We start from the raw sequence: 144,179 nt of genomic DNA, 5'->3' as shown, positions 1-144,179 counted from the left end.
CCCCCTGTAGTATACAGCCTGCCCAGCCCCCTGTAGTATACAGCCTGCCCAGCCCCCTGTAGTATACAGCCTGCCCAGCCCCCTGTAGTATACAGCCGGCCCAGCCCCCTGTAGTATACAGCCGGCCCAGCCCCCTGTAGTATACAGCCGGCCCAGCCCCCTGTAGTATACAGCCGGCCCAGCCCCCTGTAGTATACAGCCGGCCCAGCCCCCTGTAGTATACAGCCGGCCCAGCCCCCTGTAGTATACAGCCGGCCCAGCCCCCTGTAGTATACAGCCGGCCCAGCCCCCTGTTGTATACAGCCTGCCCAGCCCCTTAGTGTATACAGCCTGCCAGCCCCCCTGCCCGCAGTACAATTCATTTAGGAAACAAAACAAACACTTTACACACCTTCCGATGTCCACCCAGCAGGTCCTCTTCTATACTGCGATGCTCCGGCATCGGCTCCGTGTCCCCGCGCGGTCCGTCGCAGGGATAGTGACGTCAGCCGCTCGCTGACATCTGTGTGTGTACCGAGCGGCTGACGTCACGTTTCCTGCAACGGACAGCGCGGGGACATGAAGCCGATGTCGGAGCATCGCAATCTAGACGAGGACCTGCCGGGGGAACATCGGGAGTGAGTACAGTGTTTGTTGTTTTTCATGACTCGAGTATAAGCTGATGTGAAGTTTTTCAGCACATTTTTTGTGCTGAAAAACTCGGCTTATACTCGAGTATATACGGTAGTTATTTATTTGGGTTACCATTGTGTAAGGGAGCATACAATGATAGTTCTGTGTGATGCTCAGCGCAATTTTCTGCAGTTCCCTTTGCTGTATATTTTGGTGAATATACACATGTGGGGTCTGTATGATCTCCTCACATCTTACTGGTTTAGGAAAGTATATTTTCTTTATATAAGTATCTGGATTTGTAAATATTTTAGAGGAAATTTTAAATGTTAGTTGTCAAGTGCATTGCCTGGTTGTCTGCTTTCAAAATTCTATAGGTTTTATGGCACATTTACTTTTTATTCTGTTTTATTGATATATTTTGCAGGTTATGACTGTCTTAGAATTTCTAGCTGAAAAGCAGATATCTGGTTATTGCAGTTTTAGTGATATTATGTGGATTTATTTATGTGAACATATAAATAGGGCACATTTATGAACTCTACACATGTCCATCTATTACATTTAGGAGATGTGAAGGTAAATATTTTCTGTTTGGAACATCAAAGTCAAATTTTAAGTATTTTTTTATAAAATGTTTCAGTTTGAATCAAAATTGCATGAAGGCGTCTATGTCTATAAACTGTTTGATGCAATTTTGAAAATGGGGCAAGTGTCTGCTTTCAGAAAATATCGGTCCCTGTCCCCAATGGGCCTCACAGTCTAATCAACGTACCAGTAATTTTCTGGACTGTGGGAGGAAACCGGAGGACTCGGAGGAAACCCATGCAGACACAGAGAGAACATACAAACTCTTTGCAGATGTTGACCAGCACTGCAAGGCTGTAGTGATAACCACTGAGCCACCATGCTGCCCATCAATCTCCCTATGATCTATGTCGTATAAAATTCTCCAAAATAACAGGTTTTTTTTACCATACTAAAGGGAGCCTGTTGCTGACTGTGACTGGTCATAAAATAGTTTTATTTTGGGGCACCACTTTTAGTTTTGCCCAGGGCCCCACTTTGTGTAGAACAGGCCCTGCATGTCAGCCGATATATAGGATCAAAAATAGTTCTCTTTTGTGCTAATTTATGTACACTCTGCAGCCCAACTTGACATACAAAATGAGAACTGTAGATATTTTTGATAATTTTTTAAATAAGAAAAACTGAAGTATTACACGGAGACAAGATCTTTTCCAGCTCCCTCGGGTTGTATGGCAAACGTTGGTGGACTGCCATTTTCGGAGATGCTTAATTGGGTATAGGTCAGGGCCCTGATTGTGCCAGTCCAGAATGGTCACAGAGTTGAAGCCACTGTTTTGTTATTTTAGCTGTGTGCTTAGGGACATTGTCTTATTGGAAGGTGAACCTTTAGCCAGAGACCTCTGGAAGAGGTTTTCGTCCAGGATATCTCTGTACTTGGCCGCATTTAGCTTTCCTTCAATTTCAACCAGTTGTCCTGTCCCTGCAGCTACTGAAAAACATCCCATTAGCTTGATGCTGCCACCACCATATTTCACTGTTGGGATTGTATTTGGCAATATGGTGTTCTCTACACATACTGCATAGAATTAACACCAAAAAAGTTCAATCTTTGTCTCATCAGATCTTAGAATCTTATTTCTCATAGTCTGAGAGTGCTTTATGTGTTTTTTTTTAGACTGTGTTCATATGTCTTGCACAGAGGAGAGGCTTGCGTCTGCACACTCTGCCATAAAGCCATGACTGGTGGAGGGCTGCAGTAATAATTGGCATTGTGGAACTTTCCCCCATCTCTCTACTGCATCACTTGAGTTCAGCCACAGTGGTCCTCTTTACCTCTCTCACAAAGACTCTTCTTCTATTGCTGAGTTTTGCTGGACGACCAGGTTGAGTAAGAGCTGTGGTCATCTCAAACTTCTTCCACTAAAGGGTTATGGAGGCCACTGTGCTCTCAGGAACCTTGAGTGCTGCAGAAATTCTTTTGTAACCTTGGTCAGATCTGTGTCTTGCCACAATTCTGTCTCTGAGCTCTTTGGGAAGGTTCTTACACCTCATAATTCTCACATACTCTGACATGCACTGTGAAGTCTTATACAGACAGGTGTGTGCCTTTCCTATGCAAGTCCAATCAATTTAATTAAACACAGCTGGACTCCAATGAAGGAGTAGAACCATCTCACGAAGGATCAGAAGGAAATGGAGTGTCAAAGCAAAAGGTTCTAAATACTTATGATCATATGATATTTCAGTTTTTGTCTTTTAGTTCAACCCCTTACCAATGTGTGACATAATAGTACGTAAAATGTCAGATCTTGTGGTAGGGAGAAGGAGAGGGCATATTTCAGCAAACCATGTTACTCATGTAAATGCAAAACATGTGGGCACCGTCATATTAGATTTGATCGCTGCCCCCTGCAAAGTCATTGGGCGGGTGAGCGGTGATCGGTTGCTATGAAAGCCGCGGTCATACAAAGACCCGCGGCTGTCTGATTTTAACCCATGTAACTGTAGTATGGCAGTATATGGTAGGATCAATCAGACAACCTATAGTTAACCCCTTCCAGACACAGGCATTTTGTAGCTTAATGCTCAGTCCCATTTTTTGTATTCTGACTTGCGTCTCTTTATATTGTTATAACTTTTGAACAATGTTACGTATCAAAGTGATTATGAGATTATTTTTTCCTCACATGTTGTACTTCACTTTACAGGTAAATTTTGGCTGATTAGTTTTGCATTTATTTATTAAAAAAAAAAGATAAAAAGTGATGAATTTTTTAAAATATTTGCCATTTTCAAAATTCTAAATCATTGCATTTTCAGTCAGATAGATTTACCACCTAAATTAGTTGCTGAATAACATTGTCGGTTATACATTCATTTAGCCCTAAAATTTACACATTTTCAAAAGATAAAAAGAGGAAACCCATCTTTAAATTTTCAATTTCTCCCGAGTACAGACACCTTCCACCCCCACATATGGCCTACTTGTTTTATGGGCACATACAGGGCCGGATTATATGGGGGGCGCCGGGGCCCCAGCCACTTTGCCTTAAAGGGGCCCTCACCAAATGTGGGCGATTTGAGCGGTCGCTTGACCTCCCAATTCGCCAACTGTGTATTTGGATCTGGGCCGTAACTAGTGGACATAGGGCATGCCCGCTTAAGATTGTGGCAGAGTAAGGGAAATACAAGTTCCCTGCTCTGCCATTAGACGATCGGTGGTTAACCAAGATGGGAGTGTCCTTCTGGCGCCAGTGCAGTGTGTGACATGTCAGTGCAAATCAGGGGAACAGAGGAAGGTGAATTACAATTTTATTATTTTACCTTGGACTGTATATAGTTATTATGGGGGGGGGGTATATAGGTAGTTATTATAGGAGTTGTTGTGTATATAGTTATAATATGGGGACTGTATATAGTTAGTATAGGAGGTGTTGTGTATACAGTTATAATAGGGGGGAGGCTGCATATAGTTAGTTATTATAGGGCAGTGATGGCGAACCTTTTAGAGCCTGAGTGCCCAAACTTCAACCAAAATCCACTTATTTATTGCAAAGTGCCAGCACAGTAATTTAAGCAGTAATTTATTTCTCCTTGTTCTTTGACAACTTTCAATCGTTCAGCCTCCTAAAGACACCAGCACAGTTGAATAGAGGAGGGCAAATTAACCTATCGTTGTAGGAAGATTCTGTAGGAAGATTCTTTGAGTCCTGTCTGGTGAACTTCATGCTGGGGTGATGGCCTGGGTGCCCACAGAGAGGGCTCCGAGTGCCGCCTCTGGCACCAGTGCCATAGGTTCGCCACCACTGTTATAGGGGATGCATACAGGGACGATTCTAGCTTTTTTGGTGCCTGAGGCGAAAACTGAAATGCTGCCCCCCACCTCAAAATAAAATTGTAGCCTTGATTTCCTTCTATATTCAGCCCACTGAATTTACATACGCAACTTAACACTAACGCTGTATTTACAAACGCAGCGCTAGTGTACAGGGGCGGGCCTTAGCCCGATCGCGTATACGTTTCTATGGAAACACATGTGATTTGTAACCCGGTGTTAAAACACACCAGGTTCTGATTGCTTACCGCTGCAAAAATTTTGATTTCAGCGCTTCTACCCCAGAAACTGGCATAGAAGCAGTAATAATTGTCCACCATAAATTAAATAGTATTTACACTAAAAGCACAAAAATACACAAAACATTCTATCTGTACATATATATACATACAACTCACTACATTCCAAATTAATACACATTTCTAATCTATATATACATCAGCCATAAATTTGAAATACACCATACAAATACACTCCTATAATGAATCATGACTTGCCATTCTTCTTCAGGGGATCTTGCTGGTACATCAGCAGGTGGTAGATTGAGTCAAAGCAGAAAGTTAGTGTTCTACTCCCTGTGGTAATATCAAGAACAAGAGCTCTCGCCACCTTCTCACGGGCTGAAAATAGAAGATCCCCTAGGTTTCTTGCATCACCCTCCATCTTCCTCCACTGGATTCAAGTGCAATCCACGTCTCACTTTTGTGTCCGTGATGCACTGTTAGTCCTGTATCAGGAAGTCACGAAATGACTATTTATAAAAAGAAGAGCATTTTACTATAGTAGATTCAGCATCATAATTATCACATGCTGTTGTGCAAAAATAACTTTGATTCTTTTATGAAATACAAGATTCCTTCCATAAGTATGCAATCCCATGTGTTGGAACCTTTAAATTCATTGATAGATCAACCTAATACCTGTTCGTTCCTTTCCATGTCAATATTTGTTAATTACATACATGTTTACAATGTATTGCTAGTCCTTAATAGCAACCAATCTTAGACCTTCATTGTGGCAGCCAATCAGTGGCCGAGGGTCACACACACCCATTCCTTATGGTCAGAATAGTCTATAGGTTTTCCCTCTGCATCCACGTCATTCAAGGATTAAATGTCTATGTCGATGTGGGGGCATATCCATTAAGCAGTACCTTAAGTCAGGTGAAAGATGAGATGGAAAGGTAGGATCATCGGGTTCTCTGTGTATCCCTTTCTGTGCGGCGTTCTCGTAAATCCCGTTGTTCCACGGTGTGCAGCGGGCGGCTGTGTAGACTTCTTATTATTCTGGGGAATAGTGATCATAATATCATTGATTTTGTATTACGCTTTACTAAGCATGTTAGTGAAGGGGCAACCAACAGTCTAAACTTCAGGAGGGCAAATTTTCATCAACTAAGGGAAGACCTTAAATGCATAGACTGGGATAATGCCCTCAAAGACAAAAGCCCCCCCCAAAATGGGACTTTTTCTCATATATTCTGAAAAAGTCCTGTGAGAAACACATACCTTATGGGAAAAAGCATAAAAGGAACAAGAAAAAGCCTATGTGGCTAACTAGTCTTGTAAGGAAAGCAATAAGCGAGAAAGATAAAGCGTTTAAGGTGCTAAAACGTGAAGGTAGCGATGAGGCATTACAGGATTATAGAGAGAAAAATAAATCCTGTAAAAAGCAGATAAAGGCCGCAAAAATAGAGACTGAAAGAAATATTGCCAGGGAGAGCAAAAATAATCCCAAATTATTTTTCAAGTATATAAATGATAAGAAACTAAAAACAGAGAGTGTGGGTCCCCTTAGAAATAACATGGGGGTCATGGTGGAAGGAGATGAGGAAAGGGCCAATCTACTGAATGTCGCCTTCTCAACTGTCTTTACCCAGGAAAATCCCCTGGTGGAAGACACAATGAGGAATAATGTAAATTCTTTTTATAATGTCAACAGTTTAACCCAGGAAGAGGTACGGCGCCGCCTCGCAACCACTAAGATAGATAAATCACCTGGGCCAGATGGCATACACCCCCGGGTTCTGCATGAATTATGTACGGTGATAGACAGACCATTATTTTTAATATTTGAAGATTCACTGAGGACTGGTTATGTTCCACAGGAATGGCGCATAGCAAATGTGGTACCAATATACAAAAAAGGATCAAATAGCGATCCTGGAAACTACAGACCCGTAAGTCTAACTGCTATGGTGGGGAAAATATTTGAGGGGTTTATTAGAGATGCTATCCTGGAGTATCTCACTGTGCACAACCTTATAACCCAGCGTCAGCATGGGTTTATGAGAGATCGGTCCTGTCAGACTAATCTGATTGGTTTCTACGAGGAGGTAAGTTCAAGACTGGATCTGGGGGACGCTGTGGATGTTGTATATCTGGACTTTTCAAAGGCATTTGACACCGTGCCACATAAAAGGTTGGTATATAAAATGAGACTGCTGGGAATAGGAGAAAATCTGTGTATCTGGGTAAGTAATTGGCTTAGTGATAGAAAACAGAGGGTGGTCATTAATGGCACATTCTCAGATTGGGTTGATGTTACCAGTGGAGTGCCACAGGGGTCAGTATTGGGGCCACTTCTTTTTAATATTTTTATTAATGACCTACCCTCCAGCCCATTTGCTATACGCCCTTGTTACCCAGCCTTGGAGCGAGGGTGGGGACGCGGCAGCGGTTACTTACCACATATGCCTGACCCAGCGTTGTGCCTGTCTCTAGCACAACCAGCAAAGGTGAGTACCCAATCTCACCCAAGAGCACCTCTTCCTCAAGAGCACCCCCGAACTAACCAAGGATAATCTCGCACTAGGTAGCGCTGTTTCTCTCTGTTCCCATCCCTTTTTCTCTGCATATCCACAGTGATTACATCGTGACGGAATCTACGACATTTTCTAGATCTCCGCTTTGGGACCTGACCATCCAGTATAGGTCCTACAACAGAGAAGCTGCTTCCTAAGCGAATCTATATACATTTGTCTATATATATATATATATATTCATCGGAATACTCACGCAAAGAAATCAACACCTACTATGGACTACTTTAAGAACCGTACAGACTCAAGATCTGTTTTGATATACCAACTGACCCGCCAGGATGATGATCCAACACGGAGAAATCCACCCATCACTCCTGGTGAATTCACCGAAGAAGAAACCAACACGATGTTCGGACTTTTTCATCACCTAGAGACATATTTAAAAGATGAACTCCAACACTCAGTAGATGTCATGTTTTTGAATATGTATCTCAAAGAAAATTTAGCCCCCAGAGGTCTCAGACCATCCTTCCTACCCACTTTCCCAAATGACCCGACATTTACACAAAAATGGGAAAACATTCTTGATACACTATCCACCAACCTCCTTAATCTGATCATTGAAAAACGAAACTCTCTAGGTCAGATAGCCACTGAAAAAGTCAAAGCTACCATGGACCTACTTCAAAAATTCCAAACACACCATCACTTCAACAAAACAAATTCCAACTTAGGCAACAAACTACAAAAACTAGAAAATGAGGCCATATACAAAAAAGTGAACAAACTTCAACGAGACAGATCAGACAAACTAAACTCCAAATATAGAACCTGGCATCACAAGAGGGACCCACCAGGGAACCAACACCATAACCCAGATCCCACAAGTCTCAAACACTTAGGAACCCACCAGACCACCACCACCAGGAGCAACCATCAGAAATATACCTTAAACAAAAATACTACAGGGTTCAATTATTCCCGCACCATGGGAGAACCACAGAAACACTCCCACCCCAAATTTCGACAGCTCCAACCATCTCAATATGATCACTTGGTCCAACACCTGTCCACTGACAAGGACCACCCTACCCCTCAGACAACCATGCCACATAACACCCCGAACCATATTCCAGCCAGTCCTATCATCAGCCACACCCTCCCCACCTCTCTAACAGCAGAAAGAAAAGAAAGGGATGCCCTTTTTTCAGCCACCATCAGCCAGATTAGGGCCGATATTAGAAGTCTATCAAATCCCAACTCCCCTGCTGACACCTCCAACAAAATTAGGAATAACTTTGAGACTCTGAACTCCCTGATCAAAAGGCCGTCCCCCACTAACACACCGAGAATTGATCTATCTGGTTCTGAAAATATCTCCTTCACTAATACCTTACTTGATCTATCTATACACCCCCACTCCCAACCCACCTCCACACAGGAACCTCATAACAAAGATACCCAAAACACAGGCACAAACAACCCCTTTTTCCAACAAGGGGCAAACACACAAACAATGAAGACCAAGAATACAGAATCTTTTTTTCTGCCTGTGAACCAAAAGAAAAGAAAAAAACCTAACGAGGAAAAAGAGGAGGCCGTAAAAGAAGACAACAGAACCGGCGCCATACCAAAATTGAGGCCACCCAACAAGATTCAACGATAAAAATCTTCAACCTGACTAATTATCCTCTCAGCCAGAATGAAGAATCTCTTCTATCAAAAGGTCTGTCTTACAGTCCTAACAGTCTTCCAAAAGAGTTTGATCTCTTTTTGGATATCAATCAATTTATTAGGAAACTCACCCTAAAACGCCATTTCTCCCTGCAAACAAAACGCAACAAAAGCCACACACCCCAAGAGGCAATGGGCCATATACAACCAAGCGTTGACACGAACAACATGGCACCTACGAATGACATGTGCGTCCGTACCACAAAAATTAAAAACAAATCCAAATTCTATCCCTTACAAGATCAAGGACACCACCTTAAAGTCTTTCAAGACCTAGTGATGGAAGACTTTAAGAAACTCACTACAGTAATTGCTCCACCGAGTTCTAGAACTAATAGGGGGAACCTGCGACCAACAGAGCGCAAAGCACTGAAAGATCTTAAAGGAAACCAGGACCTAGTTTTCAGACCAGCTGACAAAGGTGGAGGGTTAGTCATTATGACTTACACCTACTATAATGAAGAGGCTCTAAACATCCTATCGGATACTACATATTACATAAAAATAGCCGCCAACCCAATGCCTGCACTTCAAAAGAAACTCAAACTACTTCTGGATGCGGCCTTCAAGCAAAAGACCATTACCAAAGAAGAACACAGATTTCTTTTTATACCTTTTCCCACTACACCCTACTTTTATTTTCTACCGAAAATCCACAAAAATGACAAAACACCCCCCGGAAGACCCATCATATCGGGCATTGGCTCCCCTACCAGCAACATTTCACATTTTCTAGACCTATATTTACAAGACTACGTTATACAATTGCAAAGCTATCTGAAAGATTCAGACCACCTCATCAGAGACCTAAATGCCACAGAATTGCCTGAGAAGTTCTCCTTTCTAACAATGGATGTGAGTGCCCTCTATTCCAACATCGATAATGAGAAAGGAATCGAGTGCACAGCTTATTTTCTGAACAAAGATTTGGAACTCCCTACAGAGTTTAAGAACCTTTTGATATCACTCTTGAGGATAACTTTGGAAAACAATTTCTTCTCATATGGATCTTTACTATACCTACAGCAACGTGGTACGGCCATGGGCACCCGAGTGGCCCCGTCCTACGCAAATCTCTTTATGGGTTTGTTTGAGGATTTGTTTATTATATCACAACACCCATTCCGGCAGCATATATTTTCTTATCGCAGGTACATCGATGACCTATTCTTCATCTGGACTGGTTCAAACAACGATGCCATTTCATTTCTGCAATCACTCAACCAAAATCCGTGGGGTATCTCCTTCACCATGGAGTACAGCGACTCTCACATCCACTTTCTTGATCTGAACTTAGAAAATAAACATGGACGAATCATCACCTCCACATACTTCAAAGACGTTGATACTAACAGTTACCTAAACTACGAGAGCTCCCACTTCCAGAAATGGAAAGACAATATACCATTCAGCCAGTATCGGCGAATCCGGAAAAACTGTACCGACACCTCCACTTTCAAGTCCCAAGCAACGATCCTAAAAAAACGTTTCCAAGAAAAAGGGTATCCTGCACATATTCTTAAAAATGCATACAAGAGGAGCTCCAAACTCACCCAGGAAGAATGTCTCACTACCGGAGCTAAAAATAAAGACCTGATCGATCTGCCGTTGGCGTTCATCACGCGATACAACGACAAGCACAAACAAATCAAGGACATTCTCTACAAACATTGGCACATCCTAGAAGGTGATAATGTACTAAAGGAGATCATCCCCAAACACCCCAAGGTTACCTTCAGGAAAGCGGCCACTCTCAAGAATATTCTAGCCCCGAGCCAGATTAAACAACATGGGATCAAGAGAACAGTATCCACTGGACCAGTAGTCAACAGATGTGCCCAACCTCTATGCCTGTGTTGCCACAACATTAAACACAATGCTAATACCTTCTGGTCTAACACCACCTCTGATTGCTTTCAGGTTAAACACCATATGACGTGTCAGACCAAATACGTCATATATCTCCTGGAATGCCCCTGTGGACTCCAATATGTGGGGAGAACGACACAGGCCCTGAACAGAAGGATCAATGGCCACAGGGCAAACATAAAGAAGGGTTTCCAACTGCATGGGCTGTCTAAGCATTATCTCATGAGACACGCCAAGAATGAGAACTTGCTAACAATCATGCCTATCAACCATATTATGGAGGACGTCCACAACAGATATGAGACACTCTGCAAGAGAGAGGTCTTTTGGATTTTCAAACTTAATACCCTAAGCCCCACCGGTCTAAATGAAGTTACTGAGACTATCATTCATTGAATTCATTCCATTCTACCTCTCCCACTGCCCCAGACAATAATCCTTCATCTAATCAGACCTCTCCCCCTTCCCCTCCTCTTCAAAAAATTTTAGTTTATTTTAGTTTATTTTATGTTATTCCCTTTTTTCACTATATATATAATTTTTTTTCTTTTCTTTTTCTTTTCTTTTTTTCTTTATTTAGAGACAATCCCTTCTTTTTTTTCTTCTTTATTTAGAGACAATCCCTTTTCTTTTTTTTTTTTTTTTTTTTTCTTTATTTAGAGACAATCCCTTTTCTTTTTTTTTTTTTTTTTTTTTTTTTTTTTCTCTTTATTTTATTCAGACACTCACACCTATAAATTTCCGCCAAAACAGGGGAACCTAGATCACTTCTCCAGCACAACAAGCCTAGGTGAGACAAGCCTCCAGACTTCTATTTAGACATCCATCACAACCAGCTACATAGACTATTGGCCCACAGCTTAACACAACTCCAGGGCCCCTCATCTTTAAGCCATCCGATGCATACTCTTTGTCACAGGTCACTATATTTATGATTATGTTGTACTATGTAACATTCCATGATTTTAACCAATTGGTTGTTTTTAGCCTATAGGTTTATTCATTTATATGTATGTGTATGTATGTGTATATATATATATGTATATATATATTTTTATTTTTATCATGTATTATCTGTCTCTTCCACTTCCAATGTGATCACCAATTACCTTAGAGAAGGCCATAGGAATATTTATTTCCCTCAAATGTATCATTTCCTAACTTATATGAACTTTTTAAAGCCTATGTTTTATTCTTTTTGGTATACCGAGCCTCTGCTTGCTATTCTCCTTTTTAACTTACCATAAATATTAAAATTAATTTATTTTTGTGTATTGTATTAGACCTGAGGAAGCACTCGTTGGAGTGCGAAACGCGTTGTCCTAAATATCTCTGAATAAAAGGAAACCTCTTACCCCTGATGACCAGCGCCTTTCTGACGTCCCATTTTTACACATAGGGTGGCACAATTAGTGACCTACCCTCCAGCCCATTTGCTATACGCCCTTGTTACCCAGCCTTGGAGCGAGGGTGGGGACGCGGCAGCGGTTACTTACCACATATGCCTGACCCAGCGTTGTGCCTGTCTCTAGCACAACCAGCAAAGGTGAGTACCCAATCTCACCCAAGAGCACCTCTTCCTCAAGAGCACCCCCGAACTAACCAAGGATAATCTCGCACTAGGTAGCGCTGTTTCTCTCTGTTCCCATCCCTTTTTCTCTGCATATCCACAGTGATTAATGACCTTGTAGTGGGTTTACACAGTCAAGTTTCAATATTTGCAGATGATACTAAGCTGTGTAAAGTAATAAATACTGAAGTCGATAGTTTAGCATTACAGAGGGATTTGTGGAAGCTTGAGGGATGGGCAGAGAAATGGTTGATGAGGTTTAATGTAGATAAATGTAAAGTTATGCACTTGGGCCATGGAAACAAAAAGTATAATTATGTTCTAAACGGTCAATTACTTAGTAAAACTGAGGCTGAAAAGGACTTGGGGGTATTGGTGGATGGTAAACTTAATTTTAGTGACCAGAGCCAGGCGGCTGCTGCTAAAGCAAATAAAATAATGGGATGTATCAAGAGAGGAATAGATTCTCATGATAAAGACATAGTTCTGCCCTTATACAAATCCCTGGTCAGACCACACATGGAATATTGTGGACAGTTTTGGGCACCAGTATATAAAAAGGATATAGTAGAGCTGGAACGGGTGCAGAGGAGAGCAACCAGGATTATTAGGGGAATGGGGGGACTAGAATACAATGACAGATTACAAAATTTGGGATTATTCAGTTTAGAAAAAAGACGACTGAGGGGAGACCTCATTACAATGTACAAATACCTGAACGGACAGTACAAGGATCTCTCCAAAGATCTTTTTATACCTCGGCCTGTGACCAGGACAAGGGGGCATCCTCTACGCCTAGAGGAGAGGCGATTCTACCATCACCATAGACAAAGGTTCTTTACTGTAAGAGCAGTGAGACTGTGGAACTCTCTGCCGCATGAGGTTGTTATGGCGGACTCTATGTACATGTTCAAGAGAGGCCTGGATGCCTTTCTGGAGAGAAAAAATATCACGGGTTATGGGGATAAAACATTTATTTAATTCTTGAAGGTTGGACTTGATGGACTTGCGTCTCCTTCCAGCCTTATATACTATGATACTATGATACTATTCCTCCGACTGGGAACTCAGTCACAGCACTTTTTGTTCTGCCTTGATCCGCAATAGTACGTGTGGAGAGAGATACGAGAACAATAGTGCAACACAGCTTCTATTTAAAAAAGGTATTTTTAATATTGTACTCACAAAAACTTCGTTAAAAACAGGCCTTAAGAATAATCTTTTATGCACGTTCGGCGTTGTCTACCTGACTCCAATAGCGGCTTCTTCCTTTCCATCTCATCTTTCACCTGACTTAAGGTACTGCTTATTGGATATGTCCCCACATCGACATAGACATTTAATCCCTGAATGACATGGATGCAGAGGGAAAACCTATAGACTATTTTGACCATAAGGAATATTGGACCCCCATTCCTTCCCTCCCCTCTTTTTGCGCCGTCATTTAATAGGCAACTGTTTTGACCTCTTTTTTCCAATTATTAAGTTTTTACACACACCCATTACCTGCCCCGTCTCTTTCCCCAATCACAAGGCATGTATCAGGAATCACTACCCTGGCCTCGGACAGCACGGACCAGCGAATCCCCCAATCATCACAGAGCAACAACGTGCAGACAGCGCGGCCACTCTCCACAAGGTATTTGCTGTTAAACAATGAACCTTTTTGTATATTTCAGACATAGGTTACTTCCAAGTGCCCCTCCTCTTCATACTTTTGAGGTAATTTATATTCTAAACAATCGTGCACTAGGATGGTGAAATTATAAATGGGTCTATAATCTCCAGAGCTAATACTCTACTGTAGAAAAAGAATATAGTGCTTTGTAGATCTTTTAACATTTTAATTATTATTCCATCATCTATGGGGATTATACAAGGAAACTCTTCAGCTCAAAATCTATATTAAGGCCATGTGATTGAAGAGTGTTCAGATGGTATATCCAAAAAGCTTCCCTAACATTGAATTTTTCATTGAGGTCCTCGCCTTTCCAATTTGCCTGAACCACTTCGAGGCCAAAAAAGGTTAGATCTTTAGGGTTCTGATTGTTTTTCCCGAAAATGGGCAGATAGGCTGTGTGTTTTTAAGCTTTTTTTTTTATATTTCTTATATGCTTCCCGATCCTGATTTTTAATTTTCTACCCGTCCTCCCAACATATTTGAGTCCACATGGACAGATGATCAAATAAATAATTGCACAGGAGTCGCAACTAATAAATCTAGAGATCTAGATATGAATAGACTATTGGGCGATGCAAGTACATACCAGCGGCTGGCCTTTAACCCTACCGATAGATATAAAAAGGAATTGGACTCCCTTTTACAGGAGGCCAAAAATATTAATATCATCAACCAAAAATAATACAATTATTTATCTATAAAATTAGATACCGGTGATATACTATCTTCAAAAAGTGCACAAAAGCCGAGATAAACCCCCGGGACGACCGATCATCTCGGGTATAAATTCCCTCACCAGCTGTTTTTCTGAGTATATTAATTTTTAATTACAGAGATATGTTATTAAAATAAAATCCTTTTTAAAGGATTCTCAATAAGTAACAGATCTTTTAAAAACCATCAAAATAGAGGTAAAAACACCTGTTTTATGTAGTTGTGACGTCATGTCCCTGTATACCTCTATCCCACAAGAGTTGGGGGTGGAGATAATTAAGAAGAGTTTAGAAAAAGATGAGGAGCTAATATCTGAACATAAAGAATTCATCATTAGAGCGATTGAATTTTGCTTCAAGAGAAATTACTTTTGGTATGAAGGAACCTTCTTCAATCAGATAACTGGGACAGCAATGGGTGAAATCCTTTTTATGGCTGGGTACACCTTTAGAGTTTGAGGGATTCATAAAATTCCGTAATGAGAATCAATATAATCTAGGCTTTACCTATGAAATCGATACTAAAAAAATCAATTTCCTTGACCTAGAAATTTACATAGAAAACAATTAGATCCTGACAAGAAATTACTTTAAGGCGACTGATGTTAATTGTTTTATAGAATTTAGTAGTTGCCATCACCGCCCTTGGATAGACAACATACCGAAAGGTCAGCTAAAAAACTGTAGTAAACAGGAGGATTTTGTAGTACAAGCAGAAATTATTAAGGATAGGTTTCATAAAAGAAACTACACTAAAGAAATTCTAGATGGGGCATATAAGGAATAATCTGGTAATGGGCAAGTAGATCTAGGCAAAAAGAAAGATAAAATGGGGAGGGACTTAACAAATCCGGTCTTTATTACCAACTATTGTAAGGAAGCTCTGGAAGTTAAAAAGATCATAGAAAAGCACTGGCATCTTATAACCAGCGACCCAGTGTTAAGTGAAGTTGTCACAGATAAACCTATAACGATTTTTAAAAGGGCGCACAACATTAAGGATATAGTCACTTCAAGCTTTGTGAAAGAGGGAACCACCAAGTATTTAGGGATGCAAGGATTCTATAGTTGCAAAAAATGTCAAGGCTGTAAATATAGGAACTGGATGGACAAAGGAATAGTCACAGAATTCAAATGGGGTAAGGACTCCCTGCCATACAAGATAAAAACATTTTATTAGTTGCGACTCCTGTGCAATTTGATCATCTGTCCATGTGGAATCAAATAAGTTGAGAGGACAGGTAGAGAATAGAAAAGTTATAGATTTTTGAAGGTGGGGTAAGAAAACGCAAAAATAAAAAAGAGCCTGGTCATTAAAGGGTTAATAAATTAGCAAAAATATCTACATTTCTTTTTTTATGTTGAGATGGGGTGCAAAGTACATTAATGAGCAAAAAAAAAAACGTTTTTGATCTTACCAATCGGCTGCAAGGAGTGGATCCTGCATAATGAAATAGACCAAAAGTGCAGATCACCCAAGTTTAGGGACAAAGAAAATGTTTGATACACGAATTTAAAAATGTGCATGTCATATAAGAACTTTAAAAAACGCCAAAGCACCTCACGCAACCTAAGGTTTCGCCTCTTCAGGCTTCTTTTGGGGCATGGTGCTTGAGGTAACACTATGGGGCAGATTTACTTACCCGGTGCATTCGCGATCCAGCGGCGTGTTCTCTGCGCTGGATTCGGGTCCGGCCGGGATTCATTAAGGTAGTTCCTCCGCCGTCCACCAGGTGGCGCTGCTGCACTGAAAAGCATCGGAATGCACTGGAGTTCACCGAGCCGGGCTGAGTGAAGGTAAGTGCAAGCTCTGCGACAGATTTTTTGTTTTAAATGCGGCGGTTTTTCCGAATCCGTCGGGTTTTTGTTCGGCCACGCCCCCGGATTTCTGTCGCGTGCATGCCAACGCCGATGCGCCACAATCCGATCCCGTGCGCCAAAATCCCGGGGGCAATTCAGGGGAAATCGGCGCAAATCGGGAATATTCGGGTAACACGTCGGGAAAACGCGAATCGGGCCCTTAGTAAATGACCCCCTATGCGTTTAAATACACAGATCATCACAAGTTTTAACCCTTAACACTACCAAATAAATACATTGACGCTTAAATCCTCGATTTTACATAGGTGACATAGTGTCAACATGACGTAACACTTTAACAACTAAAAACCAAACAAAAGCAGCAGTTAAACCCTTTATGGGCCAAACAGAGAAAGGGTAACACTCTAAATTTACATATTCCAAAAAGGTAAAAATAAAACAGTCTGACCGGAGCTCCTTGTGTGTCCTTTTATATATCCTTTGATAAATCGATGATTTCACTCCTTTCCCAACTATGTTCCAAATTCTTCAGTACACTTCCACACAAACGGTATTTGGATGGGAATAGATCGCTATTCAGACGGTTTTAAGCTGCGTTTTCTTGCATCCTGTAGCCAAATAGTGTACAGCTACTATAGAAGAGATTAAGCAGCAGATAGGGTAGTATGTTCAAATATATGGAGTTTATTTTATTAAAACATACTCACAAAATAGAATAAAAACATGCGCATATAAAATCCACCATGTGGACGCCAGACTCGCTAGTTCGCCCTGGCGTCCACATGGTGGATTTTATATGCGCATGTTTTTATTCTATTTTGTGAGTATGTTTTAATAAAATAAACTCCATATATTTGAACATACTACCCTATCTGCTGCTTAATCTCTTCTATAGTAGCTGTACACTATTTGGCTACAGGATGCAAGAAAACGCAGCTTAAAACCGTCTGAATAGCGATCTATTCCCATCCAAATACCGTTTGTGTGGAAGTGTACTGAAGAATTTGGAACATAGTTGGGAAAGGAGTGAAATCATCGATTTATCAAAGGATATATAAAAGGACACACAAGGAGCTCCGGTCAGACTGTTTTATTTTTACTAATTGCTAGATGTGGGATCCATCTGTGACTGTTTGGCAGCTCCTATAGGGGATAGTGTGCATCACAAAAACACATATTCCAAAAAGGAATGGAATCTATTTACTCTTTCTGGTCTACAGGCTCAAAACCTTATAAGTATACAGGTGATGTTATATTCCCCCTTTTTCAAACCTTATAAAAACATTCCTACTGTTTAAAAGAAGAAGGAAAAATTCAAGTGAAGGCAAACCTTAGTAAAAATAAGGAGCGTATATATTTTTCCTCCTAAAACTAGTGCTTGCATTCATATTTCAAGGAACAAGCGATTTCCATAAACGAAGACCAATCACATTAGGTATACATACTCTAAAGAGAACACACCCCACCACATTATGTGTCTCAGTAGTTCTCTATCTGGTCCGCTCTAAATTAAAGCGTAACTGTAAAACTATAGTGATTTTTTATGTGATTGTATGTGATTCCCCCTTTAAAAACAAGCAGATCGATGCCTACTTTGTGCTGCTTGTAGCTTTCTTTCCAAAGTTAAGCATTTTCTGTTCTGAAAGTGTTTGACTAATATCTGTCAGTCTATGCCCTCTAGCTGAGCCCAGTTAACTTGCCCACAGATCCCATGATGCCTTGTGTTCTCTCTCAAAGTAATTAAGCATGAAATCCATTTAGTTTCCCACAAGTTAATCCAATGAACATTGCACAGTGCACATACAGGATGTATATGGTGACAGCCTGGTAGCTTCCATCACATGGAGGAGCAGGGAACATAATAAGTGGTAGAAGTCATTAGTACTTGAAGCCTATGCCTGAGCAGTAAGAGTTAATAGCTTATCTACACAGAGCTTATACTGCTGAGTACAAGGTGGGGGAAGAGAGCAGCATGAGGTGCAGAGAGAGACAGAGAAAGTTCTCTAGAAGCACAGACTGGGATGGAGGGACTGATAGGGAACAGGGAGATCTTGTACCTCACATGACCTCCTCCTCGATTAGCAGGAAGCAACAGCTCCTCCCCTCCCATAAAACCGACTCAAACAAAGTGTAAACAAAGTATGGGTTCATAGAGTTTATCAGCACATGGAGAGGAAAAAAAACCTTTGCAGTCACTCTTTAAGCGGGCTAAGGGCAGTTATGCAGTTCTCTTTCTAGTCTTCCCTAGTTCTCTTTCAGGTCCTCCTATCTTCTCCACCAATCAAAATCAGTATGTTATTTCTTTCTAGACTACACCTAATTTCAAGCTACAATATTAGTTGGGGTATGTTTAAATATTGATATCTGAGTTTAGGGTTGAAAACTCTATACACATCACAAAATGTGTTTGAAATTTTTTTTCCAGCTTCCCAGTACACAGCATGGTATAATAAATAAAGCTGGATGAGAGAGAAAAAACAAAAAAGACAACCAAAGAGGACGGCGCCTCGTGTGATAACGTTTGGGAGGTTTGTTTTCAGGTAAGTAATAGGAGGTGCTCACCTGGTAGCCACTTGGCCAGTTGCAGATATAAATGTGGGGGTCTTAGTTGCCCTTAGTGATGAGTCCTTCGTAGGGTTACCTCAGCAGCTTCCCATGCGCTCACAAAAACCGGTATCCAATGGAACCGTAAACAAAGGAGTATCAGCGGAAGAGAAAATGTGGCGCTACAGATGGGTGCGCTTGTAACCCAGAGAATTTTACCAACACACGGTTTGGTATAAAAGCTAATTAGTATTTATTGCGAAAGATTAAAATTTGATTTCAAACATTGGTTACGCGTTTCGGGGTGACCCTTCATCAGACCAATACTATAAAACATGATAACAAAAAATATATAAATGAATAAATAAATAAAATAAAAGTCTGTATACATATCGTAAAATTGTGAATAAATGGCAGGCGAAGAAATGCATAGATATCATTAGAAAGGATGATACTATTTAATTGGAATGGGACACAATGGATACCCAGACATTATGTAACCGTACACTTATCTTAAGTAAAGCCAGGAGAATAGGCAATTACATAAATGGTTATTGTGTTCAAATATAGGAAAATAAAAGAATGGATGAAGCTTAATTGATCCAGAAATAAATCAAACATGAAATGACAATAGTAAATTATATAAATAAATAATAAAATGGAGATTATCTATGTAAACATGGGGCGTCTAGTAATAAGTGGTAGAACCTATCTATATACAATAAGGGGGGGTAGGCAATACTTACATCATACTTACATCATACAGCAAGAAGAATGTTGAGCGGATGCTGTAGAAGAATATGTGCGCGCTGCAGCGCCGCCTGCATATAAACAGTACGGACGCCGGCGCGCGCGAAGTGGGTAAAGTGAGCGCGCATGCGCATTCGGTGCTCAGAGCCACATGGAGGTGGCGCGTGCGCAGAAGGAACCCGGCTAGATAGCGGGACCTATCTGTAAGTGGCGCATGCGCAGAGGGCGCCGCGCCACAAAGGCCGTGTAGGGCCAATACTAAGGGGGATGAAAACACCTGTAGAAATGAGAATAGGTATAGAGAATACCGGGGGGGGGGGGGGGTGGTACTCGTGAAATAATGGAATCTAAAACACATCAATTTATAATACATAATGAATAAATAGATAATTAAGTATATAATTAAATAAATAAAGTATTTAAGTATATAATCGATAAATAAATAAATGAGTAGCAATGAAGGCAATAGGGTCATAATAAGAAGGTAATAAGGATATATGGAGCATGGGGATGATAAAGGTAATAATATAATAGAGACATACAATTAAAAAAATAAATAAATGAAGTGCTAATTTGAAAAGGGATTCAGATATTAAAAGATATTTTCTAATGACTCGTTCAGACCAGCTGGTGTAAGGGTTTGGAGTCTAAAAATCCAATACATCTCTCGTTTAATAAGGTGGTTATATCTCTGTGGAGTAGACGGGGGGATGTGTTCTATTGGGGTGATGTTGAATTCTTTATAGTTGCGTTTATGGAATTGTGCTGCATGTCTGGATAGACTGTGTAGAGGGAAGGCGTTACTGATATTGCTTCTGTGTTTATTGAGGCGTTCCCTCAGAGGTTGTATAGTGCGGCCCACATATTGTAGTCTGCAACCACATTCGATCAGATAGATTACATAACTCGAGCTGCAGTTAAGGAAGTGTTTTATCTAAAAACATTCACCCGAATTGCTGGATGTGAAAGATGATTTCCTGTGACAGATGGTTTCACAGCATTTACACGTACTATGGCCACATTTGAAACCCCTAGGATTTTAGGAAAGAATGAGGTAGTCTTATTCCTGGGCATGGGTAAACGACTGGGGGCAAGGATATTCTTAAGAGTACGGAGTCTTCTAAAGGTGATCCTAGGGTTGCTAGGTAAGATATTCTTAAGGTGCGGGTCATGGAGTAGGAGGTTCCAATGTTTCTTTAAAATCCTCCTGATTTCACCGCCATCATCTGAAAAAGTGGTGATGAAGTTGATCTCATTATATACTTCTGAGGCATTCTTAGCCCTTGGTTTTAGGCAATAAGTTTGGCTAAGGACGCTTGCTTTGGAGCATGCGGAAGTGAGTAGGGGAGCAGGATAACCTTTTGCTTTAAAACGTTTACGAAGGACTTTACTTTGTACTGCGTAGTCCACATTAGTCGTGCAGTTACGTCTAATTCTTTTAAGTTGACCATATGGAATGTTAGTTTTCCACTTTTTGAAATGGTTGCTACTAAAATCCAGGAAACTGTTGCTGTCTATTGCTTTAAAGAAAGTTCTGGTGTTGATTTGTTGATTATTTTGGTAGACAACAACATCTAAGAATTCGGTTTCTTTTGTTGTTATATTTGAAGTAAATTGTAAACCCCAATTATTATCATTTACACTATTAATAAAACTAAGGGCCTCCTCTTTGTTACCTCTCCAAATAATAAAAATATCGTCTATGTAACGTTTATAGGCTACACATTTCTCAAATTGCGGGTGGGTAAAGATGTTGAGCTCCTCAAAGAGGCCTACATAAAGATTGGCATAGCTAGGGGCAAATTTACTGCCCATAGCTGTACCTCTCTGCTGTATATAAATTTTGTTTTGGAAAGCAAAATAATTGTGAGAAAGGATAAAGGCAATGGCTCTGAGTATGAAGCTGCTCTGAGTGTCAGACAAAGCTGGGTCATTTCTTAAATAGTGGGATATGGCATGTGTGCCCAGGTCATGTGGAATGACTGTGTAAAGGGAGGAAATGTCCATAGTGATAAATAGGTAAGAGTCCTCCCATGGTATGGGTAGGATATGTCTAATTAGATCCGAGGTGTCCAGGGTGAAAGATTTGAGATTTCGTACATATTTTTGTAAAAAGAGATCTACATAATGTGAGAGGTTAGCCGTAAGGGAGTTTATTCCTGAAATAATAGGACGACCTGGTGGGTTCTGGGTATTTTTATGCACCTTTGGCAGGTAGTAAAAAATGGGGGTGGAGGGTTCCTCTATTCTCAGGTACTGTAATTCTTTCTTAGAGAGTACGCCTAAACTGAAACCTTCATCTAGTAGGGCATATAATTCAGTTTTGAATTTGATAGTCGGGTTGTGGGACAGCTGAGAATAAAAGTTGGTATCAGAGAGTAATCGGAGAGACTCCGCAATGTAATCGGATCTGTTAAGTACAACAATTCCCCCACCCTTATCCGCTGATTTAATAACGATGTCTTCATTGTTAGAAAGTTTCTTTAGAGCTTTTCTCTCGTTGGATGACAAATTATTTTTTCCATAAGTTTTGTCTTTATTTTTGTTTTTGGCTTCCATGTTCTGAAAGTCGGTGGAAACTAACGCATAGAATGTATCAATATAGTTACCCTTGTGGTGAGTACGGTAGAAGGTGGACCTGGGTTTGAGATCTGTGTGGATAAATGGGGAGGGGGTTTGAGTTGGTGGTTTGGTGTTGTTGGTTGTATCTGTGGAATGGTTAGTATTGGTCATATTGAAATGGCGTTTTAGAGTCAGTTTTCGAATGAACTTATTAAGGTCCACAAATAAATCAAAATCATTGGAAGTGGACGAGGGGCAGAAAGAGAGACCTTTCTCCAGTGTCTTGATCTCTATCTCTTCTAACACATAATTGGATATATTAAATATTTTAACTCGGTCTGTGGACTGGTGTTTCTGAGATAGATTGGGAGTGGGAAGTGGGTCTTTGGTTGTGGAATGGTTTATTTTTGCCTTTTGAGTCTGGGAGTCTCTGTTAATGGGTCTCCCTGTGTGGATGGAATTTCTGGATCTGAGTCTTCCTCCTCTGCTTCCTCTCTTATGTGTTTTTTTCTTTTTAATCCTAATGGGGGTGCTAGGTGGACTACTTCCCTTATACTTGGGTTGGGCGGGTATTGAAACGTAGGAGTCCTTTTGACTTCTCGAGGAAGCCCTAAAAAAGAATGACCGGACTCATTTGATGAGGGTACTTGATGGGGGGATAAATCTTGAGTGGTGGTGGTAAGTGGAGTGACCCTTGGTGTGAAGAAAATGGCTTCTTCGTGAGGGCTACTGGACAAGGAGCCGTTACTGTGTATAGTGAGAATTGAGTCATTGAGATCTTTAAATAGACCAGATGGCAAGTTTGGTCTTCCGCTGATACTCCTTTGTTTACGGTTCCATTGGATACCGGTTTTTGTGAGCGCATGGGAAGCTGCTGAGGTAACCCTACGAAGGACTCATCACTAAGGGCAACTAAGACCCCCACATTTATATCTGCAACTGGCCAAGTGGCTACCAGGTGAGCACCTCCTATTACTTACCTGAAAACAAACCTCCCAAACGTTATCACACGAGGCGCCGTCCTCTTTGGTTGTCTTTTTTGTTTTTTCTCTCTCATCAGCTTTACCGACAGGGTTTCTCTGTCGGGTACCATTCAACCAAGAGCGCACAGGCAGACTACAACTTGGGACCAACTGGACCCAAGCCTCAGAATTTCTGTGGACCCGTCAACAGTAGATGCTAGACATAAGTCTCGCCGTCCTACCAGATCCGACCACGATGTGTCCCAAGGACAAGAGGTTCCGCGAACGTGAACGAATTTTCATGGACTTTACAAACGCTAAGTTTGAACTACCTAGTACTATAAACCATAACATTGCTAACTCAGGTTCAGACGAAGGGACAATCTCGACTCTGTTCCTGGAACTTGATAAAGCGATGAAAACTGAATCGCAACATCACTTAGATAAGCTCTTTTTAGATACCTACCAGCGAGAAAATATTATTCCTAGGGGGCTTAGGCTCCGTCCCGAACCAGCCTTCAAAAATGACCCCGTCTTTGTTAAAACCTGGGACTCATTATTACACCACAGTTCAATGTCTCTATTGAAATGCCTCTCTGATAAGAGATCCACACTGATCAATACCGCCACTACTACTATAGATACCATCACGTCCAAACTAAAAAAATTTGAACATCATCCTTTGTACGATAAACTCAATAAAAAACTAAAAACAGAAATACAAACATTAGAGAAAGAAATTTTAGATAAAAAAAAGAGGTAAACTTGAAAGAGATCTGATTACATCTCGTCAAATATTAAATACTGGACAAAAGAGAATAAACTCAGAAAGAATGCATTCAAAGTGGGTAGAAGCTCTAACTATTCCATCCCAGACGGCTCTCGAACCAATCCCCATTTTAATAGGTCAAACACAACGAAAGACCCCATCAAAGACAATAAACACTAGGGCAACAGACCACGCCCACATTTCTCACCTATCCGCTCCGGTAGAACCTTTACATCTTCAAACACATTGCCATCTGCCCCCATTCTATGAGCTAAACTCAATGGCACAACATTACCAAAAACCATCCCTACTAGAAGTACCACCTCTACCCTAAACCCCGAGACCCTGTCTAATACATCCACAACTCACAGTCTAATAGATCTTGACCTCCAAAGACCAAACTTGCCATCTGGTCTATTTAAAGATCTCAATGACTCAATTCTCACTATACACAGTAACGGCTCCTTGTCCAGTAGCCCTCACGAAGAAACCTTTTTCTTCACACCAAGGGTCACTCCACTTACCACCACCACTCAAGATTTATCCCCCCATCAAGTACCCTCATCAAATGAGTCCGGTCATTCTTTTTTAGGGCTTCCTCGAGAAGTCAAAAGGACTCCTACGTTTCAATACCCGCCCAACCCAAGTATAAGGGAAGTAGTCCACCTAGCACCCCCATTAGGATTAAAAAGAAAAAAACACATAAGAGAGGAAGCAGAGGAGGAAGACTCAGATCCAGAAATTCCATCCACACAGGGAGACCCATTAACAGAGACTCCCAGACTCAAAAGGCAAAAATAAACCATTCCACAACCAAAGACCCACTCCCACTCCCAATCTATCTCAGAAACACCAGTCCACAGACCGAGTTAAAATATTTAATATATCCAATTATGTGTTAGAAGAGATAGAGATCAAGACACTGGAGAAAGGTCTCTCTTTCTGCCCCTCGTCCACTTCCAATGATTTTGATTTATTTGTGGACCTTAATAAGTTCATTCGAAAACTGACTCTAAAACGCCATTTCAATATGACCAATACTAACCATTCCACAGATACAACCAACAACACCAAACCACCAACTCAAACCCCCTCCCCATTTATCCACACAGATCTCAAACCCAGGTCCACCTTCTACCCTACTCACCACAAGGGTAACTATATTGATACATTCTATGCGTTAGTTTCCACCGACTTTCAGAACATGGAAGCCAAAAACAAAAATAAAGACAAAACTTATGGAAAAAATAATTTGTCATCCAACGAGAGAAAAGCTCTAAAGAAACTTTCTAACAAATGAAGACATCGTTATTAAATCAGCGGATAAGGGTGGGGGAATTGTTGTACTTAACAGATCCGATTACATTGCGGAGTCTCTCCGATTACTCTCTGATACCAACTTTTATTCTCAGCTGTCCCACAACCCGACTATCAAATTCAAAACCGAATTATATGCCCTACTAGATGAAGGTTTCAGTTTAGGCGTACTCTCTAAGAAAGAATTACAGTACCTGAGAATAGAGGAACCCTCCACCCCCATTTTTTACTACCTGCCAAAGGTGCATAAAAATACCCAGAACCCACCAGGTCGTCCTATTATTTCAGGAATAAACTCCCTTACGGCTAACCTCTCACATTATGTAGATCTCTTTTTACAAAAATATGTACGAAATCTCAAATCTTTCACCCTGGACACCTCGGATCTAATTAGACATATCCTACCCATACCATGGGAGGACTCTTACCTATTTATCACTATGGACATTTCCTCCCTTTACACAGTCATTCCACATGACCTGGGCACACATGCCATATCCCACTATTTAAGAAATGACCCAGCTATGTCTGACACTCAGAGCAGCTTCATACTCAGAGCCATTGCCTTTATCCTTTCTCACAACTATTTTGCTTTCCAAAACAAAATTTATATACAGCAGAGAGGTACAGCTATGGGCAGTAAATTTGCCCCTAGCTATGCCAATCTTTATGTAGGCCTTTGAGGAGCTCAACATCTTCACCCAACATCTTGGGGTTTACAATTTACTTCAAATATAACAACAAAAGAAACCGAATTCTTAGATGTTGTTGTCTACCACAATAATCAACAAATCAACACCAGAACTTTCTTCAAAGCAATAGACAGCAACAGTTTCCTGGATTTTAGTAGCAACCATTTCAAAAAGTGGAAAACAAACATTCCATATGGTCAACTTAAAAGAATTAGACGTAACTGCACGACTAATGTGGACTACGCAGTACAAAGTAAAGTCCTTTGTAAATGTTTTAAAGCAAAAGGTTATCCTGCTCCCCTACTCACTTCCGCATGCTCCAAAGCAAGCGTCCTGAGCCAAACTGAATGCCTAAAACCAAGGGCTAAGAATGCCTCAGAAGTATATAATGAGATCAACTTCATCACCACTTTTTCAGATGATGGCGGTGAAATCAGGAGGATTTTAAAGAAACATTGGAACCTCCTACTCCATGACCCGCACCTTAAGAATATCTTACCTAGCAACCCTAGGATCACCTTTAGAAGACCCCGTACTCTTAAGAATATCCTTGCCCCCAGTCGTTTACCCATGCCCAGGAATAAGACTACCTCATTCTTTCCTAAAATCCTAGGGAGTTTCAAATGTGGCCATAGTACGTGTAAATGCTGTGAAACCATCTGTCACAGGAAATCATCTTTCACATCCAGCAATTCGGGTGAATGTTTTTAGATAAAACACTTCCTTAACTGCAGCTCGAGTTATGTAATCTATCTGATCGAATGTGGTTGCAGACTACAATATGTGGGCCACACTATACAACCTCTGAGGGAACGCCTCAATAAACACAGAAGCAATATCAGTAACGCCTTCCCTCTACACAGTCTATCCAGACATGCAGCACAATTCCATAAACGCAACTATAAAGAATTCAACATCACCCCAATAGAACACATCCCCCCGTCTACTCCACAGAGATATAACCACCTTATTAAACGAGAGATGTATTGGATTTTTAGACTCCAAACCCTTACACCAGCTGGTATGAACGAGTCATTAGAAAATATCTTTTAATATCTGAATCCCTTTTCAACTTAGCACTTCATTTATTTATTTTTTTAATTGTATGTCTCTATTATATTATTACCTTTATCATCCCCATGCTCCATATATCCTTATTACCTTCTTATTATGACCCTATTGCCTTCATTGCTACTCATTTATTTATCGATTATATACTTAAATACTTTATTTATTTAATTATATACTTAATTATCTATTTATTCATTATGTATTATAAATTGATGTGTTTTAGATTCCATTATTTCACGAGTACCAAACCCCCCCCCCCCCGGTATTCTCTATACCTATTCTCATTTCTACAGGTGTTTTCATCCCCCTTAGTATTGGCCCTACACGGCCTTTGTGGCGCGGCGCACTCTGCGCATGCGCCACTTACAGATAGGTCCCGCTATCTAGCCGGGTTCCTTCTGCGCACGCGCCACCTCCATGTGGCTCTGAGCACCGAATGCGCATGCGCGCTCACTTTACCCATATTCTTCTACAGCATCCGCTCAACATTCTTCTTGCTGTATGATGTAAGTATGATGTAAGTATTGCCTACCCCCCCTATTGTATATAGATAGGTTCTACCACTTATTACTAGACGCCCCATGTTTACATAGATAATCTCCATTTTATTATTTATTATTTATTTATATAATTTACTATTGTCATTTCATGTTTGATTTATTTCTGGATCAATTAAGCTTCATCCATTCTTTTATTTTCCTATATTTGAACACAATAACCATTTATGTAATTGCCTATTCACCTGGCTTTACTTAAGATAAGTGTACAGTTACATAATGTCTGGGTATCCATTGTGTCCCTTTCCAATTAAGAAGTATCATCCTTTCTAATGATATCTATGCATTTCTTCGCCTGCCATTTATTCACAATTTTACTGTATGTATACAGACTTTTATTTTATTTATTTATTCATTTATATATTTTTTGTTATCATGTTTTATAGTATTGGTCTGATGAAGGGTCACCCCGAAACGCGTAACCAATGTTTGAAATCAAATTTTAATCTTTCGCAATAAATACTAATTAGCTTTTATACCAAACCGTGTGTTGGTAAAATTCTCTGGGTTACAAGCGCACCCATCTGTAGCGCCACATTTTCTCTTCCGCTGATACTCCTATAATAAATAAAGTGACAGAGAAGTAAAATTTGTTACGCACAATAAGCCCTTACACAGCTCTGTACACAGAAAAATAAAAGAGTTATGGATTTTTGAAGGTGGAGAGCAAGAAATGAGAGAAAAAAACCATGTGTCCTTTAAGTTGTTAAATTAGTATAAAAAGCCTAAAAAGTGTATATTCAGACCATGTGGTTGTAGTGTTTTAAAGTGATAAATCCAAAAACCTTTGCTGTCATGTTGTTTCTTTCCCAAATCATCACCCCTTCAATCTGCTTTTACCACATCCAAACCAAAGAAAATTAACCCTTTTGGATCCTTATTGTGTGTGATTTTGAAATGTGCAGACAAACTATGTGTAGTGACCCCTTTTTCTAAAATTCTGTGTGCGTTCACCCATATGTATCTTGTCTTTTCTTCCTGTTCATCCCAAATATTTTAACCCACATAATAACCATATATGACAGAGTAGGTGTCACAATTCATATAGCTCTGAATCTTACAAATCTGATTTTCCCTAATACCATTGTATTTTTTGATGACGCCCCTATCATCCCACGCCCTGACTTTACAGCACACATATTATTTGCAGGCATAAAACCCTTTTGTTAGTGCTATATTACCTCTCCTATTGCCTTTTTCTTTCACATAACTAGAGGAGATTAAATCTTTAACGTTCACTGTCTTCCTAAAGACTTTTCAAGGTTTGTCCGTGACCACTTTTTCTAAAACAGGATCATTCAATATTATGTGCCAGTTGCTTTCTATAATTTTTTTTTACTAGTAATGCCTCTCTGCAATAGCCCATAATAAATATGCGATCCCTATTATTTCTCCTAACCCTAGTAGTCACATTCTGCTCTTTTCCACTTATTGGTACATAGTACACTTTAAATTTCCTTCTGTATAATTCCTCTCCCTAAACCTATCCATAATAGCTTGATCTAGAAAATGCTCCTGTTTAGTACAGTTTCTTTGAATCCTTTTAAGCTGGCCTTTCAGTATATTTCAGTATATGTGTTCCCTATAGTCTGCAACTCTGGTAATCTATTCACATCAGTAGCCCTATAGAAAGTTCTTGTATAAATACAATTATTTTCTAAATATAGATCCAAATTTATACTTCCTCTGCTGGTCTCATGTAAAAGTAAGATTATACAAATTAAGTTTTAGGTACATAAATTTATAGAACTCTTCCAAAGAGCCCAACAATTAAACAATGCAATAATCAATATAATGTTTATATGTATGTATATGATGTCTATAGGGATTATTTTCAGAATAGATCTTCATATTCTCGAATGCTTCCACATACAGACTGGCGAAACTGGATGAGAATTTCGCACCCATCGCCGTCTCAGTAGTCTGATTGATACATTCTCCTCCATACCAGAAGTAGTTTCTACCTAAATAGAATCTAATTGACTCTTGTAAAAAGTTTTTATGTTCTAGAGAAATGTCTTGATCCTTTGACAAAACATCCGTTATCATCTTGTCCTGGGGGATACAGGTGTAAAGGGATGAGATATCACAACTGCAGAGGAGTAGAAACTCCTCCCCCAGTTTCATGTTGTTCAATAGACCAAGTGACCAAGCTCATTTGCGCCTTGATGACCAAGGCCTATTTTTCAAAACCAGCATGTATTACTTTATCCGGTTATAACTTTAGAATGCTTCAACTTACTCAAGTGTTTTTGAGTTTGTTTTTCCATGACATTTTGTACTTAAAGTTAGTGGGAAATTTTGGTTGATATATTTAACATTTGTTTATGAAAAAAGGTGAATTTGGTAAACATTTTGAAAAAATTGCTATTTTCAAACTTCAAAGTGTTCTGTTTTTCAAACTGATAGTCTTACTACCCAAATTAGTTACCAACTAACATTTACCATATCTCAGTTTTGTGTTGGCATCATTTTAGAAGTGTCCTTTTGTTTTATTACGACGCTAGAAAGATCACAAATCAAACAGCATTCTCTCGAATTTTCAAGAAAACTTTATAATCAATTATTTTAAGGACCATTTCATTTCTATTCATTTACTTCATCACTCAAAATATTCAAAACAGCAGGTAGGAAGCTTGTTAACCCTTTACTATATTTTACATAACATTTCGATCCAGACTGTTAGAGCAGGGTTGCAGCTTTCATAAACAAATATAACTTTCAGGATCTTGGGAAAGCTGGATTGCATACTGGCTTACTCGTTACATGGAGCTTCCTAAACTGTCCAGACAGGACTAATCAACCTGAGCTAGATGACTCATACACAGCAGCTGGGGGATGGTGCAGCACTTGATTACTTCTGCATGTCAGGCACAACACATCGTTTATATTCCTGATAAAAACCCCCAAACCCACCCGCTGCCTCTTCACCTGGCTGTGAGGTAAATGTTTGGGGGTGTTTATCGGGCATATAAGCGGGACACAATTTACCCTGGTTATTACCCCTGAGGAAGTCATGAGGACGTGACGTAACGCGTGGGGTTCCTCTTCCCACAGCTGACCCACCCTCATTCCCCCGTCTGCTTTGCCTCATACCTACTCAGGTTTCTTTACTGCATTTGCACTTTTTTCATTGAGGTCATATATTGTTCATACTAGCTTTGCCTAGATTATTGTTGTTTCATCTATGCAGGATTGGGGACACACTTAGGGAGGGTGTTTGGCCGCTGTGGTTCACTCCTGGGACTGGGACTTCGCTCCCTGACCCCCTTTTGGGGGACGGTTGTGCTCTTGGTAGCACTATTTTAAGTGTTTTTATCTGACTTTATATATTTTTGTGTGTGCATTTTCTATTTTTGCCTTAATAAAATCCAATTGTTGCCCCATAATTGCATCGCTTTTCCTTTGTTGTTTATCCATAAAGTTCTGTTGCAGTAATAACAATTCCGTGGTCGGAATATTCAATGGGAGGGCTTCCGTCTTCGAGGTGTTTACCTTATACCCAGCATAACGCCCATACTCCCGCAGCACATTATGCAAATTTAGGAGAGAGACATGGGGGGACCTTAGTGTGAGCAAAATGTCATCTGCAAAAAGTGATACTTTAAATTCTTTGTCTCCTTACTAAAACTCCCTTAATATCTAATTATACCTTAATACCTAATTTTGGCCACTAGGGGTTCAATGCACAGGGCGAATATGAGGGGAGAGAGGGGGCAGCCCTGCCTGGTTCCATTCCGGATAGGGAGAGGGTCTGACATAGCGTGAGGGAAACGCATTACTGCTGTAGGGAAATTGTAGAGTCCTCGTATAGCCGTCAGGAACCCTCCTGTTATGCCATATGCCTCTAAGGCTGCGAACATAAAAGACCAATCAAGTTGATCAAAGGCCTTCTCCGCATCCAGGCTAAGGAGCAGTGCTGATTTTCATTCTAGGTTGACTACATCTATAAGGTCAATTGCCCTTCTAGTGTTGTCTGATCCCTGCCTCCACGGTATAAAACCCACCTGGTCTTTGTGATTGGGTATTTTAAATGCACCAGTGTGTTGGATTACATGGGATAAAGACTAAGGACATTGCCAAAATATATCGATCATATATGTGTTTTACCTTATGTTTGTAAGCTGAATCACTGCTAAAGATTGCCTGATACAAAGAAATTAGATGACATGCTAGACCTTGTTGTTTATATGCAGGTGGAGAACCTGCAGGTGAAGTTTCTCAGCAGTGGGCATCGTCATTCAGCATTGCTTTATTTAGATTATAATAGAAATCATCCTCTAGTTATAAATGGTGGCATGCTGTTCTTCATACCCCAGGAGCTCACCCATTCTCAGCCAGGGCACAGAATCTCATGCAAAAAGTCTCTACTAAGAATTCCGCTGAAGAAGACCAAAACGGACAGATGAAACTGAGATCAGCCAACCATATACACCCTCACAGACATTTGAATGGCAAACTATGTATCTTAAACGTCTTGACTTCTAAGAGCCATAGCTTTAGATTGGTGGCACGTTACATTATGGTATGATCTAAAGAAGGAGAATCTCCGTCACATTGGTGTGATCTAAAGAAGGAGCATCTCCAGTTTTATGTGATACTACGTAGAATTGTGTCTCTAGTTGCCAGAGAGCTTGTGATATTAACAGGTAAAGTAAAATTCAGTTTTGCAATCGTTATATATAGATCGCACTCCCGACTTGCATTTAACAGTTAATATCTTCGTTGCCTGATTTTTTGGGATCCTGATTCTAGGTGCCACCCATAATCTGACAACTGCCATTTATTTCCTTTTTATTTTCTTTTTCAGTGTTCAACATATGGGTTCAGTAATGATTTTATTTTTTTTTTGGGTGTTATGAACATGGCTATACCAATTATGTGTAATTTATTCTGATTTTTACTTTTTTATGTGGTACGGGAGTTTATAATATGTAGGGCATCTAGAGCACTTTTATTCATTTATTTTAATTGTAAACTTTTTCTTTTACCGTTTTTTTTTGTGAGACTTGAACAAGAGATCATGTGACTATTAATATATTGCTGTGTATTAGAAGCCTAGACTGATGCATAGACTGACCCTGCCAATGCAGGATCTAGCAGGCAGTTACAGTTGATGTCCCTGGAGTCCTTCATTGGAGCTAGTGCTACTATGGAGACTATTGGCACCCCCTGAACTCAGTGCAGGGGATTATCATAGGAGAAGAGGTGACAGGGGGGCAAGAAACATAGATGATAGGGCTATATTTGATTGCAGCGCCTAAAGGGTTAAACGGCAAAATTCCTCATCCCGATTAATGTAAAGGCTATACTTTTTTTTGCTTTTTATTTGCTATTCTTATTCATATAGCGCTATGTTCAGAACACCCATAGCACTCTGTTCTGCTTGATGACTGCTTGGTTTATCGATAACCAGTCTGTATAATACATCTTTGCTCACTCTTTATAAGCAGGTTAGTAAATTAGCACAGTTTTTACTTCTTCATGTGGTTTCAAACGGAGTAAAAACAGAGAAGGTGTAGGTCAGAATTCACCAGGCAGTCCTACACTCGCTGTGTCTCATGCATGCAGTGTGGCTTGAAAGGTTCCTGTCGGACATAACATTGCTATGCCTTAGCGCTGGCTCACGGTGGATAGACGGGATCCAGAGAATAGTGCAATAATGTTGTTGCAATATCAATTGAGATTCTATATTCTAAATACTCACAAAAATAGCAAAATAAAATAAAAAAGCCTTAATAAAAAAACATTAATGAACATGTCAGTCTTGTTCCTGAGTGGCTCTCACATGTATGCCGACTTCAGTATCACCAGTGTGGCTTCATCTGGGGCCTATGCAATCAATCTTTGTATTTTGTGAGTTTTGCCTCGGTGTATTGTGGTGGCACAAGGTATCATGTTTTCTGCCTCAGCCTAGCAATTCACCTAAGATGAATCTTCATCTTAGGTGAATTATACGATCATCGATTCATATTACCTGCTTTCTTTTTTTTTTACAAGGATGATAAATAAAAGAGAATTTCTGATATATTATACAGTGCCGGCAGTAGGAGTGGGGTTTATGGAATATGGAAAATCCTCAACACAGCAAGTGAAGTCTGTGTCCAAGTAGGGCATTTATTGGGATGAAGCAGGTCCCGTCACCCCACCCAAACCTCAAGTTTGATGCAGAGATTAGTATGTGTCCCTTTTTAATTTTTTTTTTCTCACCATTGACCTGTCCCAATGGGGGTTTTCCATATTCATGTATATTTAAGGTGATGGGAATGAGTAAACACAGAGCACACAATGCAGACACCAGGTGGTTAGATAGGAGCATGTAACATAGTATCATTGTACATAAAGCTTTTAAAAAAGATGCCGGTCCATCAAGTCCAGCCTATAAGAATTAAATGTTTTTTCCCCATAACCCGTGATATTTTTGCTGTCAATAAAGGCATTTAGGCGTCTCTTGAACATGTACAAATAAGCCACTATAACGAGCTTATTTCGGCGGCGGAGTAAAGAATCTCTGTCTATGGCGATGGTAGAACCACCTCTCCTTTGGGCATAGATGATGCCCCTTGTCACAGGCCTAGGTATAAAAAGATCTTCGGAAAGATCCCTGTACTGCCTATTCATTACATTACATTGTAATGAGGTCTCCCCCCTTGCCGTTTTTTTTTCTAAGCATTAGTTTAGTAATCTGTTGTTGTGTTCTAGTCCCCCCATTCACCTAATAATCTTGGTTGCTCTCCTCTGCACTTGTGTCAGTTCTGCTATGTCCTTTTTATACACTGGTACCCCAAACTGTTCACGTTCACAATGTTCCATGTGTGGTCTGACCAGTGATTTGTATAAGGGCAAAACTATGGGGTAGATTTACTTCTACCCGGTCCATTCGCGATCCAGCGGCGTGTTCTCTGTGGTGGATTCGGACGTCCACCAGGTGTTGCTGCTGCACGGAATGCACTGGAGTTTACCAAGCCGGGCCGAGTGAAGGAAAGTGCGTGTCCAGCGACATTTTTTAAAAAAAAAAATGCGTCGGTTTCTCTGAATGTGTCGGGTTTTCGTTCGGCCATGCCCCCGATTTCCATCGCGTGCATGCCAGCGCCAATGCGCCACAATCCGGTCGCGTGTGCCAAAAACCTGCAGCAATTCATGGAAAATCGACGCAAATTGGAAATATTCGGGTAACACGTCGGGAAAACGCAAATCGGGCCCTTAGTAAATGACCCCCTATGTATTTATCATGAGAATCTATTCCTCTCTTGATACATCCCATAATTTTATTTGCTTTCATTAACAGCTGCCTGGCTCTGATCACTGGAGGTTCATGTGATCTCTATCTGTCCATGAACAATTGCCCTGACCTTGACCTTATATTCGTGAATACTATCATAAGGTCATGGCAGTTCATGAAAAATATAGATCACATGACTCGCCTTATGTGGCCATTTTATGGTCAGGAATGTCTGGCTGATAAGGTAAGACAGGAGACTTCACTTTACATATCAAGAAAGCTGTGCAGAACTTTTAATGCATCTAAATTAGTATTAACTAATATCCTACCCCTGACGCTTATACACACGCTTAACATTCATCTATAACCACAAGTCTAGAACATAATTGTACTTTTTTCCAATGACCCTATTGCATAACTTTACATTTCTGTACAGTGAGATACTCCAGGATAGCAAATATAAAATATTTACACCACAGGTCTGTAGTTTCCAGGATCGCTTTTTAATCCTTTTTTGTTTTGCTATGCGCCAGTCATTTTGAACAGATCCTCTTCGGTGTGTGTCATCTGGGCCCTGGGTTTTGTCTATTTTAGTGGTTTTGAGGTGCCACTGCACCTCTTCCTGGGTTAAACAGTTGAAATTTAAAAGAGAATTTACATTTATTCTTCATCATATCAGCCACTATGGAATTTTCCAAGGTAAAGGCAGTTAAGAAGAAACATTCAATAGATTGTCCCTTTCCTCAGCTTCTTCCACCATGACACCCATGTTATTGCTCAGAGGGCCGACACTCTCCGTTTTTAGTTTCTTGTCATTTAAATACTTCAACAATAATGTGGGATTACTTTTACTTGTCAATATTTATTCAGTCTCTATTTTTGCTGCCTTCATCTCTTTTTACAGAATTTATTTCTCTTTCTATAATACTGTTATGTATCATCACTACCTTTGGTTAAGATAAGGTCCAGCAGTGCCCCCCTCTTGTTGGCTCCAGGACTAGTTGTGACAGAAAATAGTTTTTTCTTATTGATAAAAAAACCTGCTTCCTTTGAAGGACCTGCAGGTTTCTACCCCCCCCCCCCGATCTATACTGAACTGAAGTGCCCCATGATAAGAACTTCACTGTGTTTTGGCTTACCACTATTTGACTTGCCATCAGTAACTCTGCAGCCCTATAACAATTGCTTAGTTATTCTTCTTTTTCTCCCACTATTTTCATCCATAGGGACTCCACATTTTCATGCCATTGCCATACTGTCACAAATATGCAGCATTGATTGGTCTTATAAAAACTAACCAATATCATTTAAAGAGAGTAGCTCAAAACCAATTTGGCGGTGCACATGCGCCTGTTATTTCAACCTCATCATATTACAGTAACAGCCGTGTGACATCCAGTTACGCCACACATCATTAAGCGGTTAATTAGGCAGGACCTTTGCTATCTTAGTTAGTTACAGAACACCTGTCATCGGGGCTCACTAACTAATTCTGTCACCACTACCTATTGGAACAGCTCACAAGGATTCCATCCCAGCCTAGTCAATTAATACATTAATCAATCTGGAGAGAAAGCCACATGGAGAGAAAGAGATGTTACCCCTGTTACCCCTCCAACTGCTCATGTCTCTGTGTAATGTATAGTATAGCATTGCTAGTGTATGTGCTTTATCTGCTGCATGTGGGAGACACAGACATCAGCTACACTAGTAGTGTATAGGTGTACCCGCATGTCAGGCTTCTACAGGTTACAACTGCTACAGGATGCAGTCATGTGTATAGAAGTATCTCATACACACACAGGGGGCTGCAGGTGGCATGGTAACCAGAACCAGAAAGCACATAGAGGAGCCAGCACCATGAGTGTCACATCATTATATAGGCTGTCAGTCATGCGTATAGAATTATCTCATACACACACACAGGCTGCAGGGGGCGTGGCTGCCTGCACCAGGAAGCACATAGAGGCAGCCAGCATCAGGAGTGTCACATCACTATACAGTCATTCATGTGCAAAGGAGTATTTCATACACACAAAGGCACCAGGAGTGTCATATCATTACATATGCACTGGGAGGTGTGGCTTAGCTGGACTGCTGACCGGCATGTAGAGGGACAATGTAGGGATAGGGGCAATGCCATCTTATTAGGGGCAAATTTAAAAAAAAAGTGCAATTTCTTGTGCAAACCATACCATTGCCTTTCCTAAGCATGGTCAGGACTGGCTTGTTATTGTGCAATTATTTTGCGGCAATATAGGCATAATAGTGTAAAAAATCAGGTGCACACATCTGTAAACAGGCACAATGTAATGACACATAGGTCGCAAAAACACACAACAAATTTTAGCTACAACTAGTTGTCCTGGCCTGCTTATATGCTATTCTCCTACACATCCGAGCACACACACTTTCGGATCAACGGGTATTCTGACCATAAACACTTTATGGGGCACATTGACTTACCCCGTCCGCAGAGTTCACCGAAACTGCATTGTCTGATGATACTGCCTGTGCCGCAATTCACTAAGATCGTGCACCAAATATCCTGGATGTGGCGCTTCTCTGCTCTGGTCCAACATAGTTCACCTTGTTTATCATGGTGCATGTAAGTGCATTGCCATGCGACGGCACGTCCGACGGCACACCCCCCAATTTGTGTTGCATGGAAGCCAGTGCAGCTGCGCAAAAAACCGATTGCGTGCAACACAATCCCAGTGCAGACCCCTGTTAAATACCTGTTATAGCCTTGTAATTTCCAAAAAAGGCACAGTCCAACAAAAGTGCGATCCGCATCCCTTAGTAAATGAGCCCCTATGAATCAGCCTATTCACTCTTTCCTACAGGAGTTCTAGTGCTGAGCACCTCCAGAACATATGTATATGCTCAGCACCCTCCTTCCGGCATCTCGGAGAGCGCAAATCCTCCAGTAACCCCATCTTTTGCATTACAGCTGGAGTGTGGTTTGTGTATAAGGAATAATTCTGATCTTCTCTGTGCCACATTTAAAGACAGTAGGGACAGCGACTCCAACACTTCCCCACATTCCTCATCTGTGAGGTCCCCCACCTCTACTTCCCACTTTCTCAGTGTGTCAGCCCTCTGGTCCCCAAGCACTTTATCCAGGATTACTTTGTATACAATGATATCAAGCCCCCGCATATTATGCTTGCACCACTCCTGACATCACCCCCACAGAGAAGAACTCTACAATCCTATCCCCAAATTGTTTCTGAATCACGTGCCTAATCTGTAAGAATTGAAAAGACATAGCCCAGTTGCTGGTACTACTTAAGCACTATCCTTGTATACAGCTGATGCAAATATACAATTCCCTGTTTTCTCCATCCCTGCATGTTCTCCAACATGTACACCTGCCCCAAATATGGGTCTTCCCACAAGGGAGTGAACTTAGTCCAAGGGTCCACTTCAAACAACCGTTTATACATGTCCTAAGTTTTTTGCATGAGCCTAAAAGTCGGGAAATTACATGCCCCTGGTTCCCAAAAATCCTGCTTATTAAAGACTTGTATGTCTGTATACAAAAAGACCATAAAATTTTATTTGTATATACAACTTACACAACTGGAGGTCATACCAGGCCTGATACTATAGTACAAACAGAGACATTATTGAAACCTCTGCTAATTTTTTGTCTCATGTTTTTTCACTATGTATACTTTTTAAAGAAGAAGATTAAAGTTACGACTATGTAAAAACAGCGTTTTTTCCATTACAATTTTTTGGATGCTGGATTTCCCGTCTCTACATGTGTCTATGCTCCTTGCTCCAAGCATATACAACACTGGATTTCCAGACCAGCGCTTAGGGATTTTGTGGAAATTGCAGTCTACAAAGGGGTGAGCCGTTACCATACTTTTTTTCTCTTTTTCGTTTCAAGTATTGAAAAAAATCTATATAAACCTTGGGCTCAGCTCATATTGAAAATCTTCTCTTCTCTGTTCTCTTCTGTTATCTCCTCTCTGTTTCATACATTTTACATAATTTATATGATTTTAAATGCATTATATATGTTTCTATTCAATGTAAAGTTTCTTAGATTGTTTTTTATGTAGGTACATAAATATGACCTGAAATGTAAGCAACAGTACCTATGTAAGATTTTATTTATTTAGTTTACATTTTTCTGAGTGACACACGGTTTACACATGAGAACATCCTAGATCAGTGATGGCAAACCTTTTAGAGACCGAGTGCCCAAACTTCAACAAAGACCCGCTTATTTAGTGCCAACACAGAAATTTAATTTGTGATTTATACTCCCTTCTCTGTCACAGTTTTCATTGACACCAGCCCCTGAGGACACCAATAAAGCAGAAAATAGTCCCAGGTACAGCTGTCACTTTAAAATAGCTCTGTGCACAGCAAGTCTTGGGCTGTCTGGGACTGCAGGAAGATACCTGTAGTCATCTCTGATGATGGCCCGAATGCCCACAGAAAGGGCTCCGAGTACCACCTCTGGCACCAGTGCCATAGGTTAGCCATCACTGTCCTAGATGGTCATAGAGCTTAGTGCCCACTTTTTCCATATACGTATTGCAATATATTTAGTTGTAATCACACTTCCCATTTCATAGAACGAAAATAACAATAAACAAATATAATCATACATGGTACATGTAGGTATCGCTGCATTCCAAAATGCAGTTGTGAAGGAAACCGTGACATTTTAGACGTGGGAAGGGTAAGCAAGGTCACTCGGTTGTACTTTTTAGATGCTCCCAGCATGCACGGGTTTTGAGAGGCACAGGATATTTTTTACAGTTGTCTATACAACTTCCACATATGGCACGACAATAAATGGCTATAAGACCCCTTTTACTGGCTTCAGTGAAACAGAGCCTTATCAACACAATTAAGCTGCCACAAGTTCTCCTTTTATATAAGCCTGGCCCATAACAGGATTATATAGGTTGAGGAAGAGACACAGATGTTGGGGTTCATTCATCGAGATAAAAGAGCAACACAGTTAAAATTTTATATTTCATTTCCTTAAGGGCACACAAGACAAACAGCACATACAATAATATATATATATATATATATACTAGAAAAATATAGGGTGGAACAGCACTGTGGTATAGTGGATAATGAATCCAGGTGTGGGTGCAAGTCTCAGCAAACCAGACTCCAAGGTAAGCAAGTAGGTAATCCAATTCAATAGACTGCAAGGCAGCACTCAAGTAAAATTATTCACCCAGATTGAAAGGTGCGATGTTTCAGGCCCTCATTGGAGCTCAATGGATGCTTGATAATAGCTCCAATGGCGGGCTGAAACGTCGCACATTTCACTCTGGGTGAATAAAAAACATCTTTAATTTTACTGGAGTGCTGCCTTGCCTTCTATTGCATTGGAATATATATAATATATATAATACAGTTCAGTAGAGTACAAATACCTATGTAGAAATACAAATATCAGCAATTCGTTTGTTAGTTACCTTATTGTGGGCCTAATGGAACCTGATAGTCCACACCTTAAGATCTTCCTCTGCACTTGATGGTAAATGGTTTCCCAGATAAAAGCATCAGGGGTGTTCTGATTATATTAGGTGCAAACACACCTCTGCCCACCCATAGGAGGGCTAATAGAACCCTCCTACCTGGTATTAAGTTCAGAACCTTGGAGAAGTCATAGATTGTCAAGGGGAAGTCGTAGAGTTAGGCCTCTTCCACACTAGCGTTGCGTTTCACGTCAGGGTGCAATGCGTGAAAAACTGACGTTTTTGGCTGCGTTTTTGTTCCATTTTTCCTTGGAGTAATTAGCGTTTTTGCGTTTTTCACGCGCGTGTCGTTAGCGGTTTTTTTGCGTTTTCGGCGCATTTTTCACGCGCGAGTCAATGGGAGAATCGAGCATTTTTCTAAGGGACCATGGTTTGGGATTAAAATGGGTTATTTAATTAAAAAATAATGTCTTCTGATAAGTTGCAAACATCTGCGATCTATTCTTCACTGTTCCCCGTGTATATTATCTCCCGACAAGTTAGCAGATGTGAAGAACAGTGAAGAATAGAATAAAACCAGTGAACACAGTGAAAACAGTGACCACAGGATCATTTAAGAGAAAAACACAGTGCAGAACACAGTGCAGAATAGATTACAGATGTTCGGCACATCTGCTTACTTGTCGGGAGATACGCGCGGAACGGTGCGGCCAAAATAGCATGTGAAGAACAAAATATATGTGTGTGAAGAACAAATTGCAGATGTTTAAATACATCTGCAATGTGTTCTTCACACATATATATTGTTCTTCACATGCTATTTTGGCCGCACCGTTCCGCGCGTATCTCCCGACAAGTAAGCAGATGTGCCGAACATCTGTAATCTATTCTGCAATGTGTTCTGCACTGTGTTTTTCTCTTAAATGATCCTGTGTTCACTGTTTTCACTGTGTTCACTGGTTTTATTCTATTCTTCACTGTTCTTCACTGTGTTTTTTTAATTAAATGATCGTTCGCGAGCAGGGGAAATACTGTTATTCTGGTCACCTAGCAACCCGTACGTTTAAAACGCATTGCACTCGCATTGCACTTGCAATGATTGCGAGTGCAATGCGTTCTTGATGCATCTCCATAGACTTGAATGGGGCGTGAAAATTGCGCGTGACTCGCAAAAATAGAGCATGCTGCGATTTTGACGCGCGTGCAAACGAACGCAAGCACGCGCGTCAAAAACAACGCTAATGGAGAAAGAGCCATTGAATACAATGGGACAGAGTGCAATGCAAGTTCTGCGCGTCAAATGCACGCGCAGAACTCGCGCGTGAAAAACGCCAGTGTAGAAGGGGCTTTAGGCCCCTTTCACACTTGCGTTTTTCACACGCGTTTTCTGCGCGTGCTTTTGACGCGCAGAACTTGCATTGCACTCTGACCCATTGTAATCAATGGGTCTTTTCAGACTTGCATTTTTTTTCACGCACACACGCGCGTTTTTTTTAACGCGCGTTTAAATCTCGACATGCTCTACTTTTGCAAGTAGGCGCGTGAAAAACGCACCATACAAGTCTATGGAGACGCATCAAAAACGCATTGCACTCTGAGACACTTGCAAGTGCAATGCAAGTGCAATGCGTTTTTCACGCATCAATTGCCATAGAAAAGATAGAGCTCAGTCCTGAGTCCATTTCACGCGCGTTTTCTGCGCGTGAAAAACGCATTGAAATTGCATTGAAATTGCATCAAAAACGCGCGTGAAAAACTGAGACACTGAACAAACTCTGACTGAAAACTGATTGCACTCTGATGCAAAATGCGCGTTTTTCACTGACCAAAAACTGATCGCACCCTGATCAAACTCTGACGTGAAATGCAACGCGAGTGTGGAAGGGGCTTTAGAGTTCTGGTATCATTGGATTCGGATGCATCCCTGGATAGCTTTAATATCAAACCTGACCCATTTTCTATGGTCCCATCCCGACATACAAATATCTCTGGACCCAAGGATGCTAGACATATCTATATGATACCCAAGTGATACCGGTCCCAAATATGTATTTGTCCTTGGGCTGAGATGGACCATTACTCCATAACCCTCCCTAATCAACGTATTGGTCTGATATTTTTTATGACTCATTGGGGCATATTAATCATACGCCGGCGCTCGTGCTCGATATGCATTTTTGCATTGTGATACGCCAAGAGGCTGAGGCCGCGCCCCCCTCACGCCCCTTCATGCACCACTGGCATAAAAGTGGCGGAGAGGGCAAAATAATCACAAGTGCTAGCAATAAGTGCACAGGCCCCCATATGCCCCATTGTCTCTTGTTTGAAAATGGGGGTAAAATCTTCTCAAGTCTTTTAGAGATGCTGCGGCTGGGAAAATGCTTTGAAGCTCGGATCCTTGCCATGTTAGGTAACGCTCTAGCTAGTTCCATAAGGCTAATTATGATGAGGCTGGGGGAGGTAAGGGATATGGGTGGCTTTAAGAACAGGACAATATCTGGCATGTGAATCTCCCTTGTACCTATATGTTCATCACAGCAGTCTATCAAAATATAACAATAATTACAATGGCCTATTTTGGTGCCTTAAAAGTTGGAACTGTTTTTAGGTATGTTAAAGTAAGTAAGTATGCCCTGATTCTCGAAATGATACGTTTTCCCCCATCAGTTCTAATTTTGGAGATCTGGCATTGCCACTTGCAACGTATACGCTGCTTAAATTAATGGTCACTCAATATTGTGATAAACTTGTGCCTGGAAAAAGATTCTCCGAAAAAAAAAAAAGTGGAGGAACAGAGGAAAATACGAAAGCACTGTTGTTGTGTATTAAATCCAATACAATGTGGCAGTATAGTTTATTAAAGTAACGCAGTTTGACTCAGGAATGCATTAAAAGTTACATACAATCACGTTTATATACGTGTCTGGTACACACACTTATTTTTCCTTAGTCTCCGAGAGCTCCATCACCCGATATACTGTATATATGTGCCCTGTCTCCCGGTCACCCCGACTCACGTGTCTGCGTTCCTGTTTCTGCTCCAGCAGTCACATTCGGGAGACACGTGCACTGGCTCCCGAAAATTTAAAGGGCCAGCGCACCATTGATTGGCGCTGCCCATTCCCAGGATCCTTCATAAGCCAGGCTCTCCCTGCACAGCCCGCCGAATCTTTGTGCCATATATCCATTGAGAAGCTTGTTCCCAATGCCCTGTGTTTCCTCTGCAATTTCCTGTTGTGACTCTGGTGCCATTATTGACTCCAATCCCGTGCTGCCTGACCTGACCTACCGCTATGTCCTCGACTCTGCTCCTGTGCTGCCTATCTAGACCTCCTGTCTGTCCCCTCATGTGAGCACGTGACCTGCCGTCAACTCTGAGTGGTCTTATCTCTCTAACCACTCAGAGTGACATACAGTTTATTGAGCGCTCTAAGGTGCAACGTTTTAAACAAGTGCAAATCAGGGCCTGACGTTTGCCCCGCCTGGCTCCTGTCTTCCAAAAACAGCTCCAGCCACCTGCCATGATAGCTGCAGAGGAATCAATGCAGGTGGATAGAGCTCGGCTGTCTTCCCAAGAGCATTCCAGGCGACGTCAGGAGAACCTCTGTCTCTACTGTGCACTTTCTTCAGTCGTGCCTCCTCAGTCCTCAGCGTCCGGGAAATGCATGCACCTAGGGTTCTTGGGAAAAGCGTCCCTAGGTAAGAACAAAGCTTCTCCACATCTGACCATACCTGACTTACTCAGCTCCAGGACGGGTAATCAGTTTCAAGCCTTTGCCTTCCAGGATTCTGGTTCTGCGGGAAACTTTGTGGATACTGCCCAGGTCTCTCAGTATCGTATTCCTGTGGTCCGTCTGGAGAAGCCGCTGGTCATCTCGTCAGCCAGTGAGCAGATTCTCCACCACCTGATCTGGTACCGCACTGAACCCCTATGTCCTTACACAAGGATAGACTTTTCATTTTACGTGCTAGCCCAGTCCACGTCTGCAGTTCTTCTGGACCTTCCGTGGTTGCAGTGGCATGAACAGTTGCTTAACTGGTAAACCGGATAAGTTCTCTGCTGGGGACCGAAAGTCAGTCACGATGTCTCGAGCAACCGTATCCCATCTCCACCATGTCTCTTCTGAAGTCCCCTAAGCCTCTGGTGGGTCTTCTTGCTCCATATATGGACTTTGCAGAAGTCTTTTCAGAGAAACAAGCAGAGACTTTTGCCACCCAACCAACTGTCCCTTGACCTGTTGCCTTGCTCATCTCCTCCACGGGGTCGAGTGTACCCACTGTGCCGGAAACCGCAGCGATGTCGGCCTATGTGAGAGAACCTGCAGTGGGGGTTCATACCTAAGTCCTTTTCTCCTGCCGCTGCAGGGTTCTTCTTTGTGGCCAAAAAGGATGGGTCAATCCGTCCATGTATAGACTATCGCGGCCTTAACATGATCACCATGAAGAACCGCTACCCATTGCCATTGATCAATGAACTTTTTGACCACTTGCGTGGAGCCAATGTCTTCACCAAACTAGACCTAAGTGGGGCATATAACCTCATTCATGAAGGTGATGAGTGGAAGACCGCCTTAATACTCGTGATGGGCACTTTGAGTATCTGGTCATGCCGTTTGGACTCTGTAACACACCAACTGTCTTTCAGGAATTAGTCATCAACATTTTCAGAGGCTTGTTAAATACCTGTGTCGTGGTCGATCTCGAGGATATCCTGGTCTGCTCTTCTGACCTTGAGTCCCAACAGACTCGTTTAAGGGCCAAAAGCATCTACGCCAAACTCGAGAAGTGCCAGTTTCACCAGAAGAGCTTATCGTACCTCGGGTACATCATCTCTGATAAGGTCCTAGAGATGGATCCCACTAAGTTGTCTTCGGTTCTCCAGTGGCCTCTTCCACATGGTCTTCGTGGTATACAGAAATTCCTGGGATTTGCCAATTACTACAGGTAGTTTATTCCACACTTCTCTTCCATTATCTTCCATTGTGGCGTTGACCAAGAAGAACGCTAACTCTAAACTCTGGCCTCCGGTGGCTGAAGGAGCCTTCTCTAAACTGAAGTCCGCCTTTGCCTCAGCTCCAGTTCTCACAGGCCTGATATTGAGAAGCCATTCCAGCTGGAGGTTGACGCCTCCTCAATAGGAGTTGGAGCAGTACTCACCCAAAAAGGGCCCAAGGGCCGAACTCTTGCTAGTGGATTCTTCTCTAAAACTTTCTCCTCGGCAGAGAAGAATTACTCCATAGGGGATGAGAGCTTCTGGCCATGAAGCTTGCTTTAGAAGAATGGCGCTATCTTCTGGAGGGAGCTCACTTTCCAGTCTACATATACACTGATCACAAGAACCTCCTCTATCTCCAGACTGCCCAGCGGCTCAATCCTTGACAAGCTCGCTGGTCGCTCTCCTTTTCTGTTTTAATTTCCTAATTCACTTCCGTCCAACAGAAAAGAATGTCAAGGCAGATGCCCTCTCTCATGCCTCAGATTTTATTGGGGAAGAACTGGCTCCTCGGCATGTCATCCCTCCGGAGCCCGTGGACTTATGTGGCTATGGATTTTATCACAGACCTTCCGTCTTCTTCTGGTAATACCGTCATCTGGGTGGTAATTGTAAGAGATTTGTTTTATGGGGCTCAAACCCCCCTGCAGTTTCAAGGTGACATTTGAATGAACCCTTTACAGGCAAAAATGGCTCCCCGGTAGACACACCAGTCTCTTAGAAAATGCAGAATCACACTATCTTTATTAGTGTGCAGGCGCATATGTAAAACACATAAAATGAAGTGTTAAAATACTGGCTGGTTCTTCAATACGGCATCATCCTCCACTCCGGGCACTTCTCCTACCGTGGTTGTTACTTCCCTGGACGGCCATTTCGGACATGGTGGACTTGATGAGGGGGACCACGCAACACGCAATAAGTGACAAGAGCAAAATCACAATCCCCAATATCACCTCCACTTAAGTCAAGATCCCCAACCAACAAAGTGAAGGACAAAGGGGCAGATTTACTTACCTGGTCCTGTCGTGATCCCTGAGGTGCGTTGTCCGACAAGGATGAAGTCTGGCGCGATTCATTAAGATCGTGTGCCCGATATCCTGCATGTGTTGCTTCCCCACTGAGGTCCGCCAGAGTTCACCTTCTTCTTCCCGGTGTATGTGAGCACATAATTTGAATTTTAAATATTTGAAGTCCAAATCAGTCGAGTTGTCCGACTGCCATGCCCCCGATTTGGAAATAATCGGGAAACCCAATGGAAATGCGTTGTGCGGACCCTTAGTAAATGTGCCCCAAAGTGTTCCCTGGACAATCATTCAATCTTTTAAAGGGCATGGGTAATGGATCCATAGGGGGCAACGTCAACCAGGATGTACATGCAACAAGCCGCTCCCACCATCTTACTTACTTCTCCCTTCTCAGCAAGGATCATGTCTGAAGCCATGCGGTTCTGGAAAGCATCTTGGATATAATTCACAAATTTCTGTTGATTACAATAAAAACAGTTAACCCAATCAACATTTTTATTCATAACTATATTGGGAATAATGGACTCTAGTGCTGCCCATATCTGATTTTGGGCCTTGAACTCATCTGGGACCCCCCTTGGTACTCCTGTATCTATATAAACGTTGTCATCTATGTGCTTCTCTCTTTGACCTCCAGAATCCCTTGGGATTTCTTTGTGTGTCCAATCAAACATCCTTGGGGATGACGAGGAAGAAATGCACAAATTTTATCACAGCACACTCACCTTCCCAGCCTCTAGGCAGGCTTGACCTGACTCTTCTATCCCCACAAATCCAGTACACATCAGACACCTTTTGCACCTTTTCCAAGGCCTTGGTCAACTGTATGGCATATTCCACCTGGTTTTCCTGCCATCTGTGGGATGTAGGGGCCTAGACTGGGTGCAAAGCCAAAAAGTATCTCAAAAGGGGACAATCCCGTCTGTCAGTTAAGGTTGGTTCTAACTGAATAAAGGGCAGCAGGAAGGCACTCAGGCCATTGTTTCCGTTTCTTCCATGGCCTTCTGGATCTCTAACTTAAGAGTGCGTTTTAGTCTCTAAACCCTACCACTAGCTTGGAGATGCTAAGGGGTGTTTAGGCCCTTATCTATACCCAGGAGGGAAAAGGTTTCAGTCTTTACCTGTCCAGTGAAGTGGGTTCACCGACCGGACTCTATGATCTCTGGAAACCTGCAGACAATCTCCCTCACCAACTTCTTGGCTGCAGCTCTGGCAGTAGCCTTGGTCGTGGGAAAAACTTCTGGCCACCCTGGAAAGAGATCAATGCACAAAAGCACATATTTCTACGTACCACTTTTTGGTAGCTGGATAAAATCCATCTGCAGTTTTGGAAGGGATACAGGGGCTTATCTGATTAAGTTTTCTCACTTGTACATTCCAGGGATCATCTGACATATCCAAAACCTTCAAAACTTCATTATTACTTTTCTTTTCACCATAATGCTACCAGCCCTTCCACTATGTCAACTTTACACTTTTCCATCAGTCCTACTTAACTCTCAACAACCAACTGTCCACTTACATCAAGCTAACCTTCTGTCTGTGCATCTTTTGCTTCATAAAGGACACAATCTGAGTCCCTGGTCCGCAATGCGCTTGAATCAATTTACTCTGTTCACTACCTGTGTCTACAACTACAATACCGTTACAGGGATACATCCCCAAAGATTCAGCGGATGCCGACACCTCGATTTATTGACAAAACAAAGAAACTAGATACCAGAGATTTTCTCACAAAGGACGATACACCAAGTCACTGCCTGACTAGACTGACTAAAACATGTTGCTGTCCTTCACTAGTTCTCACAGTCACACAAGACCGTTCAGACTCCCTGAAGGGAGTGGAGTGCACACCTGGCCAGGGCAAGTTTCCGCTGCACGTGCACAAATTGAGCTCTACACCTCTATGGGCAAAACCAGTCCCAAACACTATGATAATCTGACAATCACCAACAGAATACCTCCCACTCTAGCATTGCAGACATCTAAGGGTAACTTCTTCCCGTTTCACATCTTCAGCTAACATCACAGACTGTCCGATTGTCTTTGAGGTTAAGGAGCTTTTTGACATGAAGACAGTGAGAGGCAAGCGGTTCTTCTTGGTTGACTGGAAGGGGTTCAGGCCTGAAGAGAGGTCTTGGTAGCCCGAGGACAACATCTTGGACCGCGGTCTCCTGCAGAGATTCCTTCAGACTAAGAAGAGGGGGAGGCCAAAGGGGGTGGGTACTGCCATAAGTGCTCCTGCGACCCACGTCTTGGGTCGCAGGATCATCCATGCTCCTCTCTGTGCCCCGGCTCCCCATCACCCCAATTCACCTGTCTGTGTTTCTGTTTTTGCTCCGGCGGTCAGACGCTTCTTAGCCCATGCCCACCAGCTCCTGGAAATATAAAGGCCGTAAGCACCATTGATTGGTACTGGCCATTCCCAGAATCCTACATAATCCATGCTTTCCCCGTCATACCTTTGTGCCGTATAGCCATTGAGAAAGCTTGTTCCTGATGCCCTGTGTTTCCTCTGCGATTTCCTGTTGTGACCTGCTTTGCGGCGGGCTCTGGTGAAAACCAGGTGCCACTTAGACTCGGCTCCCAGGTGCCAGGTTCTGTAGCAGCACGCTCAATCTACTTCTCAGTTGCGAATTATGCTCAACCCTGAACATATGGTTCATTCATCAAAATCCCTTAATTTTTTATCTAGTTCTCTATAAGTTGTCAATCACATCCTTCCAAAGGAGTTCTATTACATAATGAGTTTCTTTCTATTTTTATTCTTCCAAACAAATGATTTGTCCCCGTTAGGCTCTCGTAATATGCTAGGTTTCTCAGTCACCTGACGCTCTCCTTACAGCTGGTTGGATATAACTGATCTGTATCAAGTACATTTATATAATTTATTTTCCTTTTAAAGTTTTATTTAACTTTTAGAGTCAATAAACATTTATTGAAGCATACAACATACAATAAATCACAACGTAGTTTGTCATAAGATGGAAGCAGATACAATATCGATGATACAGATGAATTATGGTCCAGAAGGATACAGTCCATGGGACCACTTGTCATATAGGCCAGAGTACAAAGATATAGACTCGATCTACAAACAAATTCTGAGCAAGACCATATTGCTTCCCATAGACATTTTTATAACGGAGACAAAGGAGTAGGGTAGGACGAAAGGTCACGGGGCAGACGAGGGGGTAGGAATGGGTATGGGGTAAAGGGGTCTAGAGAGAGTACGTTAAAGAGAAAGAAGAAAAAAGGAAAGGAGAAAGGGGGGGGGGGGAGTAGGAGGGCAAGAATCAAGAGAGAGAGAGACCAACACCAGGCCACCTCAGGAAATTGATCCAGATGTGACCCAGGCCGTGAAGGAGGGAGACCAGGTACTATGAAACTGTGTAGTTCTGTCATTGTCAATAGCCCTTAATTCCTCCATTCATTCTAAATACATCATTCAAGGCAGCCACCCAGTCCGCTCTAGAGGGGGGAGCCGAAGATCTCCAACAGCGGGGAATAATCTGGCGGATAGCCACGAGAAAATGTCGTAGTAATCCCTTTTTGATCTTATAGACAGGTCCCGGAAGGGCGGAAAGAAGGGCCTGTTCCGGGGTGAAGGTCACATGGGATCTGGTCAATTCATTATACAACTGATTAACATTCTGCCACAAGGGAGTCTGCAGGAAGAAGAGAGGACATGGGTTAACATGAATACATTAGACCACAGTTCCGTGGTCAGTTCCTTCTCCAATGCGGTTTCCCACACCCTGGTATAGTATGGTTTTGAGTCCCCTGTCTCCCTTGCCAAAAATACGCCATACAGAAGTGATATTGAATGAGTTAGTTGGGTGTTAGTGAGGCATAGCTCTTCAAATGTAGTGAGGGTGGCTGTGAGGGCTGGTGTGGGTGCCAGAGAGGAAACAAAATGTCGGAGTTGTAGGTTTATTAGCCAGGATCCCGGTGTGTTCCCAGTGCCTAACTCCGTAAGGGGACGGAGCCCATTTTCATCCACCACATCTCTTATTCTAGGTAGCGTATTATCCATCCCCAAGAGGGACCAGGCACTAATCCCCAGGATGAATTGTGGGTTGCCCAGGATCAGGGTCATAGGGCCCGGTACGGACACTATTTGCAGTTTAAACACAAATTTTCTCCAAGCCTTCAGGATAGTGTGCAGAGTATGTGGTAGATGAAAGGGTTGTAAAGTGACGGATTGTGGCAACCAGAAAAAAAACAGCACCTGTGGGGGGGAAATTTTCATTACTGATGTAACCCATAGTTTCGTCGTGTTATGGTGAAAAAGATCCAAGACACATGTACCTATGGCCGATCTATGATAGGATATGAAATCCGGCATCCCCGCCCCCCCCCCCATTTATTTTAGATCGTACAAGAAGATTCCCTCTTAAACGGGGTAAGGAGCCCCGCCATACAAAGTGGCGGGCCAATTTTTGAGGGGATATGAAAAAGGCACGAGGTATATCCCAGGGAACAGTCTGGAAAAGGTATAGAAGTCTGGGTAGGATATCCATTTTTAGGACATTGATTCTTCCAAACCAGGATAGGGTCAGTGGCTGCCATTTAGTCAGATCAGCCGCTATGGTTTTCAGCAACTGTTCATGGTTGAGAGAGTATAAGCGAGAGAGATCCGAGGGAATATGGACACCCAAATACTTAATGGACGTATCCGTCCAGCGAAAAGGGAACACTCATGATCCGACCACAGGAATGTATCTATGGAGCATCTAGGTAACATGTCTAGCAACCTGTGTGAGAGGAAAATATAGTCCAGTCTGTGGTAGGAGTTGTGAGCTAGGAAGTGGTAGCTATACTCCTTGGTGGAAGGATGTAATGTGCGCCAAATATCAACCAGATGAAGAGCTCTGAGTTCAGTCTTTAGTCTACGGCGTTTGGCAAAGGATACAGGGGACTTACCTGTGGTTGTGTCCAGATCTACGTCCATCACCATATTGAAGTCTCCCCACAGAACGATGTCCGACCCATTAGCAAATTCCGCCAAGGAGCGAAGCGTTGAGACTCCAAAGGAGACCTGGTTAGAGTTAGGGAATTACGCGTTAGCAATGGTAAAGATAGCACCTCCAACACAAAAATCTACCCCCTGGATCGTATTTTGAATCTATCAGAAGGTGATTCAGAGTTTTATAAAAAGCAATGGAGACCCCCCCTGCCTTCTTATCTGGGTGTGGACAATGGAACCATTTGGAGTATAAGTTGGTTGGGCAGTTAGGTATCGCGTTCGCCACAAAATGAGTTTCCTGAAAGAGGGCTATAAGAACCTTCTGTTTATTAAGCCTATATAATATTTGCCCCCTTTTTGCCGGAGCATTGAGACCCTTGACATTGAAGGAACAAAAAGACAGCGACCAGCCAATAAGCCCTAATCTATATAGGTCTAAAGATTAGGGTGGGGTGTCAACTATATATACACGAATGGGCCTGCCGTACGTGTAAGCCCCAATGGGAAACGGGTAAACTAGAGAGGAAGAGTACGCGAATACAGCATCTGCGACCCCCTATTGCCGTAAGTGAGGGAACATGAAAAAGAAAGAGTGAAAGCTATCTAACTTATGCAAGAAATTTTGAAAAAAAGAGAGATCACATGGTCCACCCCTGCAGGCATAGGTTATCTCTGATGTCTGAAAAGTATCGCACACCTGCAGCTAAAGCACAATAGAATGTCAGCACACAACTTTTGGCAACTTGACAATATGTAACACGCTATCAAGTAACTCATAAAGACATGACGTGTCACTGATTATCTGGTGCACCCTGACGCCCTCTTCTGCCTCCGCGGTCTCGGAGGTCTAGCCGGGAGTGGGGGGGGCTCCCCCCAAGCCCTCCAGCACAGGCAACCTAGGACACTTAGTGATGATCGGAGCCGGAAAGCCCAAGGCAGCCGCCAGATCAGGAACCTCAGCTGGATGTCGTAAAGTATATCTGCCCCCTTTGCAGCGGACATGAAGACAAAATGGGAATCCCCAGGAGCATGGAATGTTCCTGTGAAGGAGCTCTCCAAGTAGAGGTTTAAGGGCCCTCCGTTTAAGCAGCGTGAGACGGGACAAGTCCGGGAGTAGTTGTAAATTCGTGCCTTGAGACCAAATGTTCTTCATATCTCTGGCTTTGGACATTATGGCATCCTTGATTTAGTATTTATGAACCCTGCCGATGACATCTCTAGGCGGAGCCTGGTCACTGGGTTTAGCTTGTAGGGATCGGTGTGGGATCTCGAGTATAGAATTAAATATCTGTCGAAGGGTGTCATGCAAGTGAGAGGCTTCTACTGTTTCCGGTAGGCCGCGGACCCTTATGTTGTTGCGGCGACCCCTGTTTTCAGTATCGTCCAACTGGTCAGCTAGAAATTGTAGTTGGAAGGAATGTAGAGACAGGGTAGATTCGAGATTGTCCATTCTGTTAGAGATGGATGCTTGACTGTCTTCTACAGTAGAAACTCTGACGGTGAGATTTTGAACGTCTTCTTTCACTACCCCTAATTCCGCCCAGTATGACTGCTCTAGTCGTGCCATGTAACTTTCCATGTCTTCCCTAGTTGGGATAGAGCGTAGGTGAGCATGGAGAGCTCTTAACTCCGCCAGCGCCCCCAGTTCTTGTGATAAAAGGACAGGTGGAAAGCCAGACATCATCATCTGTGATTGTTGAGGCAGCAGAGAGGGGAGTGTGGAGCAAGGTGACATTGTAGGTGCAGTTCCACACGGATAAAGTGATGCAGACATAGAAGGTGAGGGAGGTGATGCATTGACTGCCGAGGAGCAATTTCCCGGTGTGGGAAGCCATTCCTCGCCTGTGGGTTATGCAGTCCCTGAGGCAAGGAGCAGTCCAGGGTCACATTTTGGTCCGGGATTGGCCTGTGGTGGGCCTCCTGTGGAGGACATATTATGCCCCTCTGGGTGGCCTCCCCCTCCCCAGCCTCAGCAGCAGATGCTGACAATGGCCCCGAGTCAGCGTTTCTGGGAGCCACGGATGACCTCAGCAGCTGATCAGCCGCCTGGAGGCCCGAGTCCACAGGGCCAAGTGAGGCAACCTTGTGTGAGGGAGCGTGAGGTGATGCAGCTGCGTCGCCATGCTCCTGCACGACCAGCAGCTTGCTCACCTCCGGGGTCTCCTCTGTGCTCTGATGTGCCGGGGTAGGCGCTCTATCCACAGGAGAACGCAGGCTCCCCGTTCCGGTCTGCACATGTCTTCCTGTGGTGTCTTGCTGCGTGGCAAGTCCCTAGCCCGCCGGCGCCACCATCTTGGAGGACGGCGTTACGCGCGCCGCTTCCCCAGCCAAGCGCCCGCCAGAGACGTGGGGAATCCACCCCACGAGCCATATTTCCAGCTCCAGTCCCGGTACCTGGTGAGTGGTTTGGACGGGGCCGTGATGCCGGTGTGGAGGACAGCGCGGAGGTTCCCGCCGCCATGTCGGCGCCACATGTCGCAGGTGCTGAGGCTGTCAGGGGAGACAAATATCTTCTGATCCCTCGAGCAGCTGTCTTGGGCACGTTGGCACTCGGTGCCTGGGGGATTCCCCTTTTCTTGGGACCCATCGGGGTGTCTAATCCTTCAATAGCGGGGTGATATGGCTTTCACCGGGGTTTTCGGCTGCAGGAGCTACTCTGAGACACGTCTAGCCTCCTCCATAGTTCGGCCACGCCCCACCAAGTTTTATTTAACTTATAACTTGTCATTAGGCTTGATCTGCTTTGTGACAGATATCACTATACATCTTTTTTTTCCCTTTATTCAAGTAAAATTTAAAATACAGAATACATAGACATAATATTCATAGTTGCCAGGGCATCAGTAATTACGAATATATACAGTTCACTGTATATCACTTCAATACATAATTTGGTCTTCATTAACGGTTTGGCACCTGTCATGATGCAGAGTAATATACCATATATTCCCTTATTATCCAAACCCACCCCTCCCCACCCCAGTAGTGGCTGGTGATTAGGCATGTCATAAATATAGATTCAACTGTTATTGTCAAGGGCTCTAGATCTGTCAAATCACATTTTACGCAGTCTATCTCTAGCACCTTCACATTTAATCTCATAGCATTCTCCCATAATCAGACTATCCATCTTTCTCTTCCACCTTAGGCTCTAGCACATTCTTCCAATTATACAATATGACCTTCCTTGCCATCAAAAGGCTCCTCATGGTGTAAAGTATCGTTTCAGCTGACCCCTTCACCCCAATCCTTGTGCCCATAATACAGATCTTAAAATCATATGGTATGGTACACTCAAATGAGTGTTCTAAACATTTGATTACTCCCTCCCAGTATCTGATCAATTTTGGACATCTCCAGATTATATGGATTAAACCAGCGTCCACCAGATTACATCTGGGACACTTCTCCTCTTTCTTCATTTTATGGAATTTATTTAATACTCTAGGTGTGTAGAACACTCTATGGAGCAAGAAAATTTGGATATCACTACACACCTTGGTCCTGGTTTTCCAGGCTCAACAGCGTGTATCAGATATGTATATAAACTTGATTGTTTGTAACTTTTGATGTTTGCCTGACAAAGGCTCAGTTCTCAGAGCTGAAAGGTGTGAGAACATCGCCCAATTACAACTGTTCCTCAAGTGCCGGGAGGACTCTACATACCTCTGTTGGGTTCATCAATATATAATATTGTGCTAAAGAGATTTGGAAAATAAATGTTATATTTTGTTGCTGTAGGCTAGAGATTTTTCAGCAGGTCGCTGAAAAACCTAGTTTCTGTGATTTCCTGTGATAAGCTGTTTTTGGACAGTCACGCTGGATCCACAAATTGTAATCAGCCATCATATGTGTATACCATGATCCATGCTACCGTTCTTCAATTGTACTTACTTCTTGATGACAACACTCAACATCTAATAAACTAGAGCTAATACCCATAATCGGGTAAAAAGCTCCACAACAAAATGTTTTATTTGTTCCCCAATTTTGAGTGTTCTTGCAGTCCACTCTTTAATGGCAAAAAAGGTTGTACAGTGCATAAAATGGTAGCAATGAAAATAGTAGCTTGTCATGCAAGAAATTACACCATACACAGGTCCATATAAGAAATCATGAAAAAGTTATTGGCCTCAGAACATTTACATTTTCTTGTTCTAAAGATTTTATCATAGTATTATAGTATCATAGTATATAAGGCTGGAAAAAGACACAAGTCCATCAAATCCAACCTTTAAGAAGTAAATAAATGTTTTATCCCCATAACCCGTGATATATTTTCTCTCCAGAAAGGCATCCAGACCTCTCTTGAACATGTACATAGAGTCCGCCATAACAACCTCCTGCGGCAGAGAGTTCCATAGTCTCACTGCTCTTACAGTAAAGAACCTTTGTCTATGTTGATGGTAGAATCGCCTCTCCTCTAGGCGTAGAGGATGCCCCCTTGTCCTGGTCACAGGCCTAGGTATAAAAAGATCTTTGGAGAGATCCTTGTACTGTCCATTCAGGTATTTGTACATTGTAATGAGGTCTCCCCTCAGTCGTCTTTTTCCTAAACTGAATAATCCCAAATTTTGTAATCTGTCATTGTATTCTAGTCCCCCCATTCCTCTAATAATCTTGGTTGCTCTCCTCTGCACCTGTTCCAGCTCTACTATATCCTTTTTGTACAAAAAGGTGCCCAAAACTGTACACAATATTCAATGTGGTCTGACCATGGATTTGTATAAGGGCAAAGCTATGTCTTTATCATGAGAATCTATTCCTCTCTTGATACAACCCATAATTTTATTTGCTTTGGCAGCAGCCGCCTGGCTCTGGTCACTAAAATTAAGTTTACCATCCACCAATACCCCCCTTTTCAGCTCCAGTTTTACCAAGTAATTGACTGTTTAGAACATAATTATACTTTTTGTTTCCATGGCCCAAGTGCATAACTTTACATTTATCTACATTAAACCTCATCAACCATTTCTCTGCCCACTCCTCAAGCTTCCACAAATCCCTCTGTAATGCTAAACTATAGGCCTCAGTATTTATTACTTTACACAGCTTAGTATCATCTGCAAATATTGAAACTTGACTGTGTAAACCCAGTACAAGGTCATTGATCAAAATATTAAAAAGAAGTGGCCCCAATACTGACCCCTGTGGGACTCCACTGCTAACGTCAACCCAATCTGAGAATGTGCCATTAATGACGACCCTCTGTTTTCTATCACTACGCCAATTACTTACCCAAATACACAGATTTTCCCCTATTCCCAGCAGTCTCATTTTATGCGGCACAGTGTCAAATGCCTTTGAAAAGTCCAGATATACAACATCCCCAGCATACCCCAGGTCCAGTCTTGAACTTATGTCCTCGTAAGTTTATATTCTTATAGGTATTAAAAGTATTCTAGACATCCACAAGAAAATTGGGACAGATGCATTTTTTGGTCAATTTCACCACATTTGGAATTTTAGTTTCCCTGTATGTTACATGGAATATTAAATACTAGGAAGTACAATTTGTTAGTTAAAAGTTATGACTTTTGAAAGGAGGGGGTCAAAAGACTAAAAAGGAAAAAGTGCACTGGTTTGAACACACCTTTTACAATGCAATAGAAAGGTCTGTTCTATAGAAATAAAAGATAATAGAAGTGAATATTTGCAGGCAACATTAATGTGTGATTTAAGCCACAAGTGCATAATGCCATTAAATATGGAGCTCTATGTTTAGGCACTACCAAGGTGGAGAACTAGTTGTCATGTTTCCTGTAGGAATTAGTTCATGTTTCTCTAGTATTTACAATTTGCAGAAAAATAATCTTCAGTCCTGTATAGCACTGGTAACTCATAGGCGCTATGTGGTTTTTAATTTCTTTCTATAGGGCAAAAGCAAAAAAAAAGAAAAGCAGCTATCATTGCCATTTGTTTACTACAAACAAACCAGTCCTCAACTGAGGTTTGTTTTATGAAGACCAGTGTTCTTCAACCTCTGGGCTAGGAATCAATTAGCCCTGGGCCGCAGAAGATGGATGAGTCGGGAACGATAGCAGAATACAGGGTGGGCGGTTCAAGGGTACTTTGCTTCTAGTAGTACAGCCGGTAAGGCACTTGCACCACACCAGTCAGCGGGTGCTGCTTCCATTGGCAGTACAGTTAGGGCCAGAAATATTTGGACAGTGACACAAGTTTTGTTATTTTAGCTGTTTCCAAAAACATGTTCAGAAATACAATTATATATATAATATGTTCTGAAAGTGCACACTCCCAGCTGCAATATGAGAGTTTCCACATCCAAATCGGAGAAAGGGTTTAGGAATCATAGCTCTGTAATGCATAGCCTCCTCTTTTTCAAGGGACCAAAAGTAATTGGACAATGGACTCTAAGGGCTGCAATTAACTCTGAAGGCGTCTCCCTCGTTAACCTGTAATCAATGAAGTAGTTAAAAGGTCTGGGGTTGATTCCAGGTGTGTGGTTTTGCATTTGGAAGCTGTTGCTGTGACCAGACAACATGCGGTCAAAGGAACTCTCAATTGAGGTGAAGCAGAACATCCTGAGGCTGAAAAAAAGAAAAAATCCATCAGAGAGATAGCAGACATGCTTGGAGTAGCAAAATCAACAGTCGGGTACATTCTGAGAAAAAAGGAATTGACTGGTGAGCTTGGGAACTCAAAAAGGCCTGGGCGTCCACAGATGACAACAGTGGTGGATGATCGCCGCATACTTTCTTTGGTGAAGAAGAACCCGTTCACAACATAAACTCAAGTCCAGAACACTCTCAGTGAAGTAGGTGTATCTGTCTCTAAGTCAACAGTAAAGAGAAGACTCCATGAAAGTAAATACAAAGGGTTCACATCTAGATGCAAACCATTCATCAATTCCAAAAATAGATAGGCCAGAGTTAAATTTGCCGAAAAACACCTCAAGAAGCCAGCTCAGTTCTGGAAAAGTATTCTATGGACAGATGAGACAAAGATCAACCTGTATCAGAATGATGGGAAGAAAAAAGTTTGGAGAAGAAAGCGAACAGCACATGATCCAAGGCACACCACATCCACTGTAAAACATGGTGGAGGCAACGTGATGGCATGCGAATGCATGGCTTTCAATGACACTGGGTCACTTGTGTTTATTGATGACATAACAGCAGAAAAGAGTAGCCGTATGAATTCTGAAGTGTACCGGGATATACTTTCAGCCCAGATTCAGCCAAATGCTGCAAAGTTGATCGGATGGCGCTTCATAGTACAGATGGACAATGACCCCAAGCATACAGCCAAAGCTACCCAGGAGTTCATGATTGCAAAAAAGTGGAACATTCTGCAATGGCCAAGTCAATCACCAGATCTTAACCCAATTGAGCATTTTTTTAATCCAGACTTAAGACGGAAAGACCCACAAACAAGCAAGAGCTGAAGGCTGCGGCTGTAAAGGCCTGGCAAAGCATTAAGAAGGAGGAAACCCAGCGTTTGGTGATGTCCATGGGTTCCAGACTTAAGGCAGTGATTGCCTCCAAAGGATTCGCAACAAAATATTGAAAATAAAAATATTTTGTTTGGGTTATGTTTATTTATCCAATTACTTTTGAGCTCCTAAAATGTGGAGTGTTTGTAAAGAAATGTGTACAATTCCTACATTTTCTATCAGATATTTTTGTTCAACCCTTCAAATTAAACGTTACAATCTGCACTTTAATTCTGTTGTAGAGGTTTCATTTCAAATCCAATGTGGTGGCATGCAGAGCCCAACTCGCGAAAATTGTGTCACTGTCCAAATATTTCTGGCCCTAACTGGTATATATATACACTGGAGATCAAAATAAGAGAGCAGTGTATGACCACTTGATTTTTTTTCAGAAATAATGTAATCTCCATTGATCAACAAATGAAGGATTTGTGTAAGTGGCACACCAAGCCACTAGAATAGTGTTTTACAAAATAACCAAACTATAGCAAGATAAAACCTTTATTTTGCAAAAAATGTGATGACCATCATGAAAGAACAGCAATGACTGTAGCACAACGCTTACAACAAAATGTTCAGTTACAGTCACCAATCACTAGGAAGTGTACAGGTCTTTGAATGACTTCAGCACCTCTGTGGCCACAGGACATCACTAGTCTCTCACACTTTTATTCTATTGGTTTCAGATCAGGACTCTGGGATGGCCATTTCATTTAGTGTTTTCTGTTTTACTCCTGTACCCATTTTGCCGTGTGAAAGGGCATTGTCCTGCAGTAAAATTGCTGTTTGATTGAGTGAAGAATGCAACTAAGGGAATGACATGGTGTTGAAGAAGGTTCTGACACACACTTGCATTCACTTGCCACTTAACTTTATGATAGGTCCAACTTCTGCTGCAGACAACATTCTCCAAACCATGACACTTCCTCCGCCACCTTCCACTGATTTCTTTACACACTTTGGGTTTTGTTTTTCCCAGTTTGTCGACGAGCATAACGTTTCCCATTAGACCCAAATAAATTAAACTATCTTTCATCGCTAAACTCAACTGTAGACCAAACAGTGGCTACACTTCTCATTAGCAGAAAGAATAAAAAAAGGTTAGACTAGCCGTTGCTAGTGAGCATGATGTGTGAACAGAAGAGAAGTTGTCCACATTTCATTTTTGTATAAAAGCAAGTTCAATGTCTTTGGGTCTCATGAGAAACATTATGTTTGTCGACAAACTAGGGGAAAGAATGAACCCAAAAGGTGTAAAGAATTCAGTGAAAGTTGGTGAAGGAAGTGTCATGGTCTGGGGGGGAATGTTTTCTGCAGCAGGAGTTGGACCTCTCATACAGCTACTTGCTGAGTGATTGCAAGTGTTTAAGAGAACCTTCCTCAACAACACGTGGTTCCTTGCATTCATCACTCAATTTGCCAACAATTTTCATGCAGGACAATGCTCCCTGTTACAAAAAAAATATATAAAGCCTTTGGAACATCCTTGGTCACAATGTTATGGCCAAAAAACCTGCAACATTCACAGAACTGTGTAAAACAATCGAAAAGGAGAGAGCAAAAATCACACCAGAGCAGTGTGAGAGACTAGTGATGCCCTGTGGTTGAAGTAATTCAAAGCAAAAGCCTGTACACTTCCTACTTATTGTTGAGTGTTGTAACCTTCAGAAAATTTAGGTTTACTTTTTCTATGGGCTTCACTCATTGGTGTTCTATAATTATGCTCATCATGTATTTTTAGAAAAAAAAAGGTTTTATATTTTTATACTTTGGTTATTTTGTAAAACACTGTTCTAGTGGCTTGGTGTACCCCTTACAAAAATCCTTCGAATGTTGATCAATGATTTCTCCAGTGATTTCTGGCCCATCATTGGTGTGCCCTTTACAAAAAATCCATCAAATACTGATTAGTGTGGATTACTATATTCTGTACATCTGTTTTTGCACCTTAAAAACGTATACTTTTCTTTTTTCACTTCCACTTCCTGCACCTTCTGTCGCCAATCCCATGTGTCCTTACCAAGATGGAGAATTTTAAGCTCCATATTTGGGCATAAAAACGGGTACACACCCCTCAGTCTTCTCTTGCTCTGCGTCCTGACGCTAGTAGTATAAGCCGGTGCCAAGACTCAGAGCACTTGTCATATTTTCTGTATTCACTGTTCTGTTCCGGGTGCTGCTCTGCTCAAGACACAGAGCAGAGTGGCACACAGAGCAATGAAGACAGTCCATTATAGTGTGGGGGCAAAAGACTACATATGAGAGGTGAGTAATTCTTTTTTGTCTACTCTGGGGTTCTCCAGTATTTGTAATCTGTTCTGTGGCTCTCCAGTAATAGCCAACATGCTGTGTGCAGGCATGGGGCAGTGACGCCCTGTGCCGGACCACTCTGCTGGTGGCCGCGTCCCCTTCACGCAAAAGGACAAATCATACCAATTACTGGCAGTTCACCAAAAATTGCAATTATTTCAGGGCTTGTACAACAGATCATAGGTGCTCAATGATGGGGAGGAGAGCTAGCTCATCTAGTTTGATCACATATGCTTCTGTAGCACAACGTAAGTGGATGGGTGTGTGTCTTTGTAAACCACAATCGGTAAAGAGCAAAACATTTTTCAAATTTTAATCCAACTTTTGGTTTACATGTATCAATGCTAGGTTAGACACACAAAATAATGGCAATTAAAAGTAGCCTAAGGCAGGTGCTTTTATTATGACTGATACCTGTCTGTTCCAATACTTCCTGCTCCACCTGTCACATTATCATTTTGCCAAATTTCCTGTATCTCTTGCTTTTTTCAAAAATAGTCCATAAAGTGCAAAATATAAGATCAACAGAGAGCAGAGAGTTCCACGGCCTCAATGATCTTAGAATAAAGAATCTGTGTCGGTGGCAATGGTAGAATCACTTCTACTCTAGCATAGAGGCAGGGTTCAGGCTGGGGGACCTAGAGCACATGAGTGAAACAGATTCAGAGGGAATACTACAAGTACTGCTACAAGGAAATTACAAGGAATATTACATGTATATTTTTATGTTGAAAAGATGTGTTTGCATTGCGTTTTGAAATGCATGAAATAAAAACCATAATGATGTTAAAAACGCAGAGGTGTTTTTAATAGAGTTTTTACTACCCTGTTTCCCCTAAAATAAGACCCCCCCCCCCCACACACACAGAAAATAAGACCTAGTACAATTTCTTTGCAGCTTAGATATATAATGCATCCCCGGTAAAAAAAAGACCTAGCAGATGTATGTCATTGCTACAGCTCCCCTCACACCATACATTACTATGAGTAAATCATTTAGATGTTACAAGAGGTTGTAACATGGGTAAAGTATTCAAGGGATAAAATCACTGACTGTTACACTGCAAATGCGATACAGGCAGCTACCTGGACAAGAAGGGGGTCATTGAAGGAAAGTGTGAGATTGGGGGGAATGATTGAAATAGAAATGAACTTACATAAAATGCAGCATGAAATTCAGAGTTTAGATGTTGGAGAAGTTTTTATTCATGGAAAAATAAGACATCCCCTGAAAATAAGACCTAGTGCCACTTTAGGAGCAAAAATCAATATAAAACATTGGGGCTCATTTACTAAGGGCCCCGCGGACCGCACTTTCATCGGACACCCCGACGATTTCCATTTTGCTCCGCTGGAACAGGGATTTAAAAGGGGTTGTTAGCGCACGCGATCGGATTTTGGCGCAATAGCGCTGGCTTTCATGCAACACAAATCAGGGGGCGGGCCGTAGGACAATCCGATGGATTCGGACAAACTGCAGGATTTAAGTTTAAAATTCAGTCTCAAGCCCAAGCACTTACATGCACCGGAAAGAAGATGGTGAACTCCGGCGGACCTTAGCGGGGAAGCAACAGATGCAGGAAATAGGGCGCACAATCTTAGTGAATCGTGGAAGATTGCATTCCGGACGGACAATGCACTTTCCGGAACTCCGAGGGACTGGGTAAGTAAATATGCCCCATTATCTTATTTTCATTGAAACACAGTGGGGCAGATTTACTTATCCGGGCCATTCACGATCTAGCGGCGCGTTCTCTGCGCTGGATTCGGGTCCGGCCGGGATTTATTAAGGCTGTTCCTCCGACGTCCACCAGGTGGCGCTGCTGCGCTGAAAAGCATCGGAACGCGCTCCAGTTCACCGGCCTATTCCTAGTGAAGGTAAGTGCTAGCTCCGCTACACATTTTTTTGTTTTAAATGCGGTGGTTTTTCCGAATCCGTCGGGTTTTCGTTCGGTCACGCCCCCTGGGGCAATTCAGGGGGAATCGGGCAAATCGGAAATATTCGGGTAACACGTCGGGAAACCGCGAATCGGCCCCTTAGTAAATGACCCCCAGTATTTCCTATGCCTGCATTTTAATACCCAATGCAAACACATAGGCCCAGATATATGAAAACTGGTGCAATCTGCCTTGGTACACTAATGTGTACTTTCGCCTCATTTTTTAATAGTGTTGCACTATCTTAGTTAATCTAGTCTTTTTGCAATGATTCACAGTTGCACTTATTGTTTCCGTGGTGCACTTTCATTCTACACCGTGAGACGTTTGGGCGCTATTTTCCGTTATGGGGTTAAACGCATTGAAAAAACGTTAATATATTTTGATAGATCGGACGCGTTTTCGGACGCGTTGATACCTAATGTGTTTATGATTTTTACTGTTTATTTATATTTATGTCAGTTCTAGGAAAAGGGGGGTGACTTTTTTTTATTTTTAATATTTTTCAGACTCCCTAGGGTACTTTAACCCTAGGTTGTCTGATCGATGTTATCATATACTGGCATACTACAGTATGGCAGTATATGGGGATTTTTCTCCTCATTCATTACAATGTGCTATCAGCACATTGTAATGAAGCGGTTAAACGAAATAGGCTACCATGAAGAAGGATCGCTGCTCCCCGATGACATCATGGGGAGCGGCGATCCCAGGCAAGATGGCGGCACCCATGCGCCGCTATCTTTTTGAGTCTGCAGGCAGCTTTGCCAGCAGCGATCGCTGTGATAATATGCAGCAAAGAGTTACCGGCTATGGAGAGGGCTCAGCCCATGAATACACGGCGGGCGGTCGCGAACCAGTTAATCTACATACCACAGGCAAATAGCACATAGTGCAGTTTACATTACTTTTCATAAATATGGCCCACTGTTGCTTTTGCTCTCTGCAACATCATTGACTCAAGTCTGTTTCCAGAGGACGCAGATAGAGTTGAAGCCACAAACAGAGTCGGCAAGAGGCACAGACAGCGGTTGTCGGGGCCCACAGGTTTCACCAGTCTGACCCTGTGTAGAGGATGAAAAGATCTCCCTTCAGCTGTCTTTTTTTTCTTAATAACCCTAAGTTTGGTACTCTGTCACTGTATTCTAGTCCCCCCACCCCCTTCATAATATTGGTTGCACTGCTCTACACCAGTTCCAATATTTTATTTTTTATACACTGGTGCCTCAAATTGTACACAAAATTCCATGTGTGGCCTGGCCAGTGATTTGTATATCATTTATATCATGTATTTATTTTCCTAATTAGTAGCTTCCTGGAAGCTTACCATCCACCAATACCCACATGTTTCTTCCTGCTGCAGTTTTACCAAGTAATTGACTATTTAGAACATAATTATACTTTTTGTTTCTTTTCCCAAGTGCATTAGCTTACTTTTATCTACATTAAATAATTTGGCATTTCATTCCCCAAGCCTCCGGCCTTCACAAATCTTTATTATTTCATCCTCCTCTGCATAGATCATATTAACGCCTGTACAAGCATCACAGACACATGTACAGGCATATTTACTCACATGCGTGTATATATCGCTCTGGGATTTTTTTCTTCACTCTCCCTCAGTCCTGGCCAAGATGGATGGTCACGAGACCAGAGCCAGTAATTGTGTACCTACCGATGATGCTTTGATCACATGACCAAACACCAAATCTGCCAGGATTGAGCTTCACACACTGCTGGAGCTGTGCTTCACACTCTCCTGCAGCCACCGACTGTGTGAGGATGGGGGGAGGGGCTCCAGTGCATGTCTACCAAAATACTGCAGAGAGTGCAGACACTGATCTTCCTGTGCTGTCTCCTCTGTACAGACCAGTGTCACTGATATCCTGGGGGATCTGGGATCCATTTAGAAGATTTCTGTCTCCAACACAGGCTGTAAATGTATACAAGTAACTGATAATGCATACAGATCTCAGGTAATCTGCAGCTGTAGTCTCTGCCTGACAGACAATAGTTAGGTGGGTGTAAGATGTTATCCAATTATGTGGCTGTATTGTAAACTGGAGTGTGATTGGAGAGGTGTTACCACCTGACCAGGGGGAGTAACATTGTAAGCATTGTAAGCACTTTTCTAAAGCCCTCTCTCTAAACCAAATGACCTAGAAACATCCCTTCCTGACAATGACAGCCGAATCCTGTACTGTTACAGTGGGCTGATATCATTGAGAAAAAAACATTTGTAGGGTTCAACTCACCTCCGGGGTCAGTATTCATCTACACAAGGAAACAACTGATGTCTGGACTGGGGAACCAGCAGTCAATTGTTTTAGGAGAAAGAAGTGGCAGCCAGCTTCTAAGTATAGTAGAAAAGGTTTTAGTAAAAAACCTTTATTAGAATTTTATTAAAAAAAAAAAATTAAACTAGGACATCACTAATACATAATTCTGACGCGTTTCTAACCGTAAGGTTCGTAGCCTAGTGAAGAGTAAATGGACAAGCTATTTATACAGAGGTAAGCTAGAGTGTTCCAGCTTCAGTGAAGCATTGAGAGAGGAGACGTAAAATGACGATGTGAGTCCTATGTGCCTCATCGGTCTCACATCTGAATAAGTATAAATGCCCCATAAGGACCTGTGCGTGGTTAAGTATCCCAAATCCAACTGACAGGTTCTCTTTAACAATTCCAAGATGCTGTTGGTAGAAGTCAGAGCGGCACTGGTCATACGGAAAAGGCAGGAAATGTGTCTGAGAACAGATATGTCTCCTGTAAGTCACTACGTTGTTATATACTATGATTATTAATAAGGAGGCCTGAGGAGAACCAGTATCTTCCAATATATGGTCACTGTATAGAGGAATAATGGTACACCTGGTTTGGGGGCCCACTTGCTGAACCCCTAGCTACCTGAACACCTCTCTGACTCTCTCTGCTCCTAGCTCCTCAGGTGGGAGCAGGTGGTACATTTACATTGCATAATACAAAAGTGAGAAAAAGGAAAGAGCCAGATGGGTGCGCTTGTAACCAAAATGAAATCCTCATAGGTAACGGAATTCACAGTATTTATTGGTAACAATAAAAATCCAATGTTTCAGGTACTTTGGAGAGCCTTGGAGTTGCTGCAGTAACCTACTTCAGATTTCACCTTTCGTTTGAAAAAAGAAACCTTTCCCCAATTGGATAATTAATACCACTTACCCACAAGTGGTTACCAGGTGAGCACCCACTTTACTCACCACATTTGGTACCGACTTCGTTCTACGTTATCACGCGAGGCGCCGTCCTCTTCCATTGTTATTTTTGCTTTCTTCTCCCCATTTACATTGCAGGGAGGAATAAATTAAAAGCCGGTAATTTCAAGAGGAGCTCATGAGAAGCCTCTGGATAACTTATATATTTTTTAAAAAGCTTTTTCTTTGTTAGCATGCCGTTACTTTATGCACTAAAAACAGTTCCACTTAGTAAATAAAGAAACGGGCATGTAAGTGCTGGATGAAACTGATGGTAGATGTCCCTTAAGTAATGTCCCCCACAGCCAAGCAATTAATGTTCCCCACTCCCCCCAGGCAATAGTTATCCTCTGCAGTCCCCTTAACAATGGGCGTCCTCCCACAGCAATTGATGTCCCCCAAAGGCAACCCAGCTATGGAGCAATGGATATCTCACAGCCCTCCCAGAAATTAAAGTTCCACAGAGCTCCCTACCAATTGATGCCATCCCCCTATCAATTGATGCTCCCCAAAGCAATTGATGGCCCCCCGATCAATTGATGTCCCTCCCCCAGAAATTAATGCTCCCCATAGCAATTGATGATCCCCCCCCCCCACGAGCAAGTGATGTCCCCAAAAGGCTCCACACTGAGAATTAAAAGAAAAAAAAATGCTCACCTGCCTTCCTTCCTGCTTCTCCTATTCTTGTCTAGACAAGACATGATGATGTCATCATACTGCGTCTCTGGCTCCCAGCACTGTAATTACCTGTGCGGAGCAGGTAATGAAGTCACTGTGTCTCCTGCTCACTGTAGTGAAGCTGACGGCTATTTAAAAGTGGGGGGAGATGTCTGTACAGCTGCAGCATGTTTCTAAATGCTATCAAACAGAAAATGGGGGTTTCTGAAGTGACAAAGATTCATTGTGAATCGAAACGTTGCACTTTTTTCTATGCCTGTGTGAATAAAGGTTTAACCTTTTTTCATCATATTGGATGCTGTGGCCTTCTCTCCTCTTTTTGTCTTGGACTATGGATCCTGCACACTAGGACCCTGGGCTGCGTGCATCAAACAAACAGCTTTTGGTAAATAGATTGGTTGCTGTCTTTTTTCTTTTTTTTGGTTTCTGAAGTGACATTACCCCTGCAATCACAAAATTTGGCTCATCCCATGTGAAAATGAGGAGAGAAGAATCATATTTGCCTGATCTTGGAGATTTTTCTTTTTATAGGTAAATGGGTAAGATCCCACATAAAAGAGGGAATTCTAGAAAGAAAATTTCATACCCTACCTGAAGGGGCTGGCAGCTTGTTTCACTTAAAATTTTTCATGCACTGCTCACACCCATAATTTGTGCAATTATGTAATGAAGGATGAAAAATTGTTTGCATTCAAAAAATATATGATAGTGAGTGCATCTTTAAAGCTGCAATATTAACAAAGTGGAGGCCTTATAAGGGCAACAAGAAATATTACTGTCCCACTTGTTACCTGCAAACCAGTGCATCGTGAATGCTGGTATAGATGAGGGGGAAGATACACAAATATTACAATAAAATTCTCAAAATACAATAAAATGAAGAAAGGACATACTGGATGCTAAGAACACAAAAAAGGTAGAGTAATGGGTTTCCCTATGATCCTCCAGCCAATATGGCCGAGAGTAAATAGAGGAAAAGAAAACATGGTCCTTGCAGAGCAGAACAGAGAAGAGAGGGGGAGGGGAGGCAGATATTGAGCTGCTGCATTAACAGCGACTCTTGCAGGCTGCGGAGAACATGTGGGGTGTCTATACTGTGCAGATGGGGAAACGCACACACACACTGAGCTGATGAAGAGAAAGTGCAGCTGAGTGTACTCACATTTTCCTCTTTAGTTGCTGGATGAGAGCACAAAGACAAATCTGCTTTATTTTTTGTTGCATTATGTGTTTTTGAGGAATTTTACAATTAGTTATTTAAGGTTTCAGGTGTCATTGTAGGGGCCCCTGGCAACTCATATTCCATAGTCATTTCCACCTTGTTTTTTCATGCAAGATCAGAATTTGTTGGACAACAATACAAAGGTGAAAACAGGACTAGGGTCACCTTTGCCAGGACCATGAGGGAAAATCTGTTTCAATATTCTGTGTCTTCACCAACCATTTCAGCATGATAAAACCCTGCCACTCGTGTCTGCAAGCCTGCTGGTGCTAACTATTTCAAAGGGGTTTCAGCAAATAGTGGGGATCAAACCCCTGGAAGCCAGAGATTGGGAGTCTTTTTGTTCATTTCTCATAGGTCACAAAACAGGAACATGACTTGGTGGTCTCTACTTTGAAAGCTCTCAGCTATTCAGCAGTGCAGAGGCGTCTCACATGCCATCAATTCCCTGCAGTCCAGACTCTCACTGTTTTAGCTGCAGGGCAGAAGAGCCTGGCGTACAATACATTAGCATGGAGATGTCCCAGAAATATAAATTCTGTGCCACTGTATAGATTGTATTTTCAAGATCTCTGCTGCTGTCAGTGAAGGGAAACATTTTAGTTTATATACAGGTGTTGAAATTGGTAAAATTGCGGATTCAGCCGATTGAACATTAACCAAGGACACATGTATTTATTTCTTAAAGGTTGGACTTGATGGACTTGTGTCTTTTTACGGCCTTATATACTGTGATACTGATCTCTACATTATCCTGGTTACGTTTTAGGATGTAACAATGTCTTTATGCTCACAATGTAAAAAGATGGTAGCTGGGAACGCCACTATCATCCGCAAATTTAACCTCTGGCAACCTTTGTAGACAGTCCTAAATTGCTATTACTATCTTAAGTTCTGTGCTTAAAATTAATGCAGAATTATCAACATTTGTGAATAATAATATATCAATATTCCTGATATCAATATCAGGAAATGATTGTAATGTAAATCTCATGTTTTAAGGGCCATATGGATGTGCAAAAATCCTACCTTGTTGCTTCCTTCTCCCTCCATTGAACTCTTAATTGAGTGGTTGAGCATAATGTTCACTGTTTTCACAAAGCATTCAGTGTCCCCTATTTTGTGGCAGCCCTAGGCTTCGGCCCATGAACACAAATCTGGGACACAGGCCTGCAGTCAGCTGGATAGAGGCCACATGTGTTTCTATAGCAACAGACTGACATGAAGCAGCATGCACAGGTAATGAGGAGGGATATGGCAGCACAAAGGGCGAGGGCTGCCAACCAAGCACAGGAAACACAAGAGAAAAGGACTCCTTGTACTTCTATGGCCCTCACATTCTATATATTTACACTATCATATTATTACTGTGCTATAGGACAAAATGGGGCCAATTTATAAAAACTGGGAAAGAAAACCAATTAGTTTAATTTATCCTGCCTATACAGACTGAGCCCACTTGATATAGGGCACATTGTATTTTTTACAGTAGACAACTTCCATTAACTGTGCAATCAAACCCCACAGAAATCAATAACCATGGGGGCCTAAAATAGTAGTAAAATAGAGGTTTAAAATCAGAAGTCTCTAGAACACAAACATAAATAAAATCATAAATATAATCATATGCAAGTTAGGTATCCCTGTGTCCCAAAATGTCCAATGTATCAACAACATATAAGCACAATTATCACATGTGGTGAACATGGAAAAAATAAAACCTGATATGTCCAAACTGACAAGATTTGTAGGGGAGGGGAACAACCTTTGATACATTTTGTCAAAGTAAATACTGTGCCATTTCTGGTCCCCTCAATAAACTGTAGTTCACAACAGTTGTTAGCACTCCAGATGCTTCAACCCATGACGCTCCACTTGTCTTTTTAGTACACCCCACATGCTCAACACCATCTAAACCAAATAATTGGCCACATCAGACCATAGGGCTGTGATGGCGAACCTTTTGAGGACTGAGTGGCGAAACTACAAGCAAAAGCCAAATATTTTTCACAAGGTGCCAAATGCCAATTTAAAGTAACTAAAGTAACTCACGGGTTTCAAACGTATTGGCGTCCTGAGGACATTAATACAGTAGAAAGAAGAAGAAATTCGGATTATTATTGTATTTTCACTATAAGGTCCCTTAACAGGGTCAATACATAATACAGGTCTGTCAGCACCTCCTTGCTCCTCCTGCACTTTTAGTTACTTTAAAATAGCGCTGAACTTGGCATGTACTGGGCTGTCTGTGACTGCAGGAGAAGGTTTTAAATGGTGACCTGGGTGATGGCCTGGGTGCCCACAGAGATGGCTCTGAGTGCTACCTCTGGCACCTCTGCCATAGGTTCGTCACCACTGCCATAGGGCATGGTTCCAGTAATGCATACCCTTACTCTGCTTGTCTTAAACAAAATGTTTACAGGTTTTCTTGAATATCATCTTTAGGCTACATTCAAACGACCGTTTGGGGGATATATATATATAGCCGTTGTATATATGTCCCCCATAGAGAGCAATGAGCGCACAACACCGTACGGGAGCGGTACGGTGCAGCACATGTGTGGTACTGTACCGTTCCATAGCTGGGAGAAGGATAGGACATGACCTATCTTTCCCCGATATATGGCGCAGTGTGCCATACATCGCTGTGAAGAGGGGCGGGGGTGAACTGCGCTCCTCTCCCGGGGGCACCAGGGGGTGCCTGCCATGCTACTGTACGACGGGCACACGTTCATGTAAATGTAGCCTTAGAGGAAGCATCTTCTGGGATAACAGTCATGAAGTCCAATTTGATTATTTGCGGTATATGATGTTATCACAGATAGGCTGACCTGCCCCTATAATAAAGCTGGATATGAAACTGAGCATGTGCACATAACTTCTTTTGTTTAGGCAAAAATGGCTTTGTGGGCATACAAAATTTAAACTGTTATACAAGATGTACATGACCATATATAAGTCAAGTTTGTCCGCTTCAATGTCCCAAAAAATAATGAACGATCAGGACAGTAACTCTGAAAATCATAGCTATACTTAACAATATGTCAAAATGGGGAATTTATCCTATGTTGAAAACCACACATTGCTATCATGGCAGATACATCAAGATGCTTAGACCTGTTAAAGTATAAGTCAGGTGGCCATGCTGCTAGGCAATACTATAACTGGCTCTTCGATGTTTTCAATAACACAGCCCCACAGTGCACCCCGGCTTCATTAATCTACAGCGCAGGTACGGGGAGCACTAAAGAAGGGTCTGATGCGTCTCATAAGTATAAAGGTTTGTTTTATAGCATCCATGGAGGGACTTGGCAATTTGGGACACTATACCACCGCTTCATAAGGGCCTGTGGTTGGTCTAGTGTCCCATATCGTCCTGACAGGTCATTTTAAGGCTCCATGCACACAAACATATGACCGCCTGGCCAAAGCCGGGCGGGCATACGGGATGCACGCTGGAGAGGAGGATGGGTGAGCGTTGCGCTCTCCATTGGGATGCACAGCCGTGCACACAGGGAAAGATAGAACATTTTATGCCTGGTGCCGGGGGCCTATTGTCCCAATGACGGTGATGTGAATGTAGCCTAAGACCGCATACACAAACTGATATTTTATTGCTTTTCTGCTTTTCAGTAAACTCTTTACTTCGACTGTACAAAAACTATAGGAAAATCTGCAATAGGAAGGCAACAAAAACCTAGCTGCCTATAGTAAAAAAAAATCTTTAATGTTTACAGGAACCAAAGTATAACTTTGCTGCCTTGGACATAATGGGAAAATGCAGTGCTAAGTGTAGACCCAATGCAGGCACTAAGGGGTTAACCAGGATTCCATTCTGCATCAGACTGTAATGTTGCCTCTACAATATGTTGAAAGTCTCGCCCAATGTATTCATACATCTGCTGCTGGGGGATGATGTGAAATCACACAGCCAACTCCAGGCTGAGGATCAGAAGCCTGGGGGGGAAACGCACAACTCTCATGGGGGGAAATAGGGGGGGGGGCTGCTCTGAAATAAGACACTAGTCAGGGCCATGCAGGGGAGACCACCTGAAAAGCATCAAGATGAAAGGGGGCTGGAAGGTAAGTATGTCAGCACAATGGAAGAAACAGCCTTATCTCAAATATACAATGCAATTTCAAGATACAGTGCTGCTGAGCTGCTGTTTCAAAGCTTAAAACTGGGCCACTGTATCTATTTATCAAGTATTGTACAGTATCCTGAGTAGTAACGCATATATCTAAGAAAAATCATGTGTTATGCTGTGTAGTGAACTTCTATATCTTAGCCTATAATGTTTGATATTGAATGTTGAACTGCTGTACCTAAATGTATTGATATGTTAAACCGTCTTCTGAGTGGCCTTTTATGACACCAGGCAGAGAACTCTGTTAAGAGTTCTCTGCTGGTAGTTCTACCTTCCAAGCATGGCTGAGGAACATCTGCAGTACATGTAAAGAGTGGTAACGGAGGCCAATGAAGCCAGTTAAGACCTTTGAGCCAGGAAGCTGAACTGGAGAGCTACTTCAACAATTATGAGGTTAAGGCAACAAGCATGGAGAAGGTATAAGATGGACCATTCCTCTGACAGTTAGAACAACGCTATGACACAAAGGGGGAGATTTACTTACCCGGTCCTGACGCGATCCTGCGGTGCATTGTCTGAAGAGAATTCGGGTCTGCCGCGATTCACTAAGGTCGTGCGCCCGAGTTCCTGCATCTGTCGCTTCTGCGCTGAGGTCTGCCGGAGTTCACCTACTTCTTCCCATTGCTTGTAAGTGCGTGTCTTGCGACACAATTCTAAATGTTAAATCCTGCGCGTTATCCGAATCCGTCGGGTTGTCCGACGGCCCGCCCCCCGATTTCTTTCGCGTGCAAATCCAGCAATGCGCCAAAATCTGATTGTATGCATCAAAATCCCGGGGCAATTCGCCGCAAAACTGAAATCGTCGGGAAATCCGACGAAAATGCGTTCGACTGACCCTTAGTGAATGAGCCGCAAAGAGTGCTTGACAAAGTATGGTTACAGGATCGCTAGAAACAGTATGAGAACAGATGAGGGGATAACATAGTGTCCGGTCAAGGGGCAAACTAGAAAATTACTAATGGTCATTTCTCCCCTGGCATTGCTGTTACTAGTACTTTGTGCAGTCAAAGCTGCAAGGCTGCTTGTGTACTATTAATCTGGAAGGATAATTTGTGTTAGAAAACATTAAGAGGTGGGTTACTTAATAATTAGTAATTAATACAGGGGGATACTGTATATTCAATGCAAAGTAGAAGTGGTAGTAGCACTGTGACTAAAACATCTTGCTTTATTAGCACATATTAAGCCCTTAACGACCTGGCCCATTCTCTTTTCATTTCCATTTTTCACTCCCCACCTTCAAAAATCTATAACTATTTTATTTTTACACATAAATAGCCCTGTGACATCTTGTTTTCTGTGTAACAAATTGCACTTCATAGTGATGGTATTGAATATTTCATGCTGTGTACTGGGAAGCAGGAAAAAATTCCAAATGCAGTGAAAATGATGAAAAAACGCATTTGCACCATTTTCTTGTGGGCTTGGATTTTACAACTACATACTTCCTTGTACAGAGCTGTGGGTTGTTTAATTTTTTGCGACTTTTGATAGCATTTTCAATGCTCATAATTATTAGGACCGTATGACCTTTTGATCACTTTTTATTGAATTTTTTTATATTTCTCAACATGGCTATTTTCCGTTACAGGGTTAAATACAGTGATTATATTTTGATAGATCGGGCATTTTCAGAAGCGGCTATACCTAATGTGTTTATAATTTTTACTGTTTATTTATATTTATATGACTTCTAGGGAAAGGGGGTGATTTGAATTTTTGTTTTTTTAATTATATTTTTTTTTTACTTTTTTTTAAAATTTTTACTATTTTTCAGACCCCCTAGGTAACCCTAGGTTGTCTGATCGATCCTACCATATACTGTCATACTACAGTATATGGGGATTTAACTCCTCATTAATTACAGTGCGCAATTAGCGCATTGTAAAGAATGGGTTAAAACGAGACAGCCTTGGGTCTCTGGAAGACCTGAGGTTGTCATAGCAATGGATCGCTGCTCCCAGATGACGTCACAGGGAGCGACGACCTTCAGCAAGATGGCTGCACCCATGTGCCAAGATCTTTTTGAAGCAAAGCTGCCAGCGATCGGCTGGATATGCAACACCCCTGCCGATGTAAAGGCAGAGGAGTAGTTTTGAATAAGCCCCTTTGTCTGTGTGTCCCCAATAGGTGAGCCTGTACAACTCACTTCAGGGTCATATAGTTAGATAGAGGTAATTATGCAGCCTGATTTACTAATGTTTATTATCCAATGATGTTCCACCTTTGTAACTGGAGTGTGATTGGAGAGTGAGCACCACCTGACCAGGGAGTAACAAAACCACTGGACAGGAAGGGGCAAGTCCTCTTGGAAACTAGCTCCTGACTGAGGAACATCTCTTTAGGCCCAGCTCTCACCACATGAGCAGCCTCCTAGGCCTCAGGTCTCAACATAGAACACACACTGAGAGAAGGAGACACAGAACACCCAGGACAAAGCTGCAGCTTCCAATATTGGACACAGCTACCTCCCAGCCTGCACCTACTATCAGGCTGGTGAATCTACTCCTGAGGATCACTCTCCATGACCACTCCAGTAATCCGGCCTTCTCCAATAATCCGGCATCTGTTCTGAAATCATTTGGCCCGTTGCCTGCAGTTGTTCCAATAAAAAAACCTGAGTTACTGTTGCACAACGTTGCCTCAGTCTGGTCCCTGTATATGGCTGTTACACCAAGGGCGCCCCATCCATTACTCAGGGACTCATACTACGGACATTAAAGGGGTTACCCCAGGGAGATTCAGTACATCAGCCTCTCCCTCTACAATTTCTTGAACACACCACCCGCTGGAGACCTGACAGGCTGTAGGACAGCCCTCCGGTCCCCATACCAAGCACCGTGACCACAGCGTGCCTAGGCCGCAACTGCCAGCCAGTTCTAGGCCCCGGCTGCCTCCAAGCCCCAAGAAAAGGCTAGGCCCCGGTGGGGGATGTTGCAGATATAAAAATAAACAAATAAAATCATAAACATGTTAGGTATCGCATCATCCCAAAAATCCTGATGTATCAAATTATAAAAACGGTTATTCCTGGCATTGAACCTTGTAATGGAATATAGTGCCCAAATGTCTGAACCATCCGTTTGCATGAAAAATGTACCATAATCAAAAGTGATCAAAAGGTTGTACAGTCCCCAAAATGTAAGCAATGAAAACATTATCCCGCCATGCAAAAAATGACAATCTACATAGGCCTGTACACTGATGTATAGAAATATTATTAGCACCAGAATATGGCGAGGTGACATTTTTTGGTAAAATTGTCAGCTAGTGAATAATTTGACCTATTCCAGTGTACTAAATACATGTTACAATGAGCTACAATTCACTGTTGTACTAAAACCGAAGATTACCTTCTCACGCCAGACCACCTAATGTGGCGTCTTCAGGGGTGCTGAGGCTATAATATGAACTACATGCCAGGGGAGATCCCTTTATAACTTTCCTTGGTGACGTGTATCAGAGTCGAATCACAAAAACAAGGCACCACGATCCAGCTTATTCAAGTCCAGGTGTAAGATTAAAAGTATAATAAAAGTATAAATTGTTTTGGACGTGAAGACGTCCTTAGTCATGGATAACTTATCCTCAGGGCCGGCTATGGCAAAGGGGGAGAATCTCTTCTTTCAAATGAATCTTGAATTGTGTTTCTAGGTGCCATGGGTCCAAAGATATTCAGGTTTAAAGTGAGAATATCAGGTGCGATTTTTATATATAAAAATCAATCCCAACGGCAGTTTAACAGTTAATATCTGCGTTTTTCTAACGCTTAGAAACACAAAATTAGATTCATATAAAAGAGGAGACTCTCTTCTTTCATATGAAAAAATAAGTCAGGTTCTATGTTTCACAGAGCCAGAGATACAGCCCCCTGAAATGTACCTCCAATCCAGATTCTTAGCTGGCTGCTACAGGGAGAACTTGCTGCACACAGGAGCTGCTGCACCTCACAGATAATACAAATATTCACTTTATATGTTACTACATTCTGATAAGGAATAATATCAACAAATGTTCATGTTTTTAACCCTTCTCTTTGCAGAACTATCTAAGAACAGACTTTCTCTCTTACTGCCTTTTAGTTTGTGATTATTTTTTTTTTTGTTTGGAAAATTGACTGATACGATGAACATTCGATCCTCTTCGCCTAATGTCGCTAATATATATGAACATCGCAACCCAGAACATGTCCATAAAGCTATATGTAACACCAAAAACACACACATGTTCTGGAATAAAGTTTTTATTTCCCACCATCCTCCATTATTTACACCTATTTTATGACGTTCTCACTCTCATTCTTATGAAGCGCGGAGGGTTCTGTTATTGTGCAGTTAATACATTGGCGCACATCTAAACGTGACTTTTATTATCTCATTAGCTTGGTTTATGGATAAATAGTTATTTATTTGGGTGACCATTGTGTAAGCGAACAATGATAGATCTGTGTGACGCTCAGTGCAATTTTCTGCAGCTCCCTTGGCTGCATATTTTGGTGAATATACACATGTGAGGTCTGTATGATCTCCTCACATCTTACTGTTTTAGGAAAGTATATTTTCTTTATATAAGTATATGGATTTGTACATATTTTAGAGGAAATTTTAAAGGAAATTTTGAATGTTAATTGCCAAATGCATCGCCTGGTTGTCTGCTTTCAAAATTATAAAGGTTTTATGGGGCCTTTACTGTTTTATTGCTATATTTTGCAGTCTGTGATTGTCTTAAATTTTGTATCTGAAAAGCAGATATCTAGTTATTACAGTTTTAGTGATATTATGTGGATTTATTTATATGAACATATCAATATGGGACATTTGTGATTTCTACACATGTCCATCTATTACATTTAGGAGATGTGAAGGTAAATATTTTCTGTTTGGAACAAATTTTTTTCCGAGTCAAATTTTAAGTATGTTTAATAAAATGTTTCAGTTTGAAGGCAAAATTGCATGAAGGCTCCAATGTCTTTAAACTCTTTAATGCAATTTTGAAAATGGGGCAAGTGTCTGCTTTCAGAAAATATGGGTCCCTGTCCCCAATGGGCCTCACAGTCTAATCAACCTACCAGTAATTTTTTGGAGTGTGGGAGGAAACCGGAGGGAAACCCACGCAGACACAGAGAACATACAAACTCTTTGAAGATGTTGACCAGTGCTGCAAGGCTGTAGTGCTAACAACTGAGCCACCATGCTGCCCATCAATCTCCCTATGATCTATCTCCTATAAAATTCTCCAAAATTACAGTTTGTTTTACCATACTAAAGGGAGCCTCTTCCTTACTGTGACTGTGGTCATAAAATAGTTTTATTTTGGGGCCCCACTTTTAGTTTTGCCCAGGGCCCCACTTTGTCTAGAACCGGCCCTGCTTATCCTTTACACAGGCAACATTTAAATGCAATAACCAACATCACTTGATGATGACATAATTGAGAAGAGAGGCGTGACCAAAAGTATATCATATGTTTAAAACGGTTTGAGATCAGGTGATCCACATTATTTAGAATATATCTTCATGTTTATAAATATATAGTGACATCAGAATGTACATTAACCCCTTAGCGCTCTGCGCCGTAGCTGTACTGCGCTGAGTCCCGCGAATAGCGCTCAGCGCAGTACAGCTACTGCGCAGAGACGATGCCGGTTCAGCGCTGTATAGCAGCCGAACCGGCATCGTTAGCCGCGGGATTTCAACGGTAATCTACCGTTGACATCCCCGGCTATCACCCGCGGTCGGAGTGGGCTCCGATCGCGGGTGTTTAACCCGTTAAATGCCGCGGTCAACGCGACCGCGGCATTTAACATGCCTTCTGGGGGTCTTTACCCCACGATCGGCCCCCCCGCACCGTTTTCGGGGGGGCCGATCGCTGTTTTGGCTCCTCTGGGGTCCGATCGGGACCCCAGAGAAGCCTGGAGGGTTTACCTTTAAGATGGCGTCTGTGACGTCATCTTAAAGGCAAAGTGTCAGCCTATGCATCTGCATAGGCTGGCACTGATAATACCCTGCAATACATTAGTATTGCAGAGTATTATCAAGAACAAGCAATCAGATGATTGCTTGTTCATATCCCATGGTGGATCATGTAAAAAAATGTAAAAAATAATGTTTTTCAATAAAAAATTACTTTATAAATCACTAAAAATGCCCATAAGCCCCAAAACATATAAAGAGACATATAACGCTCAAAAAAGTCTAAATCATAACACAAACCCCACATATATAGTATCACCGCGTCCGTAACAATCCATAGAATAAAACTAAATAACTATTGAACCCATATGATGAACGCCGTAAAAAAAAACGTCAAAAACCCGCCAAAAATTATGATTTTTACCTATTATATCCCACTAAAAATGCAATAAAAAGTGATCAACAAAACATATGTACTCCAGAATGATATTGTTGCAAAGAACAACATGTCCCGCAAAAAACAAGCCATCAACCAGCTCTGTAGCCAAAAACGTAACAATGTTATGCCACTTGGAAGACGGCGATGCAAAAATGATAGATTTTTCCCCACATTAGGGTTTTATTTGGCAAATTTAGTAAAACATAAGAAAAAATATTCATGTCTGGTATCCCCGTAATCGTATCGACCCATAGAATAAAGATAACAGGATTATTAGGCTATACGGTGAACACGGAAAAAAAAAAAAGTAAAAAATCCAGTACAGAATTGATGCTTTTCTACTCATGACCTCAAAAAAAGTTCCAAAATTTTCAACAATAGGTGATACCAACCCCAAAATGGTAACACTGGAAAAAGCATCTCGTCCCGCAAAAAAAATGCCGTCACATGGCCCAAATAACGGAAAAGCGAAAATTTTATAGCCTTCAAAAGGGGGCAACCAGAAAACTAAAATCCTGGCAGCTGCAGGGTGCTCCTTCCCTTCTGCGCCTCGCTGTGCCCCCATAACACAAGTAACGGCCACGTGTGGGGGGTCGCTGCACTCAGGAGAAATTGTAGAACAAATTTTATGGTGAGTTTTCTCTTTTTCTCTTTTGGAAATGTGTAAATTTTAGGGCTAAATGAACGTATAACCGACAAAATTTGATAAATTTGAAATTTCTAAATTTCACCGCCATTTTGATTCAATTACTATGAAGATCTCAAGGGGTTAATAATCTTTGTAAATGCTGTTTCTGATAGTTTGAGGGGTGCAGATTTGAAAATGGGTTGGTTATATAGGGGGTTTTGTTGCTAAATATGTAAAATTTGATTTCAAACAGTATTTATCCCCAAAATAGTCAATTCCGAAAATACGGAAAATCGCTATTCGATTTGTAAGCCGCGTGACGTCAAAATAAATTATCCAAACATTTCAAAAATTATGAAAATGTAAAGTAGACAAATGGGAAATGTTATTCTGCAAGTTATTTAGGTGGTAAATCTATCTGCCTGAAAACGCGGTGATTTTGAATTTCGAAAATGGCAAATTTTTCTAAAAATTCATAATTTTTTCCCTTTTTTTGTAAATAAACGCAAAACTTATCAGCCAAAATTTACCACTAAAATGAAGTACAACATGTGGGGAAAAAACAATCTCAGAATCGCTTTGATAAGTAACAGCGTTCAAAAGTTATTACCACAGGAAGAGACACTGGTCAAATTTCAAAAAAAAGTTGCGAGCCTTAACCTGCAAACAGGCTGCGTCCTTAAGGGGTTAAAGTGACTTCCAACCCTGTTTATACAAAAAAAACAGTACAGATGTATTTATTATGAACAGATATATTGCAGTTGCATCGTAAAATAAGGAAGAAACCCTATGTCAGAAAAATTTAAAAACTATTCCAATACTGCTCATATAATGTTGCCAGACACAATACATTTTAAAAAGAAATATATGTTTCACATAAACAAGTTAAAAACAAGTGAGTAAAGTAACATGATCTACAGAATCAGGTATGTAAAAAATGTTTAATGGGTACTCATGCTTCTATTTATCATTTCATTTCTTATATTTACTACCTAATGGGAAGTTTGTATTTAGTTCCATAATCCAAAAGGCTTCTCGATCTAGAAGGAGCCTCTTTAAGTCACCACCTCTCCTGGGTTTGAGAACTTTCTTTATAACAAAAGCTGTAAGGGAGGTAACTTCATTTATATGTTCAAGTAACCTAGTCTTACATTTTCTGATTGTGCAACCTACCTATAGAAGATTTTGATAACATAAACAACATTGTCGCTATTACAAGTAAGATGCTGTTTTTTATGGGAAGTTTTGGTACCTGTGGTGTCCTTAAAGGTTTTAGTTGGTTTAATTAAAAAAAAGACCCCATTCCCCTTTCCTCTTCTTACCCTGTCCCAGCGCAGCATGTGCCCATTCTCGGCGGTATCAGTACCTGTAGTGATGTAGGAAACATGTGATCAGTCACATGATTCTGACATCACCACAGGTCCTGTAGGCGGTGAGAAGGCACATTGGGGCACCCCAGAGAGGGGAGAGGAAGAGAGCAGTGCGGAGACTCTCCTCTCTGGGAGATCGGGTGCAGTGCTATGTCACCAAAGAACATTCTGCAGGTCAGAGCTCATCCGATTGCGTGCGCCAAAAACCCCACTTAAATACGGCGCAAATCGGAAATAGTAAATGTGCTCCAGTCACTCGAATGAGTGCCCGAGACAGACAGTCGCTGGAATGAGAGTGCCCGAGAAAGTCGCTGGAATGATTGTGCCCGAGACAGACAGTCGCTGGAATGAGAGTGCCTGAGACAGACAAACACTTGAATGAGAGTGCCCAAGACACAGTCACTGAAAAAGACATTCCATGATTAAGAACAGCCAGTCTGTTTGAAACGTGCAGGAATTATGGACCTATGGAATTACACTGTGGACATAAGAATATGATTCAATAAAAGTTTGAAAGTTCACCGGTTGTTGGCTGGACCATTGGATTATTTCTCAAATTGTCTTTGCCGTTGCAAACAAGGCGGGTGCCGCGCCGACTCCAGTGTATGGTTGGAGGTGAGCTGGGAATTTCCTTTTCTTTTCCGTTGTTTTGTACAAGGAAATTACATCACAACCCAACCATACATAACTTTCCAACCAGACATATTTGTCAAAAATTCTTAGGACATCCGATGAGTCCTGCAAGTAACCAAGTACCCTCTGCACCAAGGGTTGTAACAGGCTATCTAGCCATTCACAGAATTTCTCATTTATTGAACCTATGCCTGATACAATCAGTCTCATAGGTAGAGGAAATATCTGCTTATGTATTTTGGGCAAACCATATATGATTGGCACAATGGGTTCTTGTACTTGTAGATAATCACCTTGTTTGGTTGCAACAGTGCCCAAAGCAAAAACTTCATTAATAGTTTTTAGGGTTTTATCCTGGTAAATAGTGGTTGGGTTGTGTGGCAGTTCCCCGTACACCTCTGGATCATTTAACATATTCATAATTTGTGAACAATGGTCTTTTTTTGTTCATCAAGACCATCGTACCGCCCTTATCTGACATTATTATGACAATGTCATCACAATTCTTGAGTTCAGACACTGCCAAAGAGTGTCGCTTGGATTATTTTTTTTGTATTTTACAGTACTATCACTTTGCAAAATTATATCTTGGAACACATCCATCGATGGTATACATGATTCCAACAGATAAAAAAAGCAATTGCTTAGTTTAAGCCTGTTTGTTTAATTTAATGGTGCATCGTTATCTGCATGAACAGTCTTCAGAGACATTAAATTTGTTCACAAAAATTCAAATGACAAAAAGCATTATTCAGTTTCTTAGGATTTTCAAATAAGGATGCACCATCAGTTTCTTGAGTACTATCATCCAGCATAAAGTGTTTTTTTTTATGTTAAGATTAAGAACAAATGTATTTATGTCACAAATAGTTGAAAACAAATCAAAGTTCTTGGTTGGAACGAAATTCATGCCAAGTGACGAAACATTTATCTCTTCTGGCTTCCCGGTTTGCGGGGTGGGGGTTTGGTGCATTTGTTTTTGCGCCCCCTCCGTTGATTGAGGAAGTTTCTTCCCTTTCTTGGATGTTTCTTTGTTGTAGCTTTTCTTGGAGTTTATATAAGATGATCCCCTCCTTTTAGAATTCCATGAATCGGAATAGTCACCGTACCATCAAATGAGTCCTGTTCAGAGGATGTAAAGCTGACATGTCCGGATGAATTAGTCCGATAATTTTTCTTTTTTTGTATAAATTTAAGTCTCTGAGTGGGACCCTCCCACCGTCCCCACTCATAAACTTGATCCTGTGTGTAATCAAATACATCCCTTTAGATTTTTCTTTTTGTGACCATGATCTCTCTTTTCCCAATTATGTCATCATCATGTTATCTCCGTTATTGCATTTAAATGTTACCTGTATGAAGTGGAAGTTATCCATGACTAAGGACGTGTTCACGTCTGAAACACATTGGAAATGAACGATGTATACTTTAAATCGATTAAATAACTACAACTTTATTGAATCTCACGCCTAGACCTGAATAACCTGGATCCTGGTGTGTTGTTATTGAAATCTCCATTGATCAACATTTGATTTATTTTTTGTAATGGATAAACTAGAACAGTGTTTTATAAAATAACCAAAGTATATCAGCATAAAATATTTATTCATTCCAGCAAGAGAACCTATCATCAGCGACCCCTCATACACCAAACACAGTACCTTTAAGTTGTCTTTTTACATGCTCCTCTGATGCCTCTATCCATGAGATAAAAGCAACTAAAAAGACTTTTATTGATGTTCTCTGTTATGGAGACAGGGAGCTGCAGTATACAGTCTGTATACCCAGACAGTGAGGTCGATTCCTCTTCATATAGCCACGTTTATCTCAGCCCCCTCCTTCCTGAGGAAGTGGCTTATAATAATAATCTTTATTTTTACAGCGCCATTATATTCCAAAGTAACATTCTTGAGATTGTGATACCTTTTAATGGCTAACTGAAATTTAAGATGTTACAAGCAAGCTTTCGGGACAGAGTTTTTAATGAAATATTTATTTTGAATGGGTTAATTTCAATGGCAGTTTCCCTTTAAAGAAAGGCCAACCACACTGAATGACTCCAGGCTCGGGGTCCTCCAATAATAGTTGATATGAGGAAAAGCAGCACTCAAGATAAATTCCAAAAAAGTGGCTTTTATTCCATACTGTGCGACGGCGAAATTGCTGCTCAAGGAGGTGTTGTCACACAGTATGAAATAAATGGTACTTTTTTGGAATTTATCTGGAGTACTGCTTTCCTGAATTCAACTACTGTATATGTGTATGTATAGATAGGTAGAAAAAAACAACAAAAAGAAAGGAGCGCATGGAAGTAAAAAAAATTGCAAGGCCTAGGACCCAGAGAAAAAGGTCAGCTCTCCAAAATTCAATCCAAAAAAGTATGTACCTTTATTCAAGTGACCACTACAAAGTTTCGACTTCTGAAGTCTGGAGTCTTTCTCAAGGCAGACTCCAGACCCTGGGAGTTGAAACATTGTAGTGGTCACATAAATAAAGGTAAATGCTTCTATATACATACAGAAGGCACTACAACAAAATAAATACCATAGAATCAGTTATCCAGGTTTGGGTCCTGGGGGCCATCATTCTTTCCCCTTTAACCAGAACTGGACATACACGTCAGAGATGATTCTAGCCTTTTTGATGCCTGAGGAGAAAACTGAAAAAAAAAAAATATATATATATTTTTTATTTTATTTTTTTTTTAATTTCTTTTTTTTTTTTTTTTCAGTTTTCTCCTCAGGCATCAAAAAGGCTAGAATCATCTCTGACGTGTATGTCCAGTTCTGGTTAAAGGGGAAAGAATGATGGCCCCCAGGACCCAAACCTGGATAACTGATTCTATGGTATTTATTTTGTTGTAGTGCCTGCTGAGAGGAAACTATCTGACTTTGTGCCTTTGCGTCTGAACCTTGGTATAGACTACTGAAAATTGTATGCCAGTAATATGTACTTGCCTGCACCACTTAGGTGACACTATCATGGTGTTTATTAGAGGCAGAGTGTTACACCTTTTATACTATGTGGCATGGTTTAGGTCCCCAGGGAGTGTCTGAGACACTCTCAAGGCAGAAAATGCTTAGTGCAGGGCCAAAAATATCTAGATACTTATCAACCAATTATATGCCACATAAAGAATATTAGACTGTACATAACAGAAATGTTTATATTGTCCCATTAGCCATATAAAAGTAATGTGTCTGTGTTTGATTTCCTCACCATTTACAAAATAGATTTACTTGCTGACTATGTGACTATGTGAGCTATGCATTTTTTTTAGTTCAAATTGTAAAGGCCTTTCAGCATTTGAGCTTGTTCCAATTGTAATCTGTCTCAACAATCCATTGTGAGCCTGGACTGCAAACTAATAAATTTTACCTACACTGACACACTATAACCAACCCTCATGGATCTGTCTGCATTTCCAGCAAGTAGCCACATCCTCTTAGGATTAGGAGATAGCGTCTGTTTGATATATTTTGTTGCGTCCAGGGCCTACATCATCGGGACCGGAGAGGGGAGCTCGGGACCCCAGAATTTCAGTATGATGCCTTCCCTACCTTCTCTTCCTTCATGATCTGCAAAGTTGGGATCTGACTGGGAAGAACCGGCTCCAGGACCGGATCCACCTCTTAATTTTAGCTCTCTGCTCTACATCCCCCTCACTAGCCGCACACTGGCAGATTGTGGGATGGAAAAGCTGCAGAACAGGCAGCATTTAATGATGATAATGGAGCTTTCCCGCTACAGTCATCGACCATCGTCTGCAACACAGCTGCTCTAGAGAAAGATGCCGACAAGAGGAAGAGGTTCAGAACTAAGGTAAGTACTTTTATTATATCAAGGCATTGTTACTTTTGGGAGATGGTGGTGCTTTCATTAAAAAAGGGGTACACAGTGACTTGGCTATTATCTGGCGGCAACTGTGGTTTGGCTACTGTAGGAAATACTGTGACTATTGTCTACTATGAGGGGGGCATTGTGGCTATTGACTATTTGTGTGAGCACTGTGACTATTGGCTACTGTGAGGGGACTGTGGGGGGGACTGTTTCTATATTGGCTACTTTGTTGGCACCATTATTATATTGGATACTATGATTACACTGTTTATTTTATAGGCTTCTGTGGAGGCATTGTTGCTATATTGGCTACTGTTGTCGAGTTGTTACTGTATTGGCTACTGTGAAGGCACTGTGACTGCATTAGGTACAGTGGTGGCACAAGTACTTCATTGGCTATCGTGGGGGAAACACTACAATATTGGCTACTCTAGGTGCACTGTTATATTGGCTACTGTGGGGCATAATAGTTATCTCTTTGGGAGCAGCAGAACAGTATTAAGTTTGTGTTAAGATGATGATTCTTTGTTGCTAAATATACAGAGATGAATTGTAGATGGAAGATGCAAGCATGGCGGCAATGTAGAAGAAAAGAAGAATAGCTCAGATCAAAGGCATGATCTGTCGCCAGATTTACAGTTAGTGTTGATATTAACCATGAGCTTACAATTCTGCACCATCTCCCCTTTGCTGTGACTCTCTTATCGTCTCCTATGAGGGCAACCTACATGTAGACAGTGTTATATTTCATCATATTTATCATTCAGCATAAGACACTGTGATAAATATGTGGCAGTCTAAGGTTATCTGTCTCACTCATTTGTTTCTGGTACTGTGTCTATGTAATAAGATTGGTCCTAATGCTGTTTTTATTTAAGAGGTTTGATTCTGGTAATATATGTATTTAATAACCTTGGTTCCGGGAACTTATCTAGGTAGTAATCTTTGTTCTTATACCATATCTATGTAGTAAGCTTGATTCTGGTTCTGTATCTATGTAGTAAACTTAGTTGTTAGTTGTAACATTTCTGTGTAGTATCTTGCTTCTCATAAGATATTTATGTAGTAATATTGGTACTGGACCTGTATCTATGTAGTCATTTTGGTGCTGCATCTGTATAGTAATCATGGTTCTGGTAACATTTCTATGTCGTAATCTTGGTTCTGGGCCAGTGATAGGGAATGGGGGCCGCAAAATTTGGCAGTCAGGAGCCATGAGATTTCCGATGGCGGCCTTGGTTCCGTCCACCTCACTGACCTGCCTAAATGCATATAGACGTGGTACGCAGGTTACGTAGGTTTGTTCTTAAAAGAAACCTGCCATTATGTTAAACCACCCAAAATACATTCTTCAATAAAAACTATGAATAAAAAGCATTGCCTTTACACCTAAATGATTCCTTTCCATGGCTGCAATGTTAAATTTTGTAAACTTATACAGGCGGTCGCCTACTTAAGAACACCCGACTTACAGACAACTCCAAGTTACAAACGGCCCTCTGGATTTTGTTAAATTACTGTACTTTATCCTTAGGCTACAATAAAGAGCTATGATAGTTATTAAATGTGTCTGTGATTAAGCTTTATTGTTAATTGTAGTTCTTATAACAACTCAACGTTTTTAAAATCCAATTGTCACAGAGCAAAAAATTTCTGTCTGGAGTCACAATAATAAAATATACAGTTCCGACTTACATACAAATTCAACTTAAGAACAAACCTACAGAATCTTGTACGTAACCCGGAGACTATCTTTATATAACTTATATTCACATAATCACAATAATGCTACAATCCCGCTGGAGACCTCAGTTCTGCTATGTTCATCCAAATGGGATCATCACTGCCTTCAGCTTATGCCCAATTTGATATCCAATAGGAAGCACTGGTGGGTGGGGCTTAACCCCTTTCTGCACCTTGACGTGATACTACATCATAGGATGCGGGTCGTTCCCGTACCTTGACGTAGTATCAGAAGCTGAGCCCGGGCGATCGCTGCGGGATCCCGGCGGTACGCGATAGCCGGGATTCTGCAGTAACAGCCGTGATCGTGACTATCGCGATCCCGGCTGTTTAACCCTATAGACGCCGCGGTGCATGGCACGGAGGTGCCAATCATTGCCATGGCAACCCTGAAGCCCGATAAGGACCCCAGGGCTGCCTTCACTAGATGCCTGTTAGGATCGTGCTTACAGCACGATCTAACAGTGCTGATGTCAGCCTATGCAGAATGCATAGGCTGACTATGTAATATGCTGCAATACATTAGTATTGCAGTATATTACAATGAACAAGTGATCATGTGACAAAATAAAACAGTAAAAAAAAGTTTAAAAAAAAAGTGCGATTTAAAAAAAATTATTAAAAAATAATAAAAGTCCCCTGAAGTCCCATCCCATGCAATAATCCAATAAAACATAAAGTGAAAATCACCAAAAAAACATCACAACATCCGTTACAACAAAATTCTTAGCTATTGAGCCCTCGTAAATGATGTACCTGAAAAGTGGATCTCATCCACAAAAAAATAATCTCCCATATGTCCAAATTACAAAAAAATAAACATTTTATAGCCTGTAAAATGTGACATCGCAGATCTGCTCTGAATGGATCAGCTTCCCTTCTATGCCCGGCCGTGCACCCATACAGCAGTCACCACCACATATGGGACATCCTTATACTCGGGAGGAATTGGGTATCAAACTTTGTGGAGTTTTTTGTCAATTAATACTTTGTAACGGTTTAATTTTTGGCCAAAATTAATATATTGTCTAAAAAAATTATAGCTTGTAAATTACACCTCCATTTTGTTTTAACCCATGTGAAGCATCCAAAGGGTTAACACACTTTTTAAAGTTTATTTTTTACACATTGAGGAGTGTAGTTTCTAAAATGGCATGATTTATGGGGTTTTACTGCTGTTTAGGTCTCTCAAAGTCAGTTAAAGCTGAGGAGGTGCCTCTAAATAAGGGTTTTGGCGATTTTCATAAAAATGAGAAAAATTGCACCCAAAATTCTGAACCTCCTAACAACCTAGAAAAGGGAGAGGATGCATAAAACCCTGTGCCGATATAAAGCAGACATTCCGGAAATGTTAGTCATAGCACCCAAGTAACTTTATAACTATCTGCCTGAAAAGCTGAAAATTTTGAACTTTGAAAATGAATAATTTTAAGAAATTTTTGCCATATTTCAATTTTTTTCATAACTAAACACAAAAGATGTCATCAAAATTTTTCTATTACTTATTTTCTCAAAATCCCCTGGATATGTTAAAGCGTCACAAAGTTATAACCTCCTATAATGACACAGGGCAAATTTTAAAAATTAAGCCTGGTCCTAAAGGTCTAAAATGGCATAGACACAAAGGGGTTAAATCTCACGTTGGGAAATACAGTTACCTCTATTTTACAGATCTGTACAACACCACAAGCTGTAGCAGAGGTAAGAAGGCACTAGTACAGGGGTCAGGAACCTTTTTGGCTGAGAGAGCCATAAACATCACATATTTTAAAATATAATTCTGTGAGAGCCATACAATATGCACATGACCCCCAGTAGATAGGTAGCCACGGCACATGTCCCCCAGTAGATAGGTAGCCACGGCACATGTCCCCCAGTAGATAGTTAGCCACAGTAAATGGCCCCCCAGTAGATAGGTAGCCACAGCACTTCCCCCTCTAGTAGATGGGTAGCCCTAGGACACGGCCCCCAGTTGATAGGTAGCAGCAGTATATGGACCCCAGTAGACAGGTAGCCACATCACATGGCACCCAATAACTAGGTAGCCCCAGCACATGCCCCTCAGTAGATAGCTAGCCCCAATACATGCCCCCAGTACATAGGTAGCCACAGCACATGCCTCCCAGCAGATAGGTAGCCCAAGCACATGCCCGCCAGTATATTATTAATCACGGCACATGCCCCCCCAGTAGATTGGTAGCACCATCACATGCCTGCTAGTAACTAGGCAGTCACAGCACATGCCTCCCAGTTGATAGGTAGTCATAGAATATTCCTTCAGAAGATAGTTAGCCCCAGCAAATGCCCCCAGTGGATGGGTAGTCACAGCACATGCTCCCCAGTAGATAGGCAGTCACAGACAAAAAAAAGGAAATACTTGCCTACCTGCTCTCCCTTCAGCGGCTTCTCATCACTCCCGCGCTCTTCTCTATGACCCAGGTGCCGCTGCTATTGTTGCTTAGGCAATGGCGCCTGGGTCATAGAGAGGAGTGGATGCTGCTCTACTCTATGACACGGGCACTGTCACCTAGGCAATGGCACCTTGGTCACACAAAGGACGCAGGCAGTGGTAACATCCCTGCCTGCATCCAGTGATCATTGCTGTGTGTGTCTTAGATGAATACATCTTAAGGTAACTAGTACTAAGGAACCGTCTGCTAATATTAAAATTCAGACTTATACAGTTCACTTCATTCCCTTCTGTTTGCTTGGGCAGGAAATCTCACACGGTGCCTCTGCTTCTTGCAGGCCATCTCCTCTGGCTCAGGTGGTTTGGGAAGGGGGAAGGAAAAGTGAAGGGTCAGAATGCACAGCAGGAGGCAGTGATGGCAAGATGACAGTGATGAGGAGCTGGAAAGGAAGGGAGAAAAGAGGAGAGAGGAGGAGATGGAAAGGTAACATGTAAATTCTCTGTCTGCTATGTTTCTATTTTTTACTTTAATCCTAGTTGGTCTGATTGTCCTACCATATACTGCATTACTATTGTATTGCAGTATATGGCAGTTTTGCAGTCTATGCACCTGTAACAATGTGCCAGCACCAATGGTGGGTGTTTGCTGCAATTTTCAGTCCTCTTCTGATTTGAGGCAAGGGTTTTCCTAAGGACTGTACCATCATATGTCTACTACTAAAGATCCGACTGTAAAAATGTACATTATACATCACTGGTCTTTACTCTCTTTTCCAGCTTTTAACATCATGAGAAAAAGAACTGAATTCTATGGTTTTATGTATCAGGACATTATAACAAAAATCGTCTTCAGTCCTTCAGCCTTCACAGATACCACAATGTGACTGTCATCACATAAGTCTTCGTTCAGGAATGATTGTTCTGTTTAGTTTTACCATCCTAATAATGGTAATTTTTAGATGACATTACACCCTTTTAGATCACATATTGAGAACTCCCATTAACAACTGATAAATACAAATGTAACACTTGGAATTGTAATCATCATCTTCTCTCTTTTCGATCTTTCTCTTTTCTCCCTCATCTATGTCAGCTCACGTATGTAGGAGGGAGGGTGGAAGATCTAGCAGGGCAGAGAGGAGACGATGATGATCATGATCATGATGATACCAGGGACTCCGATACCGCTATGACTCGACATAGTTTGATAGCAGGGAGCCAGGTAAAACTTTTATCATCTTAAAAGTGAGTGGAACCATAAAAGTAAATTGTGGAATAGCATTAAATACTTTTGGCCCATTTTGCTTATTCATTTCTGTTACATCCCAGGTAAGAAAAGTTAGTTAACCGTATATATGCTTCTGTATAAGCCGAGTTTTTCAGCACAAAAAATGTGGCTATATACTGGGGGGGGGGGGGGCTGTGACCGATGCATTTCCAACCCTCGGCTTATACTCGAGTCAATTCTTTTCCCCCAGTTTTGGTGGTAAAATTAGGGGTCTCGGCTTAAACTCGGGTTGGCTTATAGTCACAATCTGAATAAACTTTACAGCATTTCTTGTCCATCTACTTTTTAAACTAATATTGTTATAAAGAGAGCAAAGGTTCCCTCCCTTTTATGTGTGCTTTTAACAGGGCCTCAAAAAGCAACTCCTGTGCCATGTGCTTGAAGTAATCTCACACAAATGACAGAAGAAATGATTATCTGAGCAGGGAGACCGTGGAAATGTGCATGAGCTTATAGAAATGATTGTATCTGTGTGCTCTCTGTTGATTTATCAGATAGCACATGGACAAAGACAACATTTGTGTGCAGAAGAGCTTACTGACTGTCAGGAACAGTAGAAATAGGGATGTAAAAGAGTTTATTGTAATAAAAAATGTGGCCTCATACAGCGATATTCTAACTTTGCATAATAACCTCCATATTCACAACTTGCAGATATCAAGGATCCTGCCAAGTCCACCTTTCAATGAAATCATCCTGCATTTCAAAATACATGTTGACTCCCACAGGATGTGCATCTACCAGAACAGAAAGCCCACTAATAATAAAACCTGTCAATCCATTAACATTATGTAATGATGTATGTAAGATTTTTACAGGAATTTTACACCAATTTTAGATGAAAATGAAACTTACTTAAAGGAACACTGGGAGATAAGCTCCTGCCAGGAACCTGTTGAGGGTGTGTGGGAATGACAAGTGATCCTTCTCAGCTCTGTTCAGCTCCTCCTCCATGTAAGATACATGATGCCCAACCATTTTCACAAATGCCTGCAGACAGGACAATCCAATCATAGTTTGGAGTAAAAAGGACAGCAATTCCCATTACTAACATCAACATTTAAAATAATAGGAATATAAAGACCCTGTTACAAGTAATGAGATTCACACACAATCCACATAGTACAGCAACAACTATGCCATCTTGACCTGCTAATAATCAGCTTCCATATTGTGTTTAAAGGAAATCTACAATCAATATCCATCATGATAAACCAGGGACACTTACTCATAGATCCAGGCACCGTGACTGTGGTAATCTTCTTACATTTGTTATCTGTGACCTCCTTCCTTTTTAAACTATGCTAATAATAATTCCTTTATTTATGTAGCACACAAAGATTACACAGTGCTGAACAGAGCACAAATCAGTCCCTGTCCCCATGGGGTTCACAATCTGATCAACCTTCCATTTTTTCCGGAGTGTGGGAGGAAACCGGAGGACCGGAGGAAACCCACGCAAAGCATACAAACTCTTTGCAGATGTTGACCTGGATGGGACTTGACCATAGGACTTCAGCTCTGCTAACCACTGAGCCACAGTGCTTCCCATGAGGCTACGGGTCTACTGGGGGAGTTGCCAGAGCTGCTCTGTGCTGCAGATCCACAGGCTGTAAGACTGTCTCATCCTCCCCCTTTTCAGTGCAGAAGAGGAAGTTTCAGCACACAATAGGAGGGAGAAGTGCTCTTTCCAAACTGTAACAGCATGTGAATCTGCAGCCCAGAATCTGCTCAGGTAACACCTCCAGGAGACCTTCAATTTCATTAGCATTAATTAAGGAAGGAAGTCACAGACTACAAATATAAGGTTACCACAGTCATGGTGCCTGAGTGTATAAGTAAGTGCCCCTGGTTTATCATGCTTTATTTTGGTGGTATATTTCCTTTAAGAGGCTGTCAGAGTAACTAAAATCCCTAATTTTCATATACTAATATAAATACTACAATCTCAACCATTCCAACTATCCCTGCTTACATCCATCTTCTATATCATAAAAAAGGTTGTTGCAGTTTACCCTGTTACTGAAAGCATTAAAGGGGTATTCTCGTCTGGGCACTCACATTCAGTTTCATTAATCTGCCATATATAAACATTTCTTCAATTAGATGTTATTAAAAAAAATGTTCCTGTGTGAAGATAATTTCTCATAAATGTAGTCATGTTGTCCCTTAGAAACGAGATAGCTTCCTCGGATACGGCCACCTCTGCTGAAGGGATTGCACAAAGAAACAAATTGTTTTTGTATATGAAATGTCCGGGAGTTACTGTATGTCCTACAGCCGTCCTGTGGTAACGATTGCTGAATCCTGGTGGTCCGGCAGGACTCTATAGCGCAAGTCTGGCCACCGCTGCCAGAGTGTGACGTGGTCGTATCCGAGGAAGCTATCTGGTTTCTAACGGACAACATGACTACATTTATGAGAAATTATCTTCACACAGGAACATTTTTTTTATTAACATCCAATTGAAGAAATGTTTACATAAGGCAAATGAATTTAATTAAATGTAAATGCCCAGATGGGAATACCCCTTTAATTCTCTGTAATGTGTATATATATATATATATATATATATATATATATATATATATATATATATATATATACACACACACACACATAAATATATATTTATATATATTCGATTCACACTGAAAGCATCAAAATTATAAATTAACACATGTGGAATTATACACTTAACAAAAAACTGTGATACAACTGAAAATATGTCTCTATTGGTCTCTCCTTAGTCAAATAGCCCTTACACAGCCTGGAGGTGTGTTTGGGTCCATGAAAAATAAATGATGGTCCAACTAAACGCAAACTGAATGGAATAACATGCCGCTGCAGGATGCTGTGGTAACCATTCTGGTTCAGTATACCTTCAACCAAATATCTCAAATTTGTACTCATCAGACCAAAGCACATATTTAAACTGGTCTAATGTCCGATCCTTGTGTTCTTTAGCCCAAACAAGTCTCTTCTGCTTGTTACCATGAAGGCTGCTGTACACAGTCTCCTCTTAACCGTTGTTGTAGAGATGTGTCTGCTGCTAGAACTTTGTCTGGCATTGACCTTCTCTCTAGTCTGAGCTGCTGTTAACCTGCGATTTCTGAGGCTGGTAACTCTTGGTCTTCCTTTCCTGGGGTGGTCCTCATGTTAGTCACTTATTAAACCTGACACGGCACCTGTGATGTGAAAACCATTTTAGGTGACTACTAGAGATGAGCGAACATACTCGTCCGAGCTTGATGCTCGTTCGAGCATTAGCGTACTCGAAACTGCTCGTTGCTCGGACGAATACTTTGCCCGCTCGAGAAAATGGCATCTCCCGCCGTTTTGCTTTTTGGCGGCCAGAAACAGAGCCAATCACAAGCCAGGAGACTCTGCACTCCACCCAGCATGACGTGGTACCCTTACACGTCGATAGCAGTGGTTGGCTGGCCAGATCAGGTGACCCTGGAATAGACTAGCCCCTGCCTGCGCTGCTCGGATCATTCTCTGTCTGGATGCCGCTAGGGAGAGAGCTGCTGCTGGTCAGGGAAAGCGTTAGGCTGTTCTATTAGAATAGTGTTAGGCAGGAGTGATTCTACAAGAACCCAACAGCCCTTCTTAGGGCTACAATAACGTTATACATTTTTTTTTTTATTTGCTTGTGGCTGGGCTTGCTGGCACTAGTAGTGCAGCTAGTACCATATTGTGAGGAATTTGCAGGGGGACTTGTTACCGTTGTGTTTAGCTCTTAGTGACACACATATCCACCTCAAACACCAAAGTGGGACAATTTATTAGGGGTTTGATTAGAATTAGGCAGAGTCTGCTGATTTATTTTTTTTTTTTTACCTTTATTTCATTTTATAGCTCAAACTCATCTTGCAAAGCAGTGTGCTTTCAGTGTCGGCTACAAAATAGCCATAGGAGAACCCCAACGGCTTACTTAGGCCTACAATAGCATTATATTTTCCTTTTTTTTGTTTGCTTGTGGCTGGGCTTGCTGGCATTAGTAGTGCAGCTAGTACCATATTGTGAGGAATTTGCTGGGAGACCTGCGACCGTTGTGTTTAGCTCTTAGTGACACGCATATCCACCTCAAACACCGAAGTGGGACAATTTATTAGGGGTTTGATTAGAATTAGGCAGAGTCTGCTGATTTTTTTTTTTTTTTTTACCTTTATTTCATTTTATAGCTCAAACTCATCTTGCAAAGCAGTGTGCTTTCAGTGTCGGCTACAAAATAGCCATAGGAGAACCCCAACGGCTTACTTAGGCCTACAATAGCGTTATATTTTCCTTTTTTTTGTTTGCTTGTGGCTGGGCTTGCTGGCATTAGTAGTGCAGCTAGTACCATATTGTGAGGAATTTGCTGGGAGACCTGTGACCGTTGTGTTTAGCTCTTAGTGACACGCATATCCACCTCAAACACCGTAGTGGGACAATTTATTAGGGGTTTGATTAGAATTAGGCAGAGTCTGCTGATTTATTTTATTTTTTTACCTTTATTTCATTTTATAGCTCAAACTCATCAGGCACAGCACAAAATCCAGTTGTGTGCTGTCAGTGTAGGTTAGAAACTAGCCATAGCAATAGGATAGCATCGTTTTGTTAAAAAAATTAAAAAAATAAAAAAAAATAAACACAAAATTTTTTTTTTAAAGTTTACACTTTAATTTGGAAAATGTTTAACCCGAGGGCTAGGGGTAGAGGACGAGGGCGTGGACGTGGGCGTCCACCTACTGCAGGGGTCAGAGGCCGTGGTCCTGGGCGGGGTGAGACACCACCTGCTGATGAGGGAGCAGGGGAACGCCGCAGAGCTACACTCCCTAGGTACATCATGTCTCAAGTTACTGGGACTCGTGGTAGAGCACTGTTGAGGCCAGAACAGTGCGAAGAGGTGATGTCGTGGATTGCGGACAATGCTTCTAGCCATTTGTCCACCAGTAAGTCTTCCACGCAGTCCATCCATGTCACCGAAATCAGCACTCCTCCGGCTCCTCCACCTCAGCCTCCTTCCCCCCAGTCTGCCCCCTCGCAGCAAAATTTGGCATTTGAAGCGGCATACTCTGAGGAACTGTTTTCTGGACCCTTCCCACAGTCTCAAACCACTTGTCCGGTTGCTGCTGAGCAATTTTCCGATGCCCAGGTTTTCCACCAGTCGCAGTCTGTGGGTGATGATGACATTATTGACGTAGTGGAAGAAGTGTGTAAAGAGGTGTCGGACGATGAGGAGACACGGTTGTCAGACAGTGGTGAAGTTGTTGTCAGGGCAGGAAGTCCGAGGGGGGAGCAGACTGAGGGATCGGAGGATGATGAGGTGACAGACCCAAGCTGGGTTGATAGGCCGGGTGAACACAGTGCTTCTGAGACGGAGGCGAGTCCTATAGCAGAACAGGTTGGAAGAGGCAGGGGTGGGGCCAGACGGAGAGGCAGGGCCAGAGCTGGTGCATCAGCGCCAAATGTTGCCCGTAGTCAAGCTCCCGTGGCGAGGGCTAGATTTTCAGAAGTCTGGAGGTTCTTTAAAGAAACACCGGATGACCGACGGACTGTGGTGTGCCTCCATCTTCGCCTCCACGATCCTCCACAGCATCCACCAGCGTTCAGCTCTCCATACCCCAGACGCTGGAGCGCAAAAGGAAGTATAGCGCAACCCACCCACACGCCCAAGCCCTCAACGTCCACATCTCCAAGTTGCTTAGCCTGGAGATGCTGCCCTATAGGCTGGTAGAGACCGAGGCCTTTCGAAACCTCATGGCGGCGGCCGCCCCTCGGTATTCGGTCCCCAGCCGTCACTACTTTTCCCGATGTGCCGTCCCAGCCCTGCACAAGCACGTGTCAGAGAACATCATCCGTGCCCTGACCAACGCCGTTTCTGACAAGGTCCACCTGACCACGGACACGTGGACGAGTGCTGCCGGGCAGGGCCACTATATATCGCTGACGGCACATTGGGTTAACTTGGTGGAGGCTGGGACCGAGTCTGACCCTGGGGCTGCTCATATACTGCCAACGCCGAGGATTGCGGGGCCTACCTTGGTCCAGGTCTCAAAGGCCTACTATGCCTCCTCCTCCGAATTACCATCCGTGGGCATGGCGCCATCAGTCGGTAGCTCTAGGCACAGCAGCAGTGCCATTGCTAAGCGACAGCAGGCGGTGCTCAAACTGCTGAGCCTAGGCGATAAAAGGCACACCGCCCAAGAGCTATTACAGGGCATCACGGCGCAGACTGATCTGTGGCTGGCACCGCTGAACCTGAAGCCAGGCATGGTTGTGTGTGACAACGGCCGTAACCTGGTGGCGGCTCTGCAACTCAGCAGACTGACACATGTGCCATGCCTGGCCCATGTGTTAAATCTCATAGTTCAGCGTTTCCTCAAGACATACCCCAATCTGTCTGATTTGCTCACAAAGGTGCGCCGCATCTGTGCGCATTTCAGGAAGTCCAGCACAGATGCTGCCACTCTCAGGGCAGCGCAGCGCCGCCTCCAACTGCCCGCTCACCGACTGTTGTGCGACGTGCCCACGAGGTGGAATTCAACATTAACCATGTTATCCAGAGTTTACCAGCAGCGCCGAGCGATTGTAGACTGCCAGATGTCAACTTCCACCAGAACTGGTAGTCAGGTCAGTCAGCTTCCTCAAGTCTACAATGAGGAGTGGACGTGGATGTCTGATATCTGTCAGGTGCTGAGTATCTTTGAGGAGTCAACACAGATGGTCAGTGGCGATGCCGCCATCATCAGCCTCACCATCCCGCTGCTTGGCCTGTTGAAAAACTCTCTGGTCAGCATGAAGTCGGAAGCTTTGCGCTCGTCACAAGAGACGGGGGAAGAAGATTCCCTTGTTGATAGCCAAAGCACCCTTAGGTCTGTTTCTCAGCGCATATCGGAGGAGGTGGAGGAGGATGAGGAGGAAGAGGAGGAGAATGTTGGCGAGACAGAAGAGGGGACCATTGTTCAGTCCTTCACTGTTCAGCGTGTATGGGCAGAAGAAGAGGAGTAGGAAATGGGCAGTCAGGCCAGTGAGGGGAGTGAATTCTTGCGCGTTGGGACTCTGGCACATATGGCAGATTTCATGCTAGGCTGCCTATCCCGTGACCCTCACGTTCAAAGAATTTATTCCAGCACCGATTACTGGGTATTCACTCTCCTGGACCCACGGTACAAGCAAAAACTTTCCACTCTCATCCCTGGAGAGGAAAGGAGTGTGAGAATGCATGAATACCAGCAGGCCCTGGTGCACAAGCTGAAATGGTATTTCCCTTCTGACAGCGCTAGCGGCAGAGGGCGTACTTCTGCGGGACAAGTAGCGAGGGAGAGTAGGCGAGCAGGCAGCTTGTCCAGCACTGGCAGGGGTACGCTTTACAAGGCCTTTGCCAGTTTTATGTCACCCCAGCAAGACACTGTCACCTGTCCCCAGTCTCGGCAGAGTAGGGCTGATCTTTACAGAAAGATGGTGAGGGAGTACGTAGCTGACCATACCATCGTCCTAAATGATCACACAGCTCCCTACAACTACTGGGTTTCAAAGCTGGACATGTGGCACGAACTGGCGCTGTACGCCTTGGAGGTTCTTGCCTGCCCTGCCGCTAGCGTGTTGTCCGAGCGGGTTTTCAGTGCAGCTGGTGGCATCATCACCGATAAGCGTACACGCCTGTCAACTGACAGCGCTGACAGGCTGACGCTTATCAAGATGAATAAAGCCTGGATTTCTCCGCATTTTCATTCTCCACCAGGTGAAAGAAGCTCAACCTGAATAATGTATGCACTCCTCCTCCTCATTGTCCTCCTTCTCCTCCTCTTTGTACACTAAAACATAGGAAACTGGCTATTTTTTGCCAGGGCCAACTGGCTCTAGCTATAGTACTCTATGTATTTAATTTTTCTGGAGGGCCACCTACCCGGTCCTCTGTTTTAAGCAATTTTTGGGAGTGCCACATACAGGCACTAAATCTTTTTAATTTTTCTGGAGGACCACCTACCTGCTCCTCTGGTTTGAAAACTTTTTTGGACTGCCACATACAGGCACTCAATTTATTAAATTTTTCTGGAGGACCACCTACCTGCTCCTCTGGTTTGAAAACTTTTTTGGACTGCCACATACAGGCACTATCCAAATTAAATTGTCTCCATAGCAGCCTCCACATGTCGTCTTTTTAGCTGGCTCCACATGTTGTCTCCATTGCTACCTCCACACGTCATCGCCATAGCTGCCTCCAAAAGTCGTCCATATAGCTGCCTCCATACATGGTCTCCTTATCAAACGAACTGTGTCAAGCAGAATTTTGGGTTGTTTTCATGGATTCCACATCAAACTTGTTAACTTTGTCGCCACCCTGTTGTGTAATCCACAAAATATACTGGCAAACTTTTATCATTTACCAATATTACTTCAGCGCTTCTTGCGCATCTGTTTACATTCCCCTCACCCGCCATATCCTAAACTTATAAGAACGCTACTACACTTGATCTTATACAAAAGGTTCTTAGAAGTGCTGTTTGGGGAGTAGCCCAGAGACAGGGGCTTGGATTGGCGAAATCTCGCCTGGCTGCGGAGCGCCAGCTCCATCTCAAGATCCAACTAACATAGTTTTAACTGCAGCACCTTTAATCTACTACTAGTTCACTGCCTCCATACATCGTCCCCTTATCAAACGAGCTGTGTCAGGCAGAATTTTCAGGTGTTTCACCAGATGCATTGTGGAACGCGGCCCATCTGTCGCCGCCATGCTGGAGACCTGAAGTTGCAATCATAGCAGCGCAATATGGATGCCCCATACTGTCTCTCTTAATCATGGAACCATTTCCGTAAAAACAATTAAAAATAGAACCACTATGCTATTCCATTATTCCTAGGTGAAATATTCAAACGACCCGGCCTGCTTTGAAAATTATAATTTTTTCAAAGTAAATGCTTCTGGCCCCCAGGCCCATTTTGGGTGGGGAGGAGCCGAGAGACAGGGGCTTGGACAGGCGAAAGCTCGCCTGGCAGTGGACCGCCAACTCCATCCCAAGATTAGGCAGCCTCAGAGGCATCCATGCATGCTGCCCCTGCTGTTTCCTGTCCATTTTGCCTCCACGATCCTCCACAGCGTCCACCAATGTCTCATTTCAACTCTCTATACCCCAGACGCTGGAGCACGAGAGGATATGCAGCACATCATCCCCTTATCAAACGAGCTGTGTCAGGCAGAATTTTCAGGTGTTTCACCAGATACATAGTGGAACTCGGCCCATCTGTCACCGCCATGCTGGAGACCTGAAGTTGCAATCATAGCAGTGCAATATGAATGCCCCATACTGTCGCTCTTAATCATGGAAGTCGTCTCCATGGCTGCCTCCACATGTCGTCCCCTTATCATAAGAGCTGTGTCAGGCTCATTTTTCGGGTGTTTCACCAGATACGTTATGGAACTTGGTCACTATGTCGACACCATGCTGTGTTATCGACTAAATATACCGTCAACCTTTTGTTCACATAGGAAATCATTTCACCTCCTTTGGTGAAACCTGAGTCCATTCAGGGTATGTCGCCATGAGACTCTCTAGCCTGCCACTGCTGCCGCTGCCTCTGCATGCCGTCCCCTATAGTGTCAGGGTCAATTATTGGATGTTTTAGATGCTATCTAGCCTCATTCGGTCACTCTGTCATGGTCATGCTGTTGCCCATAATTTTGGCATAATGGTGCGATTAAGCAGCCTCAGAGGCATCCATGCATGCTGCCCCTGCTGTTTCCTGTCCATTTCCGTGGTGTTTCCATCCTTTTCTGAGGTTCCCAGGTGTTTGGCCAAGCTTCCCTGTGCAGAGCTTTGGTCCCCATGAAAAATGCTCGAGTCTCCCATTGACTTCAATGGGGCTCGTTATTCGAGACGAGCACTCGAGCATCGGGAAAAGTTCGTCTCGAATAACGAGTACCCGAGCATTTTAGTGCTCGCTCATCTCTAGTGACTACCTCTTGAAGCTCACCAAAAGAATGCTAGGAGTATGCCAAGAGTGTGCAAAGCAGTAATCAAAGCAAAAGGTGGCTACTTTGAAGAACCTAGACTATAAGACATATTTTCACAGTTTTTTGGTAAGAATATAATTCCACGTGTTAATTCATAATTTTGATGCCTTCAGTGTGAATCTAAAATGTTTATAGTAATGAAAATACAGAAAACTATGTGAATGAGAAGGTGTGTGCAAACTTTTGTTCTGTACTGTATATACAAACATAACATAAGCAAAACTTCTGTTATAACAAAAGAGTAATACTTTATTTAACTTTTATTGAAGCTACACACATCCTGTTTCTCAATTTGCCAGTAGACCATGTTAATTTCCTCCATTAGGGGCTTAAGTGCTGCTATTCTGTCGTCTTGAAGGAGGGCTGTTTCACTTCTGATCTACGAGTAGAAAATCAAACATATAAAGCCATTCCATGATGCAGACATAAACCTGAATTTTACCGAGACCTATTAACAAACAAAAATAGAGCAATTTGAAATAAAAACTTCTGGAGAAGAAGCTGCTCCCTCTAAATATACATTATCTTCTTCCACACAATGACATCAATAGATCTCGATATAAAATATAAAACTATGTATCTATGCTGACAGGTCAGGTTGTAACTCGCAATTGCCTCTCTCTTGTAACACTGCAGGGATAAGCAATTTTTCTTTAGCAGCTCACACAGGCCTTGTATGCTACTTTCAAAGAGATGTGAATGTCTGTAAGGACAAGATGGAGGCGACCAGTCACCATGGAGACAGGATCTATAGCACAGAGAGGACCTGTATGTTTTATTTTACAAGCAGCAGCTCAAATCAGGTCAGAAGCCACTTATCCCTGCAAGCAGTGTGGTCACTGGCACCAGCGGAGGAAGAGCTCCCCTTGTGGCCACTTAATAAATTACACCCAGCAAAGGATACTCCATTTCCTCTGTCAGTGAACACTGAAAAGTGGCTATACAAAATGGCAGCCACTCACAAGTTATATCTGAAATAACTGTTTCTGTCATCGAGGGCAATGGCGTCAATGTGCCCATCATAAAGAACTGTTCATTTATTTTTTCCAATACATAAAGCACATAAATATAAAACTGTGGGAAAAAGAGCAATGGACTAAGGGTGTGCGCTGCTTGCAGGGTTGTCATTATACAAAATGGACCCACATTGACAAGTGGTGGTAGACTGTATGATAATCAGAGTGGTTATTTTGTGCAGACATTTTCTGTTACTTATTCTATAAATTTTTATGACTTTCTGACAATCCAGAATATTTAACAGTTCTCTATCAAGACAATCATTTCACCAGTTGGATGGAATGTAACACATATGCAGTCGGTAGAGGTTGGGTTCACAGTGTCCATTTACATTTCCATTACCTATATTAGTTCCATGGATTCAAATAGCGGTTCATTTGACAAAATAATGATTTCCCTTGTTTATGCTCAGTAAATTATGACCTTGTTGCCCATAAAAATACATCTAGAAACCTTCCTCAATTTCTCACAGTTCACAGCTACTGGGTCCGCCAGACCTTCCGTTATTAATAGTGGATTAAAATCGCACAGTAGCCCATGTCTTTATTTCTCCCTGCACAGCAGCCCCCCAGCCACCCACAGTGTAGAACTGAAAGTGCAGCAGTACTTTCATTCTCAACATTAGTGGGTGTTTTAGAGTAAAACGACCATTCTTAAAATCATGCTATATCCTAGCAACATGCCATAAATTTATTAGAAGGGAATATCCCTTTTTTGACTCTTTCATATCTTTTATATCTTAGTTCTGTCAGTAAAAAATAAATTAAAAATTACAGCACTTGGATCATTTTAGTCAATGGAGCAATTCCCCATAAAAGTCTATGGAATTATAAAAAAAAAAATCAACCATGTCATCCATGTTTTTGTGCTGTCCATTTTTCACAGTGGTAATAATTAGAAATTAAAAATTCCAAGGATAGCATCCTTTTTGCGGAAGCAGAAAAAAAACAAGAACACAAAAACTAAACATGGACCAAACACAGGTCAGTCAGGTAAATGAGCAAGGATGTACAATTGTCCATTTTCATGGTCATGTGAAACCAGCCTATAGCCAGGGGCACACAGGCTGTTATTACATAGGTTACCTGCAGTACAATCATGTGTGGCTAAAACAGTGGAATTTACCATAATTTAACAGCATAGTATGGAATTTATAAGCCATATGCAGTTAAAAACAGGATTTAGATTCTGAAACATGTTAATCATTGCTGAAGATATTGCCACAACAATATCCCAAATTAACCCAAACATTTTTAAATGGTTTCTGCTATTAATAATAAATTAATAATAATTCCTTAATTTATATAGCATTCTGATCCACGTGTCACCATCCTAGGACTCATCTTTATCTGCTACACACAAAAAGCTCAAATGCCCATTACCCTTATGGTATTATCATAACATAATTGTCTGTTATGACTGAGTTATATGGGAGGTGGGTGAGGTACTGGCAAAAGGACACAACATTAAAGTCTGATCAACAAGGGTTCAGCTGCAACAAACTTCTTGCCTCACACTCCAACCAAATGATGTTCCATCAAAAAATAATTTGAGAAACCATTGATCTCCATGAGCAATAACAGCTGCCTGGGGTTATAGAGCTGAAATTATTAGAAGGCTAAGCAAAATAGCAGAACATTCAATTAGATCATCCAATCCCCTACCAATGATTCTGCCGATATTAGGAATAGGGGTTATTTATAATTCTTATACTTTTCCACTAAATGTAATAAGGTAAATGAGACCAAAACCCCCTACTTCCACTAAATGTAATAAGGTAAATGAGACCCCCCCCCTTGCTGTTCACTTCTGCCACCCAGTGGTGCAGCTGAGGAACATTAGGAACTTTAAAGGGTATTCTCATATGGGTATTGTCATATACATACATTTCTTCAATTGCGTGTTATAAAAAAAAGTACGTGTGAAGATAATTCCCCATAAATTTCGTCATGTCTTCCCTAAGAAACAAGGTTGTCCTTGGATATGACCACATCTGCTGAGGGGATTGCACAATGAAACAAATTGTTTTTGCATATGAAATGGCTATGAGTTAGGGTGGATTCATACTGAAGTCGGTCAGTGAATGGTGGACCATGAAGAATCCTGTGGCACAATCCAACATCAAAGCTGGAGATTGATCTCTATTAGAGATGACGAGATTGATGCTCGTTCGATTATGAGCGTACTCGAAATGGCTTGTTGCTCGGACGAGTATTTCGCCTGCTCGAGAACGAGCTTTCACTTAAGGAAACACAGTGAAGAACACAGTGAACACAGGATTAGAGATGAGCGAGCACTAAAATGCTCGGGTGCTCGTTATTCGAGACAAACTTTTCCCGATGCTCGAGTGCTCGTCTCGAATAACGAGCCCCATTGAAGTCAATGGGAGACTCGAGCATTTTTCAAGGGGACCAAGGCTCTGCACAGGGAAGCTTGGCCAAACACCTGGGAACCTCAGAAAAGGATGGAAACACCACGGAAATGGACAGGAAACAGCAGGGGCAGCATGCATGGATGCCTCTGAGGCTGCTTAAATGCACCATTATGCCAAAATTATGGGCAACAGCATGGCCATGACAGAGTGACAGAATGAAGCTAGATAGCATCTAAAACATCCAATAATTGACCCTGACACTATAGGGGACGGCATGCAGAGGCAGCGGCGGCAGGCTAGAGAGTGGCATGGCGACATACCCTAAATGGACTCAGGCTTCAAACCAATGGGTGGCAGAGAGGAACCAAAGGAGGTGAGCAAGAAGCGCTCAAATAATATCGGTACATGATAAAAGTTTGCCAGTATATTTTGTGGATTACACAGCAGGGTGGCGACAAAGTTAACATGGAAGCCATGAAAACAACCCAAAATTCTGCCTGACACAGCTCGTTTGATAAGGGGACCATGTATGGAGGCAGTGAACTAGTAGTAGATTAAAGGTGCTGCAGTTAAAACTATGTTAGTTGGATCTTGGCATGGAGCTGGCACTCCGCTGCCAGGCGAGCTTTCGCCAATCCAAGTCTCTAGGCTACTCCCCAAACAGCACTTCTAAGAACCTTTTGTATAAGATCAAGTGTAGTAGCGTTCTTATAAGTTTAGGATATGGCGGGTGAGGGGAATGTAAACAGATGCGCAAGAAGCGCTGAAATAATATTGGTAAATGATAAAAGTTTGCCAGTATATTTTGTGGATTACACAGCAGGGTGGCGACAAAGTTAACAAGTTTGTTGTGGAAGCCATGAAAACAACCCAAAATTCTGCCTGACACAGCTCGTTTGATAAGGGGGCCATGTATGCCTACAGTTCATGCCAGTCGCTGCACTGGCTGCCAGTCTCCTTTTGAATACAGTTTAAAATAATAACCCTCATCCATAAAGCTCTGTATAATGCTGCACCCCCCTACCTCTCCTCTCTTATCTCAGTCTATCGCCCAACCCGTGCTCTTAGATCCGCCAGTGATCTTAGATTAACCTCTACCCTAGTGCGGACCTCCCACTCGCGTCTCCAAGACTTCTCTAGAGCTGCACCAATTCTATGGAATGCTCTGCCCCGGACTATCAGACTAATACCTAACCTCCAAAGTTTCAAACGTGCTCTTAAAACCCATTTCTTTAGGCAAGCCTATAACACTCATTAACTGCATGAAGTTTTAACTCTTCTACTAACCCGTCCTGTGTCGTCCTCCCATCTGTTATCCAGCAACCAACAGGCACCAGACTTCTCTGCAGTCCCATTCACCCTGGACCTGGTATATAAGATGACGGCTGAGTGGTTCAAGCGACAGCAATTCCATTTATTATATTTTGTTCTATTCCCTAAGAAGAATGGCTTCACCATTAAATATTCTTTTACCTCGTGTTACCCCATCATCTTCATAAACCGTAAGCTCTGGCGAGCAGGGACCTCACTCCTGTTGTTCCATACAAATGTTGTGCTCTGTTACATTACATTTGTATTTGTTTCCTATGATTTGTAAAGCGCTACGGAATATGATGGCGCTATATAAATAAAGATTATTATTATTATTATTATTATGGAGGCAGTGAACTAGTAGTAGATTAAAGGTGCTGCAGTTAAAACTATGTTAGTTGGATCTTGGGATGGAGCTGGCGCTCCGCTTCCAGGCGAGCTTTCGCCAATCCAAGCCCCTGTCTCTAGGCTACTCCCCAAACAGCACTTCTAAGAACCTTTTGTATAAGATCAAGTGTAGTAGCGTTCTTATAAGTTTGGGATATGGCGGGTGAGGGGAATGTAAACAGATGCGCAAGAAGCGCTGAAATAATATCCGTAAATGATAAAAGTTTGCCAGTATATTTTGTGGATTACACAGCAGGGTGGCGACAAAGTTAACAAGTTTGATGTGGAATGCCCTGTAATAGCTCTTGGGCGGTGTGCCTTTTATCGCCTAGGCTCAGCAGTTTGAGCACCGCCTGCTGTCGCTTAGCGACGGCACTGCTGCTGTGCCTAGAGCTACCGACTGATGGCGCCATGCCCACGGATGGTAATTCGGAGGAGGTGGAGGAGGGGTGGGAGGAGGAGGAGGCATAGTATGCCTGAAAGACCTGGACCGAGGTAGGCCCCGCAATCCTCGGCGTCGGCAGTATATGACCAGCCGCAGGGTCAGACTCGGTCCCAGCCTCCACCAAGTTAACCGTCAGCGATATATAGTGGCCCTGCCCGGCAGCACTCGTCCACGTGTCCGTGGTCAGGTGGACCTTGTTAGAAACGGCGTTGGTCAGGGCACGGATGATGTTGTCTGACACGTGCTGGTGCAGGGCTGGGACGGCACATCGGGAAAAGTAGTGGCGGCTGGGGACCGAATACCGAGGGGCGGCCGCCGCCATGAGGTTGCGAAAGGCCTCGGTCTCTACTAGCCCATAGGGCAGCATCTCCAGGCTAAGCAATCTGGAGATGTGGACATTAAGGGCTTGGGCGTGCGGGTGGGTTGCACTATATTTCCGTTTCCGCTCCAGCGTCTGGGGTATGGAGAGCTGAACGCTGGTGGATGCTGTGGAGGATCGTGGAGGCGACGATGGGGTTTTTGTGCCAGGGTCCTGGGCAGGGGGCTGACTATCAGCTGACACAGGGGAAGGAGCAGTGGTGTGCATGGCCGGAGGTGAACGGGCTTGGTGCCACTGAGTGGGGTGTTTAGCATTCATATGCCTGCGCATACTGGTGGTAGTTAAGCTAGTAGTGGTGGAACCCCTTCTGATCCTGGTTTGGCAAAGGTTGCACACCACAGTCCGTCGGTCATCCGGTGTTTCTTTAAAGAACCTCCAGACTTCTGAAAATCTAGCCCTCGCCACGGGAGCTTGACTACGGGCAACATTTGGCGCTGATGCACCTGCTCTGGCCCTGCCTCTCCGTCTGGCCCCACCACTGCCTCTTCCAACCTGTTCTGGTCGAGGACTCTCCTCCGTCTCAGAAGCATTGTGTTCACCCGGCCTCTCAACCCAGCTTGGGTCTGTCACCTCATCATCCTCCGATCCCTCAGTCTGCTCCCCCCTCGGATTTCCTGCCCTGACAACAACTTCACCACTGTCTGACAACCGTGTCTCCTCATCGTCGGACACCTCTTTACACACTTCTTCCACTACGTCAAGAAGGTCATCATCACCCACAGACTGCGACTGGTGGAAAACCTGGGCATCGGAAAATTGCTCAGCAGCAACCGGACAAGTGGTTTGTGACTGTGGGAAGGGTCCAGAAAACAGTTCCTCAGAGTATGCCGGTTCAAATGCCAAATTTTCCTGGGAGGGGGCAGACTGGGGGGGGAGGAGGCTGAGGTGCAGGAGCTGGAGGAGTGCCGATTTCGGTGACATGGGTGGACTGCGTGGAAGACTGACTGGTGGACAAATTGCTCGAAGCATTGTCGGCAATCCACGACATCACCTGTTCGCACTGTTCTGGCCTCAACAGTGCTCTACCACGAGTCCCAGTAACTTCAGACATGAACCTAGGGAGTGTAGCTCTGCGGCGTTCCCCTGCTCCCTCATCAGCAGGTGGTGTCTCACCCCGCCCAGGACCACGGCCTCTGACCCCTGCAGTAGTTGGACGCCCACGTCCCCGCCCTCGTCCTCTACCCCTAGCCCTCGGGTTAAACATTTTGAAAATGAAAGTTAACTTTTTTTGTTTTTTTGTGTTTTTTTTTTTTTTGTGTTTTTTAGTTTTTAAAACCAAACGATGCTATCCTATTGCTATGGCTATTTTCTAGCCAAGTATGAAAGCACACTGCTATGCCAGATGAGATGACGCTGAGTTATGAAAAAATAAACGTAAAATAAAAAGTAAATGGCAGACTGTGCCTAATTGAAATCCAACCCCTAATAAATTTTCCCACTTCGGTCTTTGCGATGGATATGTGCGTCAGTAAGCGCTAAACACAACGGTCGCAAGTCTCACTACAAATTCCTCACAATATGGTAGTAGATGCACTGCAGCAAGGACAGCCACCAGCAGATCAACCAGAAATAAAATATATATAACGCTATTGTAGGCGTAAGTAAGCCGTTTAGATTCTCCTTTGGCTATTTTCTAGCCAAGTATGAAAGCACACTGCTATGCCAGATGAGATGACGCTGAGTTATGAAAAAATAAACTTAAAATAAAAAGGAAATGGCAAACTGTGCCTAATTGAAATCCAACCCCTAATAAATTTTCCCACTTCGGTCTTTGCGATGGATATGTGCGTCACTAAGCGCTAAACACAAAGGTCGCAAGTCTCACTACAAATTCCTCACAATTTGGTAGTAGATGCACTGCAGCAAGGACAGCCACCAGCAGATCAACCAGAAATAAAATATATATAACGCTATTGTAGGCGTAAGTAAGCCGTTTGGATTCTCCTATGGCTATTTTCTAGCCAAGTATGAAAGCACACTGCTATGCCAGATGAGATGACGCTGAGTTATTAAAAAAATAAAGGTAAAATAAAAAGAAACTGGCAGACTGTGCCTACTTGAAATCAAACCCCTAATAAATTTTCCCACTTCGGTCTTTGCGATGGATATGTGCGTCACTAAGCGCTAAACACAAAGGTCGCAAGTCTCACTACAAATTCCTCACAATTTGGTAGTAGATGCACTGCAGCAAGGACAGCCACCAGCAGATCAACCAGAAATAAAATATATATAACGCTATTGTAGGTGTAAGTAAGCCGTTTGGATTCTCCTATGGCTATTTTCTAGCCAAGTATGAAAGCACACTGCTATGCCAGATGAGATGACGCTGAGTTATTAAAAAAATAAACGTAAAATAAAAAGAAACTGGCAGACTGTGCCTAATTGAAATCAAACCCCTAATAAATTTTCCCACTTCGGTCTTTGCGATGGATATGTGCGTCACTAAGCGCTAAACACAAAGGTCGCAAGTCTCACTACAAATTCCTCACAATTTGGTAGTAGATGCACTGCAGCAAGGACAGCCACCAGTAGATCAACCAGAAATAAAATATATATAACGCTATTGTAGGCGTAAGTAAGCCGTTTGGATTCTCCTATGGCTATTTTCTAGCCAAGTATGAAAGCACACTGCTATGCCAGATGAGATGACGCTGAGTTATTAAAAAAATAAACGTAAAATAAAAAGAAACTGGCAGACTGTGCCTAATTGAAATCAAACCCCTAATAAATTTTCCCACTTCGGTCTTTGCGATGGATATGTGCGTCACTAAGCGCTAAACACAAAGGTCGCAAGTCTCACTACAAATTCCTCACAATTTGGTAGTAGATGCACTGCAGCAAGGACAGCCACCAGCAGATCAACCAGAAATAAAATATATATAACGCTATTGTAGGCGTAAGTAAGCCGTTTGGATTCTCCTATGGCTATTTTCTAGCCAAGTATGAAAGCACACTGCTATGCCAGATGAGATGACGCTGAGTTATGAAAAAATAAACGTAAAATAAAAAGTAAATGGCAGACTGTGCCTAATTGAAATCAAACCCCTAATAAATTTTCCCACTTTGGTGTTTGAGGTGGATATGTGTGTCACTAAGAGCTAAACACAACGGTAGCAAGTCCCCCTGCAAATTCCTCACAATATGGTACTAGCTGCAAATAAAAAAAAAAAAAAGTATAACGTTATTGTAGCCCTAAGAAGGGCTGTTGGGTTCTTGTAGAATCACTCCTGCCTAACACTATTCTAATTGAACAGCCTAACGCTTTCCCTGACCAGCAGCAGCTCTCTCCCTAGTGGCATCCAGACACAGAATGATCCGAGCAGCGCAGGCAGGGGCTAGTCTATTCCAGGGTCACCTGATCTGGCCAGCCAACCACTGCTATCGACGTGTAAGGGTACCACGTCATGCTGGGTGGAGTGCAGAGTCTCCTGGCTTGTGATTGGCTCTGTTTCTGGACGCCAAAAAGCAAAACGGCGGGAGCTGCCATTTTCTCGAGTGGGCGAAGTATTCGTCCGAGCAACGAGCAGTTTCGACTACGCTAATGCTCGAACGAGCATCAAGCTCGGACGAGTATGTTCGCTCATCTCTACACAGGATCATTTAAGGATCATTAAGGATCATTTAAGTGTAGAACACAGTGAAGAACACAGTGAACACTTTGCAGATGTTTCCATACATCTGCTAACTTATCAGAAGACATTAGTGCAGAAAGGTGTTCTTCACAATGGTATGTGAAGAACAATGGTGTCATTTACTAAGCGTGTTACCCGAATATTTCCGATTTGCCCGATTTCCCCTGAATTGTCCTGGGATTTTGGCGCACGCGATCGGATTGTGGCGCATCGGTGCTGGCATGCACGCGACGGAAATCGGGGGGCGTGGCCGAACGAAAACCCGACGGATTCGGAAAAAACGCCGCATTAACAAAAAAAAAAATCTATTGCGGAGCTTGCACTTACCTTCACTTAGCCCGGCTCGGTGAACTCCAGTGCGTTCCGATGCTTTTCAGCGCAGTAGCGCCACCTGGTGGACAGCAGAGGAACTACCTTAATGAATCCCGGCCGGACCCCAATCCAGCGCAGAGAACGCGCCGCTGGATCGCGAATGGATCGTGTACCTAAATCTGCCCCATTATGTGTGAAGAACACATTGAAGAACGCAGATGTTTAACCTGGGTCATTCTCCTTTTTGAAGTTCCACGAATATTCCATTGAATAAAAAAAAACTAAGAAACAGGACTGACTTCCTTATTTCTCAATAAAATGACACATTTTATTGGTCCCCTTGAAAAATGCTCGAGTCTCCCATTGACTTCAATGGGGTTCGTTATTCGAAACAAGCACTCGAGCATCGGGAAAAGTTCGACTCGAGTAACGAGCACTCGAGCATTTTAGTGCTCACTCATCTCTAATCTCTATGCATAATTTTGATACATGATGCACAAATTTCTTGTTTCCTTGATATGCAGCGGAGACAACAGTCTCCGTGACACAACACTTATATGTTCTAAGATCAAGCATATTTCTTGCAGCCTTTCTGTATGCCCCACAGCTGTCTTGTGTTAATGAATGTTGAATATTGGTGGTTGGGCACCTCAATAACACATGTCTGGCCATCACTGACAGACTGCGGGGATGGTCAATCCAATGCCATGTAATCTCATTTCTCAGGAACAACATGGATACATTTATGGGAAATTATCTTCACATGGGTGAATTTTTTAATAACATAAAATTGATGATTTGTCTGCAGTAACCCAATGGTTAATGCAGACATGTGGTAAGCTGGAGTAGTCAGTTTGGTCTATGTTGGCCTAGCTAGCATAGACACCTTTGTAATGTCCGCACTAGGCCAGCTTATTATGGAGTAGGGGTAGGCTGGTAGTGGGACTCCTACTCCACCTGGGCTTGGGTCCTGGGTTTCTGTATAGCCCACAGGTGCAGGTCACAGGTCTCGTTAGAGCCAGATTTAGACTGCAGGCCAGAAGCAGTAGGCGAGGCACTACCTGGAGAGCTGAAGTCTTCACACAGCGAAGGTAACTGAGTGCCTCCTGATATTCTGCTGGCCAAGAGCGTGTGCCAGGCAGCCTGGTACGTGTATAGTTAGGTGCTGTTATTCAAGTCAAAGCAAACTATTTCTGTACCTGGTTATAGACTTTTTCATATTTAATGTTTTCAGGGTACAGTATTCTGGACCTAATTAAGGGAACCAACCAATCTGCTTTTATTCAATACCTATAGCTTCTGCCTGGGCAGTGCGATGCTGATGAACCTGGTTTTACATTTTTCTTCACTTATTATATTCAGTGTTACAGGTGCAGTGTTAAAAGAATAAGATCTTTGCACCAGCTGGTGCTCTACAGTGTTTCCCAACCTTTTCTGTAGCCCCCTTTTATAATGCTCCTTTTTCTATTAGGGCCCGGTGGCACCTATAATGTTCCCTTTTCACTGTGAGGGCAAAAAATAATATACATATCACAAATATACAAGTATAAGTCAACCCTATGCGAGGTACCTAATTTTACTTAGCCTCGAGTATACCCCTAAAGTGGGAAATGCAGCCTTTCCTCATAAATGAAATGTCCAGCAACAGCCTCACTTCATTAACTGAATGTCCGGCAGCAGCCTTCCTTCATTAATTAAATGTCCACAGTAGTCTCCCTTTATTCACTAAATGCCCATCAGCAGGGTCCATCCATTAATGAAATGTCCACAGTAGAGTCCTCCCCATTAGTAACATTTCCAGCAGCAGCCTTCCCTCATTAGTAAAATAAACACAGCGGAGCCTCCTCTAAGGCAAGGTCCCCAGCAGTGCTCCCCCTAATGATGCATACCCAGCAATGCTATACAATAATAGAAATAAAAAATGTGACACTTCTTTCTGCTTTCTTCCTCCTTGGAGATTTTAAGCACAACAGGTACTTAATTAAGACATCACAGCATTGGAATTCCAGTGGTGGATCAATCCCACAACACAACCAGTATTCATGAAAATAGAAGGAACACTCATCATCTTCTGGTCCAAAAAAATCTTTAAAGATCGAGTGAGTGCTGCCCGTGTTCCTTCTATTTTCATGAATACCTAGCTGTGCTCCCTGCAATAAAATGTCACAACCAGCGCTCCCCCCATTAAAAAAATGTCCCCATCAGTGCTCCCCGCATTAATGAAAGGCACATTAGTAATGCTCCCTCATTAATGAAATGCCCTCACTAGTGCTCCCCCATTAATGAACTGCCCAATGTAATGTCCATGGAGGAGGCCCCAGCTGTTTACATCATAGCGAGTGTGAGCCGACAGAGAGCATGGACATGCCTCTGTACACGCTTCCGGGAAGCTGAGAAGAGAAGAAGCCAGAGCCGCGTGGTGAAGAGGAGCGCCAGTTAATTCAGGGTGTTGCAATGCTCTACACAATGATATTTGTGGGGTGTTGTAGGAGCTGGTAGACTTCCTTTAAATCATGAGATAAGAGATGTAAGTTTTGAAGCACAAGTACATCGGGGAGGAGAATGGAAGCTCCTGTGGCCATTAGACACAATGGGAGCGTATGGGACTAGTAAACTGTGCATGAACTTTGATTCTATCAGCATCCTATGAAGAGTTAACTATTTTACGGAGGGTGCTGATTGGTTATTTTTCCTGAGGTGTTTCGCCTGGATACTAAGGTCTTTTCTAGTTTTAGGTGTCATCTGCCCTGTGCTCTGGTTGCTATGCAACGGGAGAAGCTTTAGAAGTGAGCAACCTTGCGGGAAGAGGAGAGACCATTTATAGTTGTGTCCACTGTCCACCCAGCTGCCAGTTTTGACCCAGCAGTGTGAGGCACCGCGCTCCCGCCCCTTATATGTCTTTTCTCTTCCCGCTGTCACGTGCTTTATTAGAGGGATGTGTTCAGAGGCTTGTTTTGTTTTAGTTGATTTCTATATATTCATTCAATTGACAGAGCTTGAGTACGGAGTTCACATGCTGAGCTCACAATATTAAAGTAAGTTTATATTTGAGTTTTGAAAATTATTATTAAAGGTGTTCTAAATTAAATTGTTTTCCTTTAAAAGCACAGCGGCCAATATTTGTCAAATAAAGTCGTTGTTTTGTGTTTTATTTTATTAATATTAAGGTTGTGAACAAAGGTTGTTCAAAGGTTGTGCATTTGGTAACAAACACTTATTGTTGGTTAACAAGGCAAAACATGCAAAAAAACGATCGCAAGCATGTAGGTGTAAACGCATCTGTGCTCAGGAGTTACAACGCACTTCAATTGCGCTTCAAAATGTAATTTGAGTTTAACGTGTGAAGGCAGCCTTATAGGTAACGCACTGATTCATTTATTAACCCCTTCACTTTCTCTGGCGTGGGAGGTGTACAAAGAGGGTTTAGAGGTTTTATACACAGGTGGGGTTTGCTGCATTTTGCATCAAACATCCACGGCTAATAAACGCGGTCAGTGCTAGCACCAATCGCGGGTATTAACCTTTCCGATGCTGCCAGCAAAGCTGCCAACCGCACAGCCATCTTGGTTCCGATCGTCACTCCCCCGAACATCATCGGGGCGGCGATTGGTTGCCATAACCCGAGGCTGTCTGGTTTTTGAAGATACATTACACTGAACCAGTGGCTCGTTGCAAAAATATCATATACTGCAATACAGTTAAATTGCAGTATGTGGTAGGAACAATCAGACCATCTAAGGTTAATGTACCCTAAAATAATAAAAATGTACAAACTTAAAAGTTTAAATCACCACCCATATTCTAGAACTGATATAAAAAATGACAGCAAAAATCACAAACACAATAGGTATCACCGCTTCTCAAAATGCCTGATCTATCTGAATATACAAAAAAGTGAGGAAAATGTTTTTTTTGCCAGTTTCACCACATTTGGAATTTTATTCCAGCTTCCTAGTACACAGCATGGAATAATAAATAACGTCACTGAGAATTAAAATTTGTTATGCCCTCACACAGCTCTGTACACATAAACATTGAAAAAGTTAGGGATTTTGGAAGTTGGAGAGCGATAAAAGACAGTTAAAAACCCTCTGTCCTTAAGGGGTTAACTACAACTGCTGATTATGTTTGGTTTGTGATCATGAAGAATGTTCTGCAATGCTCACACGGTAGCAGCAGATTCAGCAAACTAGAAGGGTCATGGAGATAGCTGGTCCACAGGAAGGTTGTACACAGCCTGGTAGTAGCTTCAGGCTGGGCTGGTAGACCAAATGGTGGTTCCCTGCTCTGGGTCTCCGGACTTGCCCTGGGTGCTAGGCAGTGGTCTGAGGCACCACTGGTTCCTGGTAATAAGACACTAGCTGGTGCAGCTCTTCAGGAGTTGCTTTTCCCTCTGCTTACTGGAGCAGACATATGCTCCAAGATGGAGTCTTTCACTCTCCTCCTGTGCTCCCGTCTACCAGGGGTTTTTATACACCGATGGTCAGGTGGTAGCACTCTCCAATCAGCTTCCAGCTTGCTTTACAGTATCATTGGACAAGAACATTTGGCATTGTTAACTGTTGCCTTTTCCAGTACTTAGAGACCTCCTAAAGAGGTGATCAGTCTCTCTAACAGCTCCTGACATGAAAACTACCACCTTGCCTATGCGTTGACAGGTGTGTTGCATATGTATGGCTCCATTCAATAGATTTGTGTGTTTGAGCCTAGTCTTGACTAGCACAGACTGCACACTAATTAAATAAGGCAGTGTGCATGATACATGTAGACCCAGCAGCACAGTTCTTATCATGTGTAGTAGGGTCGGTTTTAGTGTAGAAAATTCCAGAGACACAGACAGGCATGACAGCGGAAATGCAGTTTCTGTACATCAGCGGTTTCCTCTCAAGCGAAACAGCGTGTACACCTACGTACCTTCCCCCTCTGCTCAGACCTGTGGGGAGGAGCACGTTGTGCCCCTAGAGAGTGGACACGTGACAACAAATCAGCATTGCCTTGCTTAGACCCTGGGCGCTGTTCCACATAGAACTTAAAGTCCTGGTTACCCTGGCATTCTTTACTTTATTCTGGGCCATCCATTTTAAGGGAGAATGATCCGTCACCTACCCTAGTAGGTAATATCTTAGGGACTCAATGGCCCACTTAAGCGCAAGACATTCCCTCTCAATGATGGCATAATTCTTTTCTGCAGAGGACAATTTCCTACACAGATAAACAACAGGATGTTCTTTTCCGTTGACTATCTGGGAGAGGGAAGCTCCTAAACCAACATTAGAGGCATCTGCCTGGACCACAAATTCTTCTCTAAAATTTTAGTTAATGCTCAAAAGAGCTCCCATTACGTGGAATTTGTATGTGAGGGTTTGCAGTTTGTGCTATCCCATAACGACTTTATGTTTGAAAACAGATGTCCAGAAAACTGGCACGGCAATGGGTAACCAACTTGTTTCTCGCCTGTTTTGAGAATCGTTACATCTATTCTCTGGACAACCCATTTGTCTCAAACATGAAGGCGTTTTACCGTTATGTGGATGACATTTTTATTGTGTAGGAGGGTACTCGCACAATTTTTTTTTATTTTGTTGAATACCTAAATAACTTTAATCAGATGAACATACACTTTACTGCATTTTTTGGAGAGAAAGAATTGGATTTTTTGGATGTCAGTGTTAGCGAGGTGAGAGGAGAGCTGTGTACATCTGCGTTCAGAATAGCCACTGCTACCAACTCCCTTCTACACTTCAAGAATTTTCACCCCGTTCATACCAAGAATGGATTACCGTACAGCCAAAATTTACGGCTTTGAAGGATTAATAGTGAGGACACCCAATTTGTCAAGCCAAAGAACTTACCAACCGCTTGGTAGCTAGGGGATACCATAAAAACTGCTTCAGGAAGCTTATCAGAGAGTTACATCTCTAACTAGCTGTTACAATCTAGCAATAGAAGAAGGAAAAATCACAGGAATGTGAGGGATAGTAGGAACAATAGCAAGAAATTTGCATTTTCCTTGGGGTTCAGCCCCTGTGAGAATATTATCCGTAAGGCTATTTGTAAAAATGTGAATATTCTAAGGCAAGATCCCCAACATTGTGATATTACCACGGAACGTCCATGTGTTGCTTTCAGAGGGTGCCCCACAGTCAAAAAAGCATTGGTACACAGTAGATTCTCTACACCACTAGTTACCTGGTTGGAAGAAGGTGTCCCTAAAGAAAATTATGTGTGAGTCATGCAAGTTTTGTATGTTCAAAATTCAATTGAAGTTGATTCAGTTTGGAGGCATTACACAAAGGGTTGATTCCTTTATCTCATGCAAGTCTACGCATGCTGTGTACATTGTTTTATGTCCTTGTAGATATTTCTGTACGTAGGCTTTACATGAGATTTAGGGAACATTACAAATCTATTAGTTTGGGAAATGGTCGTCCCCGATTGATCGAACGCATAAAAAATTGCCATGATGGAGAACCTGAGGTTCTGAGATTTGCAGGCATCGAACAGGTTAAAGTAGATCCTCTCTGAGGAGATAGGCATCGTATCTTATTGAGACAAGAGAGTAAATGTATAATCAAATTTGATGCTTCAGGTATTTTGGGGTTAAACGATAAAAATTATTATAGTGTATGTCTATGAACAAGTTTGTTATGTTTATATTGGGTAATGTATTTTCGGTACTGTCATATAGATTATGGAAAAAGAAGAACAGTTAACCAACTTATATACTCCTCTGAAGGATTGTGTAACACTAGATAGATATTCTTACCTGCAGGTGTCCTTTTTATGTACTTTGTTGTAGTTGCTTTTAATTTTCTTATTGTTTGTTATTTTAACATTTTACAATGTGCGCCCCTTGGCGCGTTAGAATATGCACACTGTTTCCTTGACTGTCTGCCGACTCTTACGCATATATTGGGGCAGATTTACTTACCCGGTCCATTGGCGATCCAGCGGCGCGTTCTCTGCGGTGGATTCGGGTCTTCCAGTGATTCACTAAGGCTCCAAATATAATGGAGGCAGCAGAGGAAATGCTGATAAGTGAAATGGATGTGGCTTCAAAGCATGGTGAAGTACTTATCATGGGGGACTTCAATAACCCAGATATTGACTGGGGGGCAGAAACCTGCAGGTCCTTCAAAGGTAGCAGGTTCTTGTCAACAACAAAAGACAATTACCTGTCGCAGCTAGTCCTGGAGCCAACAAGAGGGGGGGCACTGCTGGACCTTATCCTAACCAACAGACCTGATAGGGTATCAAAACTACAGGTTGGGGGAAACCTGGGGAATAGTGATCATAATATCATTGATTTTGTATTACGCTTTACTAAGAGCCTTAGGGAAGGAGCAACCAACACTCTAAACTTCAGGAGGGCAAATTTTCAGCAACTAAGGGAAGACCTTAATGGCATAGACTGGGATAATGTTCTCAAAGACAAAAGCCCCCCCCCCCAAAAAAAATGGGACTTTTTCTCATATATTCTGAAAAAGTCCTGTGAGAAACACATACCTTATGGGAAAAAGAATAAGAGGAACAAGAAAAGCCTATGTGGGTGACTAGTCTTGTAAGGAAAGCAATAAGCGAAAAAGATAAGGCGTTTAAGGTGCAAAAATGTGAAGGTAGCGACGAGGCATTACAGAATTATAGAGAGAAAAATAAATCCTGTAAAAAGCAGATAAAGGCCGCAAAAATAGAGACTGAGAGAAATATTGCCAGGGAGAGCAAAAATAATCCCAAATTATTTTTCAAGTATATAAATGATAAGAAACTAAAAACAGAGAGTGTGGGTCCCCTTAGAAATAACATGGGGGTCATGGTGGAAGGAGATCTACTGAATGTTTCCTTTTCAACTGTCTTTACCCAGGAAAATCCCCTGGTGGAAGACACAATGAGGAATAATGTAAATTCTTTTTGGAATGTCAACAGTTTAACCCAGGAAGAGGTACAGCGCCGCCTCGCAACCACTAAGATAGATAAATCACCGGGGCCAGATGGCATACACCCCCGAGTTCTGCATGAACTATGTACGGTGATAGACAGACCGTTATTTTTAATATTCACTGAGGACTGGTTATGTTCCACAGGACTGGCGCATAGCAAATATACAAAAAAGGATCAAATAGCGATCCTGGAAACTACAGACCCGTGAGTCTAACTGCTGTGGTGGGGAAAATATTTGAGGGGTTTGTTAGAGATGCTATCCTGGAGTATCTCACTGTGCACAACCTTATAACCCAGCGTCAGCATGGGTTAATGAGAGATCGGTCCTGTCAGACTAATCTGATTGGTTTCTACGAGGAGGTAAGTTCAAGACTGGATCTGGGGGACGCTGTGGATGTTGTATATCTGGACTTTTCAAAGGCATTTGACACCGTGCCACATAAAAGGTTGGTATATAAAATGAGACTGCTGGGAATAGGAGAAAATCTGTGTATTTGGGTAAGTAATTAGCTTAGTGATAGAAAACAGAGGGTGGTCATTAATGGCACATTCTCAAATTGGGTTGACGTTACCAGTGGAGTGCCACAGGGGTCAGTATTGGGGCCACTTTTTTTTTTTTATATAATTGTATTTTTATTGAAGTTTTTCCATACAATGTAACAACAAACATCGGCATAAGAATAGGCAATAAAATTTTTCCAATATAAACAATATAAGCGTACAGATACATGTCTTATCAGGTCCGGAAGCAATGCCCACATCCATCACTTATTCTGGCTAGGAGGTACCCCTCCAGTCAATACAATGGATATACAGCGATCTTCATGTGCAAAACCACGCAATATGGGATATGGGCAACTCTTGAGACCTAAATGTGAACAGGCATGTATCCCATAGGACTAGTGGAGCAGTTGATCTCATTACCCATGCCTGTATTTAGGCACGCCGCTTTAGGTGCTAGTACCTTCACAGTAAAGACCCAGATAAATTAATAAAAAAGAAAAAAAAAAAGACCAGTAATAGAAACACAAGGATAACATTCGTACTCACAATGACAACCAACAACATTCGGGGGGAAACAATAAAGTGGGTATCCACGTCACTCCTCTCCTCACCCTAACTCCTCTGCCCAGAAGCGATCCCATTGATCCTAAACTTTATCAAATGCCAAGGTGCGGTCGTACAGGGAGGCGGTCAGGGATTCAATTGTGCGCAATCCTCGTATTCTAGAGAGAAGTTCTAAACGGGAGGGGGGAGCCTGCCTTTTCCAGAATTGCGAAATCAAACACCTCGCTGCAGTGAGTATGTGCAGACACATCTTGGTAGTTGCCAAAGGCTGGGGAGATACGTTCAGTAGGTAAAAGAGGGGGGAGAGTGGGACGTCCACCGCTGTGACTGCTTGGATAAGGGTCCTCACCTCTTGCCAAAAGGGCTGAATAAATGGGCAGCACCAGAAGATATGCTGGAGGGTCCCACCAATGAGGCCACAACGCCAGCAAGTATCAGGTGTATCCGGGAATAGTTTGTGGAGCAAGGAGGGTGTATGGTACCACAGCAACATCAATTTGTACTGGTTTTCCCTATATGTAGGGCATCGAGAAGTCTCTGCAGCCCTCCGCCAAATCAGCTGCTATGTCTCTTGTGCTATTGTCTCTCCCACTATGCTCTCCCACTTGGCCATATATGGGTGCGTGACCGGTTCTTCCGGATCTGGGTGTAATAACAGCATGTAGATATCTCATATAAGACCAGCAGTGTGAGTGGCATTTTTGCAAATGTGTTCAAATACCGTGGGTATCGACAGCGTCTCAGTGCTCTCCAGGGATTGCAACAGGTGTCTAATTCGCATGTAGTAGAGGTTGGCGGAGGGCGGAAGATGGAACTTATCCCGCAGGGTGTCAAAAGGTAAAATCTTCCTATCTCGATAGTCTACAACGTCCGCAAACCTAAATAGTCCCTTCTCATGCCAGGGCTTGGAGTCCTGTCCAGCTCTCAGATACTGCAAGGAGGGAGTGTGTAAAAAGGACTGCATTGGAGAACACTGTGACACCAAGGGAAATCTGCTTTTGCAAGCTCTCCAGATTTTAATCATAAAGGCAATGGGACCTAGTAGGGAGCTAGACGCCGGAGGAGACTTTTTGGACCAGAGGTAGGAGTTGGGGTGAAATGGGGCTAACCACAATTTCTCAATCTCCATCCACTTGGAGAATGCCCACAGGGTGGACCAGGCCGGAATGCGTCTCAGGTGGGTCGCCCAGTAATACTTAGTTGCATCTGGTACCGACAAGCCTCCCCTAGTTTTATGGGATAGCAGGACTGACTTGGAAATCCTGTGTCTTTTCCTAGCCCATATGAAATGTAGGATCAGCGCCTGCAGAGACCGTAGAGCGCTCAGCGGGACCGAGACTGGTAATGTTTCAAAAACATAGAGCAATTTGGGCAGGATGGTCATTTTGACCGCTGCTATCCTGCCAAACAGGGACAAGGGGAGGGTGTTCCATTTATCTAGCAAGGTCCTTATCTCCCGAAAGAGGCCCGGGAAATTCTGTCCGTAGAGGGAGTTGTAAGAGGGGTTAGCAGTATCCCAAGGTATTTGATAGCGTCCGTTTTCCAATTATATTTGAAGGTGGATTTAAGGTTGTCTAATGAGGCTTGCGGTAGATTAAGCGGCAAAGCCTCCGTCTTGGAGGTGTTGACTTTGTAGCCAGATAGGTGTCCATATTGCACTAATCGCGCTTGCAGATTTGGCAAAGAAATAAGGGGCTGGGTTATGGTGAATATCATCCGCAAACAGCGCCAATTTGAATTCCTTATCCCTAAGTGCGATGCCATGGATATTGGGATCTTGCCGAATGATGGAGGCCAAGGGTTCTATGCAGAGTATGAACAGAAGGGGGGACAGTGGGCAACCCTGCCTCGTACCATTCCGTATCTGCAGAGGCGGGGAAGAAGCGTGTGGGAGCTTGATTTGAGCTGTGGGGTTGGAGTACAGCCCTTTCAGAGCCTGAAGGAATGGTCCCTTTAAACCAATTTGTTCTAATACCTGGAACATAAAAGGCCAACTAAGGCGGTCAAATGCTTTTTCAGCGTCTAAGAGGGCCACTTCTTTTTAATATTTTTATTAATGACCTTGTAGTGGGTTTACACAGTCAAGTTTCAATATTTGCAGATGATACTAAGCTGTGTAAAGTAACAAATACTGAGGTCGATAGTTTAGCATTACAGAGGGACTTGTGGAAGCTTGAGGAGTGGGCAGAGAAATGGTTGATGAGGTTTAATGTAGATAAATGTAAAGTTATGCACTTGGGCCATGGAAACAAAAAGTATAATTATGTTCTGAATGGTCAATTACTTAGTAAAACTGGAGCTGAAAAGGACTTGGGGGTATTGGTGGATGGTAAACTTAATTTTAGTGACCAGAGCCAGACGGCTGCTGCTAAAGCAAATAAAATAATGGGATGTATCAAGAGAGGAATAGATTCTCATGATAAAGACATAGTTTTGCCCTTATACAAATCCCTGGTCAGACCACACATGGAATATTGTGTACAGTTTTGGGCACCAGTGTATAAAAAAGGATATAGTAGAGCTGGAACGGGTGCAGAGGAGAGCAACCAGGATTATTAGGGGAATGGAGGGATTAGAATTAGAGATGAGCGAACATACTCGTCCGAGCTTGATGCTCGATCGAGCATTAGCGTACTCATAACTGCTCGTTGCTCGGACGAGTATTTCGCCCGCTCGAGAAAATGGCAGCTCCCGCCGTTTTGCTTTTTGGCGGCCAGAAACAGAGCCAATCACAAGCCAGGAGACTCTGCACTCCACCCAGCATGACGTGGTACCCTTACACGTCGATAGCAGTGGTTGGCTGGCCAGATCAGGTGACCCTGGGATAGACTAGCCGCTGCCCGCGCTGCTCGGATCATTCTCTGTCTGGATGCCGCTAGGGAGAGAGCTGCTGCTGGTCAGGGAAAGCGTTATGGTGTTCTATTAGCTTACTGTTAGGCAGGAGTGATTCTACAACAACCCAACAGCCCTTCTTAGGGCTACAATAACGTTATACTTTTTTTTTTTATTTGCTTGTGGCTGGGCTTGCTGGCACTAGTAGTGCAGCTAGTACCATATTGTGAGGAATTTGCAGGGGGACTTGCTACCGTTGTGTTTAGCTCTTAGTGACACACATATCCACCTCAAACACCAAAGTGGGAAAATTTATTAGGGGTTTGATTTCAATTAGGCACAGTCTGCCAGTTTCTTTTTATTTTACGTTTATTTTTTTCATAACTCAGCGTCATCTCATCTGGCATAGTAGTGTGCTTTAATACTTGGCTAGAAAATAGCCATAGGAGAATCCAAATGGCTTACTTACGCCTACAGTAGCGTTATATATATTTGATTTCTGGTTGATCTGCTGGTGGCTGTAGTTGCTGCAGTGCATCTACTAGCAAATTGTGAGCAATTTGGAGTGAGACTTGCGACCACTGTGTTTTGCGCTTAGTGACGCACATATCCATCGCAAAGACCGAAGTGGGAAAATTTATTAGGGCCCGGGGTTGTATTTCAATTAGGCACCGTCTGCCATTTCCTTTTTTATTTTACGTTTATTTTTTCCATAACTCAGCGTCATCTCATCTGGCATAGTAGTGTGCTTTAATACTTGGCTAGAAAATAGCCATAAGAGAATCCAAACGGCTTACTTACGCCTACAGTGGCGTTATATATATTTGATTTCTGGTTGATCTGCTGGTGGCTGTAGTTGCTGCAGTGCATCTACTAGCAAATTGTGAGCAATTTGGAGTGAGACTTGCGACCACTGTGTTTTGCGCTTAGTGACGCACATATCCATCGCAAAGACCGAAGTGGGAAAATGTATTAGGGCCCGGGGTTGGATTTCAATTAGGCACAGTCTGCCATTTCCTTTTTTATTTTACGTTTATTTTTTTCATAACTCAGCGTCATCTCATCTGGCATAGTAGTGTGCTTTAATACTTGGCTAGAAAATAGCCATAGGAGAATCCAAACGGCTTACTTACGCCTACAGTAGCGTTATATATATTTGATTTCTGGTTGATCTGCTGGTGGCTGTAGTTGCTGCAGTGCATCTACTAGCAAATTGTGAGCAATTTGGAGTGAGACTTGCGACCACTGTGTTTTGCGCTTAGTGACGCATATATCCATCGCAAAGACCGAAGTGGGAAAATTTATTAGGGCCCGGGGTTGGATTTCAATTAGGCACAGTCTGCCATTTCCTTTTTTATTTTACGTTTATTTTTTTCATAACTCAGCGTCATCTCATCTGGCATAGTAGTGTGCTTTAATACTTGGCTAGAAAATAGCCATAGGAGAATCCAAACGGCTTACTTACGCCTACAGTAGCGTTATATATATTTGATTTCTGGTTGATCTGCTGGTGGCTGTAGTTGCTGCAGTGCATCTACTAGCAAATTGTGAGCAATTTGGAGTGAGACTTGCGACCACTGTGTTTTGCGCTTAGTGACGCACATATCCATTGCAAAGACCGAAGTGGGAAAATTTATTAGGGCCCGGGGTTGGATTTCAATTAGGCACAGTCTGCCATTTCCTTTTTTATTTTACGTTTATTTTTTTAATAACTCAGTGTCATCTCATCTGGCATAGCAGTGTGCTTTCATACTTGGCTAGAAAATAGCCATAGCAATAGGATAGCATCGTTTGGTTTTAAAAACTAAAAAACACACAAAAAAAAAAAAAACACAAAAAAAAGTTAAAAAAAAAATTAAAGTTATAACTCTCATTTTCAAAATGTTTAACCCGAGGGCTAGGGGAAGAGGACGAGGGCGGGGACGTGGGCATCCAACTACTGCAGGGGTCAGAGGCCGTGGTTCTGGGCGGGGTGAGACACCACCTGCTGATGAGGGAGCAGGGGAACGCCGCAGAGCTACACTCCCTAGGTTCATGTCTGAAGTTACTGGGACTCGTGGTAGAGCACTGTTGAGGCCAGAACAGTGCGAACAGGTGATGTCGTGGATTGCCGACAATGCTTCGAGCAATTTGTCCACCAGTCAGTCTTCCACGCAGTCCACCCATGTCACCGAAATCGGCACTCCTCCAGCTCCTGCACCTCAGCCTCCTCCCCCCCAGTCTGCCCCCTCCCAGCAAAATTTGCCATTAGAACCGGCATACTCTGAGGAACTGTTTTCTGGACCCTTCCCACAGTCACAAACCACTTGTCCGGTTGCTGATGAGCAATTTTCCGATGCCCAGGTTTTCCACCAGTCGCAGTCTGTGGGTGATGATGACCTTGTTGACGTACTGGAAGAAGTGTGTAAAGAGGTGTCCGACGATGAGGAGACACGGTTGTCAGACAGTGGGGAAGTTGTTGTCAGGGCAGGAAGTCCGAGGGGGGAGCAGACTGAGGGATCGGAGGATGATGAGGTGACAGACCCAAGCTGGGTTGAGAGGCCGGGTGAACACAGTGCTTCTGAGACGGAGGAGAGTCCTCGACCAGAACAGGTTGGAAGAGGCAGTGGTGGGGCCAGACGGAGAGGCAGGGCCAGAGCTGGTGCATCAGCGCCAAATGTGTCAACTAGTGAAGCTCCCGTGGCGAGGGCTCCTGCGGCGAGGGCTAGATTTTCAGAAGTCTGGAGGTTCTTTAAGGAAACACCGGATGACCGACGGACTGTGGTGTGCCACATTTGCCAAACCAGGATCAGCAGGGGTTCCACCACTAATAGCTTAACTACCACCAGTATGCGCAGGCATTTGAATGCTAAACACCCCACTCAGTGGCAACAAGCGCGTTCACCTCCGGCCGTGCACACCACTGCTCCTTCCCCTGTGTCAGCTGATAGTCAGCCCCCTGCCCAGGACCCTGCCACAAAAACCCCATCGTCGCCTCCACGATCCTCCACAGCATCCACCAGCGTTCAGCTCTCCATACCCCAGACGCTGGAGCAGAAACGCAAATATAGTGCAACCCACCCGCACGCCCAAGCCCTTAATGTGCACATCTCCAGATTGCTAAGCCTGGAGATGCTGCCCTATAGGCTAGTAGAGACCGAGGCCTTTCGCAGCCTCATGGCGGCGGCCGCCCCTCGGTATTCGGTCCCCAGCCGCCACTACTTTTCCCGATGTGCCGTCCCAGCCCTGCACCAGCACGTGTCAGACAACATAATCCGTGCCCTGACCAACGCCGTTTCTGACAAGGTCCACCTGACCACGGACACGTGGACGAGTGCTGCCGGGCAGGGCCACTATATATCGCTGACGGCACATTGGGTTAACTTGGTGGAGGCTGGGACCGAGTCTGACCCTGCGGCTGGTCATATACTGCCGACGCCGAGGATTGCGGGGCCTACCTCGGTCCAGGTGTTTCAGGCCTACTATGCCTCCTCCTCCTCCCACCCCTCCTCCACCTCCTCCTCCGAACGACCATCCGTGGGCATGGCGCCATCAGTCGGTAGCTCTAGGCACAGCAGCAGTGCCGTCGCTAAGCGACAGCAGGCGGTGCTCAAACTGCTGAGCCTAGGCGATAAAAGGCACACCGCCCAAGAACTATTACAGGGCATCACGGCGCAGACTGATCTGTGGCTGGCACCGCTGAACCTGAAGCCAGGCATGGTTGTGTGTGACAACGGCCGTAACCTGGTGGCGGCTCTGCAACTCGGCAGACTGACACATGTGCCATGCCTGGCCCATGTGTTAAATCTGATAGTTCAGCGTTTCCTCAAGACATACCCCAATCTGTCTGATTTACTCACGAAGGTGCGCCGCATCTGTGCGCATTTCAGGAAGTCCAGCACAGATGCTGCCACTCTCAGGGCAGCGCAGCGCCGCCTCCAACTGCCCGCTCACCGACTGTTGTGCGACGTGCCCACGAGGTGGAATTCAACACTGACCATGTTATCCAGAGTTTACCAGCAGCGCCGAGCGATTGTAGACTGCCAGATGTCAACTTCCACCAGAACTGGTAGTCAGGTCAGTCAGCTTCCTCAAGTCTACAATGAGGAGTGGACGTGGATGTCTGATATCTGTCAGGTGCTGAGTAACTTTGAGGAGTCAACACAGATGGTCAGTGGCGATGCCGCCATCATCAGCCTCACCATCCCGCTGCTTGGCCTGTTGAAAAACTCTCTGGTCAGCATGAAGTCGGAAGCTTTGCGCTCCTCACAAGAGACGGGGGAAGAAGATTCCCTTGTTGATAGCCAAAGCACCCTTAGGTCTGTTTCTCAGCGCATATCGGAGGAGGTGGAGGTGGAGGAGGATGAGGAGGAAGAGGAGGAGAATGTTGGCGAGACACAAGAGGGGACCATTGTTGAGTCCTTCACTGTTGAGCGTGTATGGGCAGAAGAAGAGGAGTTGGAGGAGTTGGAGGAGGAGGAAATGGACAGTCAGGCCAGTGAGGGGAGTGAATTCTTACGCGTTGGTACTCTGGCGCATATGGCAGATTTCATGCTAGGCTGCCTATCCCGTGACCCTCGCGTTCAAAGAATTTATTCCAGCACCGATTACTGGGTGTTCACTCTCCTGGACCCACGGTACAAGCAAAATCTTTCCACTCTCATCCCTGGAGAGGAAAGGAGTGTGAGAATGCATGAATACCAGCAGGCCCTGGTGCACAAGCTGAAACAGTATTTCCCTTCTGACAGCGCTAGCGGCAGAGTGCGTAGTTCTGCGGGACAAGTAGCGAGGGAGATTAGGCGAGCAGGCAGCTTGTCCAGCACTGGCAAGGGTACGCTTTACAAGGCTTTTGCCAGCTTTATGTCACCCCAGCAAGACACTGTCACCTGTCCCCAGTCAGGGCTGATCTTTACAGAAAGATGGTGAGGGAGTACGTAGCTGACCATACCATCGTCCTAAATGATCACACAGCTCCCTACAACTACTGGGTTTCAAAGCTGGACATGTGGCACGAACTGGCGCTGTACGCCTTGGAGGTTCTTGCCTGCCCTGCCGCTAGCGTCTTGTCCGAGCGGGTTTTCAGTGCAGCTGGTGGCATCATCACCGATAAGCGTACACGCCTGTCGACTGACAGCGCTGACAGGCTGACGCTTATCAAGATGAATAAAGCCTGGATTTCTCATAATTTCCAATCTCCACCAGGTGAAGGAAGCTCAACCTGAATAATTTATCCACTCCTCCTCCTCCTCATTTTCCTCCTTCTCCTCCTCTTTGTACAGTAAAGCAGAGGAAACTGGCTATTTTTTGACAGGGCCCACTGGCTCTAGCTATAGTACTTTATGCATTTAATTTTTCTGGAGGGCCACCGACCCGGTCCTCTGTTTTAAACAATTTTTGGGAGTGCCACATACAGGCACTCAATCTATTCAATTTTTCTGGAGGGCCACCTACCTGCTCCTCTGGTTTGAAAACTTTTTTGGACTGCCACATACAGGCACTCAATCTATTCCATTTTTCTGGAGGGCCACCTACCTGCTCCTCTGGTTTGAAAACTTTTTTGGACTGCCACATACAGGCACTCAATCTATTCCATTTTTATGGAGGGCCACCTACCTGCTCCTCTGGTTTGAAAACTTTTTTGGACTGCCACATACAGGCACTATCCAAATTGAATTGTCTCCATAGCAGCCTCCACACGTTGTCTCCATTGCTACCTCCAAAAGTCGTCCATATAGCTGCCTCCATACATCGTCCCTTTATCAAACGAGGTGTGTCAGGCAGAAATTTGGGTTGTTTTCATGGATTCCACATCAAAGTTGTTAACTTTGTCGCCACCCTGCTGTGTTATCCACAAAATACACTGGCAAACTTTTACCATTTACGGATATTATTTCAGCGCTTCTTGCGCAGATGTTTACATTCCCCTCACCCGCCATATCCTAAACTTATAAGAACGCTACTACACTTGATCTTATACAAAAGGTTCTTAGAAGTGCTGTTTGGGGAGTAGCCTAGAGACAGGGGCTTGGATTGGCGAAAGCTCGCCTGGCAGCGGAGCGCCAGCTCCATGCCAAGAACCAACTAACATAGTTTTAACTGCAGCACCTTTAATCTACTACTAGTTCACTGCCTCCATACATGGCCGCCTTATCAAACGTGCTGTGTCAGGCAGAATTTTGGGTTGTTTTCATGGCTTCCACAACAAACTTGTTAACTTTTACCATTTACGGATATTATTTCAGCGCTTCTTGCGCATCTGTTTACATTCCCCTCACCCGCCATATTCCAAACTTATAAGAACGCTACTACACTTAACTTGGTGCAGGCTGGGACCGAGTCTGACCCTGGGGCTGGTCATATACTGCCGACGCAGAGGATTGCGGGGCCTACCTCGGTCCAGGTGTTTCAGGCCTACTATGCCTCCAGGGGCTTGGATTGGCGAAAGCTCGCCTGGCAGCGGAGCGCCAGCTCCATGCCAAGATCCAACTAACATAGTTTGAACTGCAGCACCTTTAATCTACTACTAGTTCACTGCCTCCATACATGGTCCCCTTATCAAACGAGCTGTGTCAGGCAGAATTTTGGGTTGTTTTCATGGCTTCCATGTTAACTTTGTCGCCACCCTGCTGTGTAATCCACAAAATATACTGGCAAACTTTTATCATGTACCGATATTATTTGAGCGCTTCTTGCTCACCTCCTTTGGTTCCTCTCTGCCACCCATTGGTTTGAAGCCTGAGTCCATTTAGGGTATGTCGCCATGCCACTCTCTAGCCTGCCGCTGCTGCCGCTGCCTCTGCATGCCGTCCCCTATAGTGTCAGGGTCAATTATTGGATGTTTTAGATGCTATCTAGCTTCATTCTGTCACTCTGTCATGGCCATGCTGTTGCCCATAATTTTGGCATAATGGTGAGATTAAGCAGCCTCAGAGGCATCCATGCATGCTGCCCCTGCTGTTTCCTGTCCATTTCCGTGGTGTTTCCATCCTTTTCTGAGGTTCCCAGGTGTTTGGCCAAGCTTCCCTGTGCAGAGCCTTGGTCCCCTTGAAAAATGCTCGAGTCTCCCATTGACTTCAATGGGGCTCGTTACTCGAAACGAGCACTCGAGCATCGGGAAAAGTTCGTCTCGAATAACGAGTACCCGAGCATTTTAGTGCTCGCTCATCTCTAATTAGAATACAATGACAGATTACAAAATTTGGGATTATTCAGTTTAGAAAAAAGACGACTGAGGGGAGACCTCATTACAATGTACAAATACCTGAACGGATAGTACAAGGATCTCTCCAAAGATCTTTTTATACCTAGGCCAATGACCAGGACAAGGGGGCATCCTCTACGCCTAGAGGAGAGGCGATTTTACCATCAACATAGACAAAGGTTCTTTACTGTACGAGCAGTGAGACTATGGAACTCTCTGCCGCAGGAGGTTGTTATGGCGGACTCTATGTACATGTTCAAGAGAGGCCTGGATACCTTTCTGGAGAGAAAAAATATCACGGGTTATGGGGATAAAACATTTATTTAATTCTTAAAGGTTGGACTTGATGGACTTGCGTCTTTTTCCAGCCTTATATACTATGATACTATGATACTATGAAGGCAGTTCCTCCGACGTCCACCAGGTGTCACTGCTGCGCTGAAGTCCACTGAGGTCCGCCGGAGTTCACGATCCTATTCCTGGTGAAGGTAAGCGCGTGTTCAGCGACACTTTTTTTAAAAAAAAATCCGGCGGTTTCTCCGAATCTGCCGGGTTTTCGTTTGGCCACGCCCCCCGATTTTCATCGCGTGCATGCCGCCGCCGAAGCGCCACAATCCGATCGTGTGCGCCAAAAACCTGGGGCAATTAAAGAAAAATCTTCGCAAATCGGAAATATTTGGGTAACACGTCGGGAAAACACGAATCGGGCCCTTAGTAAATGACCCCCATTGTGTGCAACGCGGACAGATGAAGCCAACGGCTTGATAATGCGCTAGTAAGCGCGAAACGGCCCGTCGCCAGGCCCCGCACCTTCCCTGTACCATGGACCCAAAATAAAGGACTCTTGCACAGCTTGGCGAGTGCCGCTCATCTCTTTTTCCTCACTTAGTTTTTTCCGAATCTCATAGGGGCCTTGCCACTTTGCCAAAAATCCTCTGCACCAGCAGTAACACTCGGTTACTGGCTTGAAAGGACCTGACCTTTGCTGACTTATCATACACTGTAGTTTGACTTTATTGAGCCTGCAACATGTGCTCTTTCACAATGGGCATTACTGCTGCCATCCTTTCCTGCATTTCAACAACATGTTCAATAAGGCTATGGTGTGATGTGCCTTCCTGTTCCCAAGTATCCTTGGCTATATCCAATAGCCCCCTGGGGTGTCTACCGTACAACAATTCAAATGGGGAAAACCCTGTGGACACCTGTGGCACCTCCTTTATAAAGAACATAGAGTAGGACAAAAGGAGGTCCCAGTTTTTCCCATCCATATCAATTACCTTCCGGAGCATCCCCTTTAAGATTCTATTAAACCTTTCAACCGGACTGTCCGTCTGTGGGTGATATACAGACGTACGTAATTGTGCAATGTTCAGGAGATGACACAGCTCCTTGGTGACCTTTGACATAAACAGGGTCCCTTGGTCTGTTAGTATCTCTTTAGGGATCCCTGTTCGAGTGAACATTTTAGAAAAGTTCCCTTGCTATTGCTTTTAAAGATGTGTTTCTGAGAGGGATGGCCTCGGGATAACGCATGGCGTAGTCAAGTACAACCAAAATATGCTGGTGCCCCCTGGCAGACATAGGAAGGGGCCCAACCAAATCCATAGCTATGCGCTCAAAGGGTACTTCAATTATGGGTAACGGATTCAGTGGACTACGAAAGTGTGGTCTAGGGGTGTGTATTTGACATTCTAGGCAAGACTGGCAGAAGTCCTCTATTGCCTTATAAATACCGGTCCAAAAGAACCTCTGCTCTATATGTCCCCTGGTCTTTTCAGCCCCCAAGTGCCCACCCAGTACATGTGAATGGCCCAGCTCCAATACCAAGCGCATGTGGGACTGTGGTACCACAAGTTGCTCCACAACCTAGGAGTCTGTTTTCTTTACCCTATACAGCAAATCATTATATACCCTAAAATGTGGATACACCAACTCTCTACCTGGTTCTTGGGAAACACCATTGATCACCTTTACATTCTTCCAGGCATTAGCTAGGTTGGGGGCCCTCAACTGTTCATTACCAAAGTTTCCCTTTGCAATTTGTAGGGAAGAGAACTCAGTCTCAGGCGAAGTTTCCACTGATTCTCCAGCGAGGACCTCTAAAGGAAAGTTCTCCATTTCCCTTGGTGTTTCTGTCACCATGTTTGAAAGCTTACACACATTTTTGACATTTCGATTTGACCTACACACCTTAGCTTGCTTATTTTCTCACAGATTCCAAAACAGAGGAAAATCAGACCCCAGTATGACTTGGTGCATCAAGTCTTTAACCACGCCCACTTCATGCCTCACTGACCCACATGGAGTCTCCAGTTTCACCAAGGCTGTGGGATAGTCTTTTGAATCACCATGTAATCTTGCAATTCCTACGGGTTTTGAACCTTAAACACATCGGATTCTTCCTGTTACCCTAAAAAATACCAACTCCTAACAGTTTTAATGTATCCACTTTAAAGGGTGCTGGAGGGGCCGACTCAGGCAGCAAAAAAAAAAAAATTGGCTGTCGGGTCAATTACACCAGTGTCGTTTTTTTTTACGGGAGCACAGCATAGAGGCAGAATCCATAACTTACCTTTCCTCGCTCCCCCGGAGCGGCGCTCTGCACTGTATGGACGGCTCTGAATCCGGTACACATAATGATGTCATCAGATCAGCAGACACATGAGAAGAAAGGAGGCTGCTGCTTCGGGGGAACAAGGAACAGTGAGGGTTGTTTTTTCCTCAGAGTGTGTGGGAGGGGGCAGTGTGCCTTGTAGGTGAGGAGATCAAGTGCTTTATGGGTAAGGTGGGGACAGTTTGCCTTATGGGTGGGGGGGGCAGTATGTCTTATGGTGGGGGCAGTGTGCCTTGTGTCTTATGGAGGAGACAGTGTGCCTTATGGAGTGGACAGTGTGGCTTACATGGGGGGGGGGGGTTAACTTATCGGATAACAGTGTGGCTATGGGGGGGTGCAGTGTGGATAAGGGGGTGGGGTGGCAGTGTGGATAAGGGGGGGGGACGACGACAGTGTGGCACTGGGACGTCAGTTTTCTTAAAAGGAGCCCACTAAGGCTCTGTCGCCCAGGGGCCTACTTAAACCTGCAGCCAGCCCTGGCTGTAGTACCTTCACACCTGGCACCCCTGACTGCTCCTCTAAATCCCCCACATTCTGCATCTCTGGCAGCTGCTCTAAAACCCCTATATCCCTCGCCTTTCAATTTTTCTCACCATGCCTCTCTGAATGCTGGCCATGCAACCCCAAAAACTGCCCACAGACCCCACACAGTGCTGCCCCTGAACATTGGATAGCTCATATTCCTGGTTCTGTAACCCAGATTTTAGAAGCAGCTTCAGGTTGTCGGCCTCATGCACCGTACCTCTATTCAGTCTCTCATCTTCCTGCTGCAGCTCTGGGTTTACTCCTGTTCCCTCAGCTGTACAAGTCTTCTGCACACGACATCCAGCTCCCAGAATCTGACTCTCGTTGCTCATTCCTGGCGGTTCATCCTACGTTTCCTCCCATTACATCCTGCTTTCAGTTGAGCACTGCCACCTCTGCATGGTTATCTTTGGGTACAGCAGTCTGCAAAACACAATGTAAACGCCATGTGTGAACGCAGCCTCATTTTCTATAGCTGGCACACATCCTTATTTGCTTCTATAGGCTCATGCACACGGTTGTTAAATTTACAGACCTGTGGATGAGCCAACTCCCTGAGATACAAAAGAAAGGGCAGGTCCTGTTCTTGCATACCGGGAATTCATTTTCATTGGTCATTTGAGTGGAGCTCACCCGTGGATGACTCACAGGATACATACAAGGTTCCACAGGACCCTTCTTTGCTTCCTGTGTGCCTGGACATGTACTGTGCAGGTAGCCGTAGGGCCAGTTTGCCTGTGTAGTGTGCAGAGGGTGCAAGATTCACAATTTTTGGCGCCTGCTCTTCATGAATCTGGCGCCCTCTGCACCACGACAGAGTGCAACACCTTTACATTGGTGCAGATTTAACATGGAGAATGTGACACAATCAAGTCGGACTTTGCATGTTAAATCTGGCAAACGGCTGAGAACCGGAATGCCCCCTAATTTCTATTGCATGATAACAAGTGCAGCCGCGCCACAAAAGGGTCGTGTGCGACACAAACGTAGCACAGACACTTCTTAAATACCTGTGCAAGCAGTTTGCACTAGAAATAACATGCAAAGTCCAACAGAAAACCCTTAGTAAATGTGCCCCACAGCAAAACGGAAGTGGAAACACAGATAGGAACTGGCCCATAGGCTCAGTTCACACTACCATTCAAACCTCCTTTCATTACCTCTGTTAAAAAAAGTAAAGCATGGAGATTTGATGTATCAGTTAAAAATCCTATTGACATCAATGCAAATTTCATGTCATTTATGTTCAGTTAGGCAGTCATCCATTATATATGCATTTTTTTTTTCTGGGAAAAATGACATTTGTTGCAGTACTTTTTTTCCTTTTGAAAAAAAACACATGCATAACAAATGTTATATTTATACTGAAGTCAATGGCAGCCAGATAATAACTGACACTGTTTCTAACTATCACTTATTACATCAGGATTAATCAGAGAGAGACACAAATACAGAGAATGTTAATCTATACATCTACACTGGAGATAAAAATTAGAGAACAACACAGTTTCCTAAATGTCAAGGCCATTGTGCAGTCTAAGGCCAGTTCCACAATTGCGAGTGTGATGCGATAAACTCGCATCACAGTCGCAACGCATGCTGCCGGGATCGCATGGCCCGAAAGCTGCACACCGGGAGTGAACTGACATGCTGAGTTCACTCCCGGTGTGCAGCGTTCGGGCCGAGCAGCATGCATTGCTACTATTTTACACCTTAGGATATATTCACATAAGGCCGGTTCCACACTTGCGAGTGTGATGCAAGTTCATCACATCACACTCGCAAGTGTGGAACCGGCCTTATGTGAATATATCCTAAGGTGTAAAATAGTAGTAATTGAAGCTTATTTCATAAATTGCATATATTCTAAAGCACAGAATAAAAATGTGAATTAGATCACATTGTTAACCCCTTAATGATAAGGCCAATTTGCACATCCCCCATACACTTCTATGGGCTCACGACCCTGTATGGGAGCGGTAGCTCTGTAGCCCGTAGAAAGATAGGACATGTCCTATCTTTTCCTGTGATACGGCACTGTGCACTATACATGCCTATGGAGAGGGGCGGGGATGAGCTGCACTCATCCCCTGCTCCTCTCCACAGCGCCGATGTATGCCCGCTGTACTACGGTACGGTGGGCATACATCGTCTGAATGTAGCCTAACTTGGTTTTTTTATGCATCCTCTCATTTTTGTAGAATTGAATGAGGCTTAGAACGTTAGGTGCTATGTTTCACATTTCTGAGGGACTTTTGAGGGACCTGCTCAGATTTCAAGGTTGCAGGGTTCCTAAATAACAGTAAAACCCCATAAATTAACCCGTTTTAAAAACTACACCCCCCAATGTATGTAAAACTACTTTCGATTAAGTATGTTAACCCTTTAACAGTTTCACAGGGCTTAAAACAAATTCATGTGCAATTTTGACATTTAAATTTTTTTGGCTAAATGAAGGTACACAAAATTTACACATTCTCAGTGTATATAATAGCAAAACGTTCCAAAAAGTTTCATACACAATTTCTCCCAAGTTTCCCATATACCCCATGTGGTGATAAACTGCTTTTGGACACACGCCATGGCATCAGGGATAGCATGAGGGGATGGCAAACTGGGCATTTGCCAAGGACCCGATGTCCTATAGGGGCCCCCTGCATGTGGGCATAGAATGTATTACTCTTTTAATTCCTCTTGGTTGAATGCCTGGATGAAGATGCTTATCATCTATTTCCTGACTATAATTCTAGCATCTATCTGTCTAGTTAGCCATCTCCTATAATTTGTCTATTTCCTATCTATGGATCTGTCTATCTAACCATTTATCTATCTAGCTTTTTGTCTGTCTTTCACCTATCTATAGATGATAGAAGATAGATTGAGAGATGGATACAGTAGAAGAGAGATAGAAGATTTATAGCTGGATAGTATAATGGACTTGTAGTGGCACTAAGAAAAGATGCACTGTCAAGATGGTACTGCTGCAGGTGGCTGCCTGTGCATTGACTCCAGCTTTTGACTCCCCCCCCCAACACTCAACGGCACCTACTTGGCTTCTCAACCTATAACTCCCAATTAAGTGGATCATCAAGAGCAGGGGCTTCATGTCATACAACTGGTTGCAACAGAGCGCCAAAACCGGATCTTGGCAGCTAAGAGCACCAGTAACAGCTTTATCGGAGCACCAGAAATATAAGTGATCACAACCAGAGCCTTACTGCAAGTCAAGAGGAACGCTGCACCAAGGCTCCAGTGGCAGCCACAACCAGGCAGCTTAAGCACTGGTACCTGGTAAAAGCGAAGCAACAGGCAGTGTCTCTTCTGCCAAACTCAGCAGCAGCAGTACACCACTAGTTCACCACAACACTGTTAGCTCCGCACCTGTACCCCTACTGTAGTAACCCCTATGAATGTCTGTCTAGTCTGTGTCAATTTGTAATTGTGAATGGTATATTTTTGTACTTAATTGCTTCCCCATGTAATGTACTGTATAAACTCGAGTATAAGCCGGGACCCCTAATTTTAACACAAATAAGCCTAGGGTGGGAAATGCATTGGTCACACCCCCAGTATATAGCCAGCCAACCCCTGTAGTATATAGCCTGCCAGACCCATGTAGTATATAGCCTGCCAGCCCCCTGTAGTATATAGCATGGCTGCCCCCTGTAGTATATAGCCCACGAGCCTCTTGAAGTATATAGCCTGCCTGTCCTCCTGTAGTATATAGCCTGCCAGCCCCCGTAGTATATAGTCACCAGCACCCTGTAGTATATCGCCAGTCTGTAAAAAAAATAAACTCTGTACTCAACATTCCGACAGCCCGGGCAGCTCCTCTTCTATCTTCATGTTCGCGGCAGCTCCCCTTCTATCTATCCTGGCCACGAACATATATAGAAGAGGAGCTGCTCGGGCTGCCGGAATGGTGAGCAGTCAGTTTATTTTTTATATACCCGAGTTTAAGCCGAGTGGGGAATTTTCAGCACAAAAATTGTGATGAAAAACTCGGCTTATACTTGAGTATATATACGGTAATGTGTTCATGTAACCTGTATTGTACTGTATCCCAATGTACCATAACTATGTTTGTATGTAACCAAGGAACTAGCATCCCAAGAATGCGCCTGCCAAAGTATTTATGTACAGGCGGTCCCCTACTTAAGAACACCTGACTTACATACGACCCCTAGCTACAAACCGACCTCTGGATTTTGGTAATTTACTGTACTTTAGTCCTAGGCTACAATAAACAGCTTTAACAGTTATCACAGGTGTCTGTAATGAAGCTTTATTGTTAATCCTGGTTCTTATGACAATCCAGCATTTTTAAAAATCCAATTGTCACAGAGACCAAAAAAATTTTGACTGGGGTTACAATAATAAAGTATACGGTTCCGACTTACATACAAACTCAACTTAAGAACAAACCTACAGAACCTATCTTGTATGTAACCCGGGGACTGCCTGCATTTCCACATTAAACCTGTCTCTATGTAACAATTGCCGAAACACTATGTACAAAATAATTTACCCCCAGGGGATCAATAAAGTTGTATTGTATCCTATATTACATACAAAGTGTTATTATAGTGCAGGGCTAAAGGAGCCTCTTACTGACTGACTGTTCATAACATAGTTTCATTTTGGGGCTGCACTTTTAGTTTTGCCAAGGGCGCCACTTTGTCTAAAACCAGCCCTGCATGGCATTATATGGAAGCTGTGCCATTCAGAGCAGTTTTGCATTGTCACTTTTTAACCCCTTAACGACTTGCCCATTTTGCACCTTCTTGACACGGCACTGTTTTTGAAATCTGTGTCACCATATATGGTCATAACTTCTTAACGCTTTAACATATCCAGGTGATTTTTAATTTTTTATTTTTTTACACATGGGGCAGATTTATCAAGTGTCTGTCAATGGCAACCAATCACAGCTCATCTTTCATTTTATCAGTGCTCATGAATATTTTAAAGGGGAGCTGTGATTGGTTGCCATGGGCAACTAGAAATATTCTGACTTTCAGACACTTGATAAATCTGTCCCATTGTACTTCATGTATGTTTTCCAAATTCAGAATTTTCTACTTTTTGGAAAGTTAGTAACTTGATAGCTTGATAGGATGTTAGGAGGCTTATAACTTTAGATGTGATTTTGTTGAATTTCACCAAAATCATTAAATCCTATTTTTGGAGGGACCAATTTAGTTACAAGTGACTTTATAAGGCCTATATGATGGAAAATACCCACAAATGACATTTTAGAAACTGCACCCCTCAAAATGTGTAAAAAACAACCATTGGGAAGTTTTTTAACCCTATGAGCGTTTCATAAGGGTGAAAAATATATGGATGTAGAATTACTGAAATTTTATCTAACAAAATATTCATTCAACACAAAAATTTGCACCCTTACAATGGGTTAAAAAGGCAAATGCATTTTACATTGTACAGTGCAATTTGGTCTGAGTATGCCAATACTCATTTTGTCACTGTACACTGCTGTATTGGCACAGGGGGGCAAATGGAAGGGAAAGAGCCTTATTTAGTTTTTGGAGAACAAATATGGCTGAAAAAGTTTTCATGTGTCAGGATGCGCGTGTGCTTGCTCTCCGACTCTCTAAGATTTAAAGTGCCAGCGTCCTCCTGATTGGCGCTGATACTTCCGGCTCTGCTATGTAATCCGGCGGGGAATGATGGAAGAGCTGGATCTTCAGCCATTTCCTGTGAAGTGAAATCCCTCCAGTGTTCCTGCATTTCCAGTGTTCCTCTGTGTTTCAGCTCGCCTCAGACGGCAGAATGCAGAGCCCTTTAAAGTGCAGCGAAATTTGCCGCTCTAATGTGGACGATTCAGGCACCCGTTGATGCCTGAATCGCCAACCAGATAAATAAATTGCACCTGTCTCTTTAAGACACAGGTGCGATTTACATGCGGAGTGATGCAGCACCTATCTGGCTGCCGGCATTGCTCCGTTCTATCCAGAGACACATAAATGTACATTTATTAATTAAATGTGGCTAATAAGGGTAAGGAGCGAATACTGATATAACAGGGTAGGGGGTTTCTGTATATATTTATATGTAGGCAGAATCATTTTATACGGAGGGGGCTGTATATATTATATCATTTTATACTGGAGGGGCTGTATCTATTTTATGGGCCCAAATCATTTTATAGGGGGGGGGGGGGGGGGGGCTCTATATATTATATGGGGCTAGATTCTTTTTTTCCTGGGGAAGGGGGGGGGGGGGGCGGCTGTATATATTTATATGGGGCCTGATTCCAGCTTGGAGGGTTGTAAATGGGATACGGTATATTACTAAGCTGGGGGGGCTGTATGTGGAATACAGTATATTACTAAGCTGGGGGGCTGTATATGGGATACAGTATATTACTAAGCTGGGGGGGCTGTATGTGGGATCCGGTATATAACAAAGCTGGGGGATGTATATGGGATACGGTATATTACTAAGCTGGGGGGGCTGTATGTGGGTTCCAGTATATAACAAAGCTGGAGGATTGTCACGGTTACACCCGCGATCCTCGGTACGGATCGCGGGTGCACCCGTCCCCGCTTCCCCTGTCCTCACTTACCTCTCCTGGCTCCGGTCTGTACTCTGGCTCCCGGCGTGTAGGCCACATGCTTCTTCCCTGCAGTTGCCCGCTCCCGCTGACTTTTCCCAGCCTTAAAGGGCCACCGTCCTCCTTATTGGCTCTGGCATTCCCGGCTCGGTTATATAGCCTGGCGACTCCCAGAATCCCATGACGGATCTTCAGGTCATTCTACTAGAATGAAAGCCTTCCTGAGCGTTTCCAGACGCTTCCGTGATTCCTGAGCGTTTCCAGGCGCCTCCGTGTTCCTCTGGTGTTCCCGTGTTCCTGTGGTGTTCCCGTGTTCCTGCAATCCTGTGGCGGTCCTGCAATCCTATGGCAGTCCTGCAATCCTGTGGCGGTCCTGTAATCCTAGTGGTCTTCCGAGGTCCTGCCAGCCGTACTTCCAAGGTCCTGTCATCCCAAGGTCCTGCCATCCCGAGGTCCTGCCTTCCTGAGGTCCTGCCATCCCGAGGTCCTGCCTTCCCGAGGTCCTGCCTTCCCGTGGTCCTGCCTGCCCCGTGTCCCTACCTTGGCTGCCACCGCGGGCCTAGACGCACCCGTGGAGCAACCTGGTGGCTCCCCGGAGCAGCAAGTCCATCCCGCTTTGGATGCAGTATATTACTAATCTGGGGGGCTGTATATGGGATATACTATATTACTAAGCTGGGCGCTATATTTGGGATACAGTATATTACTAAGCTGGGGGCTGTATATGGGATACAGTATATTACTAAGCTGCAGGGCTGTATATGTGATACAGTATATTACTAAGCTGGGGGGCTATATATGGGATACAGTATATTACTAAGCTGGGGGGCTGTATGTGGGATCCGGTATATAACAAAGCTGGGGGATGTATATGGGAAACGGTATATTACTAAGCTGGGGGCGCTGTATGTGGGTTCCAGTATATAACAAAGCTGGGGGATGTATATGGGATACAGTATATTACTAAGCTGGGGGGGGGGGCTGTATATGGGATACAGTATATTGCTAAGTTGGGGGGCTGTATATGGGATACAGTATATTACTAAGCTGGGGGGGCTGTATATGGGATACAGTATATTACTAAGCTGGGAGGGCTGCATATGGGATATGGTATATTGCTAAGCTGTGGGGGCTGTATATGGGATACAGTATATTACTAAGCTGGAGGGGATCTGTATATGGGAGCAGTGTATAACAAGGCCTTTAAATATATGAGAGCATGGTGTTATAAAAATAAATTATATTCATTTGGGGGTACAATATATTCACATTGGTCAGTGAAGCACTGTACAAAAAATCATTTGCAACATAATAACAGGGTATGATATATTAGTTATAGGATACAATAGATACAATAGATTGCTTTGATTACTAAACCAAATGTTGGGAGGGTCTGTATTAATTCATTAGGGGTGTTGTATTTTGTGGTTCAATAAGAGTTTATTGAGTAAAAACAGAGTTGTGAAAAAATGACAGTAGTATGAACAGTAAAAACAAAGTGCAAGTACCCAGAGACCTACATAGCGGTCCAAATATTCGGGACGCAGCCCCATAATGTAGTCATGAGTAATGGCAAATAACGCAAATGCAGACACTCAAGGCACCTTTTTGCAAAAACAAGTGATAAGAACAAACTGGAGGAAAGGGGGAGGATGTAGGGGGGAAGGGAGGGAAGGTAGGGGGAGGGGGGATAGGGAGGCCCCCCTGGCTCTGCGGGGTCTTTGAAAAAGATATAAGTGTAACGGGAAAATGGAGATATGGAAAATACCTCAGTTATCAAGGGTCACTCGTAAGCCATATGGCAAATAAGTCCGAGTTTCTCCACTGTGTCCATTTCGACCAGGTGGAGAAATAGGTCTCCATCCGATTGCCGTCCGAGTAGGGGTAGGGGGGGTCGTAGATTTCCATAGTCTGGGGATCACCAACCTGAAGGCCACCAAGAGATGTCTTAAAATACCTTTCTTAATGTCACGAAGGCGACCTGGTAGCATTGAGAGTAGCGCCATTGTGGGTGAGAGATCCCCAGAAGCTCCACAAATATCCTTATAGAGGTCCCAAACGGCAGACCAGATGGAGGCCACAACCTTACAATCCCACCAAACGTGGCGCATAGTTCCCAGGGCGGAGAGGCAGCGCCAGCAGGTTGGCGAAGCAGATGGATACATGTTGTGGAGGCGAACTGGGGTCCTATACCAGCGAGTAAGGATCTTGTAGTTCATTTCTTGTACTTTACCAGAAACTGACATTTTGTGGGTGAGAATTAGGGATTTCTCCCATGATTCCTTGGTAAAGTTCTCCCCTAGCTCCTTTTCCCAGGCCAACATGTATGACAGGAGATGGTCCTCGGTATCGGTATCAGATAAAAGCCTATATAGGAAAGACACACCATGCGGAGGTACGATTTGTTTAGAACATAGGTTCTCGAATGTGGTTAGGTCCTTGAAAAAACACTCTGTGGGGTTCAGGGAAGCTAGAAAGCTCCTCAATTGGAGGTAGTGGAGCCAAGCCCCTGGGTAACTTCCCTTTTCACCTAAAATATCAGTGAGGGGGCGTATTCCTGAATCAGATATAAGGTCGACAATTTTTCGGGGTTTCCCGTCAATAGGCTCCAGGAGTGGGGAGGATGTGAGCACTTGGGGGAGGCCTGGGAATTCCCTGGCAGGATAAAGTGGGCCAGGGATGTTGGTTACTTTAGAAGTAGATGCAAACTTGCTCCAGGCTTTCAATACCCCTGACATTAGGGGAGAGACTCTCAAGAGCTCCCAGTTGGTTTTGGGGGGGGTAACCAAAATAGGCCAGGTAGGTTACTAGGTTTGGGGAAAGCACTCTCAATACCAACCCATAGTTTGTCTTTGTTCTGTGAAGCAATGTCAAGGACTACTTTGAATATGGATGCTCTATAGTGGGTGTTGTATTTTGATTGGTGTGCTGTGCCTGCTATAATTCCAGTAGAATATATATATATAATGAAGTTATGTTTTGTATGTGGGGAGATTGAGGTCAGTTGTGTTGTGAGGGTTATATATTTATTTAGGAGCACAGTGTTGTTATCCAGGAGACTTCATACTGTAAGTAACTCTGGTATTTTTAGGGACGTTAGATGGAGGTGTGCTGCACAGAGCTGAAAACATCTGGCTGTGAACTCATCAGTGATACGTGATGGATTGGAGAACCCGAAATAAAGTCTTCCTGATGGAAAATGTTGTCATAATAATAATAATAATAATAATAATTCTTTATTTATATAGCGCACACAGATTACGCAGCGCTGCACAGGCATGTCAAATTGGTCCCTGTCCCCATGGGGCTCACAATCTAAACAACCTAACAGTATGTTTTGAAGTGTGGGAGGAAACCGGAGTACCCGGAGGAAACCCACGCAAACACGGAGAGAACATACAAACTCTTTGCAGATGTTGACCTAGGTGGGACCTAGGGGGGCGCAGCATTTTAATATTCACCTCAGGAAGCAAATATGTTAGAATCGGTCCTGGGTGCCACTTAGAGGGTCCACAGACTCCCAGATGCCTGACAATGGCCGTCAGGAACAGCTGCAATCTTGCCCCGATCACTGTGTCTGAACCCTGTTCAAGTCACTTCCCGCTGCACCGTTCTATAACAGCACGTGTAGGGAACGGGGTTTATAGGCTTTACAATCTTTATTTATTTTTTTGGCGATTTGGACAAATAAGGGCTTATTTTTTGTGAGAAGAGATGCACTTTGAAAAAACTTAATTTTAGTGGGTCTTCAGCTTATTGATGACATTTTATTAACGCTTTAATATGTGGAGAAAAATAAAATCATCAATTTTTGTTTCAGATTTTTAGCATTTTACTGGGGGGGGTCACTGTAGCATAAAAATAATACATTATCTTTATTCTACAGATCACTATCATTATGTTGATACCTCATTTATATAGTTTTATTTATATTTGTTCAATTTTACTGAAAAAAAAAATGCTTTACCGGCTCTTCACGTCTAAGAAGTGGACTTACTGCTACAGGGATGAAATGTTTTTAGGTAGTTGTGTAGGTGGCCTTTGGAGTAATGTTGATGTGCCTTGGCAGACAGCGCAAAGCACCGGAGAGTAAGGTCCAGGAGATCCGGTACCGCATGGAGGACAGCCCCGCACTTGTGCTGCCCCTGGCTGGCCTCACCGCCACCACTGGGGCGACCGGTCTGATTCTGTACCGGTTATTACGGAGGTAACGAGTTGTCGAACGTCAGGCCGGCATGACGTGAGGAGGAGCCACGCAGAGTCCGGAGTCCGGTGCTCGAGAGGCTGGTCTTGTGAAAACCAAATCCTTTGAAGATAAGGATGGCCTCAAATATGAGATCAAGGAACACATTACCTGCTCTACGCCTGCAATGGTCTATGCCCTTCAGTGCCCATGTGGCCTGAGATATGTAGGGAAAACCATCCGTGAGATGAGAATCAGAATAAGGGAACATCTTAGTTCCATCAGAAATTATGATAAAACACAGGCAGAAGCCTTGAAGCAGAATAAACCTTTTCAACCGACCCCGATCACTGAGCACTTCAAGAAAGTCCATAACTGTAATCCCAGAGGTTTGAGAGGATGGGCCATCACCCATGTTACCCTAGGGATCAGAGGGGGTGACCTGGACACTTTGCTCCTTCAAACGGAGAGCCGTTGGATATACAGGATGGGGAGCCTTAAACCCAATGGCCTTAATGATAATTTTGGCTTTGGCTGTTTTTTGTAAAATGCCTCTCTTTCTCCACTGATATTTAAACTAATCTGCTTGTGGTACCCCACAATAAAAGTACATTAAATATCCCCTTCAA

At 43.0% G+C, this 144,179-nt stretch overlaps 2 long non-coding RNA genes across 6 annotated transcripts; one reads left to right on the top strand and one right to left on the bottom strand.

The window, feature by feature from the left end:
• Nucleotides 1–49,495: 49,495 nt before the first annotated feature.
• Nucleotides 49,496–133,305, bottom strand: LOC140064097 (uncharacterized). 3 transcript variants are annotated; one of them, XR_011847703.1, is made up of 5 exons: nucleotides 133,008–133,305; nucleotides 101,022–101,152; nucleotides 91,629–91,763; nucleotides 51,488–51,602; nucleotides 49,496–50,229 (listed from the first exon to the last, which is right to left on the bottom strand). It is a non-coding gene; the product is annotated as an uncharacterized lncRNA (long non-coding RNA). The 3 variants fall into 3 exon arrangements; XR_011847704.1 differs by having other exon boundaries at nucleotides 101,032–101,152; XR_011847702.1 differs by having other exon boundaries at nucleotides 101,051–101,152.
• On the top strand, nucleotides 89,594–91,563 carry LOC140064096 (uncharacterized). Of its 3 annotated transcripts, XR_011847700.1 has the most exons (5): nucleotides 89,594–89,707; nucleotides 89,792–89,969; nucleotides 90,263–90,433; nucleotides 90,579–90,707; nucleotides 91,428–91,563. It is a non-coding gene; the product is annotated as an uncharacterized lncRNA (long non-coding RNA). The 3 variants fall into 3 exon arrangements; XR_011847701.1 differs by lacking the exon at nucleotides 90,263–90,433 and having other exon boundaries at nucleotides 89,824–89,969; XR_011847699.1 differs by lacking the exon at nucleotides 90,263–90,433.
• Nucleotides 133,306–144,179: the final 10,874 nt, after the last annotated feature.

Source organism: Engystomops pustulosus, chromosome 6 (genome assembly GCF_040894005.1).
Source record: "Engystomops pustulosus chromosome 6, aEngPut4.maternal, whole genome shotgun sequence".
Lineage (NCBI taxonomy): Eukaryota > Metazoa > Chordata > Amphibia > Anura > Leptodactylidae > Engystomops > Engystomops pustulosus.
The sequence above is the reverse complement of the archived record's forward strand: the minus strand, read 5'-3'. Positions and strand labels throughout refer to the sequence as shown.